This window comes from Typopeltis vanoorti, chromosome 12, assembly GCF_054136105.1.
Source record: "Typopeltis vanoorti isolate ZY-2024b chromosome 12, IOZ_Tvanoo_1.0, whole genome shotgun sequence".
Lineage (NCBI taxonomy): Eukaryota > Metazoa > Arthropoda > Arachnida > Uropygi > Thelyphonidae > Typopeltis > Typopeltis vanoorti.
In genome coordinates, this window is record NC_143560.1 from 136976950 (window position 1) to 137121128 (window position 144179).

Below are 144179 nucleotides of genomic sequence, written 5' to 3' on the forward strand. Positions count from 1 at the left end.
TTATGATTTTATTTGGGGGAGCGACTCTTCAGATACCCGAACCACATGGCGTCATGGAACGGCAAATAGAAGTGTGGCATTCGGATTTCCTCAATTAGCCGCGCGCATCTCAATACGGCATTTCGCTGGCAATGGGGCGGGGGATGGGTCTGGGGCATCTTTTGCCGTTTAATTGAAGCGAAATACGACTTAGGATACCCCCCCCCCCTCCTCCGTTTAGGAAAAGAACAATAAGAAGACTGTGTCTTGATTGGAACTCATTAAAGCTTTCGCATATTCCTGGCGGGAAGATGTGACAAATAACAGATTGACGGGGAAGACAATCGTTGAGAGAGTTGGTGACGGAACTTACTTTAGAGTAAGTTCTGTCACCAACTTCCGTATCAGGAAATGGCGATAACGGTGCGGGAAGAATAACTGTTATGCAGTTTCTGAAGGAGATAATAAATACTAATTATATAAAGGAAGAAGTGGGAATGGTAATAAAAAAGTAAACAAATAAATAAAAGGAATTGAGCAACCAACACACCAGGAAAAAACATCCCCAGAGCTTTTCGGTGACTGCAAGGATCGATGCTCGTCTTGCACATAATGCGGAGCGATGAGGAATGCTCATTACTTAGTAGCTGCAGCCTCCCATGAGCGTGTGGGAAGGTTTTTTTCTGGGGGTGGGTGAGGGGCTAGTTTGAGCACTGGATATCCATTTGAAGTTTCGTGAAAGCTGCAACACCGTCGTAGCTGCTATGACAGCCATACATAATGCCCTCGGAGGGTGAGATATGGAAACATGTCGGGACCCGACGCATTAATTCCCGGCCGACAGAGACTAACTAAATCCTCCTTTGATCGGCACGCCGAGCTCCGCGTGCCATGGCGGTAGACCTTGACAAATTTCCGAGATTTGCGGTGGATCAATCACGATGACGGAGCAATGTGGGCACCGCAGAGCGGGGCCTTGTTCCTCGAATCGCTAGCTATCGAGTGGACCGCTCTGTAATCTGTGTGTACTAGTGCGGAAGACTAACGTCTCGCGCTCGCAGAAGTAGCTACCTGATATTGGTGTCAGTAATGCAGTGATGGATGCGAGCAGACCCAGAGGTGGCCCTTTAAAGGTTCCACCGGATGATAATGCCGGCTTGCTTGTCTCTGTTTATTATTGGCGCTGTTTTATTGGTCGGATCACTGAGAAGTTTCTCTTAATGCTGCGTCAGCTTCCCACGCCGTTTAAAAAAGATTGCAAAGACGCGAATAGGCGAAGTGAGCGACCCTTCTTTTCATTACGAGAAAGCACACACGAGGGGGGGAGGAGGACGCGGTGCTATTGAAAGGTGATCAGTTTTACTGGACACGACAAAGAAATAACAAAAATAAATAAAACTTAAACACACCTTCGTGTTGGTTGTTTCTGCATCGCGTGTCACCAGAAAATACTGAGAGAGGGAAAGAAAGAACAAATTAAACGAATCAGCACAAAACGGATGCGATCAGGAAAATGAACGGAAGTCGCTTCTGCTGATGATCGGAATGCGAGTAAAACTTCTTCCGGTTTAAATTAATCCAGAAGCAGATAAGGTGTGTGTCTGTGTGTGTGTCATGATTTTTTTGATTATTTTATTTTTTATGCGTATTTTTCCGTCCGTTTGCCTGACTCGATGATGCAATGACGGAAAGACAGATGTTTCCATAAGAAGCGATTGTTTGAGGAGAAATGGAATAATTAAGGAGAAAATTTTCAAACGTTTTTTCTTGGAACTGGAAGAGCGTCTGAAGATCCTTCGAGTTGTTTTCGAAATAAATGCAGTTCATCAATCGACCTTTCGCCGCTTGCTTCTTCCATCAAGCGCAGATTTCGCTGGTTTTTAGCAGACGACTTCCAGCTGCAATGCAAACGAGCTTGTCTTGCTTTCGCTGCATTGATTGTTCGCCGACTCATTAAGCATGCTCGGCGCAGTTGGGTTACCTGCAAGAGGAATAACGCGCGGTGCTGAAACATTCCCCACGGCTGACATTCATCGCGATTATCTGCTGGGAAGAAAACTGCTTCCTCTTCTCTTCATCACAGCAGAACTAAAGAATGAATGAATGAATGTGGTAACCTTCTCGATGTTCAACTCGATGTATAAGCGGAAGATTAAGGGGAATTTTACGTGACTGCCACCTACAAAAGGTTGTAACCCACATTCGTATTTAGCAACTTCCAATGTGAATTGCCGGGTCCAGTTAATATTTTATTTAACTCATTCCTTGTGAAGTAAAAAAAAAAAAAAAAAAAAAAAACGAAGTCCAGGAAACTTCTTTCGTACCCTTTTCGCGAAACTTTTTTTTTTTTTTTTTTTTACGAGCGGCGTAATCTTGCTGCTCGCACCAAACACCCGACTAAACACTGGTTATTACAAACCTTTGCGTTGTGGGAAGACGAAGAATACTCCGATTACTTAAATTCCCAGTAAACTGAGCAACTTCGTCTTGTAACGTCTTTCACATTTCTACTTGACATTAACGCCCTCTTGCGTCGCCGCTCAAGGCAGTCCCCCCCCTGCGTTTTCGTATTGCGCATTCGCTGATTAAAAAACCGGAAGAAAATACATTTCTGCGAGGGAAAAGACGTTTGGGCATTTTTATTTCTTGGAAAAGTTCGCTGAAAACTAAAAACGAATGTTTGAATTTATTGCTGTTCTTGTTCGTGCGAAGGAATCACTGTTTCGTTCTTTCTTTCCAACACATTTTTCACCGAAAGGCAGAGAGAGAGAGAGAGAGAGATGGGCGCAATTTGTAGTTTCTAATTACAGAAGCCGTCAAAGTTTCCCTTTAATCCTCATTTGCCGCTTTATCCTCGTTCTTCGCTCTTAATCTCGCCATTCACCACCCCCTTATCTCGCTGCTGTCTTTATATCAGCGGATGTTCGTCATTTCATGTGCGAAGGTCAGCGTTCAGCGAGCAAAATCACCGCTGCCGACCACGGAGAGCTTAACAGCCGCGTTGATGCCCGATATTACGGGGTGGTAAGGACCCCTTACTTTGCGGAAATGGGCTCGTTATGCCGTAACTGGGGACTTGGACTGCCGTAGACCCGGTTGAACTGACAAGTACCCGACACCGTCATCCACCTTTATTGTCGTCTTGTTGGCCGGCTGACGTTTAACTCGTCCGCAAACGAAGAGACCGGGAGTAAGGCTTATGTGGGCTTAGGAGAAATTGGATTGGCTTCTAGCGACACTGCCGCTATTCGTTCGGCAACTGCTGCGCACGTGTCACTTGTGCAACCCCCCCCTCCCCCCACAGGTTGGGAAGGAGAAAAAGCAGTTCGAAAGGGAAACTTGTCAAGTTCGAAAGAATTAATTGAGAGTTCGAGCAGAGAAGTGAAGCGATGTCCACTTTCTTTATCGGGGGAGGGGAGGGGGGGCATCGCAGCAAAGTTGGTTTTCTCATCGCTTAATTTCGCTTGTAAGATGAAAGCCAATGGCGACGTGAGATCAAATGAGTTCTTCTGGCTACAAATCGTTGCGGCGGCTTTGTTTTAAAGTGTTATCTGCTAAGAATGAGACATGAACAAGAATAACGAGCACGCTCATTTGTCGCTTTCGGATGAATTCCCCCCCCCACCACCATTCATTACTTTTTATGGATTTGATTACGAAATGAAATACGCTGATTCCAGTTAATATCTGCATGGTGGTTGATATCTTCTTAGCCATGGTGGCTAAGAAGAATTTTCCGAAGAGATTCACATGCACCACAGAAAGGCAGAATTTTTATTTATTTTTTTTTAATTCTTCGACAATTTTAACTTACCCATCGATGAGGTCAGTTTTGACTTAGCCACCGATCGAGAGTTCTCTTAAAAATACCAAACGTGAGTCACTGCAGGACTCGGGATTTCCATCTAGCGGGTTTTGATGAGAATTAGTGAAGTCAAGAGTGGGCTTCCTTCCAGTCCACACTTTCCAACGTGCCAAGAGATTCTGCGTCGGTTCCTCGACCAAGCTATTCCTGAGTGACATCGCAAAAGGCGTCTTGCTGCTTCACGTTGTGGTTTGCTTCCTGTCTATAAACTGTTTAGCGCCCATGAATGGGACAATGTCGGTTCCTTCTGGAGGATCGCAGGAAGAGTGAAGGTATCATTCACTTCTTCTGCCGTCGAGGTTTCACTTGCTTCGTGTTGCTCCTCAAATAACTCCATTTTTCAAGCTTCTGCCACGAGCTTATCTCAATAAAAAAACCGACTTTTAGAGTGCACAAAAAGACAACTGAGCGGGTGATTGCGATCTCACGTTTGGAACATGTTCACAAGCTTTTCAGGAATCCTGGAAATAAATATGCAGCCACCGTAAAAATGCAAAGAGAAAGAAAGATGTGTCAGACTAAAAAACAAGCCTTACTACGGATCCGTTTATAATCCCCCTTGCAACTATTCCCTGCCAATGAAAACAGATACGGAAAGAAAAAAAAAAGCAGGAGAAGGAAAACCGCAGAGGATACAAATCCAAGTTGTAAAAGTGTCTTAGGCTGGGATGGATGGGAAAGAGAGAGAGCGGATTGACCGTATTAGGTCATTAAGGAATCTGTCGTGTAACTCACCTCATCTGCGAACGCCTTGTCTTAGAAAACATCTTGAGGAAAAGAAATCCCCCTCTGCATGGCAAAGAAGCTTAACTGGGCGGCTTCATTCGCAGGTTTGCATCTCCGAATGTCACGCGATAAGTTCTCAGACATCATAAAAATGCCAAAAACTATGAAATGAATAAAACACATTTAAAAAAATGGAAGAAAATCCTTCGCCCGCCCATCGCACTAAAGTACTTTAGGGTTACAACCTTTCTTGGGTAGAAGTCACAAGAAAAAAGAGTAAACATCGCAACCCCCTTATCACCACGTGGTAGATCATAAGGCTGTATTCTTCCCCATGTTTCGTATTGAGAAAGGGGTCCAGGGTGACGCTTCTTTCAGGAAAAGGCAAAAATTGCTCAAATTATAGCTCAAAGAACGGCGAAACCCTGAAATAACTTGGCAAAGGAAGAGGGAGTTAAGACAATAGTCGTAGATTTGCACATCCAAGTAGGTTAGTATGACGCATTGCGCTACAAGGGGGGAAAATATTCGCTTAGCCAACTTTTTTAATGTACAGAAGGGTGAGTTGTGACGATGTGACGCAGCTCACAAAATAAAGCAATACTTAAAAATATAAACGAATCAAGAATGAACACAAACACCAACAGACTAGCAAGAATAATGAAAAAAATCATCTACCCCTGGACGTTGGTTTTAATTGATTATGAGAGAAAAAGAGAAAACTGCGATAGGAGGAAAAGCACTGAAGGAAACTGGTGCAAATGCGGCTTATTTCTAAGAGGTTTCTCAATGTCGAGAAACTGAAAATAGTCCCAAGAATATGCTCCAAACTGGGTTTACAAAAACTCAGAAAACGTGACACTCCAATCTCTTTTTGTTCGTAGCTCTTTACTTAAGACCTACGAGGGTGGTCTGAAATGTTCTCGGCCTAACAGTGAAAAAACGAATTTATAATTTCAAAATTATTTTTATTTTTCAAAATCTCCCTTAAGACTAATACATTTATTCCAGCCCCATTATCCCGTCCCTGTAGTAGTTCTCAATAATATCTGCAAAATACTCCTCTACAGCTGCAATCACCTCTTGATTCGAAGAGAAACGCTGACCAGCGAGGAAGAGTTTTAGTTTTGGGAAGAGATAGCAGTCAGAGGCAGCCAAATCTCGGGAATACGATGGATGTTCCAACAATTCATAGTGCAGATCCCTTAATTTTCCCATTGCCAAAACACCCTTGTGGGCAAGTGCCTGATGAAAGATGACGTTTTTCCTTCTGCAAACTGAGTCTTTTCTCGTGAATTTTTTCGTTAGTCTGGTTAAAAGATTGGAATAATATTCCCCGGTTATTGTTTTACCCTTTTTCAAGATGATTATTAAACAAAATGCCTAGCATCCCAAAAACCCGATGACATGACCTTTCCTGCTGATGAAACAGACTTGTCTTCTTTGGCGCTGAACAACCGGCTTCTGTCTACTGTTTTGACTGATGTTTGGATTCTGGTGTGTAATGGTGAATCCAAGTCTCATTCATAGTAATAAATGGACGCACAAAATCAGTTTTATTCTTGTTAAAATGCTCCAAGCACTGTTCAGAGATTTTTATACGAGTGCGTTTTTGATCTACGTGGCGCCCATCTTGCGCAATGCTTTTTCATTTGCACTTCTTCATGCAAAATATATTCTACACGTTCTTTTGAAATGCCTATAGTCTCAGCAATTTCACGCACTTTGCCTCTCCCGTCATCCAATACCATATCGTACACTTGATCAATGATTTCTGGTGGTGTTAAACTTTTTAGATCTTTCACATTAATCATCTTCAACACTGGTACGGCCACATTTAAACTTGGCAGCCCATTTCTTAACTGTTGAAAATGAAGGAGAAGAGTACCCATAAACGTTTATTAACATGAATGAACATGATTTAACATGAATATTTAAACCTTCTTTCAAAAAGAATTTTATAACCGCACGATACTCAATTTTATCCATTATCCAAAGTGTTGTCTGTATCCAAGGGATACAGACAACACTTTGGCTTCCGACAGCTGAATAAAACAAACTACTTGATAGAACGACTTGCAGTTTCACATGGATGCTTATGACAGATGTACCAACTTAGAAAAAAATATTGCCGATAGTGTCGCCATCTACAGTCGAGGCCGAGAACTTTTCTGACTACCCTCGTAGCAACAATAAAGCAGCAGGATTCTCTTCAGAATGGTAAAAGCCCCCACACAGTGCTGATGGTCACCATTTTATCTCAAATTATGCAATCATTTTTCATATAAAGGAAAGCTCTTCCCTTCCCTTCCAACAATTTCATACGAATAAAACTTTCCTTTCTTAGCTATCGGCGAAAAAGCCGCGCCGTATGTATAAAAGTGCCTGAACAAAGTAACACCAATGACTCTCAGCAACAGGTTAACAAACCGTTTGTAAAATTAATAAACAACCGAATAAAAATCATACCATTTTGGAAAGAAACGGAAAGCATGCAATTTCGGACACTTCTGCTCGCATGAGTATGACTTCACTTCAGATTTAGTGGATTTAAATCGAGGGAAAAAACTTCTTTATTTTCTGAATCGGTCGGGGTGGAAAACGGTTTCCGGACAGGTTTAATCATACATTTTTTTAAAGCATCTTGAAATATAAAACAAGGATGCCAAGCTATGGTTTCCTTGGGTAAATTATAGTGACAAGAAATGATACTCTTGTTTTATCCTTTATCCAAGCATAAGCAAACAAACTTTCGTGTGAAGTATCTTTACAACTACGCAACTGGTATATGAGAGGCTATGAACTTCACATCACTTGCCTTAGCATCCCATAATGTGCAAAGTTCAGCTTGGCACTATAAGATGCTCAGCCTTTTCTTGTTCTTAGGGACATCTCATTGTGGAAGCGGCTCAGTACCTCATAATGCAAAACTGAGCTTTGCGTTATGAGGTACTCAGCAATTGATGTCAAGTCATTAGCTTCTACACGAGTATTCAAGTAGCGCGTCGTCAAGATACTTCACTCACACGTTTGGTTTCTTATACTTGAGTGAAGAATTAAATCATAATATTATTTGGTCAGCCAGCCTGGTTGGCCGAGTGGGTATAGTATCCGCTCTCCAGCCAAAGGCTGTGGGTTCGAATCCCGCCTGGGCACGGATGTTTGTGATTGTCTATGAAAATGGTAGTGGTCAGCGGGAGATGGCGCTGGTGTAGAGTATGAAGGTAGTTGCGGTTAATGGAGTGGTGGAGACGGACAGTTGTAGAGCGGGTGCCCTCCCTCGACGAGTCTTTGGACTCCCTGGAGGTGTTATGTAATAATTTACTTTGAAACGAAGTAGAAAAAACTTCAGTTTCATTCAATTAAAATTAAAAAAAAATCGAGGTTAGCCAAGATATTCTTCTCTCTCTCTCTCTCCCTCTCCCATTTTATTTTCGTTGGATACCTTTATTAACCTTTAGTGAGGTTTCCGAAGTGCAATGAAATTGAACAGTCCCGATTCGGCACAAAAATGAAATGCAAAGTACACTGCTTGGAAAGAAGGCAACGCACACCACAGCATGAGGAACAAACAGCCATAGCACCCATCTTAATAAGGTAAGCACTGTGATGACTGCAGCAATCCTATGGGGCACATTTTCCACACGCGTACGATAGCGATCAATGGGATTTGGACCATTCTTCCTGTAGGCATCTAATGAAGTCCTGAAGACTAAAATAGCACCCACATTAGACGTTTCCCTCCGACAGAGGGGGTTACTCGATCAAAAGATCACTAACACACTACAAAAATATAGCAATATCTTCAGAACATATCAGAACAGAATAGTATGGATGCGTCTCTTTCAAGGGGATGAACTTCGATCACCAACTTTCCGTTTAATACTGTGTTGAAACCATCATTACAGGAACGTAAACGAAAAGAAAGTAAACTTAGATGGTACAAATCTTTTGGATCCACAAATATCACAAGCCAGATTGGAATATAGCAAACGGGAAAAAAAGCATAGTGTGATGGTGGGAGGATATCGGCTGCGACAGTTGAAGTACTCAAGTGAAGCTGTCATTTCCACAAACTGAAAAAAAAAAATAAATAAATAAATAAATAAAAAAATATATATATATATATATATATATATATTAATTCACTTGTATGATTGCCTAAGCGGGTATCTGTGTCTTAACCGATGTGTTCATAAAAGAAACTTCGCCAAATTTTTAATAAGCAACAATATGCATGTGAAAAACAGGAAAAGCTTATAACAAACAAATATCCACGACGGACATTTTTCTTAATACAAAGTCAAATCATTAATGCAAAATGCTGAAGAAGGTTAAACAAATGTGGTCATCCAAGAATGGCTCCCAATCAGTTACTCAACATCTGCTGGTAACAGATTTTGTGAAAAGTGTTTCAACACTGAAGTCTTATGAGGTCTTATATCAAATCCTTCGTAATGAAATCTTAATACGAGAAATTCCACATAATCTTTGGAGACCACAAAAGAATAAAATAACGTTTCCTAATTGGAAATTCTGTGATGTTCGAAAAGAAATTTCACGCGTTTTTGAAAGAATGCCGTCAATTTTTTTTTTTTTTTTTTTTTCCCAAGTGGTATTCATCCCTCCACCCACTGATCTTCACAGTCCAGATATTAAAACACCTCCGTTTTGGGAGTCTCATTTCTGATCCCCTGGCTGTGAAGTGGGGTGTTCTTTTAATCCTTACTGATTCTAGGCAGTCAGATAAAGCCTTTCCCAAGTGACTTTGATTTAAGTTAAGAAATCAAATCATTCAGAAAAGGCGTTGTCTTTCCTGAAAGGACAAAAAAACTAGAAAAGGGAAAAAATCGAAACAAGAAACAGATTTGAGGTCCACGTGCATTCGTGCCATTATGGAGGAGTAAGAATTGCATAATTCTTATTCTCTCAACCACAGATGGAACTTTTTAATCCAGTTCACGCCTTCACTACATCACGTGCTCTTCTGCAGCTGGTAGACCAGCGTTTGGGTAAATGGTGGCTATCAGGGCACTGGAACTTAATTAGAAGCCATCACGAGCTGCTAAACAACAGATGAATATACTCGTATATAATTATGCATTTACGGCAATCAAAAGAGATATCAAGATGTCAAAACTTTTAATGTTTCTTTTAATAACGAGGTGCGTTTGGGGGAGGAAAGAGATTAAATCCCTTGGAAACTTTCTTACACCGATGTACGGGATGGCGCATTTTTGTTGATTCGTGTTAAGTTTACAATAATCAGAGACTTTTAATAGCGGTTACTGGATTGCTTCTCTTCGTCATCTAATTCCTGACGGGTGCCACTCCAATATTGTCAGGCTTATATTTCGGTCTTCCTTCAAAGGCAGTGATAAATGCATTAATGCAACAAAGATCTTCGTTCCTCTCTCTCTTTTCCCTTTTTGTGTCATCAAGTGTGACCCTATCACCAGAGATTATCTCTGTTCGTATATTCCTGAATGCTAAGGATGTCAAGTTCTTTCCTAATGCCCTCGTTTCCCCCACGATACTGCCATTGACCATTTGTTCTCACTCCTAATTTTTCTCAGAACTTATTTCCTTGTGGTCCACTTGCGGAAGGCGAAAAGATGCCGAAAATTATTATAATAATTTCCCCTCTCCAGCTGCATGAATTTATTGGCATTTTTTTGTTTAGAAATTGTGTGAAAATTTGTGGAATATTTCAATTTTGCTTTTCATCGGACTGTTTGTTGTACCAAAGCTAAGCTTAGCATACGATATGCGTACTTTACGTGGGCCAAAGGCATCGGAGTTTGATAAAATGCATTTGGAGCTAAATCATTCGCGATCATTTCTGTTACAAAAATGGCAAGGCTTGAAACAGTTAAAAGTCAATTTGTCATCTTTAAAGTTTTCTCAAAGGCTGTGATGACGGCAGCAATATCGATCATTGAAAACTCGGTTTTGTTGATATGACACGGATCGTTTATAAACAATTAGGAAGGCAATGCATTGCCTGAGAGAATGAGTAGAGCAGGAACAGTCAATGGGTTCAAGGAGTGATATGATAAACTTTATGTTTCCTAAAAACGACCTCCCACAATAAGTCCAGTCTTTTGACTCCATAGAGGCCTGGATTATTTCCCCACTGGAATATAGCTATGAGTTCCAAGTTCAGATCGCTGCTCATGATAGACATTAAGGATTCTAATACTTGAGTACCACAAGGCTTTTGGAATGAAAAGGAGGGATAGAGTGTCCTGTTGAGGTTGCCAGTTGCGGTTTTCTGTAAAATGCTGTTGTCCACTCATTTCTGTTATCGTCTCTAGTACTAGGATTCTGAGTGTACGTGTTGTTGGAGATCTTATATTTTATTAGCAAAACGATTTGAAATGATACTCTCCTTTCTCCCCTATAATTAATTATTATATTTATATATTATGTAGTTACTAATTATGAATAATAACAATGGCGATGAGGCAAGTCTTTGAGAAATCTTGGGAATATGCCAAGAATGTCTACACATGTTTTGTAGACTCGGAGAATTCATATGACCGGGTTCCTCGGGATAAGCTTTGGCAAGTAGTACAGGAGTATGGAGTTGATGGCTAACTATTACCTGCCATCAACCCTGTATGAATGACCGGAGTTTTGTGTAAGGGTAAACAGCACAAAGTCTGAACCTTTCACAGTCTCCGTTGGCCTCCGCCAAGGGTGTGTTCTGTCACCCTTCCTTTTCATAATATTTATGGACTGGATTGATAGGCACAGCCGAGGCAGTGAGTGTGTCAGAATTGAAAGATGTAGCATTGGACGTCTGCCTTTTGCAGATGACCTAGTTCTGCTTAGCTCTTCCACAGATGTCCTCCAGCAGACCCTGGATAGGTTTGTATCTGTTTGTGCAGGCGCCGGAATGAAGATCAGTTCCAAAACTGAAACATTTGTGGTCTCAAGACAACCATCCCGGTGCACTCTACATGTGAGTGAAGTGCCACTGAGGCAGGTGGAAAAGTTTAAATACCTTGGGTCCATATTCACGAGTGATGGAAAATGGGACGTAGAGCTAGATACTCGGATTGGCTCAGCAAGCGCAATATTGCGGGAGCTTGGCCGTTCGGTAGTATTGAAGCGGGAGTTAAGCCAGAAGGTAAAGTTGGCTGTCTTCAATACAGTCTATGTCCCCATCCTCACCTATGGTCATGAGAGTTGGGCAATGACGGAAAGAATGCGGACATGAATCGAAGCAGCTGAAATGAGGTTCCTTCGAGGGGTTGCGGGGCTGACAAGACTCGACGGAGTCAAACGCTCTGCAATTCGGGAAACCCTCAATACTCAACCGCTGCTTCTCAGTGTTGAGAGATCACAGTTACGTTGGTACGGGCACCTGGTCAGAATGCCACAAGAGAGGCTCCCCCAACAGGCCCTCTTTGCCAAGCCAGAGGGTGGGTGGCCACGTGGAAGGCCAAGGACTCGCTGGATAGATTATATCCAAAACCTTGGGTGGACACGTTTGGGAGTCCCACCAGAACACCTGAGCTTGGTGGTGGAGGATCGTGTCCATTTCGCGAAACCTTTTTTCGAATTCGCTCCAGCAGACACAACGCAAAAATGAAGTCCCGTGTACAAGGGAAGTAAAGAGAAGCGTCTTGTGGGGCCCACAACCAAGAAATCATAGATAAGGAAATCCCTGCGACCAATCACAGGAGAGAATATATAAAAAGAAATGTGAGCCCCATTTTGAACTGGACGAGTGTTTGATCGGTTCTGCTCTGCTTCCATCGACGTGTCTTTCAATCACTTTGCTTCCTTTACACGAACGGTTTTCTCCTCAAATAAGACTCGTTCTTGAGTTTCCTTATCTCCAACTTCGAAGGGAACATCAACCGAGACTGCACTTCGGTGAACAATTCGTGTTTGATGAATTTTATTTCGTTTTCAATTTTAATTTCTTCCTTGGATATTTAACCAACGGCTGTCCATAACGGATAAAATTAGTTCGGTTATAGTTTTAGCCCAACTACTTTTTCAAGGAGAAAAAAGGAGAATTGCAAACGGGCGTCCATCACACACCAGAAAAATCTGCGGATTTTATTCAAAATCCACAATAAGCAGTCCAAGTCAAATAATCAACCCAGTGGCTACTTTTGGTCTTATTCCTTTTCTGGGCAAAGGGAATGAAGTCGGGGATATTTTTCAAGGTTTTTTCTAAAGCATAAATCTGATCTCATCGTGATTATCTTCCAAGGCCAGCTAAAGAAAAGTGGATGCTCGCTGCGTTTGACTTGCATCAGATTAACAGTAACGAATGGAAACGACCGTTTTGCCAAGATATCTTATATGGCGGCACTGCGCGTGGATTTAATTTAAATTTACAACTGACGATTTTGGTAATAGCATGCGATCCTTTCTTAAGGAACCGAAATATTGTTTGTTGCGCTGTTCTTTCATTGAGAGCATTCGAACTAATAAATTCAAATAAAGAACTCCGGCTACTCTGATCGTAGTCTACTGCATAGCGCTAACATCCGAACTTTGTCTTCAAATCTCTAAATGAAAAAAAAAAAAAAAAAAAAAAATCACGTCACAACTCGTGGGTTCCGTGGTGTGAACAAAGAGAAGTCGAATCTTTCCAGAAGAAATTGTCCTGATTGTTTTTCGCTCTCATTCGAGTACCGAACGCTCCCAAACGGTAAATATCTCCCGAATATAAGATCCGCGTTCTGCCTTCCATCCGAGCGAAATCAAAATCGCTTGGTGCGTCTCAGGCCAGAGATGAAAATTTTCTGCATTAAATTCGGTTTTAAACGTTATTGGGAGTTTGTTTTCAACTCAAGTGAGGACCTTCAGAATTAAAAGAAACGCACCGTGTTTGTGAAGAGACACCTGCCGTCATCGTGAACCGCATTGTTTCGGGATATTTCATTCGTGTTCTAAAAACGACCGCCGAATGGTGACGCCACGTGACTCACTGGAAGGACGTTGTTCCGAACATATTCTGACCCACTAAAATTTGATGGCCGGTGTCCGCTTTATTCATATGTTAAGCTTGGTGTGTGGTGGACGTAATTTTCCTTAAACCCCTTTTCATTTTTGGTGAAAACTTGATTAAAAAAGGAGAGACTTCCCTGGGTTCCATTTCAGTCGGTGGAGTTCGTAGATCAGAACCTTAATTCATTCCCAACGGATTTCCACTGGGATGCAGGACAACAGAAGGTCCTACGCAATCGTCATGCTGAGAAGGTTTTTCATTTTTCTTCGTTCATGCGATACTTGAAATGTTGTGTAGATAATGATCCTTCCCTCCGTTTAAGTTCTTCCAATGATTTTGCAAATTAGAAGGCAGCGCGTCTCCGCCAATAGTAATTCTACCATTCTGGGTACACATCAATGATTTTGAACATTTCTTGAGTGCGGCTATCTACCGTACTCTCACTCCGACATCTCGTGTTCCTAAAACATAACTGACAATAATGTGTGCAAAAGTCATTTCTGCTCTCAGCTTTTCTAAATTTCTGGATTTAAATCCTGATTTTGCAGAGATAAAACCCCTCTTTGCCTTCTCCAAAGATCGATTGACCCGATAACTGCCTGAAGGCCTTAAAACGTTTACGGTCGGGAACTAGAACCGAACTTATAATAGTGTTTCTTTTGATGGGTCAGAAGAAAGACTCTTATGTACGACCAGAAACGTCACCATAAGGTTGGAAGGCCTCAAAGGTAAAAACATTTGTTTAGAAAAACAATTTTTATACTTTTGAATTTTTCAAAGCTTTCAGTAGTAACCAGAATATACTTTCGTTCCTTCAAATTTTCTTAATTTGAAGGAACGAAAGGTACAAAACGATCATTCCTTACTAATTCACCAGCACTGATCTGGAAACCCTGCTCTAAACAGTCATGAAACTTCGTTTCTAGAGCAAGTCACTTTAATCGGTGGCGATCTTGTACCGTATGACGAATCTTCCACAACCTTAACATTCAGGCAGAATGCCAGTATTCGACCCCAGTGGCCTGTTACGTGGAAAGTGGTCATGCTGTCCACTCGGTCAGTCAGGCAAACAAAGACCGGAATATACGAAAATCAGAGCCCATAAAGTTCCTCCACCACATGAATTGACAGCATCCGAAAATAATGAATGGAGAAAGAGGGGGGGGCTTATTCTTCGCAGATCTGATATTGACAAAGATATTATTCAGTGAAAAACGAAAAATATCTCTTGATCAACGGTCCTTCACATTCCCAGTAACGTCAAAGAAACCTTCGACTATGTGGAGTGAACAAAATGGCTGATATCAACGGAATGCCTTCTGGAACCGACACTCTCGCATCCTGACGAATGAAAAGAAAGCCTTAGCCCGACTTATCCTCTAAGATGTAAGCTGAGATTGTGTGCCGCGGAAACAGTCTCTCCTCAGATTGACAATCGCACTCATTAGCAACGACGTAACCGGAAATGATAGATTGCAGTAACAAAAATAAAATAAAACAAAAATTAAAATAATTAAAGTATCCTTTGGACGTTCGTGTAGAGCAGTGCTTCCCAAACTTATGAATGTAAAGGCCCTTTGGAAAAATTAAAATATTTCAAGGCCCCCACCATCGAAAAAAAATCGTAATACAGACATATATTATTATAAAATTTATTGTATTTATATTCAATATAATTTACATTCAAGATTTTGGGTTTGTAATCTTTTTTGTGCAATATCTTTTGAAATGAAACTTATATGAATAAGCAATATTTACTAATATTCATTAAGCGCCGAAATACGCAGGAAGCAAAATTTGTGAACCCACACCAATGTCACTGCGCGATTTTTTCCATTAAAATATAAAAAAATAACAAAAAAGAAATAATAGAAATTAAATACGTTTCTTTTAAGATTAAAAAAAAGAACTACTTTAGCCTTAAAACATTTTAAATTTGTTTTCATTATTTCACGGCCCCTCAACAAAACTTGCGGCCCCCAAGGGGGCCGCGGCCCACAGTTTGCGAAGCGTTGGTGTAGAGCACTAAAATATCATTTAATTCTTCTTTTTATTTTCCAGTTCCACTTTGTCATTTGCACAAAACGTAAAAAATAATCGCGCGTGCATCTTATCACGGGGCTACGATCCCTCCCACCGTTGACGAAAACACATTCAACGAATACTTTGTCGCGTAAGTAGAACCAGTTGTTCCCATGTTCTAAGAAAGGGTTATTTTTATTTTAGTGGCAAGAAAAGTTGACGTTAAAAATGCATTCAAATAAAACTTCATTTTACCCTCTTTTTTTGTGCGAAATTCTCCAGTTTCATTCTCACTCGGATTCGAAACTGTTAATTCGTAGATGAATTTGCTATTAAGGGTCTCTTACCGACTTCCAACGACGAGCAAGACTGTGTTTGGAATGACGTGCAGCAGTGAAAAGGTCATCGAATTACTCGGTTTGTCAGAATCTACGATGATTAGCTATAAAAAAGAAGTAACGAAATGGCGTGGACCGTCTTGGGAATCTGCGCGCTTATGTAGAAACAGAAAAACGACGGAGGGAAAAAATCAAGATTAGACAATAACCGGTGAGGGGTTTTTTATTATTTTTTTTATTGCCATTCATGCAAACCTGCGTCTTGGTAGATCTCGTAATCGTTTTAATTTTCACTTCTCTTACGACAAACTTGCTTGTCTTCAAATAACGTAGCGTTCTTTACCAAATTTTTAGGTCCGTTACTGACCCTTCCACATCCCCGAATTAAAAACTTCCCTTCGTGCCACCAACAGGGAGCGGAATGGAAAGATCTCGATTGGACCACATTTTCGCCTCGCAGTGCGTCATCAGCATCTTGGTTGACGCGCTTCCCACGACCTTTCATGGGTGCGTTCACGTTTAAAATAATTATTACGCTTAGACATCCGTCATAAGCCGTAATGTTTAACAAAGAAATAAAGTTTTAAGTATTCGCCCTTGTAAGAATTCTGCATCTTTAAGAGTTTTCAGCTGTTAATTGATCGAATTCTCGTCTGATGGGAAATCCCAACTACGAAAGCTACGAATGCCACCATTTTGAACCTTCGCTTTCATAATTATAAGCAATACTTGGAATTTTTTCCGCTCTTCTAGCGGCAGTGCCGCGTGCTGCGAAGCTAATCTTGGGAAATTAGTGGATTCTAAGCGGTCGCAACGTTTCCTGTCTTTACAGAATGTCACGTACGTTGCACGTGCTTCTTTGTCTTTGTTGTTTGGCGTAAATAAAAATCAAGGGTTTTTGCAAATTATAATTTTTTTTTTTATTTCACAGTTCGATAATCCAGAAACCACCCTGCTAGAGAGACCAAACGCGGAACTTTTTCAAGCCAATTCCAATAAAAGACCGAGGGTGTCGCACTGGACGATGAAATTCGTCGGCCACCTCCACACATGGCATTCCCAAATATTCATGTCGATAGCAGGATTCGAACTCGCAGCCGTATGTTGGAGGATAAAACTGTTACCACGTCGGCCGACTACAGCACACCCTTCCAGCTAAGGACATCGGACTCGCTAATGTCCGGTCTTTAAACTGGGCGACGATTTCAAAATTGAAATCAAACTCTAGCGAAGGTTGTCGAGAGGCAAATGAGCGAACCAGAAGCAACGTTCGCCTAAAAATGCACGTTTATTGGATGGAGGGGGAAATTCCCTTAAAAACCACACGAATGGGGCTCTTTAAGTGTTCGTGGATTGTAGTGAAATCTTTCTTTCTCTTAGAAAGTGGGAATTTTTCTTTCTGCTGAGTAGCAATTTAGACCTCCTCTCGCTATTTCTGTAAATGTGTCACAAAACTTTATTCCCCCCCCCCTTCTTACCGAGAGCGTTACGCAAATTATCGACCGAGCCTGAATAATTCGATATTAGCGGCGATATGAACGCTTACTTGTCTGCGACGGGATAAGAAAGGAGGGCTTTCTGTCGGCAATTTTTTAAGCTCGTCTTTACTCCTTCCGGTAATCCGTGTTGATTTTATTTCAATTTCCTTCGCGAATGCCCCTTAAAATAAATGCGTTTCTGATCTGGCAAAAGAAACGAAGCTTTCCTCTTCTGTGTGTCAATTTATCTTGCGCACTACTTACGGGAAAAAAGGAATAATTCTCCGCACTCCACTTAAATATTCGCGATTTCGGGCATGAAAGGAAATTTTTCTCTCGCCCGCTAAAAATAAAATGAAATAAAGGATTTCGCATTTGGCCTCAATTGCTGCACCTTAAACCGACCACGACACGACGGGTATGCGGGGTAACCTCGACTATTAGCATCGAAAGTACGGGTTCAATCCTTGTAAAAGCCTTTGCGACCGCAGAGCGATACATCAGCGAGAGGATGGGGTTTCTCATTCTGGTCGGCGCGTAAATCAGATTTGCATCAGAGGAATTCTTTGTTATCCGGGAATGATGGGCAGCACCCTCTAGTGAGCGAAAGTGCTGAGCTTCCGTCAGCGTGAATTATTGTCATCGGGATTTAGGATTTAGGCCGGTGCAGTAGAGGGCGATAGCAAACGCACTTGCCACGGATTAGGGGACACATCAAGTCGGTTCTTCTGTGGTTAGCGCTTAAGAATAAACAGCGGGTTGATAGAAATGCAAACGGCACGGCGAGGGTTGCTAATGAGTTCGCAAAAACGTATTCGACGAACATAATACTTGCTATTTATCTTTGCGCTTTCTTAAATCTCCCTAAGCTCACGCCGAAACGCATTATCGTTTTTCAATGCTCCGATAGCCCTCTCTTAACGAAGAAAGACTTCGAGCAGCATTGAGAAATCTCGAAAATTCATTCGACCAAAATAGAGTTTCTAGTAGAAGAGTTCGAGAGGGGGAATTTAGTCTGCGTCTTTCATATTTCTAAGGTGCAGTGTCCCCCCCCCCTCACCTTCAAATTAAAATATTAAATACTTCCTAAAATGGAAAGCAAACATTTCAACTCGCTCATCGTTACTGAGTCATCACTGCATCGTCTCATCATCACACACCCCTCTTCTCCTGTTTCAGCAAACGCATTCGGAATGATTTGATTCCGAATGCAACAGTTCGAAGTTGAAATGTGTTTGGCATCAGTCAGAGAAATAGCAGTGAAGAAATTTCCTTTTTCGTGAGCTTATCTCCAATTTCTCGGTGGTTTGTGCATTGGTTAATTTCGTTTAGGCATTCTGGTTATGACGCGGTTACATCCACGTGGTATTCTGTATTTTGTTTGGGGGGAGTGGCCATTTTTGCTGATGAAATTGACGCTCTTCTCTCTCTCTCTCTGGAAGTGTCTTCCAGTGTGCAACTATCGAATAGCATCCCGACAGACTCATCCCAGTAAAAGAGATGTTTCCCGATTGCGAAGTTCTTTAATTTTTTGTGATGAGTTGATTTACATCATCGGCGTTTCACTTTGTTTATTTATTCGAACTGTGGTTTATCAGTGGATCCTGTTATGAAGTACAGTTGACTTTTATTGCTGGGATGGACTTAAACTTCTCAATTAAAGCGGATTGGGTTCGTCCGGAGTTGAGTTTTTCAAAACAGGGACAAAAAAGAGAAAAAAAAAATTTTCTTTTTCTTGGAAGATATTAAACCCGCATGACTATGGCTTCTTTCTCGTGTGCCTGTTTTGTACCCGCCGTGACTCAACCACACGAATGGACCTCTGTTTGAATGCTGGCAGACACAGTTGGTTGTATGAGAGGAGGACCAATCCACACACACACACACACACACACACACACACACACACACACACACACACACACACACACACACACACACACACACACACAAAGGGAAAAAAAAAGAAATAGAGCAATCAGTTGGTGAGCACAGACATGCGCCTGACTTCATGATGCCCTGTTTTCTGCTACTTTGACTTCTGTTCTCCTTGCTTTTACCTTCAGAATTCGATAAATTCTCGGACACGTTAACCAAAAGCAGGACAACGTATCGATGAACGTGACCCGTTGCTAAGATCTGAACGGCAAGGACGGACTTATCGCTTGCCTTATCCATTTCGTTATGGATAAGGCACGTGACAGAAAGTACTCAACCGTTGTGATACCGCATGCGCATAGCACCGTTCGCTAGTTATCGCTGGAATTATTCAAGTACCTGAGAGGAAAGTCTAAATGTTGTCGTAATCCTCGACGACTGCAGGAACAAACGAGACGCGGAAACTAAACCAAATTTTCTTCATGGGTTTTGCAAGCCGCTCATTCATTTATAGGTATTATCACCAACAGAGAGGACTTCCCACTAAGGGACATTGTACACATCGTGAAATAGCGGGTAGGCTAATCGTGAGATAATCCCGACGACTCTTGAGACCAAACACGTCGCTTTTTTAGCATCTTCAGACTTCCAATAAGCAGGGTGATGGACTCGCCACGCCCACGAAATCGTGTACTACCTAAAAGAAAATGTTACGCTGTATTATTTGCTGACTTTTTCTTGACCTTGTGTTTCGTCGGGGTGCATATTAACATCCAAGTAAACTTGGTGAAGCACACATTACTCCCTAAGCAAGGAGAATAATCTTTTGTTTAATGGCGCGGAGATTCTGAACACGTTTACTGATAGATGTGCTCACGAGAGGAGAGACATATCTACACACACATACACGCGAAGAGAGAGAGGGAGACATTCACTGCACGGAACGATGCGCATCGCCTCGCTCCGACTACCATCCTCAGTCGCATTCTGTTCGGCCACAAAAGCCCCAACTGTTCGCCACTGAGTTACATGAGGACTCAACAGAAGTCTTTAACGGACCATGCCGCGCCCGAGCAAATGAAGAGCCGCATTTGCGAAAGCATTCGACGTGCCTTGGTTGGGTGCCAATGAACACACTTTATAAGGACGGACTGCTGAAGAGACGCACTCTACGGAACACTTGCGCTGTTCAGAGTGGCTCTTTTGAAGTAGTCGAACACTGCCTTAAGTACTCCGTGTACAGCTCCATTAGGTGGTAACAGACTGACGACCGTACAGCTTAGCGTTCGCTACAACAATGGCGACAGTCTATTAAGGATAACGTTTACACGAAAGACTTCTGTCACGTGTTTAAAAAAATCTTTTATTTCCGTCGAGCAGCAGAGCGAAGATTCCTGGCAGGTGTTAGTTGGTCGCACCGCACCGCACCGCAGAGCGTGCGTGAAGGCTTTTTCAGTTCTGCTGACACGCTTCAATTCGCTTTTTCTTCAAGTGAGCAGCAGCAGCGGCCCCTCCGTCTTCAACACGTCGCTTCACTCGTTTGTTTTCGTTCACGGATGTCACCAATACTTGGTTTGTCAGCAACGAGCACTGCTGGGATTCCCTCGCATTTCATTCCCCGTATTTGAGGGCATTCGGAAACCAATTCAGGAATTCGTTACCAAAATGTTCTCGCTGACATCGCATTCAAACTGTACTCGACTGACACGTGTGACTTCAAGCCCTTCTCGAATGGGTCGAGTTTTGTACCTCGTGGAAGAGCACCAAACAGACGCGCAGTCCCACCTCAACGAGAAATCAGATGGAAATTCATCACGATACCTCACGACATACTCAAATGCACGGAATTCAAGAATTGTAATGAGTGAAAGTTATTCGATGTCATCACAGTTCTGCTAATTTTACGAATTAAACTATTTTAATCTTTATTTGCACATTTATATTTTTGGTCGCAAAATAAACAGCTTTATGTTTTAAATAGTAAACATTCTAAATCATCAGAAAGTGGAACTGAGATCTTTCTACGAATCTCCTGCTCAGGGATAGTTCGGAACAGCGATTTTGGAAATTACATTTATCAAAAAAGAAAAAAAAATTAGATCAACCACTCATGTTGCTTCCGAAACCTAACCAGCACATTCCTTCCCCCACTTCTCATATCTCAATCACAAGCATGCTCGTGCCCTACGCTTCAGTCTGTTCTTGGATGCATGAAACCCCATTAAATTGCAGGTGAGTCAACCGATCTCACACAGTACCGGTGGGTTTTTCTCTCACAGAATAGACAAACGGGCTAAAGAACACACATGCAGAAGTCTTCTGTTGGTCTTCGATGTACGTGGCACAAATTCAATGGAGAATAATAAGAGGATGCGAGTCTGTTGTTACTCAAACCTGAGAAAATTTCCATCAAATACTAGTTCAGAATTGGCTCGTTGTCGTGAACGAAAGGTAAGACAAGAAAACGGATAGTTTTTAAAGTTTGTTGTCGACTGCGCGTTTACGCGCGACCCATTGACTAATGCCAGAGCCACTACGAAGGCTCAAGTTTGGTAATTTTATAACCAAGTAGAAAATTATTTTGCTGACTTGGCAATAGGAGATGCTTATTCTTCTTTCTGTTAACGTCGAGATTAAGCCAAAAGGCTTTTCTTCCAGCTTCGTTTAGAATCAGTTAACTTTTGAATTCTTTTTACAGCAAGTGTACTTAAAACGGTCTGCTTGATTTCGCACCACGTAAGAAACCGAGTAAGTTTTGTATTTGATCTGCACTGTGTGCTCTTTTATTTATTTAGTAGTTTGTTTTTAGTGCATCTTCGCGTTTCTTTTGGCCACTTTCCCGTAAACAGCGTGAGGGGATTTATTGTGACTCTAACAAATGAGCTAACAATAAATCGGACTTCATTTCCTGTAAAACTTTGCTAACTTGTAGCAAACGATTTGCGATTGAATGATGGTTCGACTCCAGTATTTTGGTGAAGTCCATTTTTTTTTTTTTCAGGCTAGAGGAAAGTGCCCACTCACACCGCTTACTTCTTGGCTGCTTAAAAGGGTCATTTGTTATAAATAATAAAGCCCTGCTCTCACAGGTGTGTTTTTCTGATCGGTTAATCCTATTACACAGATCGTGTATTTGATATCATCCGACACGGGAAAAAAAAAGAAAAAAAAGTTTAAAACTCCTCGACTGTATTTAGCAGAGAAAAATGTGCGATAGACTAAGATCAGTGTACTGATTATTGCATTTTATGTATTTTTAATAACATTTTGTTCTTTAAATATAACCCCCCAAATTCAGGGAAACGTTCCTCTTTCGGCTCCTCAGTAACAAAGCTCATCCACCCACCACGAAATGCCTCAGGGTTTTTCCAGAATTCCTGTTCGCTTATTGTATTTATTATGGTCCCAGTTTTTATTTTGGGACTGAGTCACATTTGTTACTTGATCCAGAGGATTTTAATGATAAGCAGTGACACCTTTTGGCAATTCGTGTAATGAAAATATGACTTCTGCATTATTTCCACCTTAGTATCACCACCTCTGGGTCTGGCTCCCACTGAATCCGGTCTGATTATGACCTTTCCCATAATGCACAGCATTATACATGTCTGTAAGGATATGTGCATTGCATTATGGGATAATCAGGCAAGTGATGTGAAGTGATTAGCTTCTCTATACGAGTCCTGAAAATAGTTCAGGCGCAAACTTATTTGCTTTCACTTGGATAAAAGATTAAACCAAGAATAGAATTTCTCGGCATTTTTAATTTATTAATTCCTTTCATATTACTTTAGTTTTTTTTCGGATGCTTTTTATTTGAACACTATCGTTTTTTCCCCTACAAAACTTATTTATTTGTAGCCATTTCCTTAAACTCGCACAGGTTACGAATCCATCCTTCATTCGTACGATGTCACCCGCTGTTGATCAGCTAACTAGTCCAAGAGGGTGAAGACTGTGCTTGTGTATGCGCAAGTTATTGTTTGTTTTGTAGCGTCGTCGAAGAACGTGACGAGCCCTTTTGGCCTGGATGGATTCGAGTCCCATCGGGGGAAAAGATGAATGCGAGGGACTTTTCTAAACGCTGTTTTAACTGAAGCAATCAGCCTATTTCGTAAGCCACTGGCTAATTTCTTCGCGCAAAATAGACATCCCTATCTAATAAAGATTTTCATGTTTCCAACTTTCATCTGTACAGCTTGTGGCCTTCATTCTATCGCATTGGCATTGTTTTTTCTTTTTTTATAAGAAGGTAAAACCTGCATTTTAACAGGACGTTTTCCCTGTAATAAACTGAATTTATGGTATCCGGAGAGTTCATCGAAAAGCATTTAATAGAAAGACAATTCATCGAAAAGGCAAAAAATCGAATGAACAATTCATCGAATGACAATTCGTCAAAAATGCAATTCACAGAAAAAACAAAATTTTAACTTTTCGAAAATGTTATGATAAAAGTGATCCATTTAGAAGAAATACTGAACCGTGCAGATTGAGAAAGCAATGCTACTTTAATAGGGAATAATTATAAAACAATATGGTTTCTTTTTGTCTTTCTTGTCCGATAACTGTTTCATGTCTGTTCATGGGACTGATTCCGGGAGTAAAAACCCAGCCTACGCAGGCTCCATTATTATTATTATTATTGTTGTTGCTAGTAGTAAAATGCGACTTCAATACAGCAATTATTATGGGATGAATTTTACTCAGATTCGCTATTTGAAACTTTTGCAAGAAAATGTCGAACCTTTCAAGTTTTCAGTTCAGCTATAGTCGGGGCAACAAAGAAATCACGTGTCCAAATGTATTACAATAACTCCCTGACCTATCGGAATTAGTAGAAGTTGTCGGTACAAGAAGCTGTCTGTACGGTTCAGTTTTTTGTTCTAAGTGGATCACTTTTATCATAACATTTTCGAAAAAACGTCTCGAAATATCAGCAATTCCGCTTTGGCTGGATTAATTTAATGAAATTTTAGTTAAAATTTTCGGTGAAGTGTTTTGTGGATAAATTGTATTCTCGACGAATTGTCGTTCGATGAATTACCTTTTCGATGAAATGTCTTTCGATTCACTGTTTTTCGATGAATTTTCATAGAACCAAACCGGATTTATAAATATGAGTGTTTGGGAGGCCGCGTGTTTCTAATCATGGCTGGTATTTCGAATATGCAGTTTCAGGATAAAAAAGGCGTGCTACATCCAACGGGAAAACCACAAAACAATCGGAATAATAAATACATAAATTGGCCCGTGGCCTCCAAATGACTTAAGACGAGCAGGGTGATAATCATGTTCAGAGATAAATTTTAGTGAGGATAATCTGAAGAGAAAATATTTTCTCGATTGTGACGCCAAGCACTGGTGGTTCTCTCTGCAGTATGACGCACTGTGTGTGTGTGTGTGTGTGTGTCACTTGTTCATAACAGTGTCGAGACAACGAAGCTGTGCTCTTTATTGGCTTCGCTCTCTTGCTCTATCGGCTGCAGCTGTTCACAGTTAACACGTGTTTCTGGGATTTTCCCCCACAGAAGACGCGTCCACCGCGACACTTTCGGCGATCGTAAGAACTTAGCGTTATGGTAATTATAGGGAGACCACGCGTTCGTTGTCAGCTCAAAATAAGGCTTAGCATCATTGTGTCTATTTATCGGGGATGCATACAGATGGCCCTTTGGTCGCAAATGATGGGTTTCCATGACGACTGGGCCATCGTCAGAACTGTGACGGAGGAAAGTTACCGAAGTAACATCTGGTCAGGTTATGAGGTGGCGGAGTGCACAACATCACTTGATGGGGTCCGCCGAGTTCAGCGCGTGGAAGAAGCAGTTTGGGAAACAGTAATTAAAGGGGATTTATTATCCCGTTTTGCTTATGCCGGTGATTAAGGCGAACCCGATTCCTGGCGATCTGCTTTATTGTAAATCTATAGCCCAATGCGTCCTGCGCTGGAACGCTGACGGATACTGATGAGGGAAGGGAGTGTTCGGGCATTAAAGCTTCTCGGCTGTGGATTATTTCGGAGGTCGTTAACTTCATGCAAAAGTCGAAGAAAGAGTGAGAAGCGACGTCGTGATAAAGAGATGGAACTTCCCACCCGGAAATCTTAAGGTGATGCATAGCATTACTCGAAGTTCAATAGTGCTATAAAGAGCACTCGCAAAAGGCGATTGACTGTCCCGCGCATGAATTTGCTGCACTGGATCGTAATAACAGTATAACCAATAACAGTTCACTGCCTCATTTACATACCTGCCGTGTTAATATTCATTTTTGCTGCATGCTTGGATGATGGAGTAATTAAGTGACCCGTGACGTCATCGCTGAATCTTAACTACTTTTTGTAAAAAAAAAAAAAAATGTTCCACTCAGCAGTGTGCAATCAACTGAAGAAGCGACGTGTGCCTCGTGTGCATTCCTAACCTTTGCATTTCATTTTGTACGATAGCTTTCTAAGGATATTTGAAGCGGTAAGGAAGCTGAAACGAAAAGATGGTTTGTTTTGTAATATTTTTCGTCCAAAAAATGTCGCCATGCGTGGTCTCGTACGATACTTCACAGAACGGGTGTCGTTTCCCCCTGGGAGATTATTTAACAAATTAAAACAAAGTATAAGCTAAGCCGTTCTTAATTTCACAAACAAATTATTTAAAACACAGGATATGAAGAAGAAAATCGAAAATAATCGATAAAGAAAGAAAGTTAGGAGACCTTAAACTTTAAAAAAAAAAATGTGCTTTCTCCAATTTTGGCAGTGGGATGAATGCGATAAAGGAGAATCAGCAAACAGTTCAGTCAGCCTGATCATTTATTTAATATTTTTCGGTTTCGATTTGGCGCACAAGAGGTTCGGGATTTTCATGTTTCTGGATATTTTCTGATCTTTTTTTTTTTTTTTTTTTTTTTTTTTTTTTATCAGCTTCTTACTCTTCCACTTTCATGATGATGTTAGTTGCAATAAAATGCAGCTCGTGTTTTAAATGAACTCAAGGATAATCTCCTATTTTAAAGTCGCTTTTTGTTGGATTTGAATTCAAATCATCACCCGAGTAAAAGGTGTAACGAATCGCGTGCGGGTTTGTTCTGGCTCTAATCACAAGCCACACAAATACCTTTTATTCGTTCGCTTGCTTGCGCGTTACATACCTAATTACCGCCCTGTGGAGAATCTCTAGAGCCTTCCGTTGATTTTCTGAGGTATTCGATCAGGTCTGGCCTGCCTGAAAACCTGTTAAGTTCGCTCCGATTACAGACTGGTTCTTCTGACTTAGCGGTTGGAAGATTTTATTCGCAAGCATTGCCGCTACCGCTGGAATCCCCAATTTCGGTTCTGTCAAATATTCTCTTACTAATGCAGTTCAACCAACTTCTGCAGTTTATGGCAAGCCCCATCCAGGGTTTTACGCTGCACTGCTCTTTCTTATTTGACAAACCTTGCTTTACACAAAGCACCCAAATTTCCAGAATATCAACTTTTACAATCCTAAAGTTTGCTCTCCTAACCATTCTTCGATGATAATGCAGCTCATTCCAATGGTAATAAAATTCAATCTTGTTTTTTTATCCCCCTATGAAACCCCTTTCTTCCTAGCTTACCGTTGAAAACACCCAAATCGCTGGACAACATGAACTTTTTCTTCTTGCGATGTCTCTAACCTCAGGTCTCTCTTGACGAAATCATATTACAAATATCACCTCCTCGATCTTACCTCGTGTACTGCAAAAACGCAGTATGACCTTAACTGTTCCTGCCCAATTAAACCACAAACCAAACGAACTCCTCACATTCACAAAATTAGGTTTTCTGTTTTACTTAATTTATTGGAACAGCTGTTAACAGCAGTTCTGTCAGATACCGAACACTGTGTTCATATTTGGCGTGGAGGCGCCCTTGTACTCCCTGAAATACTCGACTCTGAACAGACAAGAGAGCGATTGAATTCATTAATAATCCACCCATCACCGGTTCGCCACACTTTTCACTGGAGATGTAAGAAATGTGTTCGCATTTTTCAACAGTCCTGTTCAATCTTTCAAGTAACAACATCTGTTAATTGAAACATCTCTTCCCAAATCAGTCCGAAACTCACGAAACGAATATTCTACCTCTTCATTTCTTCTGCTGCTGTCTTTCAGAACACTGAGCTCTTTTAAATGCATGTTTAATATATTTAATCACCAAAGAAAGTTTACGGTCAACTCATGAATGTGCGAGTATTAATTGATTTTTCGCAATCGAAAGTCGATAGCTTGCTCCAGTTGTGAAAAGAAGTTCCTGCACGGATGAAGAGAGAGAGAGAGAGAGAGAGAGAGAGAGAGAGAGCGATGCAGAAAATAGGTAATGGTGTTCATATTACGGAAGACGATAATATACTGAAAAAAGAGTATCACTCGGATCCTTCTGGGGAAATACAAAAAAAAAAAAAAAACATATCAATTCTGAAAGAAAGAAAGACGAAGCTCATCGTTGGATAATAAACTAGGAATAATCGGGAATTGAGCAGGCCTGGAAGTAAGCGATCCAGGGAATTGGAAACCTACGGAGGGAAGCTCAAATTCACTTCACTAGCTTTGATTTCTTTATGTTGTTAGTTATTTGCATTCGCACTCAGGTCAGTCTCTAGTTTCGCACTCTGAAAAACGCTCACCTGAAAGATGTGTTGGGAAGAAAAGCACGAATCGTTTCATTAACAGTGTGTGTGTGTGTGTGTGTGTGTGTGTGTGTGTGTGTGTGTGTGTGTGTGTGTGTGTGTGTGTGTTGATATTTTATCCCGCTAAACAAATTTCTTTTCGAAGTATTTAGATTTCAGTAAAACTCTTCTCGTCCGTATAACTGAATGAGTGTCGTAAAATAAAAAGGCTTCAATAGCAATTGCTTTACAACCTACTAAATTACTGCACCGTTGCTAGCATCCGAGAATGTGGGTCAGTTACCTACTCACATGTGACCTCAAATTGACGCTGTACGGTCACTTCCGTAAGTTATAGGGTTTTGGGAGTGAAACCTCCTTCTGCTAGATGAAGTTAAGGTCGCAGATGCGCTTTCCACAAAGAGTTGATTGGATAATCCCAAACATCCATGCTCTTCGCGGGATTCGAACCCTCAGCCTTTTGACTGGAGAGCCGATAGACCACCACGTGGCCAACGAGAACCTCAAAGTGAGCAAGGCGAACCTAAGATGTTATGGTTACTTAAGCAAAATGGGAGAGGAGAAAGATGCAGAAGATGGACTTTATGCAGTCAGAAGCGTATCAAGCGAAGAAGTTAAAAGTTGAGTGTTGACAAATGACAATCTAATTTGGAGGAAAATTGATCGGAAATTAGTAAATATGTAACTTTTTTTCATGCAGTACTATCGGAGTAGCCTATACACCCACTGAGAGTACATGCCAGGAATTTGATGGTAAATTCTTATATTTATTAAAGAACGAGTTTTCGAAAGCTCATCTCTGAGCTGTTTATATGCTACGCTTTTTCTTCGTGTAATAATGTGGGCCATTGAGTTTAATCTACGGCCGTGAAATAATGGTGGGTTAAACTGGCTCCAGTCAGGATAGAATTGACTGATTTTCGAGTTGTTAATTTAGTGCAGATCTTCTAAACTAAAATGAGTGTTTTGTGGGTCATCAACCTCGTTGCTATACCAACAACGCGGAATACTATTCGACACTCTTCATATAAGCGGGGTATCTTTAACCCGGAAATGCAATGCTGGTTGAAGTACCAAGAAACAGCTTTTTTTTAACATCTTCTGTATTTCGTTATGGCTGATCATAATTGATGTAATCGGAGCGTCGCTCACTTCCGTCGTTGTGGGTGCATGCCGAAGAGTAAAATCAAAATGCAGCCGAAAAAAAAAACAATTTGCCGTTTTGTCGCTTCGATTTATTGCGAATACTTTGCAACAGAAGATGACGCCGTAATCGGTTAATACGGTTAATCTGCCTACAGCGCTAAATATATCTGTTTCTCTGTAAACAGTGCATTTTAATATAATTTCGTCTTACCCCCCCCCCCCCCCACCCCCCCCCCCCCCCACCCCCCCCCCCCCCCACCCCCCCCCCCCCCCACCCCCCCCCCCCCCCACCCCCCCCCCCCCCCACCCCCCCCCCCCCCCACCCCCCCCCCCCCCCACCCCCCCCCCCCCCCACCCCCCCCCCCCCCCACCCCCCCCCCCCCCCACCCCCCCCCCCCCCCACCCCCCCCCCCCCCCACCCCCCCCCCCCCCCACCCCCCCCCCCCCCCACCCCCCCCCCCCCCCACCCCCCCCCCCCCCCACCCCCCCCCCCCCCCACCCCCCCCCCCCCCCACCCCCCCCCCCCCCCACCCCCCCCCCCCCCCACCCCCCCCCCCCCCCACCCCCCCCCCCCCCCACCCCCCCCCCCCCCCACCCCCCCCCCCCCCCACCCCCCCCCCCCCCCACCCCCCCCCCCCCCCACCCCCCCCCCCCCCCACCCCCCCCCCCCCCCACCCCCCCCCCCCCCCACCCCCCCCCCCCCCCACCCCAAATTTTTAGGAAAGCACAAGGACCCAAACTATAAAATGATTGTGGAAAACATACTACAAAAATTCAAGGATTTGGGATGCTCCCTGAACTTAAAAGTGCACCTTCTGAACTCTCATTTAGATTACTTTCCTGAGAATCTTGGAACTGTCAGGAGAGCGATTCCACCAAGATATCAAGAAGATGGAAAGAAGGTATCATGGCAGGTGGAATGTCCACATGATGGCGGACTGTTGCTGGATGTTGTACAGAGACGACTCGGGAAAAGAATTTCACAGAAAAAGTTCAAAACGAAGCTTGGAAAAAAAAAAGAGAAAAAGATGCCACAACGAAATATAAAGTATGCACTAAATAATCTTTAATTACTTTAATTAATTTTTTTCCAATACTTTCATTCTAAAAATGTTTAAGAAAATTTTCAATACTGTAATTTTACTTAATATAATGCATTTTAAAGCTATTTTACTGTAATATTGAGATCCATTTTGTGAAAAATCCTTACGTGATAGAGAAAATGGAAGAGATATTTGAAATCAACGATCAAAAACAGACAACTTTTCATGACTCGAATTTTGCAGGTATCTGTTATTCATAAGGCGGCTCTCATTTCTCTCACCATTACAACACTGAGGGAAGCATCCTTCACTACCTACTAAAAGAATGACTCTGTAAATAGTAAAAGGAATCATAGATGATAAAGTAGACGTAAAAACTAAAATAAGAATATTCAAGATATATGGAGTAATTACTTTGAAAGACTGTTAAATGAAACAACAATAGAAGATTTTCAAGAAATGCGAAGAGGAGAACATATCAATACTCCAGATAGAAAAATCTGTCAAAAGCTTGAAATGTGGAGATGAAGAAGATCGACCAGAAATATTCAAATATGGAGGTATAAAAGTTTCAGTGGCTACACTGCATACTTCAGAGGGCCTGGTCATAAATTCGAATTCCAGATGATTGGAGTAGAGCTCTCATAGTACCATCTATAAAAAAGGGAATGAATTGAATGCGAGAATTACAGAGGAAATTCTCTACGAAGTGTTCAAGGCAAGATTACTGCAAGCATACTTGAAAACAGGATGACAAAAATTGTGGAAGTGAAATTTAGAGAAGAACAGGCTGGGTTCAGGCCAGATGGAGGCTCAAGATCAGAGTTTCACTTTAAGACAAATAGTTGAGAAATTGTGGGAATATGACAAGAATCTGTACTTAAGTTTTGTTGATCTGGAAAAGATGCCGAGATCTGGGTATGTTTTCCATAACTTTTCTCTGGGCATCACAAAAACGTGTTTAGAGAAAAGCTTTTCAAAACGTTGTCATTATATGGAGTGAATGGAACGTTGCGTAGAGCAATACACTCTGTGTTTTGAGTTGTCAGTCAGCAGTTAGAATTGAATGAAATACAGGAAGATGGTTTGGTGCATAATCAAGGGTAAGACACATTATCTCCACTGTTCTTCTTCATCTATATCGGTCACATTATGAAAGAAGGTGTCATTAAACCTTATATTAGAATGAGATTCAAACTTAGCTCGTTGTTTATGCAGTTAATGGTGTACTCCTAAATACATCCGGTGCAAGTCTCTAGGATTCTCTAAATAAATCGAATAACTGCTGTAACAAATTTGGCATAAAAATCAGCAATAAAAAGACCAAACTATGAAAATAAAGACAGAATTACTGAACGAAGCATTCTTAATGGAGAGCCTACAGAACAAGTAAAATATTTGATCCATTTAAAAACATTTTTTATGGAAGATGGCAAATTATATTTGGAAATAAACAACAGAATAAGCAAAGCTGATATGGTGGGAAGCCAGATGAATATATTTATATTTAGAGAAATTACCACGAATACTAAACTAGTATACAAGACAGTGTTGAAATGAGTGTTATGTGTTGGGTTAGAAATAAAGCACTCGATGAAAGACTAGAGACCACAGATATGAGGGTTCTGACAAAAATTAGGGGAGTGAATCGATGGCATGAATGGCAGAATAATATTAAAATCGAAGATATTAGAAAGGAACTCAACATTATTAGCATTCAAAAATGTGTGAGCAAGGCTAATCTAAGGTGGTATGGCCACTTAAATAGAATGGGTGCGGAAAGGTTAGCAAAACAGGTGCTTTTAGCAAGTGAAGCTCGCGCTCTTGAAGTTTTCCAGAAATGTTTTCTAATTGCTGGAATATTTCCCAGGTCACGTGATATGCATTCCAAAAGCCGTCCTCATCGTCTGCCACTGTAGTCGCCCATCAACACTTGCAACAACTGCGATCGCAGTATAGCGGGGTGTGTGTGTGGGGGGGGGGGGGGGATACAAGGTCGTACAGTCCTAACTGCAAATCGACATGCTGTCGTCACGTGTCAGCAACTGCCGTCTAGTTTTCTCTTTGCACTCCTTAGACGCACACGGAATAACAAGGACTTCTAAAAGTGGAGCGAAACTAAACGGGTACGAGCAGTATGCAAACGTGAAGGGCACCACCTTAGCGCGAAGTCGAAGAAACTCTTCAAATTTTCAAGTATTCGGAGGGGAAAATGTGAAGTTTCATTCTCTGAGTGATGGAACGAATGCCAACTGCTGCTGTTGACCGAGATAGGTGGCTTGGAGACGCAGCAGCAGTCCGATTGAATGAAGCAATCCGATTATAATGAAGATTAAATGCGCTAACAAGCAGAACAAAACCTGAAAATCCGCGACTAGCTGCAACCAAATCCGTTTTGTTTGCAGCTAGCAACTCTTTGCAACTCTTCCCTTTGGTGCAGGGAAGAGCTGCACGAGGGAGAAATGATGAATTAAGAAGTAATTAGTGTTTCTTTATAAATTCGATGACGAATTTACTGTGATGAGATTTCGCACGCGTTATTTAACGAGAAGGCAAACCTCACTAAATCACTCTCCCATCTTGAAGCCGCCACTTCCAGGAGACGCGTCCGGAATATTCGTATAAATTAATTAATTAATGACCTGGCGTGTTAATTAGCACGTATCACTCAGATGGCGCTGCTGTTAATTGCCGCTGGCGCAGGCTGTGCTCGGCAGAGTAGGAAACGGGGTATATGCGGTGGACGTAAATAGATAATTAATGTAGGGTGTCTTTGGAGGGCACGTATATCACGTGCTGTCACGTGGAGAGGACGGTGTGCTTGCGCCCATGAATCTTTCATGGCGGTTTCGCTTTGTTGCGCCACAGCGAACAAACGTGCTCCGGTTCGTCCATCCTCGCTTGTTGGTTAGTAAGCCATCATCGCCGCTTTTATTTAGCGCGTTTAAAAATTTCGCACTCGGTTTGGGATTTTGATGGCTATTAATTCTCGTTTTGCATCTGATTATTCGGCCTTCCCTGGAGCCCTCTGGTTTCCGGAGGGATAACCAAAGAGAGAAGAATAAAACCAGTAGAGATCGATTGAACACTCGTTTCGTCTCGGAGATTTAACACCTTCGCAGGAGTCACGTGATAATCTCTTCGCTCAGATGAGAACACCTTTCTTTATTCGTCTACTTCCTCAGTAACTCGACTTTAATTAATTCGCTTGTGGAGTGATAATCCCCCGAACTTTTAAGGCCATTTCCCGGATGTGAACACGTCTAGTTTGTCGGTTCGAGCGTTTTCATCGGCAGGGTGCAATAAAATTAACAAGTCTGCTTTTTCTTAAATTCTTGAATACAATGTGACGGCATCAGAAAAAAATAATAAACAAAATTAAACGGAATAAATCTTCCAACAGTTTTGTCATTTACCCAACAGACAATGGCAGTAATCAGGAAGTTAACTTTTTGTCCCCCTGAAATCGATAAATAGCCTCTCTTCGAGTTTCGCCCTCGTCAAGGTGAATACATTCCCACGGCACGCTAAGAGATAACAAGCGATGCTCCTAACGCTCACTAATATTGATTTATGTATCTTTTACGGCTGATTTTTCCAAGTAAGAGAGTGATTTCTGAATTGCCTTTCCGAGTTCGATAAAATGTTATTTACCAACCGACATTCTCTAATCTAATGTCGAAGAAGGAATTCTCAATTTGTCCACTTCTCAAAATGGTTCATTTGACGCCATTTTCAGTTGGCAATATGAAAACAACCGTTAAGTACGAAATGGATCCGGCTTAAGATTGAACATTTGTCCCACCGTTAGCTAATCTTCCATACCAATTGTCGTTTCTTTTGCGGATGGGAAGGAGTAGGAGATTTGCAAAGTCTCTATGCTCCCCCTAGCGAGGAAGAAAAGAAATAGTCTTTATTTTGTCGCGTTATCTGAGCGAGAAAGCTTGCAGACTTAATGTGCTAATGCTGGAAAATGTTAAGAATTAAATAATTATTAAATAAATAAATATTAAATATGTCCACTTTAAACTATAGCTACTCGTACGATGTTAAATCAAATATTAATTCATTCAGTACAATATGTATCATTTCTTCCATAGTTACACGATGATCAGCATTCATTTTTTTAAAAAAGATTATGGAGACAACAACCATGTTATAGTGAAAATAATTCAGTTTAATATAAACCAAAATAATCACCCGACGTTTTGCCCTTCACATCAAGGTCATCATCTGGAGTGTACATACAAAGAGAAAAGCCATGCTACGATCCACATAGCATGCTAAAGTCACACCGATTTGGTCAACCGTTAACACTAGTGGCCTGACCTACGACTTAAAAAGAAAAAAAAAAGTAGTCGATATCAGCACTCTACATGAAAGCTAGAGTGCTGATATCGGCTTGGTTCCAAATTACTAAGAGATAAATTAAGCTAGAGATTACTCAAAGATAAAATTAGAACGAAGGAGGTGATAGTGGCTAACACATGAAATAAGATGAATGCAGTAAGAGCTAAGCTTTTATTTAAGGGTTTCAGAAAAAGACATCAAAAATTTGCCATCGGTTTCCTGAGATGTATCCTCAAGGAGTGTTCAGGCTAATAAGAGCACTACGTAATTAACTCCACCTTATTAATAATCTCCTATCCACAATTTTCCTTGAAATTGCTCTCTTATTTGTCAACACGCCAACATATCGAACATTTCGCTCTTCTAAGGCACTTCTGATTGAATCAGTCCACCTTGGTTTCCTCCGGGTCGGTCTCTTTCCTGCCATCAAACACCTGTTTTGCTAATCTTTCTTCGCCCATTCTATTTAAGTGCCACCTTAGATTAGCCCTGCTCTCACATTCTTGAATGCCAACAATGTCGTGTTGCTTTTTAATATCTTTATTTTTAATATGATTCTGCCATTCGTGCAATCTATTCACGCCCCTAATTTTTCTCAAAACTCCCATATGTGTGGTCACTAATTTTTATCACGTGATTTATTTCTAACTCAACTCTCAGATCCACAACTTAAAACTGGTTTAAGCACTGTCTTGTATGCTGCTAGTTTGGCGTTTTGACTATTTTTTCTCTAATTCCATAGAAATTTATTCAGCTTACTGCTCACCATACCAGCGTTGATTATTCTGTTGGCTATTTCCAGATTTAACCTGCCAACTTCACTAAAAACTGTGCCTGAATAGCTGAAATATTTTTCTTGTTCTATAGGATCTCCATTCAAAATGCAACTGAAGTTTTCTATTTTTCTGCCTATTTTCATAGGTTTGATCTTTTTTATTACTCGTTTAAATGCCAAATTTATTACAACAATTATTCAGTTTATTTAGAGAATTCTGGAGGCTTGCACCGGATGTGTTTAGGAGTATAACATCATCTGCAAAAAGCAAAGAGCTACATTTGACATCTCCAATTCTAATATTCTCAGGTTTGATGATACTTTCTATCATAACGTGATGCATACAGATGATGAATAAGAGTGGGGATAATGTACATTCTTGTCTTCACCCTCATTTTACATCAACCATCCTCCTGTATTTCCTTCGATTCTAACTGCTGACTTAAATACAGACTGTATTGCTCTGTGTAATTTTCCATTCATTCCCGCATAATTGTAATGTTTCGAAAACTCTTCTCTCTGAATATTGTCTTACGTCTTTACCAGATCTACAAAACTTAAGTACAGATCGTTGTCAAATTCCCACGATTTCTCAACTATTTGTCTTAAAGTGAAAACGTGATCTTGACAACCTCTATTTGGCCTGAACCCAGCTGGTTCTTCCTCAAATTTCTCTTCCACAATCTTTCCCAAAGTATGCGCGCATACTTTGGGAAGGATTCATGGAGTAGAGAAATTCCTCTGTATTTCTCATATTTATTCCCTCTTTCATAGGTGGGAACTATAAGAGCCCTACTCAATTGAGCAGTAATTCGCTATTCTGACCAGGTCCTCTGAATTTTGCAGTGTAGCCGCTGCAAAACTCTTATACCTCCATATTCAAGTATGTTTAGTCGATCTACTCCAAATGACTTTCCACACGGCTTTTCCTATCTGAAGCAGTGGTATGTACTCCTGTTCGTATTTCTCTTGAAAACGAGTGCCAGAATCATACAGGGAAGTTTGATTCTGTCACCGCTTATTTCGTCTAACAGTCTTGTTGAAGATAAGGATATCTAGGATATCCTTATCTTCAACATTGTCATCGTTGATTCCTTTTAGAGTACACTTTTTATTTCAATAGCCTACAGAACATTTCGCCACTTTCCTGATTTTTATCCTCCATACTCTTACCAAAGTCTTCCCATGTTTTTGTTTAGCTACTCTTAGACATACCTTAGCTCTGTTGCGTTTTTCTCTGTATTCTTTTAGGACATGTGCTGACTTATTTGCTAGGAACTTTTGGTATGCTTTCTTTTTTTCCAGAAGTGCTTCTTTACGTTCCTGTGTCCACTATGGGGTTCTTATTTTTCTATACTTACAGATAACTTCACCACATATCACCCTAGCTTAATCAATGTCCTCTTCAAAGTTTGCCGCTGAGACTCTAAGGTTTGGTTCTTGTTTCTAAACCGCTTTAGATTTTCTTGAATAATGTTTGTATAGCTAAGTTTACAGTTTACCTGTAAAAGCTGCTCAACTTTAATTCTTTTTAAAACTTTCTTACATACTGTTCTTTCCATGTGAACTTGTGCACAATATCTTTATATTAAAACATTGTGTTAGTAATGACTAGACCTTGTCCTGAGCATAAGTCCAATAAATTCTTGTCATTATTATTAGCTTTGCCCTTTTCTCCAAATTTTCCTATACGCCTGGTGAGATTCATTTCTTACTGTGCTGTTCAGATCTCCAACAAGGACCACTTTTTCCATTTTCGTAATGTCAGTTGCCTGTTCTAATGACTCAAAAAATTCCTCCACTTCTTCCTTGGAAGAACCCTCTGTGGGACCACAGGCACAAATAAGTTTCATTGTCCGTTTCCCAGATAATCCTACTTGAAACTGCCTTCCAATCAAGAAATTTATCTTCGTGTTTGGTGTTGAATGCTACTCCTTTTCCTTGATCATTATTACCTAAACATAACATCCTATTAATTATGATTTAGTAATATCTCACCTGTTTTTGTCTTCTTTGTCTCAGAAACGCTAATTATGTCCATGTGGTACTCTTCCGATTCTTCTGCAAGTTCCTTTCGATTAATACTCCTCATATTGATGCTTCCTATCTTCAGTTCTTCTGATGTTAGGTTTATTCTTCTTTTTCTAGATGTTGTGTTGGAGCTTGTTCCCGTTGCTGACTTTTCGCTGTTCGCTCTGGTTCCCTGACATAAACAGTGGCGATCTTGTTTAACCAGGCGACGCCCCAGCCGGCATGAAATCTCATCCCGGTGCACCATCATATGCATTTGCAGTTTAAGCCAATACAATTTGGTTGGCTAAGTCCCAAATTGCCCGCACTTCTTCGTTCGTTCGGTGGATACCCACGAACGGGGCCACCACGTGAAGGTCAGGATTGAACATTAGATCAGAAGCTCCAGTCGGTACTCCATATTCTTGAAGGGCGATGTGGAGATCTCCTCCCCGGTTATTTGGCTTTGATCCTCAAAGTACCCTCGATATCGGTTTCGTTAGAAATTACCGAGAGATAAAGTAACACGTTCATTGCCAATCACGCGATATCGCGCGATGGGAGTTCTCACCAAAACGACCGATCACGCGTTATCGCGTGGACGTCGCTAACTAAATAAAAAAGTAAAAAAAAAAAATGCCCACCACACGAAATTCCAATTTTCAGCTTGGCAATGAAAGTGTTAAGGTTGAGAATGCTCTCAGATGAAATAGAAGAAAAGTAGTGCTGATGGTGGCTAATACATGAAATAAGATAAATTGATAAGGACTTCGGCTTTTACTGTGTTTATCTCTTATTATATAATTAAGTCCTGTCAAAAATTTATTTATTTGTTTATTTATTTTTATTGATCTTCTTTGCTTTATTTGTTAATTTCGAAATAAATGAATTTGTTTTATTAGAATCTTTAGATGTTTTTTTAGCAAAATTCGTGAAAGCGCCACTGTCATCGGACGTCATTAGCATTTGCTGCGGTTTTCCAGAGTCGTTGCAATGACGGACGTCGATTTAAGTGCGAATGGGGGAGCGAATGTTAAATCTGGGAAATATTCCATGGAAATCACGAATACGGGGGAGGGGGGATATCATTTCCTTTTATACGAAATTATTTTGAATGATTCTAACGTTTTTAAGAAGGTCGAGAAAGCCTTGATGATATCAGGATTCTGAAAGAAAGAAAAAAAAAGTTCATTTACAACTCCCCATTTTTCTCGAATACTGCGTGCCTGTGGCTAAACACGCCCTTGGGCAAAGTGTAAATACGAGGGGGGGGGGTACAAACCGAAGTTACATATGCTAGAAATGGAGCATACAGCTGCTAAAGAAACAGACTGACTGAACTGTGAGTGAAAAGGTTAAAATGGTCAACAGAATCGAAATTTGAATCCCGTTTAGAAGAATTGAAAGGTCGGTTGAAGACGAGACCGCAGTTAGATGTGGTAACTAAATGCTGTTCGAGTAGTTAAGGACTGAATACTCACGTCTGAATACCGAAGGTTAGACGGGAGAGAGAGAGATAAAGGGGGTACTTTTAAATCATGGCCGCAGTCTGTCCAACGGTTGACTCCAGTCCAACTGTGCAGGAAATGCCCAGTTTTTATTTGCTGCAAATTGAAATAGAAGGAAAACCAGTATGCAATATGAAAAAAAAAAGTATTAAATAGATAGTATATTATAAAAGATGTCATCACCAGAAGAGGCCTCAGATTATCTTTTATACTTTTTTTGGCCTCCAATAACAAGAATGGCATGTCCTAGCCATTTGGATCCTCTTATGCTGTGTGTGGGTGCACATATAAGGTATACATCTCCTTCTCTACAGTGAGAATGTACAGTACGACGCATTTTCTACTTATTGACTCGTGCAGGGTATGAATGAATTCAAATGCTATTCTACCTGAAGACAGAAAAGTGCGACAAGTGGCTCTAATATTAATAGTCAAGCAAGTGACTTGGATATAATTTATCTTCTGTCCGCACGTATTGAAATACGAAACACAGAATCAAATACGCAGCTGATTTCCTTTCGGTATGACTGGTTCTTATTTGCACCAGCAGATGGCCGTGCAATCCCGTATCGATTTCGAGCAATCGCAACTCTGAATAAAATACAAGCACAGATTGAAAGTATGTTTGCGATTACACGCTGAACCAGTGACGAATTTCCATTCAAGAAATGTGAATTTAAGAAAGTGTCGAATCGAATTCGCTGTTCAAAAGAAAAAAAAAATCGTAAAAATTATCTTCGTGGAATTCGCTGTCTGCATTGTTCTTATGTACCTCACCCAGCTAACAGATGTCACGTGCCATAACTTTACTATGCCCACCAATCGTGTTTCTCTTTATACCTGCACGGTCCTGCCCACTATCGAACTGAGAGGTGCTCGCTCTGCTCGTCTCCGTCACCCGTAATTGATTTTGGTGTTACGTCAACGTGGTGCGTTTGAACGATTTGCATGTGCTCATCGTTTGCTGCTCGCGCACCAGCCTCGAGAAACCGATACTTTTTTTTTCTTTCTTTTTTCCGAATATGCCACGAATACACCGCTTTACTTTAATAATAGCTTACTGGGATTGTTGCAGGCAAGCGGACGTGACTGTCAGGGTGCGCTGTCACTTCGCACATTTTCCCATTATTAAGTAACAGAATCGCGAGGCAGCCTCGGCTGAAATTTAATGCGGTTATCGCTACTCGGCCAACTTGTTACCGACATTCCAATATGTACAGTACTCGAGCCTGTCAGACCCAGACTGCAACACGGGGTCGTGGTTTTGCCCCAGTAACCACGGTGCGATCATGCAAAGCATCTGTTTTAAGCATCGGATTATGGAACGGCGGAAGTGGCAATCGAAGAAGATGCGGGGAACGATGGGGGGGGGGGGGGGTCCGTTCGGTGGAGTGACACAGACTGTCACAGTGGATGACAGTCACACGTGGGTTGGTCGAATTTATTCTCTAAAACAAACAACGTCTTCAGCAGTCGCTCTCTCTCTCCAGTTCCCCAATTTCTTGTTCTTCGTCATTTCTTCTTCCTACGATTCCTAATCGCGCATCCGTTTCTACAGAAAGATTCCGCGTTGTTGCATCATCCTGGTAACGTGAAATCCCTTCTGCATTTCACGAAAGCAACGCTTGCGAATCTTTGATTAGAAAACAGGGGAAAAAAAAGAATTTTTAAGCTCCTTAATTAGCATCTCCTGCGTTAGAAGCGCGTTCTGTGGATAAGACACTTTCATAAACTAAAGGAGAAAAAAAAAAAAAAAAAAACCGTGCAAGGCACTTAACAGCGTACGTTACAACACCTTTCCACTCGCTTTTCTTTCCACGGAACATCTTAGAATCTGCTTCTTTAACTTTTCTCTCATTCTCGACACGTGACGTCGGTCCAGCCTCCGTCAGAATGAATTAATTCAGGATCGAAGATCATCTTCGATCAGTAACTATATGATTGCTGCTGCGATTTTTTTCCGCGTAATTTGCGAACCTTGGCCTAATGCTGCACGTGCAGTAAGATTGCCACTGGAAAATGATCCTTCAAATCGCGTCACTTTGCGTCTAGCAGGTTTTCTTAGCATGCAGTTTTAAGAATGCGTTGGAAATGGGCCTCAGGAGAGACCTCGGCTTCGATTCGTTTGATATTTTGCCTCCAATAAAATAGCAGGATTGCAGTAAAGGATCCACGGATGGTAGCAGAAATTTCATTCGTTACTCCCACTCGTATTAAGGAACGAATGAGAAAAAAAAAAGCGCTAAGATAATTTTGGGGTAGAATCAGTTGCTGCGGCTTCCTCGATTCTCATTGCACACTTGGCATTCTGTTCATTATTTCTTTTAGAATTTTTTTTTCCTGAGAGATCAAATTAAGCAAGAGAACACGAAAACGATTCAATGTGTGTGTGTGTGTACATACACACACATCGATATGTATGTGTATATATATATATACACACACACACACACACACACACATTGAATCATTTTCGTGTTCTCTTGCTTAATTTATTTATATATATACATACATACATATTTGTGTGTATATATATAATATATATATAATAGATATACGTATCTGTGTGTGTGTGTGTGTGTGTATATATATGTGTGTATATATATATATATATATATATATATATATATATATATATATATATATATACAAATACAGGGTGTTCGGGATAAATTTGACAGTTTCGTAAGGAAAAAGAAAATCTTCTTTGTATCTATTAAATTTAATGAATTGACAAAAAAACATTACAGGCAGAGTTAATTACAATACTATCAACAAGATTTACTCAAAATAACCACCATTAGCATCGATCACAGCTTCAATTCTGCTTCGGAACCTCGAACAAGCTGATGCTACAGTCTCCCTGGGAAGGGCCGCAAAAACTGTTTTAATTTTATCCATTAACTGGGCTTTTGTATTACTGGAAGTGCGATTGGTGTCTTTTTCAACTGCGCCCCATACAAAATAATCCATGGGGTTAAGGTCTGGGGAGTTTGGAGGCCAAACATTTGGACTGGTGAAGTCGTAGAAATTTTCAGACAACCATTTTTGACTTTTCCCAGAGGTGTGGCAAGGGGCCGAATCCTGCTGCCATACATACGGCCTACCATTGGCTACCCTTGTTATCCAGGGCTTGACTACAGTTAGCAACTCCACGAACAAAGCCCGAATTCCAATGCCAGGGTTCTTCAACACCTGTTCCTGCAGATTTGCGAGGAATTCTGCTGTACGAACGCAATCAGATCGTCTGCTAGGGATCTTTCTTCTTGCTACATCCTCGTAGTCACCATTGCAAGTCTCTAGTTCATGCCTGATTGTTTTTACTGTATTCAGGGAGCATTGGGCAGCAGTCGTAATATCCTTATTTTGATGGCGGGCACGAATCATCATGATACAAGTTATTCTCTTCCATGATTCAGGTGGGTTCCAGCTATCCATCCTTTCTGACATCTTGTATATGAATGAAGAAGGGTCCAAACTTTTAAATGAAGAGAAGTGTGTGTTAATACATGTAACTTACGGAAAAATATAATTAATTATAAATATGTCAAATTTATCCCGAACACCCTGTATATATATACAAATTATATATATATATACAAATTATATATACAGTATATACAAACATTATACGTATATTTTATATTTGTGACGTCATTTGAGTGAACAGCGTAAGCCCATCCAAGTTACAAAGATTACACAAATCGATAGGTAGACTAACAGCGCTGTAAACAAAAGTAGTGAGAGTCAGGCAGGAACAAGATATGAAGGAAAAATAGTAAAATAGACTATTTTCGAATTTGTTAATTCCTCACTTTATACACGTATTCTAAAAACTATCCTTCTAGAAGTAATGCGGTGTTTTGTGTCTCGTGCTTTTGCGGTTATACATTTCTAGCCGACTTTTCTGCAGAAGCAAATATTTTGTCTAATGCTTAGATGGTGCTATCAGACTTTAGAAAAGTAATATTCTGTAGACATTTAGTTGTCTAAGGGAGAACATATTTAATAGGGTCGGTTTATTTGGGGTTCGCTATATTGTCTCAATATTTGCTATTAGGTAGTATGCGATGCGTATTAATTTATTTTGTGAAGAAATTGGAGGTATCATTGTACGCAATAGGCCCCTCTTCAGCTTAGAATATCGCGCTCCATAACATTCCGTGTGCTGGCATTTAAACATGCCTTCAAAACGTGCATCTAGTTCGGAATACATTGGGCATTAATGTGGCAATTCATAGAAGCCCCACGCAAAGTTACATAAACTCTTTCAAACAACTGTCACCACTGTGATTTGCTGTTCTGCTTCTTACTGACTAATCGTTAATGAACTTTCCGATTGCCAGTTAAAATATCCTGAAATTTAAAAGTACTGCAGTCAAACCGAAATTGTTAAATTTATAAAGGATAAATAGGTAAGGATAAATTTGTTGCAGATCCACCTAAAGATAAATGTTAACATCATCGAATGTAAAAAAAAAACTGCGGGCTTTTTGTTTCCTGTTGTATCTCTGTTCTGCATTGGTTCTCTACTTGTTTAATTCCAAATAAAATAGTTTCATTTTTCCCCCTCTCGTGCTAAACAACGCTCTCCACATGACCTTTAAGTACTAGCTGCAGTTCAGTTATATACCTAACCTCACTTTTTACTGATAATACACCCATTGAACTTAGTAACTCTTTGTTCGTTGTATTATTTACATTAATTTCGAGGGGAGAGGAAGGGTACGCCACTTGTCTCACACGTAGCACCTTATAGTCCAGTTGCGGATCAAAAGTCCAACTCATTAATATCATGAGACAGTTTCATTAGCAAAGCTTGAAGCATAAAAAAATTGTATATTATTATTATTATCACCGCATTTGAGGGCATTTCACACAGCACAATTGCCTTCACTCACTCATTCTACAGATGTGTCCAAATAATTGCAGCTTCCGTTTTATAATCTTCTGCATTTGATTCTGTTTTTGTGTATCTTCTGATAGAGCTCTTGATTGGTGATTTTCTGTACCCATCCTATTCTTAGAATCTTCTTACAGGAAGTTCTTTCAAATGGCAAAATTCTTTTTATTGATTTCTTATTTATTACCCACGTTTCAGATCCGTACAGTACACCGCTGAAGATGCATGTTTCCAATACTCTTAGTTTTGTTTGCAGGCTGATCACTTTACTTTTCCAGATGTTATCCATGGCCTTCAGATTTGTTCTTCCCTTTGCAATCCTGATCTTTATTTCTTTTTTACAGTCCAAGTCATATGTCAGTTTACTTCCCAAATATGTGAATTGTTCTATATTTTCTATATCAGTTCCATCCACTTGTATCTTTTGTTTCATGTTCTTCTCACCAAATACCATTGTCTTTGTTTTTTCAAAGTTCCTAACAAGTCCAAATCTCTTCCTTTCCTCATTTAACAGTTTCAGTGATTTTTGTAGTTCTCTTTCGTCTTCTTCAATAATAACAAGCCATCTGCAAATCTCAGATTGTTAATTCTCATTCCGTGTACAGATATTCCTTTGGCATCTTCTTTCATTTTATCCGTTGCTCTTTTTAAATGTGCGATGAAAATGCTTGGTGATATTGGGTCTCCCTGTCTAGTACCTCTGCTTGTTTTAAACCATTTCCCCAAATCCTCACCTATTCTAACTGCTGCAACTGCATTCTGGTAAACATCTTTTAATATAGCTATTAGTTTTTTTATCAATTCCATAGGATTCCAGAACTGCTAATGTCACTTTCTGGTCAATACTGTCAAATGCTTTCTGAAAGTCAACAAAGCAAGTATATATGTTTTTGTTTTTTCTCCTAGCTTTCTCTGCTATTAACCTCATTGTCAAAATCTGTTGAATTGCAGTATATCCTTCCTAAATCCTGTAGTATATCAATCCTAGTATATCCTTCCTAAATCCTGCTTGCTCGTCTGCAAGGTATGCTTCCAATTGTGTTCTCAATCTTTCTGTCAATATGATCATCATCATCACTTTACCAAGGTGACTTATCAAGGCAATTATTCTATAATTTTTACATTCTAGCTTATTTCCTTTCTTGTATAATGTTACTAATATTGATTTCACCCACTCCTCTGGCATTTTCCCTTCTTTCCATACCATATTGCATAGTTGGTGCATTTCTGTAACCATACTTTCACCACCATATCTAATCATTTCTCCAGTAATGTTATCGTTACCAGGACGCTTGTTGTGTTTTAGCCGTCCTATTGCTTTTTCTACCTCTCCTCTTAAAATGTCCATATCATGCTCATTACCTGGTGGTGATATCTGCTTCAATTCTTCAGTGAGTTTCCCAATGCTATCTGAATCTAATTTTTCTTCATATAACTCACTACATTATCTTGTCCACCGCTGTACAATTTTTTCTTTATTCATCAATACTTTGCCCTTTTCATCTTTAATTGTGGTCTGTTTTGGTTGCCACTTTCTATTAATGGTTCTGATCATTTTGTATACCTCCCTTGTTTTATGCTCTCCATAGTACTGTTCTATATTGTTGCATTGGGCTTCTAACCATTTCATTTTATCCATTCTGACTGCTTTTTTCACCTCATTACACTTTCTTCTATATTGCTCTTCTATTTGTTCTGATGTATCCCTTCTTATCTTCAACATTCTTTTCTTCTGTACTAACTTCAGTGTTTCTTGTGTAATTCATTTCTTCTTGATCTTCTCTTCTTCTGGTACTGTTTCTTCAACTGCATCTTCTATCGCCTTCATTACTCTTTTCACTCTTAAATTCGAGTTTTTTTCTCTCTCCACACTTTTAAGTTTCTCTGCTAACACTATTCTGTACCTTCTTCCTATTTCTGCTTCACTTATTCATGCTGTATCTCTCTTCTATTCTGATGTTGGGGTATATTTCTTTTTCAATTTCATCTTGATGTTTGCAATCACTAAACTATGGTCCGAGTCTATATCCACTCTTTGAAAAGTTCGACATTGCTGTACTAATGTTATCCATCTTCTTTTAATCATAATCATATCAATCATATTTTTGGTTTTCCCATCATTTGATCGCCACGTCCATTTTCTACACTCCTTTTGTTGGAATCTTGTGTTACAGATCATCATCTCGTGGTCCACAGCAAATTCTAACAATTTTTCACCTCGTTCATTTCTTTCTCCGAAACCATATTTTCCCATGAGTTTTTCCCAACCATCATTATCTATTCCAACTTTGGCATTCCAATCTCCTTCAATAATTAGCACATCTTGCTTTGGTATTGTTTCTATTGTCTCTGTCAGATCTTTGTAGAATAAGTCAATATCCTCATCTGTGCTGCCAGATGTGGGTGCATATATCTGGACTATTGATATGTTGAATGGCTTTGCCTGAAATCGTGCTACTATGATTCGTTCATTTACTGGTTTGTAGCCTAACAGTGCCTCTCGAGCTCTTTTGCTGAGAAGGAAGCCAACTCCTGCTTCGTGCATGGTGTCATGTCCTGACCATATTACTTCGCATCCATTGATCTCTCCAGATGATGTCCATCTCATCTCTGCTAATCCTAGTATATCCCACCGATATCTCTTCATTTCCTCATGAAGTAGTTCTAATTTTCCTGACATCCAGAGTGTCCGCACGTTCCACGTTCCTACTGATAACAGTTCTGTTAGTTTCAGTTTCTGTTTCCTTTCGGTATCCCACTTTTCGATCCAATCCCGACCGCTCGATTGGTATCGCGGGCCTTGTTTATCCGGGCGACGCCCGAGCCGGCATGTTGTAGCTGTTGGTTGTATAGGAATCAGATAACAATCGTGTTTTTTCTTTACGGTCAGAGCATCGACACTCATCTGACCGACCCTCCTCCTTTATCCACTGTAATCTACTGTACAGCTATGCTTTAAAAGAATGAGTGAGGACCGGAAGATAAAGACATTTATGTTTGGTATTTTGGATGGTTTAAACAGAAGAGGTAGACCATACAGAGAATGGATAGACGATATAAAAGACTGGTGTGGAATGGGTGTACAAAAACTGCGACACTGTGCACTGGACAAAGAAAGGTGGAAGAAGATAGTGAAACAGGCATCAGACATCAACAGGCAGTGAGCCCATGATTCGTGATGATGATGATGAATTGCCTACACTACTAAGTCTCCAGCTACCGTTCATCTACCGAAGTTTGAAGGATTCTGGGAACCTTGCTAACTCCACATGAAATCGGCCAACTCATCTGCACATATACAGGGTGAAATATCAGCACATTAGAATTATCTCTTCTAACTACCTTTTATTCTAACGCGCAGCGTTTTACAAAAAAAAAAAAAAAAAAAGGAAAACAGTGCGCAATGGGAATTTAAAATTTGTGCCATTAAAAGTTAATATAATTTATGCAAAAGTGTACAAATAAATAAGAATATGTAATTATTATAAAATAAATAAAAAAATTATCATATTTGCCTGAGTTTCGTATTTTTTGTCGCTCTTAGCTAAGCTGCTTAGAAAATTTCTTTGTGCCATGTTTCAACGCCTTTAGTTCATATCAAGACTTTATATTTCCAGAGTGCAGAAATTCTATCGAGTTGCGATGTGCTTCGCAGGCTAGCTTGGAATTTTGTACCTTCGTCCATGGGAGAAACAGCTTAGAATAAAGGTTGCTTCAAAGTGAAGCGTTCTTTCGTTACGTCGAGGCATCATACGGTATGTCATATGTTACAATCGCATGTTATGCTTGCGAACTTCTACACCATGGGAGTTACTGTATAGGCTTTGCTTTGCCCGATCCGATGAAATGCCTTAGGGATATCAACAGCAACCCCTTGAGATACCTCATTTTTAAATTCGCTTTAAATTCATCTCCCTTTTACGTTATTGCTAAAACGGCGAGTACTTTTTTTTTTAATTTATGTTGGATTACACAGACTGTGCAGTAGGGATGTTCGAAAAAGGTTGACACGTCATCTAGTTACTTAAATTTAAAAGGCTTATTTAAAAAAGTAATAATAAATGAAAAAGTAGTGAGAGTCGTGAGTGATAAAATGATGTGAACAGAATGATAAAATGATGTGATCATTTCGTGAACAGAAATGATCACATTTCTGGTTTCGTTTAATAAAAATGATCTGTTACAGTAATTACTGTAACAGGAAATCTCAGCCTACACAAAGCATTTCACCGCCAGCTAACTTCGGGTTCTGTCCTTTTATTTATTTATTTTTGTTTGTTTTATTTACGTCCTTTTATTAATTTCACGAAGGGATGTTAGTTATTAAAAACTTACTGCCTAGATAACTTCGAGGGGAATTTCAAAGAAGATTGGAAACCAGACTGCCCCTGCAGAGGAGGCACTCTTGCGTGCGAAGAAGGACGAGAAGAGACAGGGTTGATGACAAGAGCATTCGATTTTGACTTCGTAATTGGAGACAATCCGTTCGTAGCGTCAGCGTATTTATATCTTCTGCGAGCGAAAACTCTTTTGTTAGTGAAAAGTTTTCATTCATTCGAATCCATACAAACGCTCAACGACAATTAGCACGTGTCGCCGATTCGCCTATTAACCTTAATTGTTTTTTCTTCAACTCTTCCAGATTCAAGAGTTGGGGATTCTTACTGACGGGTCGCAGTGATGGCTACAACAGATCCAAGTGGAAGTAATTTCATGAAGTAGATAAAATGACTTCGGGGAATTTCATGCACCTCTCGACCAGGATTCGCTTGCACCCGCGATGATGAAGCTTGGCGCGGACTCGTTTCGTTTCAAAACCATCACAACCGATCAACGCCTTCAAATCTAGAAAGGTAAGCTTTTTTCCTCTTCGTCAGCTTAAGTTGGATTGTTTAGAATTATTTGTTTACGCGCCAAACATGCCATCACCTCTAAGAAGGTGATGGCATGTTTGGCGCGTATTAATTTCGCGCCTTCTTTTGGTTCAGTTTTCCTGTTTTGTAGGATGAAAAATCCCACTTTCCACTTTTTGAGATCTGTCACTTCCATATGAGACTGTCTGACCTACCTTTATTCGATAAGTTCTTATAAATGTTCTTCGCGTCAAATCCTAGACAGGATTCGAAACCCAGTTTCTCAACTATAGTGCATCGTCTTTACCGACTGAGCTAAGGAGGCTCCTCGTTTACCAGCAACTTTGTGGTTGCTGCTGCATTTTTTCCCCAGCGTAATGCTGCAGATGCAGTAGAGTTGCTGCTGCAGAGGGGATGCTGCTAAAAATCTAAAAATTGCTGGAATAAGATCCGTTAAAGAAATTGAATTTTGAGATGTCCTAACACTGGACATCAGATTTTACTGTTTTAGATATTTTATCGGAAACGGTGAGTTCCTTTAATTTTTAATGCTTTCGTTCTTTTTTCTCCTTCTTCAATCTGTTGCATTGTTGACTATTAGTCATTTAAATCAAGTACTGCGCAATTTATATTTCATGCTTCATTAATATTGCCAACGAACAGAAAGAAATGCTTCAAAATGCAACGAACCCGTTCTTTATTTTGAAGGTTTTCATCAAACTCTGGTTGGTTGCGAAATGCTGTTTTCTTACTGCGCATGGCTGAAGTTTCATTTTCGTATTTCTGCAAATAAGCAAGATTCCTCTGAAATAATCACAGAAAGAGTCTCCTATAGAAATTAACTATCATTAATGGTTAGCGTGATGGGAAGGGATCCCACAGCTGTCGATGTACACGAGCAACGATGACACACTTGGTGAGCAGTACATAACTGTCAGAGGCCGTGGCCACATACAGTTGAGTCTAAGCAACAGTCCTCTTGAAGACGTGACAGAGCGGTGGAAAACAGTGTGGCTGTCGGTGGCATATGGCGTGTCCGCGAGACGACAAATAAAACACTTCATCACGGGCAACGGGGCTTGTTTGTTCTGGGATTAGCAGCAGCAGACAGCGAGTTGATAAAGGGATTTGGCTGTCCTAATGGGAGATTGTTTCTATTTACGAACCAGTGATTTCTGTGTTGCTTTGTTTGTATCCGAGCGAATGTGGTGGTCGCCGCTAATCCCACTTCTGTTTGCTAACAGAATTCAGTTCAAGAAGAAAGCGTTCTCAAAGCTACGTCGATGTTTCTGTGACTTGCATTTCAAAATTAAGCAGATTGTTTCACAGCAAAATACCCCCCACCGTCAAGTCCAAAAAATAAACAAAATCATTTAAAATGGAATCGAAGAAAACATCTGAAATGTTACACACATAAATTATATCACCGAAGTGAGTTGAGGGAAAAAAAAAAAGATGTTTTTAGTTATTCGATTTACCAGAAGTAAGTTTTAGAAAAATAAATGCTTACAAAAAAAAATAAAATTCAAGTTATGGAAGGGAGAATCTTCATTAAACGACATTCATGAGAGAATCCAGTAATTTTTTTTTTTTTTTTTTTTTTTACACCGGTATTTCGTGGTGAGAATACCAGTTTTTTTTTTTTCTTTTGTTAGTGATATTCGATGTTAGTTTAGATTTATAGAAATCTAAACTAACCTTGAACTTATTTTTTTGAAGAAGAAGCAACAAAAAAAAAAAAGAGGGGGGGGTTAGTGTTTCTGTTTGGTTCGTTTCCTGGAAATGATTTTTTTTTTCAAATGTTTGTTTTTAAGTTCGTTTTATTTTGAAATTTTCTCGCCACCTTCTATTGAAACGACCCTCGACTGGAGGTTCCTCGTTGAACTCGCAAAGCTTAAACCTGGAAGTAAAGAAAGTGCTAATAGCCTCAGTTTCCAATTAGTTCTTCTCTTCGTTTCTTTTTTTAAATTCATTCAATGTGTGTTTTCTTAAAAATCCAGTCCTCGCTGTAATACGTTTACCAATGTTAAAACTTTCATAAGAGTCTGGAGTTTAATTTATTTTCTTCTTCTTGTTTTCATCAGTGCCAAAGGCAAGCGAACCAACTGACGGATGTTTCCTTTTTCTTTTTTTTTTTTTTTTTTAATCTCAACTGCATTTCTGCAGAAACAGTCCCTTCGAAAATTTCCCTCCTACCGCGAGTAAAGCAACTGCTACAAAAAAGGTATCCGAGTTGCTGTTCGCAGCTTTAGTCAACGCCTTTTTCACTCCACGAATCAGAAAATTTGTTGTCCCCTCAAGCGGGAACAGGAAAAGCTGTTTACGACTTCGTAATTAAGTCGCACGAGTTGTTGATTTCATTTTCTTCAGAACTTTTGCGCTGTGGATGCACAAGATTTCGAGAAGAAACATTTGAAGAGTCGAAAATATATTTTTTTGCGATAAAGTCCTTAAGGTTTCAACCAAGTTACATCAGATGAAAATCACAAAACGAAGAAAATAGAATTTCTAGGCAAGACTGACCGTTCAAGGGCTTTGTGTATTTTGTCAGTGCAGAATTTGAGTATAAAGTTTCGAAAATATTAAAAGTATTTAAACGATCTTCATAAGAAACAATCTTAGAAAGTGAAAATTTCTTGAAGCTCTACATTTGTTTTCTTAGTCCCAAGCTAGACAGAGTGATCGTGCAAGAGTGCTCTTGTAAACTCTATTTATTTCATAAAGGAGTAAAAAAGAAAAGAGATGGACAGCAGTATTTAACAGTCTCAATCAGCTCACATCTGGCAAGCGGTTATACCACAAAAGCCAAAGATTCTAATCAAACTATCGAATCATCACGATAGCGCTTTTGAAGTCATGAAAGGCAGATGTGCAATCCAATTATTCGCATTACCCTCAATGCATTGCGGGGTGAAAAAAAACGGCTTATTTCAGGGAAGTGAGAAGATGGAAACTTCTTACGTCGTCAGAGCTGATTGGACAAACAGCAATCACGACTCGGAAATAATGTCCAGTATATATTACTCATCAGGCCATTCATTTTAAGGTGCAGGACGCTTACCCTTTGCACATTTGCTGTGCAGTTATTAACTATATCACGTGATGGCTAGAAGAGTGGAATGCGTGGAGTGAGCTTCATAAATGACATTTTTCTTCGCAAATAACATTTCACGAATAACCAATGAAGTAAATGCTGCACGTGAATTTACCAAAATTCTTCCGATTAAACGTTTTTTTAATTCTCAAGTCTTAAAATAAACAAAAAGAAAGAAAAAATAATTTCAGAACCCTGAACGAGCCCTTCTAAGCATTCCTTTTCTCCTAGACGATATTCGAAAACGTCGACCCTCAGAGTGCATGTCGTGGTTTCCATTCTACTTTATGAGATTCACGTTTCATGTGCGGGATGTGATGAACAAGCTAAACGCATTCCACGTAGATACTGATCAAGTACTTTATTTCGTGAATTATAAATGTTTTTTTTTTTGCTGTTCGGCGTGTTTCATGCTGCCGCTCCCCTCTGTGCGCAGAGCATTTCCTCTTAAAAATCTTTCAATCAAAGATGGTTTTACTGCTGTTTTTTGAACAACAATCGCGATGACCGACCGGAAATGTGAATCGTCTCCACTCGTAAAACAAGTCAAAGCGGCTAAGAAACACTTTCAGTGACACATGACCTACTCTGTCACACCTTCGGAAGCGAAGTACCTCACGTAGTCCTGGGACCGCATTCACTCACGATTTCTAATGTTTTAACCACGTGATTATAAATTCTTCACTTCTAGAGTCACCTTCGTTACGCCTTAATTCTATCGTTCGAAATATACGAGGGTGGTCTGAAAAGTTCTTTGCCTAACAATGAAAAAACGAATTTATAATTTCAAAATTATTTTTTATTTTTCAACATACTCTCCCTTAAGACTAATACATTTATTCCAGCCCCATTATCCCATCCCTGCAGTGGTTCTCAGTAAAATCTGCAAAATGCCCCTCTACAGCTGAAATCACCTCTTGAATCGAAGAGAACCGCCGACCAGCGAGGAAGAGTTTTAGTTTTGGGAAGAGATGGAAGTCGAAGGGAGCCAAACCTGGGGAATAGGGTGGATGTTCCAACAATTCATAGTGCAGATCCCTTAATTTTCCCATTGACAAAACACCTTCGTGGGCAGGTGCCTGATGAAAAATGATTTTTTTCCTTCCGTAATCCTGGTCTTTTCTCACGAATTTTTTTTTTTTTCGTTAGTCTGGTTAAAAGATCGGAATAATATTCCCCGGTTATTGTTTTACCCCTTTCAAGATAATAAACAAAATAACCTCAGCATCCCCAAACACCGATGACATGACCTTTCCTGCTGATGAAACAGACTTTGTCTTCTTTGACGCTGAAAAACCGACTTCTGTCCACCGTTTTGACTGCTGTTTGGATTCTGGTGTGTACTGGTGAATCCAAGTCTCATCCATAATAATAAATGGACGCACAAAATCAAATCAGTTTTATTCTTGTTAAAATGCTCCAAGCACTGTTCAGAGGTTTTCATGCAACTGCGTTTTGATCTACAGCACCCACCTTGCGCAAAGCTTTTTCATTTGCACTTCTTCAGGCAAAATATATCCTACACGTTCTTTTGAAATGCCTATAGTCTCAGCAGTTTCACGCACTTTGACTCGCCGGCCATCCAATACCATATCTTTCACTTGAACAATGATTTCTGGCGTTGTTACACTTTTTGAACGGCCTTCACGTGGATCATCTTCAAGGCTGGTGCGGCCACGTTTACACTCGTCAGCCCATTTCTTAATTGTCGAAAACGAAGGAGAAGAGTGCCCATAAACTTTTAAGAACTTCGAATGAATTTCTTTTGGCGTTAAACCTTCTTTTACGAAGACTTTTATAACCGCACGATACTCAATTTTACCCATTTCAAGAGATACAGACAACACTTTTGCTTCAGACAGCTGTATAAAACAAACTACTTGATAGAATGACTTGCAATTTCACATGGATGCTTATGACAGATGTATCAACTAAGAAAAAAATCTTGTCGATAGTGTTGCCATCTATGGTCTAGACCGAGAACTATTCAGACCACTCTCGTATTAGGCCTTCGCATATCGAACTAATGACTTGACATTTAGTTTTCGGCTGCGAAGAGGTGAGATCGAATCCCAATTGGTACTAAAAGATCATTTTATAAGAGTTTTGCAAACGAACATGAATAATTGGCTTCCCACAGTTTGTTCTCCTCGAAACTGCAATTTTTCATTCCGTTAATTAACAGACCAGACACAATACTTCGCCGTAGTTACATTTGCTGCAATTCTAAACCAACACCAAATTCAGACTGTCTCTATAGAATAAAAAACCACCTTCTTCCCTGGAATACATTCCTCTTTCGGAACCTATTTCGAGTACTTCGGATCTCGTCATTTGAAGAACGTCTTAGCAGTCAGTCAATCAAGATCGAGAGAATTTAAGTGCTGAGCTCAACGAGTTGGATGAAAGACATCCAATGAACATTTTACAATGAATATTTTGAACAGAAAAATGAAGTTCGTTCAATTTAAATTGTGGATGCGGAAAAACTTTTTATTTATTTTTCAAAGCACATTTCGCAAAATGCACAAGCAAACATTGCATTTTTTTTTTTTTGTACGTACGCAAGTCATTGCTGGAGTTGAAGCTGAGTGAAGTTCAATATTCGGAATATATTCTAAAATTTATAGATCCGTTTCATTACCCCCACCCCTCCTGTTTTAATCTGACACACTGAGAAGTAAAAGTGCCGAAATTCTGTAATGCAATTCTGATGCCGCTCTCGATGTGATGGATTTCAAAAATCGAGGATTTAGGATGCACGCGATCTGATCTGCAACTGGAGCATTTATTAATGAATTTCTTACTTAATGAAAAATGAAGTAAGAACGCATACTTGATATAATTAATAATCATGTAAATACGGTGCGATACGTTTCGGATTTTCTTTCAACTCCATCACACTTCTGTAATTTCGTTTTTATTGGAAACATTATTCGAAATGATTAGAAATTCCTCTCCGGAGACTTGATGAAACTTATAATGGAATGATTGGGCTCTTGACAAGTGAACGTGCACTTGGGATGCTTTTAGTCCACTTTTGTCATTGCATGTTCACTTTTAATGCACGCTCAAGCTTTAAATTATTGAGTCATCGTGAAGGGGAGTGGTATCGCTAAAGAAGACGCTATTACCAACCTTCTCGTGATGGTCTGCAACCATTTCATTTAGTCATATACACGAAGGGATATGCAAAACTTCCACGACTGACTAAAAAAAAAAAAAAAAAACCTAAAGCGTCTGTTAACCTTAAGGAATCGTTCGTTCCGCTCCAAGTGCTTCCGTTTGATGAGTTGGACGTGTTGATTGTTTCTCTCCGCAGTCTTCATTCAGATCTCATTCAGCACTTCTCCTGAGGAACCTGCGTAGCTCGGTGGGTATCAGCGATGTGTTTTGGTTGGAAAGACCTCGGTTCAGATCCTCTCTAGGATGTCAGGGATTTTCAACTGAAGGCGAGTTAGCTGCTCTCATACGGAAGTGGGTCGGTTTTACTACTCTAAGACTGGGGTTTCTCTTCCCACAAAACAGGCACGCTGGCCAAAAAAACACACGCAATTTATATATAACGCGTTGGCCTTATAGCCTAGTTACGTCGGCAGTAAATCCAAACAAACATACAAACTGACCGTGACTCTGTTTGAATGTCTTCGTGCTCGGAGGAGGTTCATTTCGGGGAGGGAACAGAACAGTGCGAGACCACACACACACACACAGAGCGCAACGAGGGAGGAAGAATCTCCGTGGTTCCGCTTGTTTTTTCTTTTGTGTGTGTGTGTGTGTGTGTGTGTGTGTGTGTGTGTGTGTGTGTGTGTGTGTGTGTGTGTGTGTGTGTGTGTGTGTGTGTGTGTGCTTTCGGGAGGTCGTCGTTCCTTAAAACGCCGAAGGACGCCTAAATGATGCTTTCTGTTGACGATTTGGCTTGCAGAACGAATTTCTAATGAGCACCACTTCCCCAGGGTTCATGTTGGAACGGACCCACTTAGGTTCCTTGCACTCGTGACCGAAATTTTCTGATGCCGACAGTTTTCAAGATCTCAAAAGGCCTCTAAAAAGTTTCCTAAGCTCAAAGCAAAACGTGATACCAAATCTTTGCTCGTTTCGAGAATCTCCTTAGAACAGCAGATATCGACGGACGCTGTTTGGTTAGAAAGGGGGCATTCAGTTAAATGTTTTTCGCCCTTTGTGAGAGGCAAGTCATAGTAACACAATCAATTAATACGCGGACCTCACAGCTTTAGTTGCTTTGTAAATTCCAAACAGCAAAAATCTCACATTTCGGAAACCTACAAACCCAGTAAACGAGAGTCTCCGTAGCTCAGTCGGTATAGACGAAGCCGTTTGGTCGGAAAGACCTGGTTCGATTCCCGTCAGTGACGTGAGGAACCTTTATCTGGTCTCTTTCGACTAACGGTGAGTTAGTCGGTCTCATTCGAAGGTAGAGGGTTTTTCGGCCCCCAGAACAGACAAACCGGCCCCGTGAACACACGCTTCTATAGACATACGACATACCGGGAGGCATAGAGCCAACCACCTTTTCCTCGAGATGGTCGCGATTGTGAAGTCCACAGCTAAAGAACCTCTGTGGTTCGTGAAAAAGCTGAAGACATTCAGCAAATTCAAAAAGATATTCAAAAAGAACGCAGGAAATAATCTCGTTATTAACCTCCACTGACATTAAATCTCTGCAGCCATAACGACGCTACTCCACAGGCTGTCACATAATTGATTCCGAGCATTTCTGCAGAGAATCCTTTTCGACAGCAATAGCTGGAATTTGGACTTTGGTCTGTTTCTCCGCCATCTGACGTGTGGAGAAATTCGAGCAGTCGTATTTACTGCTGCGCCATTAACAATCCTGTCGCACATTGAACCCATTCTTATAAACACTCACAAATTCGCAGCGGAAAGCTGCGAATTTGTGAGTGTTTATATCTTCGTCTTAAGAAGGGGGGGGGGATGACTAGGAAAGTTATAATTTCTTGTAGGTTCTCTGTTTTTCATTTAAGCACGTGTAAAGAAAGAAAGGTAATCTCCAACCATGTCCAAATACTTTCCAACTGCTTCCTCATTATGTCTTGCATCGCTCTGATGTTACACAGAATTTTCAGGTTCAAATTATTTTTTCTTTTTTTTAAATTGTGTTATTTAAAATGGGAATGCTTAACACACCGCTTCACAGAATTTCAAATATTTTCTCAAAATTCACTGAAAACCAAAATAATAATGAAAAGCATTAAATTATGCGTGAATAGTGAACAAGATTCAGTTGATGCTTCGGTCGTTGGCATGATGTTTTACAGGACACTCTTGGCATACCCCAAATGATGATAACACAGCCAAAATAAATTGCAAGAAATTCTAAAAAATAACAAAAAAGCGTTCGAATATGAACGTTTGTCTGCTATAAAGGAAATTCAGCTTTTTTTATTATTAGGTAGAAATACTTTGATTAGAAATTCCCCTGAACATCGCGAGCTTCCAAAGCAAGCCCCTAATTGCGTAAGCTTAATCGGGTGTCACATCCGATTGCAGTCACACGATCAAAGCGTGGACGGACCTGAGTTCGAGAAAGTTGGGAATTAATATAGGGATGCAGCAGGGAGGTTGGTCCAGAAGAGCATGACGGATTGTTGCGTGTAAGAAGACCATTGTGCTCGCCTGTGCCAACCGTGGCGTTTTTAATATTGATAGATGGGCCACTGACAGGCCCTTCTGAATGTGGTTACAGCTCTTCGACAATCCGCTTTTCATTGTCGGCTCATGGACGGAGCAGGGAAAAGACCACTCTGTCTGTCGCTTCGTCGTCACCCCGTCGCCATTTGCCCGATTGAGGTCACTCGACGATGACTCTTTTCTTTATGTGTTTCCTTATTCAGTCGGCATGCCTCGGCCCTGCTGGTTCTGCTCAGTTTAAACTTACGGTAGCAGATTTATCCATACTTTGAAGAGAGGGGAGAAATGTTGTTATAAATCACACGCGCGCACACACACACCACCTTTTTTTTTTTCAGCCACTCAGAATATAACATAAGTCAGATGTTTATTGTTATGGTAACATAGATTATGTCAACAGCGACAGGAAATCGGCACATAATATTATAAACGGGGTGGTGACCTCTCTTGTCTAAAAGGGATAAGTTAATCGCCGACTGTTAAGTGTGATGCTAGAGAATACTTCAATATGCCACTCGCATCACCTGGCCCTCCTCCCCCGAAAATAAATAATTACAAAACCCTTATTCGGTGTTACTAAAACATCGCATTTAAGATAAAAGTAGAGAGGTTTGATTGCTAATTTAAGAGCAATCTTCTTCTGCATTCTTTTGCTGTTCATTATTTCTGCGTTTTCTGTTGCGCATCTTGAAGAATTGAACGATGACATTAATGTTTAAGAAAGAAAAGTTAAAATAACTAAAAGTTTTTCCAATGTTCCGAATTTACTGAAACTTTTTACACAACTTTCCCTAATTTGACAAAACGCCTTCATTTTTCATATTCCAAAATATGGATAGAATTAGTTGTGAGTGACTGAAGGCAGGTCGTTCCCGTATAGGAGAAAGAGGACAGGCGATAAAACAGAGAGAGAGAGAGAGAGAGAGAGAGTCCTGAAGCACTGCTGTGGTAGCATGGCTTGAAGCTATCCACCATGATATGCAGTGAACGATCAGAGAGAGAGAGAGAGAGAGAGAGAGAGCTGCTACTCATATTCTACTCATATGATAATTCACAAGTTCCTTCAGACCTTTCCATACGTATCTGTGGGTGGGTGGGTGGGTGATTTAGGCCAGGAGGTCAGCGGTGGATGTAGAGTGGTGAGATCCACAATGGTGGTCACTGATTACCTTACCTGGTGGAACCTCTAGCTAGTGAAGTTCACTCCTGATGAATTTCTGGATTATTTTAGAGAGGAATGATGTGATGGCGATCAGTCGGTAGTTTGATAGGAAACTTTTATCTGACCTTTTTGGAATGCGTTGGGTATATACTTGCTTTCGACGTATCGTGATAAGTGTCGGCTAATTATAAACGATTATACGAACGTTGACTTTTTGATCTTCAAATTGCTTCTGATTCGATTAATTTATAATAATGCTAAGAGTACTGAATTCTACAGCTGCTATTTATATCTTATCGTCGCTAATTTCCTGCTGAAATCGAAATTTATTAACACTGAATGAGTATTACAATGAAGATGTAATACAAACAGATGCATTAAATATTTAGAAGAATACGAGCGATAATAATAGATTAGTAAAAAGGATACAACATGCGCTATGAAGATATCCCACAATTATTTTCGAAGTGGTAATATAGAGACAGGTGGTAAAAATACTTTGGAATAAAGAACAGAAAATGGAAGTTGATTAGAAAGAACTGTACGATATGTGTAACCAAGGCCGTAGTCATATTGGTCACAATAAAAATACAAATGTAGGCGACACAGTCAATAAAAAAAAAAGGACCATCTATGAAGGTACAACACAATACAGAAAATAATTGAGATATAACAACATTCAGAGTAATTTTCTATAATGTGCGTTTAAATTAAAAGTCAACATTATTTAGTCCCGTGAGGTAGTCTCTCAATCTTTTTCTGAAAGTATATCCTGATGTGACAAACTTTATTTCGTAAGGCAGTTTATTGTAGCCGCTTGTTGCTAAGTTCTCAAAAGATTTGTGAAAAACCTATCAGCAAATTCCGTCAATAACGTAAACCGTAACCTATATTATATACGAAAATACATGTAATATACAATTTTTACATATTACAATTATATAGATTAAGTTTTTGTAATGATCATATTTTAAGAATGGCAAACAGGTGACTAACTGAATATGAGAAGACAGTAATGCCTACAGCTCTGGTTATTATATTTTTATTCGTATGAAAAGAAGCAGATCGTTATAGTAATCTTCACCCCAACAGGTGATGCCATATTGCAGTGAGGAATTCACACAAGAATAGCATAAGCATCTTAAGAATGCTGCATTTATATTTTTTTTTACGATAAAATATTCTGTTCATTACGAACCTCAACTTGTTTGTTAAACATGGGATGAATATGGGAGGTCCATTTCAGGTTGCTGTCGATATGGAGACTCAAAAGCTTTACTGATTATTTTTTGACTGATCTACAGTTACAAGTTTGATTACCACAAAAGTACTCATTAGTTTCGTGCCATTTTATGGTTATATTCGTGATCTAGCTAACCTGTTAAAGCGAAATATATGTATTTAGTTTTATCGTATTAATATTAAGCCCATTATTGCTAAACTATTTCGCTTCAACATATCGTGGTTAACCTGTTTTCTAAATCCTCAATTAATGCCGTGCCATCAGCGAATGATGTCATTTTTCCAAAACGTTTGAACTCACACAGATCGTTTACACACTTTTAAAAAAGAACAGGCACCGACCCCTGTGGTACTCCGTATTTTGTTGTTTTTGTTGCACTACAGCAGGTCCCACGGTTGATCTGTGGTTTGCTGTTATTTAAATAAGATTTGAACCAATCATTTGTAACGAATCCAGTGCCGTATCTGCTCCTTTTGAAAATGGAGTAAGTCATGATGCACACAATCGAATTATTTTGGAATAATTTAATTAACTTTAATTAATTAACTTTATCTCTCACTCGGAGATCTGTGATGACGGTTTAAGTGAGTTGGCGTGTTACAAACCTAAATTATTAATGACGGGCAAATTAATCCCATTTCGGTAGTTTGGTGATATCTGTCAATTCGTGTGTTCTTCGGTTGGTTTGTCTGTTTTTCAGAAAGAAAGAAAATCCATAATTAAGTTAACTATAAATTAACATTTGAATTACCATTATTTTGGAAAATAGAAGAATGAGGTTGAGAATATTCAGTTTGAGAAATATAGATTGGAATTCATTGTCTCTCTAACTAAATGAGTTTTGTTTTTCTTTTGACGAACTGATGGGTGTGCAAGAGAAGCCAGCCAATAAACTTGTTCGACGTTGTCAAAGTCCAGATGATCGTTTGACTCTAGAAAAACCTGAAGCATTCAACCCACTTTAAATCAACGCTTTAAAAGTGGCTGCAGTTTAGCCAGCAGGTTGTGTGTACGAATCCCACTTTTAATGATGCTGGTGGATGTATTTGGTGGCAGATGAATTTCGTGGTCACGTGCGACATCCTACTTACCGAAGGCCCAAAGTGACTTGAATTATTTCTTTCACCAGTAGATCAGTGCCTCCGGATTGTCTAATCCTTAGTCAAATACTGCACTAACGTAACCTTTCTTTACTGGGATTCACATAAAATAATAATAATAATTACTAAGTGGCTCTTCCGTGTAGCTGTGACTTATTAGTGGGATTTGCACGTGCGTAAACATACAAATTTAGAAGTAAAATAAACGAGCAAAAAATTCTTTCCGCAGACAGAAAGTAGAAAGCACAGAAATCGTTGAATTGCCACCCGCGTTTCCGCTTGACCTTTGACCCTGCTACTTGCGGAGCACAGCCCTGCATTATTCAGCAGGTGATAACGATGGATCTGCTGAAGGGAGGGAGGAAGGGACACAACACACGATTGTGCTTGATAGCTGTCAAGTGGAAGTTCGCGTTTTGATGACTTCTTTCCTCAACCCCCCCCCCCCGGTGGGCAATCAATCGATGAGATTAGAAGGAACACATTTTTATCTCTCTGATAAAATATGAATGCACACAGTAACAAAGAGTAATTATTAATAATACAGCAGTGCGAGCTCGTAATAAAGCAGGAAGTTGAGCATTTAATCGAAATCCCCGCTTTTTAACCGTATCTGCACCGCAACTCTACAAAGTTGCGGTGCAGAAGAAATCACGATCCCTTTCGCAATGACCTTCCCCAAACAATGAATGCTACTGACATTCTGATTATTATTATTATTATTATTATTTTACATCTGAACAGCCAAAAGTAATTGGTGTTAATGCATTTTCGTTTCTATTTCTGCTTATTTTCTGCAACGACGCTAGTCAGTCAACTAATTGAAATTCTCACACACGCGAGCGACACTGCGCACATTCCGGACAGAAAATCAGATATCTGAAGTCCGTCTTTTCAAAATCAGCCAATAGTTTTGCTGACAATAGTAATTCGAAAAGTGATAATCGTTCACCCTGGGCTGAATTGAAAGAGGAAGAAAAATCCATTTTTCGAAAGTTTATCATCTGCTAAATGAAACAATTTTCTAATACTGTTATTAGAAAATTGTTTTCTAACTTCTGTTTTCGCTCACTGCTTGGTTCGTTTATCAGTCTTTCAAAGTAATTACTCCAGACTCGAAGAATATCTTTATCTTCAGTTTTCATATCACCTTTATCATCTCTAATTCCTGTTTACAGCACTTTTTTCTCCATTTCTAAGCTTTTTCAATACCTTCCAGAATATTTCACCATCTTCTTGATATTTATTTTCTATGTGCTTACCAAAGTCCTCCCACGACTTTTGTTTAGCTAGTTTTGCGCACTGCTTCGCTTTCTTTCTTTTTTCTCTATATTCTCTAAGAGCACAAGCTGATTTACTTACCACGAACTTTTGCTATGCTTTCCTTGACTGCCTCTTGAGTTTCCAGGGCCTACCATGGAGTTCTGATTTTTCTGTCCTTGCAGACAATCTCACCGAATGCCTCTCTGGCTGAATCAATCGGGGGTTTTCTTCAAGGCTTGCCACTGAATCTCCAAGGTTTCAAACTCTTTCGTTTTTTTACTCGAATTAAAGTTTTTGTATTTGAAGCTAGAGTTCATCTGTTAAAGATGCCAACTTTGATTCGTTTTAAAACTTTCTTACATGCCCTGCTTTTCAATAAGAAATTCTATTTTATCCTGCTCAAGACTAAATGGTGATCAGTTCCAATTTCAAAGCATCTGTATCCTCTAGTGTCTTGAATCAGTTGGGGGAAGAACATTGCTAGCAGCAATAACATAGTTAACCAAGCTTTTCTTATTTCTTGCATCTTCTCTCCATGTGGATTTATGCAATTTTTTATGTTGGAATATGTGGTCAGTAAAACCTGCCCATATCCTGAACGTCCAGTGGGTATTTGCCATTATTATTCGCTTTGGTCTTTTATTATTATTATTATTATTATTATTATTGTTCCGGGCAACTCCAAGGAGTCGACAGACTCATCGAGGGAGGCCCTAACATCATGTCAAGAACAACTATTAGACATTCACACAGTATCTATCATACCTTTCCTTGAACTCATTCACGGTCGTAGCACCCACAACAGACTCTGGAAGCTTATTCCACTCATTCACTACTCTCCAAGTGAAAAACCTAGCTCTAACACCCTTGTCAACCACGCTCTTGCCCAGCTTCCATTCATGGCCCCTAGTCCTCCCACCACCAGTCATATTTTCAAAAATATCTTCTGGATCAATCTTATAGAAACCCTTCAGTAATTTGAATGTCTCAATCATATCACCCTCCTTCGCCTATCGACCAATTTCTGCAACCCACAAATCTTCAACCTATTCTCATAAGGTTCATTCCACAGACCTGCTATCATCTTGGTCTTTTCTCCAAATTTTTCCAAAATATTTCTATATACTCGCATCTTGAAATTATTTCCTACTTTTCTGTTCAGATCTCCATCAAGAATCAACTTTTCCTTTTTAGTTTTGTCAGCTGCCTTCTCCAATGACTTGGGACATTTCTCCACTTCTTCCTTAGCAGAAACTTTTGTGGGGTCATAGGCATAAATAAATTTCATTGTCCAGTTCTCTATTCTGATATTTGCTCACATCATTCTACATGACACTGCTGGCCATTAAGGAAGATTAGCCTCGTAGGTAGTGCTGAATACTTTAGCTACTCCGTCTCTTTCCTGATTGTCATTACCTGAATATAACATTTTGTATTTGTTACTTCAAAAGCTCTTTGTCCTCTTTGTTTCGATAACACCTGTTATGTCGATCTAATTCTTCTGCTAGATCTGTTTCTTTACCGTTGACGCTTCTTATGTTGATGGTGCCAATTGTGAGCTCTGCTGATGATGAGTTGGGAATTTTTCCAGTATCTGAATTTTCATTGTTCGTCAGTTGGTTTCCCTGAAGAAAACAACGTGGGCTCTGTTTAAACGACGATACTCAAGCCGGCATGAAATTCTTCATGTTGTTATTACAGTTTCCTTTCGGAAACTGTTTTATGCGCAACACACACACACACACACACACACACACACACACACACAACACCAGAGGCAATTATAATACGTTTTAATTGCCTCTGACGTAATCATAATCAATCCTGCCTATTAGCTAATTATCCAGGAACGCTCATCCACTTTTTGAAATAGAAGGATTCGTTCCATCAAGTGAAATTTCAAATACGAAATTTGCTTATTCGCCACATGTGAAATTATTCCAAGTTGATGTTTTTCTTCACTATTTTGCAGTCTTTAGCGATCTGCCAAAAAACAAGGTCAGGTCTTCAGAAAGATTTTTATAGTAATCTCATCCACGAAACATCGGAAACCTTTCACGTTTAATACGCGGGTGGGCAAAGGACTCTGAAAGGATTGAGTGATCCATGAAATTGGCATTTTTCTCTTCGTTATCTTTTTTTTTTCCAAAAAAAAAATCTTAATTTCTACAGTTGTCTGAAATCATTTCGATTCTATTAAATATTCCATAAATAATTTGTAAAATCGAAATAAAAACGAGTTCTTTACTAATGAAGAAAACAAAACTATAAAAGCGTTATTTATGCCTGCCTCACTGGCCAGTGATGAAGCGCGCCGCCCTCCACCGAGTAGACTGTGGTTTCGATTCGTAGAGTGGAGTCAAACGGATTGAGACGATTATTGATTTTCATTTCAGAATCGAGACCACCACAACCACGCTGCTTATTAGCGGCCTGAAGCGGCTTGCGAATTCCACCGTTAATCTTTAGATCAGGATTTCCGAATCATCTTAATGTAAACGCACTATCAGGAACAACCTTTCGTACGTGCGATGCATATATACACATGCCGGCCACTGAATTAGAAACTCTTATTTAATACCGTGTTGGGCCAGTTTAGCCGGAATTACAACACATTTGCGGTTTGGCTCAGATTACACAAGGTGCGGATTGCATCCCCGTCCCCAACGCAGCAGGTCAGCCAGACAATCCTTTAACTGGCTCAGCAGATTTGACGGAAGAGGACCTTGCTCCCTGATCTGTTTTTCTAACGTCTCCCGTACATTCTCAATTGGGTTTAGATCCGGGCTTTGTGGGATCCGGGGAAGATGGTTGTTGTGTGATGGACAATTGTTGCGTGATGGACAGTAGCATTGTGGTCCAATTGAAACAACCGTCACCTTCTGAATAAAAAGTCAACATCGCAGGATGGACTTGATCGGCAACAATATTCAGATATTCCTTGGATGACACTCGAATTTCCAGCAATATGTTGGTAGAGAACGGGTCCCCCGTTATCTACCAACATATTGCTTTACAAAGTTTACAAACCAAGCTAGGTTTATTGCTTCATGGGGCTCCCACCAAACTCTGCCTGCAATCGGTACAGAACACGGTGTGCCGTGACCTGTCGATCTTCCAGTGTCCAATCACGGTGTTTCTGATACCACTGTAGACGAACTTGTCGGTTCTTCGCAGAAATAATGGCTTTCGTACAGACTACCAATTCCGAATCTCTTCAATTCCCTGCGCATAGCTCGGTGAGATATTCTTTAACAGTATTGATTAAATGCTTCGTTCAATTGCTGCACACACATGGAAACTTCAGTTTGTCCGTACAAGCCTTCTCATGCGTACACAACTTATAAGACAATCTGTCAGGAACGAGGGCGTCGTCTCGTTCCTGACAGACTGTCTTAGGACCACAGTTACGTCTCTTAGACAATCAACGTCGATTATTTTTCCAATGATTAAACACCCGGAAAATCTCACCTTTCAAAAAACCAGTCAGCTCTGACGTTTTGAAAATCATGGCTTCAGCCAGACGCACACCCACAATATGCCTTTTATCAAACTCCGAAATTTCCTTTGTTTTTCCCATTGCGATCAGCTGTTGACAATTACGGACCAAAAGTAGCATTCTTAAAAACTTGCCTGGAACACGTGATGACGCATGTGACCAAGTATTTCCCGCTCACAAAAGGTTATAGACCTATCGTACATCAGTGCCGTGAGTGGGTTAGGGATTTTTTAATATTTTATTTATTTATTTTTTTTGTATTTTATTTATTTTTACATAGTTCCTGTTCTAGAGACCAAACCTGGAACTTTTTCAAGCCTCTTCCGTCCTACAATAAGCTAGACGGTGGTCTCACACCAGATGATAAAAATCATCGCCAAGCTAAAGACAATTACAGACATCCATGCCAACGACAGGATTCGAACCCTCAGCCTATTGGTTGGAGATCGGACAAGTCGGCTTGCGCGTGCGTGTGTGTGCTCACTTATGCATAACCCAAGAGCATGAGCTCATCCAGGTTACAAGAAGCGGAACAATTGCACAGAGCGAAACAGTACACAAAATATTGACAATAGTCGGAGAATAATATATTACGCCCATGCACACGTGGAATAGGAACAATGCAGTTCAGTAATCACTTGAATATTTGGTATTGGTTAATTCCTCTTGGTATAAATTGGTTAATTACGTTTTATACAATTATTCTAAACAAACTTTCAATATTCTTATAAAAATTTGTCTCATCAGATTTCTGGGTGTGTTTTTTTTTCGTAAAATTTTTGGAGTCAAACAGATTTAGTGTTTGTGGATTATTTAGTGATAAAATATTTCAAACCCGCTTTTCTACAGAAGTATCTTTTCTAATACTTACCTACTGGTTATATAATCAGTAGGTAAGTATTAGATATTTAACAACATTAAATATAGAGACACTACAGTGAACGCATTTAGCGTTCACTGTAGTGTCTTCTCTCTATTTAATGTGGGTTAAATGCGTCTTAATTTATTTTGTAAAGAGATTAATGGTGTCAGTGTGGTGCGATATGTTCCTCCCCTAGTTTAGTATTCCGTACTGTGTAACAATTTGCATCCAAGCGAAATAGAATATTCTTAACGTTGTCAGAGTGAAGAATATCTTTAAGAAGAAGACTCGAAGTAGCATAAATCTTATTCTTTTGCATACTTTTGCAATATGTGGTTTCCAGCTTAAGTTGCTGTCTACTTTTAATCCTAATTAGGTCATAGTATTCACGTTTTCTGTCTTCATTCAGTTGCAATTTTGCTTACTTTTACGAATTTTGTTATTATTATTTATTATTATTATTATTACGTGACACCTCCAGGGAGTCCAAAAACTCATCGAGGGAGGGCACCTACTCTACAACTTTCTGTTTCCACCAACTACAATGAACTGCAACTACCATCATCATCTACACCAACGCCATCTACCGCCCACTACCATCACTAGTAGTTTCACAGACAATCACAAACATCCATGACCACAGCAGGATTCGAGCCCGCAGCCTTTTGGCTGGAGAGCGGATACGCTAACCACTTGGCCAGCCAGGCCGGCGAATATATATATTGGTTTTACTATTAGGTGTACTGTTGAGTTTAAAAATTATAAAATTCGTTTTTCCAGCATTGAGAGCGAGTTTGTTCACGTGAATCCAGTTTGTCACTATTCGCAAATCTGCGTTCGCCACATTTTGCATTTCATTTACAGAATTTGCAGCGAATATCAATGCGGTATCATCTGCAAAGGTGTTGACTGTACTTGATAACTGTAGGTCACGGAAGTCGTTGATGTAGATTATAAATAGTACTGGCACAAGCACAGAACCTTGGGGAACCACATTTTACCTGAACGAAATTGCTCTACCTTTTGTTGGTTTTTACTGCTTGTTATCTAGACGTTAAATAACTCTTAAAGTAGTCATGTGCGCAGCCTCTAATTCCTATATTCTCCAGTTTTCTTTTTAATAAAATGTTTAGCAGAGATGAGCGATATTGATCAGGCTCGCCAATGTCTCCTTCACCCATAACCTATGTAGACCTTTGGGCACTGTAAAGATGGTAGTCCTAACATGCTCTCTTCAGATGTTTCTGTCTTGGGATCTCTTTAACAAGGCGGAGAACGAAGAATTAGTCCGCTTTCTAATATTATCTACCCAGGTGATTCTAGGTCGTCATTTTTTTTTTATCAGACATCTAGCCCTCTATTGCTATTTTAGTGAAACTATCTAAAGTGGCACAGTCCCTAGCGCTGTTTCCAAGGTATTTAGTGATATTTTCTTGTGTTCCGGCAATGGAGCGGATTTTTCTTCCAATCTCGTCGTTTGTTACGTGTGTCGTATCTTAAAAAGTTTTCTGTAGCACTTCATCTCGAAGGTCTTTTCTCATCTTCCTTTAGTAATGTCCAGCTCTTACATCCGTATGCATTAGCTGAGTAATCATCCAATGCTGCAAGATTTCATTCTTTCCAGTGGAAAGTCTGCCATCTTCAACGGACCAATTGGCGAAGGGTTTTTTAATTAATGTGATTATCGCTTGGAAAGCACTTCTAATGTTGTTTAATTTAATCCCCTAAAAAGATGTTGCTCTCTTTCTGTCCTCTTCCTCCGTGTACAGTGTTGTTGTTGTTTTTCTCCCGAACAGCAGGAACGTGTTAACACGTTCCTTTTATCGCGTAGACAGCGTTGAGATTTTAAGAACAATTGTGGGATATGCTTTTTAAGTGTATACCTATTTTGGCATCGAATTTCGAACTAGCCTGCTAGCCGCTCTTCTTCCTCTTCCTCCTCCTCATATTCATCAACAACGGTCTCTCTCTCTCTCTCTCTCTCTCTCTCTCTCTCTCTCTCTCTCTCTCTCTCTCTCTCTCTCTCTCTCTCTCTCTCTTTCCATGTAGCAAGTTTCCTTCAACTATTGTATATCACGTAACGTTTCCATTTGTTGAAGACGGAGTCTTTCATTTCTCCAGCATATTCATTCCTTGTCCCATCAGGGTTAACTGGATCGCCTAATTTTCCAAACATTCCTCATGGAATTGCTAATTCTATAAAAAATTGCCTGTTTGATTACTGCCGCTAGCAAAACAAGAGACGTTTTATTGCATAAATGTTATCCACAGGATGTTTCACGATGAGCTGAAAAGTTGAATTTGTGTTTAGTTTAAAAGAATAAATGAAAGTAAAGCTGAAATATTCGTTGATGCTGCAAGGTTGAATCTTAAGAAAATAATCTTCTGATTAATGAACGAATTTTGCCAACGTTGCTGTTCGACCTCTACAGCACGTGGAAGCCCTGCAGATTTCCCCTGACAGTTTTGATAGCGTTATTGTTATTTCCAAAGTTGTTTCGAATGCCACTACAAGGGGAGTAGTGTGAAACAAACGAAGAGAAAGAAAGAGAAATACATAAACTTGAGCTATATTCTGTAGCCCACATCGCCAAAGTACATTGTATCCTGTCCTGGGTTTCACCGCACTCCATCTTCGCCATATTTCTCGGCTTCTGCCCCATTGCTCCTCTGTTTTATTGCTGCCCACTTTATAGCTTCTGCTTGATGCATGCCGGGAACACATGGTGCGATCGCTGTCGCTTCTCGGCGTGCATTTTTCCTCTCGCCTCTCCAGATACAAAGGCAATAAGTTCTCGCCTGGGACAATTAATGTTTGTCAGCAGCGGGGTGTTAAAGAAATCCCCGGGAACCAGTAGCAGACAATAACCCGCCACAACACGCCAATAACGGGCCATAGATCATAAATTGGATCGTTTTAGACACTTGTGGCATGTTACTGCCTCATGGCCGATTTGCCAGCAGTGCTCTCAGGGGACGACAGTCCTCACATCCCGCAAACGTTGCACGGCATGCTGGCGAAGGTGGTTTACAGAAAGCGGAAGAAAGGGTAAATTTGGTAGTTCCTTAAAGAAGTGGGAGAGATCATTCGACAGGTCGATATTTCCTGTGAGAAAGAAAGAAAGAATGTCTTTTTTTTTTAATCCTCCAAGCATAATCATATGTCACCCTCAGTTATTAAACACGAAACATTGCTTCTGTATTGAAATGAAAATTTTGATTTTAACTTTGTGTGTGTGTGTGTGTGTGTGTGAGAGAGAGAGAGAGATTTTTGGACCTCTCTCAGTATGAATTAGGAAAAATAAGAAGTTAAATTTTACCGTGAAGGTCACATTTGATCGCACGGACATAAAGTCCGTTTTTCAAAGCTGAAACATTTTTCGTCCGCTGTAAAAATAAATCCACTTGTATTTCCACGCTCAGTGGGTTACATTCGTATAGTAGACCGAGAGAAAAGCTAGCACTTGTTACGCATGGTTGCTTTCATTACACTACGAACAGCTACTAATGATCACGAATGCGGATCTATTCAGACAGCCTATACTTACAACCATTTATATTATAATTAATCGGACTGGCTTTAATCTAAATAGTTCTCAGCAGAACCTCAAATTGCGGAAGATTCATTTCTACTCTTAATTCTAAATGAAGGCTGTTATATATTTTGGAGTTAATCGGCATTTAAAATCCCTTTTACGTGGCACATTTAAGTGCATGTTTTCTCTTCTCTTCTCATAACATAGCATTAATGTTCCGCTTGATATTTATTTATAAGACAGAATAGCGGTATTTTGTATAAGCAGACAGCATTCTGTTAGGTGCTGTACTTTTAAAGGCTAAGCGAGAGCTTCGGTCGTCAAAGTGTAATGAATTTGGAGTACGACGATTGAATGACACCGAATCAATGGACGTTCCTTCACTTAATTCGTTTTGAATAATGGGATGATCTACCCGCACTTTTTTTTAAAAAGTACTTCGATGGGCACTTCTATTTCAAGTTACTCTCCAAAACACATGCCGAGATACATGTAAGAAATAACAAGAATTAAAGTACTACGGTGTTGGTTTTTCTCGTGAGTAAATATAAATAGTTTGTAATTGTGCCATGTCAGGAGGTCGCGTACCGTTTTATCCTGGAGGTGATTTGATGTACAGCGCTGCCAACTGATGCTGCATCATGCGCAAAACAAGTCGGAGAGAGCTGTTACGCGAATGTAGAAACCATTTATGAGTAGTAAATATGAGGGCATTCATCCTTCAGGATGCTTGTTTTCACAGTTCAATGGCCACTGAATGAATCCTAGTAATGCGTTTATTAAGTTTTGAAGCCTTCGTATAAATGCGTTTTCATTCTATTTGAATGTAACATTTACAGTAAAAGTGAGTGACTTGCAGAGTCAAATGCCTTCCTGATATCCACGAATGCTGTACCGAACTTGTCTTTTTTATTCACGCCTGTACTTTCACATTAGAAACTACTTCCTCGGTGTTTCCTCTAAACCCAAACTGGCAATTGTGGGGATAAAAAAAAAAAATTGCTTCTTGAACAGCTATCGTTCTGCTTTTCTTTCCCCCCCCCCTCCCTTTCATTTTTGAAATCACTGCGAAACAGATATTCACTCGCAGTCAGGTTTTGTCTTCTGATTTAAAAATGTACCGAGAACCAATTGCAAGCAATCGGAAAATGTGTTATTTTCTAAGCACGCTCAAAAATGCGCAAGCATTTTTACTGTCAAGCTCTCAGTGCTGGTGCTTTTATCCTACTACCCAATCAATGTCTTTCCTTCGTGTTCATTAAAGTGCTATTTGTGTTAAAACTGCGGTGGAGATTAATTCTTTCAGTTCTCGTTCTTCCAATGTTTTAATGGCGCCGATAAAAGCTAAATTCACGTCATCTAGTTTTTACAATGACAGAAACCCACTATTCTTTTTCTTACTGGAAATATTATTATTTCCAGTAAGTTCTTTATAAATTCTTTTTTTTTTTCCTTTCGATTATTCCCCGATAACTAATTCATGTGTGTGAAAGTTATCTTCGTTACACACACACAATAATTTTTATACCCTACTTGTTTAAACTGCGTAATGCCATCAAACATGTTTTGCATATTTTTTTATTTTCATTAATATACTTTAAAATAAATTCATTTCGAAAATTATTTCTCTCTTGCTTTTCTTCTCTCTTTTTTTAATACTGCCCTGATCTCATTCCAAATATTTTCCTCGTATAATTAACATTTTAAAGCATTCGTTGTCGATTTGGTTGCAACCATTTAATTATTTTCCAATCAGATTTATTTATTAGTGTTGCCGAACATTAACTCTGTTGTTCTGCAGTATTTGTTAAATATCAGAGCCAAGGTCAGTTTAAACGATGCTATTTGTTCGGAAACACCCGAGTTTGAATCCTGTGTCGTGAGAACCTTTATTCGGTCTCTTCAAGTAAAGGTGAGCTAGCCAGTTCTCGTCCCGTTGTGGCAGGTTATTTTCCCTTCCCGAAACCCTGGGTTTTCGTCCCGCAGCACAGACAAGCGTCCAGAGTCTGTCTGTTAACTGTGTTCCTAACACACTTAACAGACAGACTTAAAACACAATGCAGACAGGGTGAACTGCCCTATCAGAGCACCAATTAGGTTAGTTGGAGGCATGGGTGAAAAATATACATACACTGGTTTCTGCTGTGTGTGTGTGTGTGTGTGTGTACACACGAAAGGGGTCTGGAAAAAATTAATTAATTTTATGTCTTCTTCATCATCATGCGTATCAAGGATTTAGGCCTAGCGTGGCCTGTTCGGGCCTTAGAAGTCATCGTTGAATCTCTTAAGAGGACGCTCTGGTTTTCTTTTTCCTAATGGCTTGTACTTTAAGGCTTGTTTTGGTAATCTTTCTATTTTCATTCTTTGAACGTGTTCCATCCATTTATATTTATATTTTTTAATTTTTTCTATTACTGGTTCTTGGTTTAATTCTTCCATAATTTCTTCATTTCTTTTGTGATCAAATAGGGTATACTTTGCACTTTTTCTCATAAACTTCATTTCTGCTGTTATTAATTTTTGTTTGTCTTTTTGTTTTATTGTCCAGATTTCGCTTCCATACATTAAGACTAGTAGGGCTAATGTATTGTATACTTTTAGCCTGATTTGTTTTTGAACTAGGTTTGGTTTAAATATAGAGTTAAATACACCTGTTATTTTTAAATATTTTGCAATTTTTACGTTTATATCTTTTTCGTTTTCATATGTGATCATACATCCTAGGTAGTTAAATTAATTCACCTGTTCTAAGATCTTGTTATCTATTACTATTTTAGTTCTTGCTGGATCTTGTCCTTTAAAGGCCATAGTTTTTGATTTTTAGGTTCATATTATCATACCATAATCTTTGGATATCTCATTTAGATCTAAAATAGCTTTCTGTAAGTTATCTTCAGAATTTGTAATTATTATTTGGTCGTCTGCAAAGAGGAGAGTGTTTAAGTTCACTGTAGGAGAAAGTTTAATTCCTTGATGTAAATTTTAATTCCATTTTATTATTATTTCATTTAAGTAAATATTAAAAAGTTGCTGAGATGGGACATCCCTGTCGGACTCTTTGGTTTATCTCTCTCTCTCTCTCGTATATGATGGCTCATGGTTTAATCTTATTTGTATTTGATTATTTTCATATATACTTGTGATAGCTTTTAGGATATTATTTGGTATTTGTCTTTCTTTTAATATGTTAAATAATGTTTCTTTCAACTTTGTCAAATGCTTTTCAAAGTCAATAAATGCAATGTGTGTTTTTAAATTGTATTCTCTTCTTTTCACTATTATTAATTTTAGGCAAAAGGCCGGGTCTATACATGATCGTCCTTTTCTAAATCCATTCTGTACTTCTAAAATATGCCTTCTTACATATCGTTAAAAAAAAAGAAAAAAAAAAAATTTTTACAATTTGATGAAACATGGGGATCAAAGGTTTTTAAGATATTCTTTTTTGTGGTTATATCAGTTGTTTTAATATTATTTTTTCCTCGGTGTTTATCATAATTTTCCGGACCCCCTCGTATATACACGGGGTGGCCATAATTAAAGAGGAGGTGTTCAGAGCCCTGTAACAATAATTGCGAAATTGAGCCAAACTTGGTGTAAGAACATCTGGAACATGGGGTTTCGATTTACAGAAAAAATACTACCCATTTCTGCCATCACCGGACAATTGGCGCTAGAATCGCTTGATATTTCCATAATCTAACTTTTTCTACTGACAAGTTGGTGGATATAAGGAAGATCGAAACAGACTCTCATCATTCTGATAAGGCTGAAGTGCTACGGTCTCACCTAGCTGCGAGTAAAAGGTCTGCTTCCCAGATTTGCTTTTTACTATAAGATCCATAAGGAGCGTATTATACCTGTTGTCTACCTATTTGAGGTTCTCGTTCGCATCGTCATTACCCTTCCACGGAGGGTAATTTGAATGCGAACTCGGTCAGGGAAGGCCAACTCTAGGCGGTCGACCTCGATTGGGTTGATCACCTGGGCGCCAGTTACCTCCGAGGACGTACAGCTGACCTGTGAGGCTGTGGGTGAAAGAGTTAAACATCTGAGAGTTCTGAGCTTATTAGATGAGAATTATTAGCTGAGGTCTATTTCCTTCTTCTTCCCTCCTCCCCACCCACCCTCCTATTCCTCTACCCTCCTCCACCTCACCTTATCCTCAATGTCATTGCTTCCCCCTTATTTTTCTTCCTGAGGGGCATTCTGACCCCTTTTATTTTTCCATAGGCCAATGATGAGTTTTTTTACTCTTTCATCTCCCAGGTTTGCTTTTCTTTATTGCGAACGTTAATTTTTTCTGTTTATTGTTATTTATTTAGTGTTCCTTTGTTACTAACTGTTGTTAGTCATTACTAACTTGCTGGCTCTAGAGGAGATTCCTTTTTTTTTTTTTTTTTTTTCACTAGAGCGGGATTATTAGCCTTTCAGGCTCATTGACTAACCCTACTAACTAACACTCTACGTTAGTAAGACTCTAAGATCGGTCGACTTAGAGACTGTTCTTTTCTCCCATTTTTTTTAAACGTAGAGATCAAAATGAGCAAATTTGTTCAAGTCCCCCAGGACGAGAACACTTGGAATCGAAGTGCCAGGATTGGAGGAACCTAGAGTTTTAACCAAGATCCTGAAGTAAATCATCGGGACGCAAAACATCTGCTCCTTCATCTCTTAGTAGTGAAAGACATTCATTCGAGAGACAAACGTTTAGAGGGTTTCTCTGTACAAGGGAACCACATAATACCAGTCATGGTAGGGAGCCAAGTAAGGACACTTAAAATCCACAGGTTCCCTATGGAGTACATCCAGGCAGGTGACGACATTCTGGTACAAGCCTGGTATTTGCTAAATGAGGAAAGGTGAGCAACATTAAGCGAAGCATTTCCAAGGAAGATCTCACTTGGTTCTCGGGAGAGGTAACCTTCACCATGGGCATGAAGTTACCCGTGTCCAACTTAGTGAACATCGGAACGGCACGGGTTATGGTTAACTACCCCGGAATTCAGAAACAATGCTTGCGTTGTGGCTCGGTCGAACATCTGGGCAAAGAGCGCCCCCGAGCCAAATGCTTCAGTTGTGTAAGTGTTGGGCACATATCTACCCAGTGCCCTAACCCCTACCATGAATTAAATGCAGCAATCCAGAACACCGGATCACCAGCTGCCCACTACGTACCTTTGCGGAAAGAGCAGGGGCACCTACCGTGACTCAAGATCAAGGTGACTTTCCGCAACTCCCCAAGACCACCGGGGAGAAAACTTTCACGCAGACAGTCCTCAGAAAAATCAAGCAAGTAACTACAATTGCCACCCCTGTAGCTACTTCTACCGCGACAACATCAGCGACAACGACGTCAACGATAATAGAAAACCAGAAAGAAAAAACAACCGAGACGGAACCGGAAACAACCAAGCCGGAAACTTCGAACAAGACTGCTCCACTTGAAGCAAGCGACCCCCCCCCCCCCTGTAGAAGACATGCATCTTGAAGAGGGGGAAAATAACTGACATGCTGCCCCTACCACCAGAAATATCAAAGGCGGCGAAACGTAAAGAGGAATCGGCTAAGAAGGAAAAGTAATGGAAATCTAGGACAAGAAAACCGGCAATCATATCGGAATCCGATATAGAGCTCGATTCCCATCCCCTCCCCCCTTCAAGAGAAGACAACACCACGGAGAGAATCAAAAAATATACCGGGTCGCAGTTCAATACTTACACGCATAAGACCTCGGAAGATAAGTTAGTAAGATTCAAGAAAAAGAACAGCAGAAACCAGTTCGAAGTCCTAGCGAACCCGTGTTCTTAATTTGAAGCAAGCCTGCAGGGGGCCGGATATTCCACTTCCCGCCTACGTATCGAATCATTGCTTCGACTTGGACCGGGTTCAAACAACCAATGACGCCACCAGCCTTTTGCATCGCTTCGCTCAACATCAGCGCCCTCCGATCACCACTCAAACAGGAGGCGGTGTGGAAATTAATGCTACCCTCAACATCAGACTATTGTTCCTGCAAGAAACCCACTTCTATCACTACAGAGACATGCAGGAACTTAGTCAAAAGTACCGCGTGACATCTTACTGGAACTTCGGCCCATCACCATTCAGTGCCGGAGTCGGGGTACTTATGCTATCCCCCCCCTCCTAGGAGACTTTCATTACATCCAAAGGGATGCAGAAGGAAGAATTATCGCTATAGACTGGAATTAGACCGGTTCCTTAACATCTATGCCCCGGCTAACGCACCTTTAAGAAAAGAGTTCTTCCAGACTCTTAACAACTACCTCTATGGCGCCCATCATGTCATCATGATGGGTGATTTCAACTGTGTTGCAAACCCGGTCTTAGACAAGCCTTCCAGAGTCACTGCAGTGAACTCTATTCAGACAACAGTGCCTCTCCGGACTACTCCTCTTGGAACATCCCTATCCTCCCTGCGCACATCCAAGCAGGGTTTGATTCTCCCTTCATGGCGACCGAAATAACAACAGCCTTTAAGCAATGGCAAGCCAAGAAAGCGCCTGGTCCAGACGGACTGGGGGAAGAGTTCTATCATGAGGCATGGACTTCATCCTCCAGGCTCTACTGGCACTTTATAACACCTTCCTTACCACAGGAAACGTGCAGGTGAGTTCGTGGAGTGCCATCGATGTTCATCCCCAAGGCCAACAGAACCTTTCCGTGATGAAGAACTGGCGGCCAATTAGTCTTACCAATATAGACTACAAGATCCTGGCCAGAGTCATAACAGTAGACTCAAAGTGGGGATGAAACACATCATCAACAGCATTCAACTGTATGGCTTCCCAGGCCGATCGATAGAATTTAATCTGTACCTCATTAGAGAACTTCTCCGTCTGGCGTCTATCAAGAAACATCCGATGCCATTGCTTACAATAGACCTCAAGTGAGCGTTTGAGAGCGTCCGGCACTCGTATCTGTTTTACATCCTTAAAGAAGTCCGCATCAGCAGTGGTCTCCTTTCCATTCTCCAGGGAGGGTACAACAACAGCACTACCCGCCTCCAAATTAATGGATACTCATCTGACCCCATTACAATCAACAAAGGGGTCAAACAAGGATGCCCGCTCAGCCCCCCCCCCCCTTCTTTTTGCTCTGGTCTTTGAGCCTCTTCTTCAGGCAGTTAACAACTCTCGTGCCGTTAGAGGAATACCACTCCCGCTCATCACGGAGGAATCCAAGGTAACAGCTTATGCGGATAACGTGTGGACACCCTTAGAGACTCCACCAGGAACCTCTTTAACATCCTAGATAGGTTCGGGGTTAAAACCCAATCTCGATATAACTCAGCTAAAGACATATGGAGTCTGGTCCCAGTTAACATCCCCCTGTGTCTAGTTCCTAAGGAAGACCCCATTACCATCTTGGGGGCAGCCTGAAGTCGACGAAGATAATCTTATCGCCAAGATCGTCGACAGTCTCAAGGACTGGAAAACCGGACCGCTGTCACTTTCCTCGCGGGCCACAGTAATAAAAACCATTGTGTGCCCAGCGTACCAGTATGTCGTCAACATTACAGACATCTCAGAACAACAAGAGAGGAGCCGGCTCTACAGGAAACCCTTAATGTTCTTCTGGGGAAACTTACGCCCGGAGGTTGAAACCAAGATCCTTCAACTTCCAGGGAAGCGAGGGGGCTTTGCCCTTCCAATTCTCAAAGTACGATACCTGAGTAATACCGCGTTCCACCTGAACAGGATGCTGCAATCAAACCATCTTAGCAGTTATCTTGTTTGGTATCAATTGGTTTCAAGCTTCCTCTCTTTGGAATTCCAGCTCACCAAGGATCCAAGGCGGACATTGTCCCAGAATACTACAACCAGCTTTGCCAGACTTTACAGCAACCCCGCTCTTCGGGTATAGACATCGCCAACATCCGGAGAAGTAAACAATGGTACAATGTCATCTTTGACCTTCTTCGTACTTAGGCTCCGGATCCAGGGATCGACAACAACATCCTCTTTGGTCACCTAGCAAGATACCGTGGCTACCCAACAAGAAAGGACCTGGCATGGAGGATAGCATACCGCAACCTTCCAGTGAATTTCAACATCTTGCGGTTCCACAACAACAGGAACCCCTTTTGTGAATTCTGCCCGAGTGTGGAAAATGTGGAGCATGCCTTCTATCAGTGCCCAGTCTCCCATATCATTTGGAGGAGGCTGACCGGCATGCTCCACATTCCACTTTTAACACAGAACCAAATCATCTTCCTGCAGTTCACACCACCAACAAATAACTGGCAGAGGTTACTAATATTTGTGATTAATGAGATCAAGTATCACATCTGGAAGGTGAGGAAAAAACATTCCAACAACATCAATCCTCCGAACAGGACAGACATCTCCTAGATCGTGTTGTATTGCTTCTACGGAGCAACACGACGTTTCCTGATAATTGAAAAAGAGACTCTAGGTGAGCAGAAATTCAAGAACATCTGGTGCTCTCCTTCCATCCTGTGCACCCTCAGGGGAGGAGTCTTTAAGTTTACACTCCTTTTGCTATGAGATCCATAATGGAGGTATCATATCTGTTGTCTACATATTTGAGGTTCTCGTTCTAGCAGTGGCGTAGCTAGAGCTGTTGTCGCCCGGGACGGTCCCTGAGTTTGCTGCCCCTCTCAATGCACACCAAAAATACTACAAAAAGTCAAAATGATGTATAGGGGAAATAAATTAAAACATTATGTTTATTTTTGAAGTAAAACTGCAAAAGTTCATAAAGGTTCAAAGTGTCGCCCGGGGCAGACCGCCCCCTCCGCACCTCCCTAACTACGCCACTACGTTCTAGGTCATCCACGGAGGGTAACTTGGATGCGAACCCGGTCAGGGAAGGCCAATTCTAGGCGGTCGACCCGGATTCGGTTGATCACCCTGGCGCCGGTTACCTCCGTTGTCTTGGTCGTACAGCTGACCTGTGGGTGAAAGAGTTAATCATCTGAGAGTTCTGAGCTTGTTAGATGAGAATTATTAGCTGAGGCCTATTTTCTTCTTCTTCCCTCCTCCACCTTTCCCATCCCACTCCTTACCTCTCCTATTCCTCTACCCTCCCCACCCCACCCCACACTATCCTCACTGTCATTGCCTCTCCCTTCTTTTTCTTCGCCTGAAGGGCATTCTGACCCCTTTGATTTTTTCCGTAGGCTAATGATGAGTTTTCTTTACTCTTTCACTTACCGGAACGTGCGTTGCTAGTCAAGATTTACTATATACTGAACAATGCGGTAACGCTAATGCCGCGCTTCGAGAATTCCGGCGTTTGAAGGATAGGTTCCAATGACAATAGCAAATCTCAGGAATATTATTTTACGATTTGAAAATAGCGGATCTTTAGCAGAGAGGTCACGACGAGGGTGCAAACGGTTATTCCTCAACAAGTTGACAAAGTTGCAGTTGTACAACGCGGAACACGGAACGAATAATGCACGAGGGTCCAGCAGTGCTCCGAGTGAAGAGGCACATCTTGTGGAGTGAAGATGCACATTTTTATGGGAACGTTTGTGTTAACTCACCCAATTGCCGCATTTGGGTTGCGAATAAACCCTCATGTGGTCCATCAGATCCGAAAGTGAAGTGTAGTGTGGTTTCACTGCATCGTTTATTATCGGTTCGTACTTTTTAGAAGAGAAGAACTTCGCCCTACAGAACCAGCGGCCTGTACCGTCTGTTAGGTATCGATAGATGCTGCACAACTTTGTTGTTCCGCAACTGCAGCAGCGAAGAGCCTTGACTCCACCATTGGATTGCCGGTACAGCGAATGTTACGAAAACATTTCACACAACACATAGTGATTAGTCGTGCATTTCCCACAGAAAGGCCACCTCATTCGCCTGATCTCAACCCCTGTGACTTTCGGTTGTGGGACCATCTGAAATGAGTAGTGTCTGAAGGGCATGTTTCTTATTTAGCAACTTTCAAAGACAGAATAACACAGCATGTGAGGAAAATCAATGCAGATCTGTTTCTTTGTGTTCCACTGTATAAAGCGTCATTCACAGAATGCAGTTCTTAGGAAATCTGAAAGGATAACATATTGAACAGCATCTGTAAGTTATACGAAGACGAGAATTGATTTTTTGTGTCTCGTCTAGCTATTACTGTTTAATTGATCCCACGGGCTTATAGCGTCAAATGAACCATAGGGGCAGAATTTTGTGCTATTTTCTATCTTCTGTAAATGAAAACCCCATGTTCCAGAGTGGACTCACACCAAGTTTGGTTGAATTTCGTCCAATACATTTTCCGCTCCAGGCTCTGAACACCTCTTTAAGTATGGCCACCCTGTATGTATATACACGCACGCACACGCACACGCACACACGAACGCAGCTTTTTCTTGAATACTCTGCTGGTATGAGTTTATATTCCTGAAGGATTTCACGCACTCGAGACTTGGCTTGCTCAGAAGAACACAGCGACGTAAAGGGAGGGTGGGGGAGGCGTGTTGGTGGAAGTACAAATAAGAATTTAGCAGCACAAATCAGAAAATAATTTGAAAGATGAAATGGGTGAGAAAGGAAGAAATGGGTCGTTCAGGCAATCAGGCTGTTATTTTCCCCACTGATTGTCACGTTGATGGAAAACAGAAGTAATTGGGGGGGGGGGGGGGCGATGTAAAAGAGGCTTGTAGAGAGTTACCAAATCGCTTCCCCAAAAAGTCCTTGTAATTGCTGAAGTCCCAACATCTGAAACACTTCTAGAACAAAATACGAAAGCGTTTTAAATATACCCCTCCCCTCTCTCCTCCAATAGTGCTTCGGTTCCTCACTGACTACTTATAACCTATGATGCCATTATGACATGTCACTTTTAACCTCTGAAAGAATCTTCTATTATCGATCTTCGTCAGAACACCAATTGGCTACTTTTATTGAACTTTGGCCAGTTTGTCCCTCTAGTCTGACTAGATTTTTTCAATCCTTTCAGTCTCAGATTGCTACAAATATACACGAACAGAAGATGTATCAATCCAGTAGCCATGTTGACGTTCACGTGCGTTTAGCGAGGAACAAAGGAATGGTGTTCGTTGCGTCTATAAGATCCAATAATTGTTGATGATTTAAAGTCTCATTTTCTGATGAACAAATGAGTAAAGAAGGGAAAACGAGTTGACAGCAATTGCGTAGGTATCGCATATATGCATTCATACATTATACATATACAGCACGTGGGAAGGAGAGGCAGGCAGGGAGACCGAACCGAGTGCGGTATAGATTTTTCAGCGCTGCATTCTAACGGAAGGACGGAGTGATCAGTAGGGGGGTCACGGGGTTACGTTAACCATCATCTTGTTACAATGTGATGACAGCGGGGGCGCTCTGTGGCAGGGAGGAGTCGTAATGTCGTTAACACCCTCCATCTGCTGTGAGTAATGGGTTAGGGAAGTCAACGGCAATGGCACACGGACGGAGAGATTGACGTTAGAGATTAATGGATCGACGAAGAAAGAGTCAGTTGATAGCACTCCAGAAGAGCTGTTGGTTCTGCCCTTGATGAAATGTTTATCTGCAATAATAAGCAGTTTCAAAAGATTTTCTCGATTCGTGCCGAATATGTGAAATAAACCACAAAGTGCGGTTGGTTCTCATTTGAATGAAACGAATCGGCTCTTCCGCAGTTTCATTCGTTTTTTGTCGTTTTCCTGGTAAATTTCTGTTACGAACTACTTTCAGTCTACGTGAGGTTATTTTGATTTAACGCAGTACAGAAATGAAACAACGCATACTTCGCAGTCTGCATCCTCTCGGCCAGTGAGGGCCAAGAAGATGCAGGAACAGGTCGTTTCTGCAAATAGGATGCATCCTGCAATGAGCAGGAAGCATTAGACCGGCGGCATGATGTGCTTTCATTTGTCAGTTTCCCCTTCATCTAAATTTCAGGACATTTCATCAGACTAGTTTGAAGCAGCTTGTACATTCATCCTTCTACCATCCATGAAAACCCAAAACTTAGCCAACATCGTGCGTGCCAGTTACACGTGCTACGGGGATACAGAAATGAGATGAACCTGATCAGGGTTGTCGAAATAATTTATACCGGCAGCTGTGCGTTTCATCTACGACTGTTGTTTGGGCGACTGCTGAAACAGTACTTGGGTTGAGCACTCCGTACATTCTCACTTCTGTCCTGAATGCGGGAGGACTGTTGTCATTTTGATCAACGGATTAGGCTTAAAAAGTACTTTGTTGACACCGTTTCTTGTATAGTTGTTTCTGGACAGCCGAATTAGCAGTACTGGGATTAGTGTCTGGTAGTTCTTATCGTGGTCGGTAAAATAGCTGTGAGCAAGCAGGTCTTCTGCGGTTTGTTTATTGGGCTTCCCGCTGTTACATCGCTAATCCACGAGGACCCACTTCGTTCTCTGATGTGCGCGTAAAGAAAGTTTGCTGTGAAATATTCTGAATAGCGAAATCACTGAGTTGTGCGCATCGCGTTTGCCCATGAATTTTTAAAAATTTGCAGTCAGTTTTTCTTTTTTTTTTTTTTTTTATTTGAAATCTTCACTAAATTTTAATTTATTTTGTGGAAATGAGCGTATGTTGTTGAGTCCAAAATATGCGAAAACACTTTTTTGTTTTCAATCGAGATGAAAGACATCGTCAACATTATTTTATTTCGTGAAAAAATAATTAATTTTTTTTCGCAAAATATCTTTTATTTTCCCTCATTTAAGAATTATCCGCAGGCATAGTAATAAACACTGAACTTTTTTTAGGAGGCGCAGCATTACTCGCGAAGATTTTCTTCAATCATTATGGTGTTCGATTTGCATTGTCGAAAACTTCTTTTTGACATGCACGGCAATACACGTCAGCATAATTCCTGAAGTGATAACAACACACACGAAACTGAGTGAAGGATTTAAATTGTAAAATTACGACGAAAGTCTGGAAATGTAGGAAAAATTTAACAGAAGAGAAAATTGAAAAGGGTTTAAAGCAAAGATAAGGGGGAAAGTGGAAAAACAGAAAGTGCCCACGATGGCTGAAGGAAGTGAGTGGAAAGACGCAAGTGAACGATAATATCGTGTAGAAAAGCGAAAGACTACAAGGGAGAAAGAGAAGACAGAGAGACTTGGTGATAAAATGAAAATGCAGTTGGGAGGAAGAAAAAAACGGCCAAGCAAACATTTGGAAACACTTGGGTGGCAAAAGACACTGTTCTTAAAGAAAGTGAAAGATTTACTGAGCGTGGAAAATAAAAGAGGAAACTCAAAATGCGATGACAAGTAATGTAAAGGGAAATGCAAAAGAAGAAGAGAAAAGATGGACCGACAACGCGAGCAAACTGGTCCGAACTCACTGGACTCGTACTTGGAAGGATGATCGGTTGATCTCCCACACAGACTTGCTTGAAGCACACTCGAAAGTTGAAACGTCATTAACCCTAAAGGTTGGAAAGACAGACCTGAGCTGGATCTGTCTCTCAGATCTTCGATGCGTTTTTGAGCTGAAGATAAGTTCGAGATGAAGGTACAGAAATGAAAATGCTTTCATCGGTTCAAAGTTCGCATAACAAAATGACCAATCAATACACTCGTCTGCCATGTGCGAACATACAGTTTGTGGATTTCTGCTATCGTACATTCCACGACAGAGAAAGAAAAATTCCACACAAATTGAGTTTTTCTACGTATTTGTAGGCTTCTTATTTGTGCGAAAATTGAGAAAGAAACGAACGACAGAAAAAGTAATTCGTATAACTAAAGCGCATCTGAGAGGATTTAAGGATCTTCGAATAGATTTCCGCCTATGATAACTCGGATACTTTGACGTTGCAGATTATATCAAGGGTAGACAGAGAATCTGAACAAAGGACTGACTCGAAGTGACAGCCATAAGAGAAAATAAAGCACAGCCGTTACGTGAATTTGTGTTTCCACGTTTCAAATCGCATTGACTTGAGAAATGTTACTCATTTGCGTTATTAAAAAAAAAAAAAAAAAAAAAAAAAAACATTCGCAGTTTTAGCGGGTGAGATGCAGCGAGAATGGCCGGGGAGAGAGAGAGAGAGAGAGAGAGAATGCGCTGTTAATCCCAGCGAGGACAGCAAAGGATGCTAATTTGTGTCACAACGCATAAAGTCGTTTATTTCGATGAATTATCAGGTAAGTCCTGACTCCGCATTGCACCGAGGATTCTACTCGGCTCGACATTTTATCAGCATATCGACCTCATCAGCTGGAGAGAGAGAGAGACGTGTGATGAATTCATTATAAGAGCTTTAAGTACACCCGACAGCCCACTCATTACCACGGACAATTACCGCCACGCGTGGTAATTAATAAATTAACACGCTTCCTAATTAACGCGAACTGGCTCAGATGACCTGCCGTCTAATTGCTTTTTGATGCGAACGTAGCTGGCTGATGACGTCATAGCATTTCGGGGCGTTTCGCTGAAGTCATAGCAGGAGGATTATGCTGACACGAAGTGAGCTCCAGGTGGAGGTCACCGCCGAGTGCGGTACAAGACAAACATTAAGTTGAGGGACAAACGAAGGACGAATTCTGGTCTGCGGAAAGCACAACAGAAAAACAAAATATGTTTCAAACTTGATGTGGATATCTCTGTTAATTCTCGAAATTATCGCTTAAATTACGTGCCGAAGGAGGAAAAATATAAACACACACACACACACTCGTACATGGAAGAGAGCGGTGTACCAAGTCTGTCAAATACAGGTAAGTGAGCTTACACGCCTACTCATACTAGCTAACAATAAACAGAATGAGCAAACCACTCCATCAAAAGCCTCCGACTCCACTCCACCCAAACAGGATGGGGATTCGAATTTCTCCACGGCATGATGCTCATGAATGGCTTTATGTGCGAGATGAATACGACAGCTCGCTCCGCGACTATTTTCCCACTAACAGGAGGCCTGAAGTAATTTCGGCCTGTAGAGTAAGGATTTGAGATGATCTAACCTTTAGTCCATCCACGCATCCGCACACTTGTATTATAAGTTTGCTGCATTTCGTGGGATTCACGGAGGAAAAAATTGCACCGCTCATCTCATTCGTAACAATTCAAGTCGGTAGTTTGCTTCGGCAACTGAAAAGAGGAAATAACGAGGATGGTGAAAACAAATTAAGATGACTTCATTTTGTCTTTGTCGGCTCTGTAGCTATCAGCAGACGGAGAATGACCACAAGAAATGACCCCTTCTGAGTTCGAGATGGCCAAGTCTGTTCGGTCACTTTTCGATCTCTCGCATTGGCGATCATTTTGCTCAGATGATTATTACGCCAAAGCAGATTTCAGCGTGGAAAATGATGATGAATCGAATCCGCTCAGGAAACCCAACCGAACGTATAATTCGGGTGGGTTTCCTGTCATTTTCTATTGTTGGTGTAGGTTAGGTTAGGTCAAACAAGTATTCGTCGCCGTTAATTATCCCCCCCCCCCTCTCGGTTTCTCTGATCAGGTAGCGGGCTTTTCTCCTCTCGGTGCAGCACCAGCATTCTCTCCCAGCTGTTTCCTCGCACGTTTCTTCCTGACGGCAACTGCCCTTCCTTCTTTTCCTGTTATTCCGCAAATATGTCATATCTTGATGGCCCTTGATTTATCTGTCCTTCCGCCTCCGTGTCACGTGCCGATGACAGAGGTGACGGAGGAAGCGCAACACTCGTTTACCACCACACAGTACTGATCATCGACAGCCGCTTTACGCCGCGGTAGCAGGCTACTGAGGTCACCTCCCGATATTATTCTTACAGGGATGCACGAGGAAGTGTCACATGGCCAGCAATTAGTGACGAAAGCGGCGGCCGTAATAATGTAATTGGACTTGTTTGTTTGGAGCACGTGACTAAAGCTTCTCGAACAACCTCGTTTTCCAGTAACGCAGTTTGAACCGGAAAAGTTACTGGGGGAGGGGAGGAAGTTCGTTACGAGTTCGAAGTTCGTTGCGTGCTCATTTTTGACCTTCATGAGCAGCAGCTTCGAAGATGAGCACCAAATCATTAAAGGTGAGCGCAAAACAAGCGTGTTGTTCTTTGAGGATGAACCTCGCTGCTCGTTGGGTTGCGTTTTAATTCCCCACCCGCTTATTAGGTACAAGCCAAGATCAGTCACGTCGCTATATCAGTACTGACGGACACTGATGCCGAAACAGGATCTCCGATGAATATATAATTTATATAAGCTGTAGATATGCGCCTGCAGTCTTTCTTGCTCGCCTCTGTTGAGTATTGCGTGGGTGCCCTCACCAAGAAATGCAACAGATTTTTTGAGGGGAAAGGAGAAAGACCTCTTGAAGGGTAAAGATAACAGAATTGTACCCCAGATTGGTGCCGCTGTCTGCGGTCTCACCGTACCATAAACATCACACGCCATGCAATACTGGAGGAGAAGATCAGAACTAATATGAGAATATCGGCAAGATGTTCTGATATTAACAGAAATCTGGGTTAAAGACGAAGAAATTGATTTGTACCAATTAAGCGGATTTAAAAATTATTATCAATGTGGAAATTATAACAAATCTGGAGGTGTGATTATCTTTATCTGAAATCCCATATCTGTTAATAGCATTACTAACATAAAAATGAAAACAGCTGAAAATGTCAATTTATATTTAGAACATCATAATATATATATATATATATATATATATATATATATATATATATATATATATATATATATATATATATATATATATATATATATATATCTGTATATATATATATATATATATATATATATATAATGGCTGCATAGAGGTCGCATTGTTACACAGAGCCCAACTTCATACAAGAACCCGAGTGTAGTCTAGATGAGATCAGAAGTGAGTGACAATGTTCTCATAATTGGGGATATGCATATTGACTTGCTGAGGAATAGCGGATCCTCTCAAGATTACTTAGATATACTCGCCGTGCATGGACTCGAACAATATACTGTATTAATGTCCCCACGAGAGAATTCAATGGTGCTAGAACGTGTCTAGATTCGGGAGAACCTTAAGTGGAAACAAAATCCAAGCAGCAGTTCTGCGCCAACAGAACTCTCGCGGATCACTTTCCAATCGGTATTAAAGTTCATTTGCAAGTACAGCACAGAGACAGTGCAACCGAAAACATCCCTACACAACAATTGACTCCATAGTATTGAAGCGTAACTTAAGCACTGTGTCCTGGGAAGATATAACGACGGAAACAAATCTTGATACCTCTTATCAGAAATTTATTGCGATATTGAACAATAAAATACAAGACTCGATTAAAATTAAAATAATAGACAAAATGAAAGAAACAAAGCCCTGGATTAGATTAAACAGGAAATCAGACACTATACAAAAATTAGAAATAAAGTGTATAAAATGTTTAAAAAATACCCGCACAATCAATATCATGAACACAGTTTCAAGTACTGTATAAATCTAATACATCATAAATTAAAAGAAAATAAAAACGAATACTACAGAAATGAATTCCTAAAATGCCAAGGAAATCCCAGAAAACAATGGAAGTTTGTGAATAAATTAATCGGCAAAGATACACAAAAACAAAACCTCCCCATACTTAAAGATATCGATAGGAATAGAGAAAATGGAGACAGAGGATTAGCTGAAGAATTCAATAACCATTTGCCACGGTCAGTGAAAGCATTCTGAAGAATGCTAAAACCACCCCTCAGAATTGCACTCTCTAGAGACTTGATAACTCCATCTATCTTTTCCCCACTTGTGAAAACGAAATCAAAAGTGTATATATCAAAAGTACTATAGCTAGCCTAAAAACGATGAAAACTTCAGGATACGATGGTATTAACACAAGCATTGTGAAAGAATACCAAATGTACATTATGGAACCCCTAATATACATTTTAAACTTATCACTGATGACAGGTATGTTTCCATCAGATTTTAAGAAAGCCGTAGTTGTACCTATTTACAAAAAGGGAATACACAAAGCTTTTGACCCTGTATCACACGAACTTTTAATTAAAAAAAAAAATAGAAGTCATAGGAATACGAGGCACTGCCCTAAACTGGTTCAAAAATTACAGCTCCAAAACAGAAGACTGCGGTGTACCACAAGGATCTGTCTTGGGACCAATTTTATTTAATATTTATATCAATGACTTCTGCGATCTTAAACTAAACAGTAAAACAAATACTTTTGCAGATGATACAGTACTAAGTTTCTCTACTGATACAGCCGAACAAATGAAAACTATCATGAATGCTGATCTTTTGAAAGTAACAAATTGGTTCCAGGCAAACAAAATCAGTCTGAATGTCTCAAAAACTAAATATGTAAATTTTAACTTGCGAAATACAACTGGCAAAATGAACTTCACTGCACAGTTAATTTTGCATGATTGGAATTGCAGGGCAAATTCAAATTGCAACTGCGAGAAAATAGAAAAAGTCAGTGTAATAACTTACTTGGGATTAAAAATTGATAGTAATTTAAGCTGAAAACCGTAAAGATGGTAAGGATTATGTTAAACAGACTTTACTACCTAAACACATTCTTAAATTTAAATATGCTAAAAATATTATATTCTGCCTGGATTCAAAGCGCACTACAATATGGTATATTAAGTTGGGGAGGAATCTATCGCACTACGCTAAAACCTTTAGTCTCGACTCAGAATGAAGTAATTAAAATCTTAACTAGAAACAAATACAATGATACTTCAATGTATAATAAATACATCATACTAAACATACATCTCTTAGATATTTATACGTCTATGGGGTACCATTATTCATAAAAAACGACAACGAATACGTAAATATCCAACAAGATGCTTTCCTTAGTAGACATAAGGGCCTAAAGCAAATAAAGAAGCAATAAACAAATATTATACTCATTTAGCGCCAAAAGTATTCAACACACTACCTTTAACAATAAGAAATGAAACTAGTCCAAACAAGTACAAAACTGTAATCAAAGAGTATTTATTTTCCCACAGAAATGAGTAAGCTCTGTTCAAAATAATTGTATAAATTATTGCTTTTTAGCATATTTGTATTCAAAGATGCAGTCTCATGAGTAAAATGTAAAAATTTAAATGCTGTTTAACTGCTTTGTCTTATTTTGTTCCTAATTAATTGTTATGCAACTTTCTCTGTACATATTAGCATGTCTCCTGCGATTTTATTATGTAATTATATTATAGTAATATATAATATGTATATTATATGAATGTACATAGGTGTATATAATGAAAATGCATTACATACATCTTTGTAACTTTTTGCATATCGTAACCTGGATGAGCTGTTGCTCTTAGGTTACGCATAGGATTGTTCAACATTTTGCACTACAGGGTGGCCATAAAGTAACTTTCCCTCTTTGGAGGTATGTGTAACTAAAACTAATACACGGAATGAGACCACATTTTATATTGAGACTTTCGAAGGCATGGGGAGATGAATTCCGCGAAAAAAAAGATCTAGTACCAAAAGTCACCGGTAGGGGAAATTTTGGCGCTGGGGATCCGAAAACAGTCAAATATTTGCAGTAAACGCAGGTAAAAAGGATTATGCAAATTTTACTGTGCGTGAATAACAGTAGCGCCACCAATTCCACCTAAAAAGGGATTAGGAACGTTCAGGCAGTTATTCGAATGACTGACGAATTGTACTCAATATGCGTCCTACCTTGCCTCAGCGTGCTTTCTTGTTAAGTTGTTTTACCTTAAACAGAGCAATGCCGTAGCGGCCCTTCGAGAATTTAGAAGGCTTCATAACATGCGTACAGGTCCTATGTCAGCTGTAGCACTAAGAGCTGTGATTAAGAAGTTTGAAGAAACTGGATCACTAGGAGTTAGACCTGGTAGAGGATGAAAAGCAGTGCAAGAAGGGACAGTAACAGACGATACTTTTGGCCGTGGGGGTATTTGAAATCCGTTGTGTATGTTGGTGGCGTTCCCAACTTGCATGTCTTGAAAGAGAACATTAAACGGGCTGTTATGAACATCCAATCCGACTCCTTACGCTCAGCTGTAGAGCATGTCGCACACCGGATGCAATTTGTTGTACACAAGAAAAGTCAGCACATTGAAAATCGTGTAAATGATCCAGGGGACCCTGATTCTGATGAATAAAACATTATTTCCTGTTAGTTCAATCACTACATTAATTTCTGTGTCTCTCGCAAGTTGTTGTTTTAGTTTAATTATTATTATTATTAATATCATTGTAACGCGCCACATATCCAGCTGGAATGAGTGACGCGGCTGTCGCTTACACCGTCGAAATGTTATTATTCCTTTTATCTACCTTCAATGTAATTATCTGATTGTTTTCCGCTCCACCAGCGCCAAAGTTTCCCCTATCAGTGACTTTTGGTACTAAATCTTTTTTTCGCGGAAATAATCTCCCCATGCCTTCAAAAGTCTCAATATAAAATTTGGTCTCATTCCGTTTATTGGTTTTAGCTACAGATGCCTCAAAAGAGGGAAAGTTATTTTATGGTCACTCTGTATTATAGGAAGCTTACAAATAAATTTTACTAGTGTCAAAAAAAAAAGTCCACTATCACTTAGCCCAAACGCCCTTCCACCCGCCAGAGTTCGCAGTTCAGGCGCTTCCTTCATGCGCCAAGGCCTCGGGCTGTCCTGCTGTTGCCGGATTCAAAACTGTCCGTTGTGAAGATTTTGTGTAGCGCTTCATCGTATGCTACACCAATGGCCGGAAACGGCACCATTTTACCGAAACTAGTACGTATTGTTATCGATTGTAATGTTTTTCTGCAGTGACTTGCGCACATTCTAGTGACCGGTTTTGCTGGTTGGGGGACGCAAAATTCTTCCAATTCCGTATGAAACCCGCTTACTCACCTTCAGCTGAAAAACCCTGATTAAGGTTTCTTGCTTCTCTGACAGGGTTCGAACCCTGGTCTATAAAGGAATTCGTCTATAACAACTAAGCTACGTAGGCTCGCAAGGTGGATTAGTTGACAGACTTATTCGATTGTCTTCACAAGTTCGATGCAAAGAAAAACTGTGCTGATAGACGGATAGATAACAGCTGCGCTGTATATTAAACTCGGTATAAAATCGGGCTTTATTATGTGGCCATCGCTTCGTGAACCGATCTCAGGGCGATAGAAAGTGCACGTGCAAAATGTGAATCGGTAAGAAATTTGCTTGGAAAATAAAACGTATTAAACCCTTTTTGTTTGTCTCATTGCTTTTATTGTTTTATTCACCTTTCCGGAAGCGATAAGCCAGTTTTCGTTGCCATCATGACGCTACCGCCCTGCTCACTCGAGGACTGAAGCAGCTTGCTAATCGTATCACTGCAGCAGGGTTTCCGATTGTCTACCTGTAATACCCTGTATGAGTATGTAGGTGGATTCACATAAAAAATTCATCTTTTCCATTAGTTTTTTTACTCATATTATTAATTTAAAAATTATCTTGTTGTACCATCTTTTTGTTTTGGTGTGGTACTGTCACACAGTACTATTCAGTATCGGCGTGCAGAATACAACGATAGTACTTCTTGTGCTATCACAATATTCCGTGTACCCTTTAAGAGTCCCGTTAGGAAGTTGGCTATGATGAAGTTTTCAAGAATTAAACTTTGCCCTGAAGAGAACCTTCGCAGTGAGTATGCCGCAACATGAAAAAATGTTGCAAACCGCTTTAGCTGAAGAGACAGTTCCTGAAAAATCCTTAGGATATTTTCCTTCAGAACATTTTCCCATCAGTCTCAGTTCTAGTCCTAAGCTGGGAGACGTCATTGTATCGTATTAGGATACCAATGACTGAATCTTCATTGAGACATGATGGAGTCTTCAGCTTTTGTCTGACAGGAGCGACTTATAACGTCAAAGAAAGGGTTAAAAAACGTAGAAGATGGTGGAAGTTTCTGCAGTTGCATTGCATCTAGAATGTTGGCATTTTTGCATGGGAGGCGAAATGAATTTCTACTAACTTGGATGGGTTTTTACTAACTGCCTTCTTTAAGCAGTACACTTGCAGCCCTTATGAAACCGCTGCTGTTCTTCACGAATAGCAGCAGTTTCATAAGCTAATTTCCCTGTGTTATCAAGGGTCATCTCCGTCCAGGAGGTTGGCTCTTATGGATCTCCATACATGCATATTCCGATCTTGGGCTGTTATATAGTTCAGGCCTAGGCAAATCCAGTACGTTCTTGAACCACGTATGTCGTTGCCTTACAGTTTGTTTCCCTCAATTCTTCCCTCTATCAAATCTTTTTTGATCATTGGTTCGAGGACACATTGTGGTTGGTCGGTGAATTTAGCACTAGTGTAGAGTTCGTGATGTTTTTTCTCTTTTTATGCTTTTCCCTTAGAAAATTAGTTTTATAGTATATTAGTGTAGCTTTTGGTGTTTTATAACATATTTTTATTAAGACGTTTCAACAATAAGTTTAAAATGGCGCCAAAAACGCACAAGAAACGTAATGCTAGAAGGCCAGCCCTGCAAACGAGGTTATTGGAGATATGGACGAGGTTAATGAAAATGAATTAACCTCCAAAATAGCAAAATAAAAGCAAGTCATCAGAGAGACGATGCAGGAATTGCAAAAAGTCGAGAGGCGTTTAAATGAACAGAGGGGTGAATAGCAAATTAAACAGGAAAATAAGAAACAGCAAAGCACTGAAACAGGTAAGTGACGTTGTTAGTAAAAAGAAAGAAAGAAGTTATTTCGTACGGGGACTCTGTAATAAAACATGCTATTGATGAGCGAGTTATAACTTCGAGTTTTCCCGGAGCGAAAAGTAAACGAGACCGTAATTGCAGGAGGTACTAACGACTTAACTAGCGATAAGTTCAGTATGAGAGAGGACATGAAAGAGAGGTTGTAGGAAGAGAAGAGAGAGAGCGAAGAGTAACAAAATCAAAATCGTCAGTATTTTACCGCGATATGATAAAAATGAATTAAGAAGAAGGGCTAGGATGGCAAACCATTCGATGCGTAGGCTGTGTGGAAGGAATGGATGCGAGTTTTGGGATGTGTGGAGTGAGTTTGAGGGAAGATTGGATTTGTATATGAGGGACGGCCTACACCTGAATGCGTTAGTTATCAGGAGTCTTGAAAAACTAATAACTGATATGAGACCTAACACAGAAAGTCAGGGAAACTAAATTATGAAGGGAGTAATGGCGAGAATGTGAGTGTACGAGCGACAATGGTATATAACTGTGGTAATGACGGGAATGTTGACGAAGAGAGAACGTTATCGACTTTGTGTTCATCCTGTTCGAACGTGTGCAAAGATGTCTACATATGTAAGGCATTAGAGAAGAATAGAGATCTACAAGTTGTACAACTGTGTCATGCAGACTGCAGACAAGAGTATACAAAAGAGCAAACAGGTAGATCATTATGTCTGTCCACGAAGGCTAGGAGTATCAGAAACAAAGGGGTAGAGTTTGTTGTCTTGGTAGATATGTTGCGACCAGATTGTAGGTATTAGTGAGACCTGGCTATCAGAATCAGACATGCTGATTGGTATCGAGTGTAAAGGGTGCAGTATTTTTAGGAAGGATAGACAGGATAGGAGAGTAGGTGGCATGCTGCTAATGATATAGAATGACTTCAATCCAGTTACTGTTGAGACCTGTGATTGTAGTACTACTATTACTAAGAATATTTCATGTGGTAGTGAGTTTGAAGATATCTGGTGTTAGGTGGAACCTAACAAGATCAATTACATAGTAGGGCGTTCTTACAGACCTGGTGAATCGGTTGCTAGTGATGACGAAATGCATCATCAAATTGAGACAATGGGTGAGAAAACAGTAATATCATAATGGGAAACTTTAATTATACAAATATTGATTGGGTAGCAGTAAAATCTCATGAGAAGAACGAAACTGAATCTATTGAGCTGTTACGAGAGAACTTCCTCAAGGTGCATCTGACAGAAGGAACTCGAGGCCAAAGAGTGCTAGATTTGATTATAGTGTCAGTGGGTGTTTCAATTAAAGACGTAACTATTCTGACTCCGGTTGGTGACAGTGATCATGCGGTACTCACTTGGGAAGTGGCTAAGGTTATGAATGTTCCATTCAGAAGAGGTTATTACATGCTGAACTGCCAATAAGGAAATTATGACCAATTGAGGAGTATTCTGAGTTCAGTGGAAGGGGATCGGTTGCTGGATGGAAAGAATATCGACAGTGCATGGGAAGCAATTAAACAATACTTAAATGATGCGATATCAGAATGTATCCTGAGAGTTCGAAGAACAAAAGAAGGAGTCAAATGGCTGTGTAATCTTATTAAGCTAGAGATTCGTAAGAAAAGGACGATGTGGAAGGAATACCGTGTGCAAGAATGATGTCCGTTATGAACGTTATAAGCAGCAGGGTAGAACAGTCACAACTGTTGTACGAAAGCAAAGTCTGAGTACGAAAAGAAAATGGCTCTGCGTGCTAAAGACAACCCACGAGAATTCTATCGATATGCTGCAAGTAAAAGAAAGAATGAATAGGAAAGAACAACTTATCTAAATCCAGATGGTGTGAGGGTTACAGATGCAGAAGAGGTTTTTCAACTAATGAGTGACCATTTTGTTCAAGTTATCGACTTGGTGTACGCAACACTGAGCTCACTGCTACCTGTTCACTGGATGAAGAAACGCAGGTGTATGAGGAGTTTCTTAGAGCTGTTGCACAAACTGAATAAGAATTCAGCAATAGGGACTGATGGGATATCATCACGTGTGCTAAAAGAGTGTTCAGCTGAACTGGTTATTCCTTAGACCAGGCTGTATAATAAAGCCTCAGAACAAGAAAGATTCCGCAAGAATTGAAAGGATGTATGGTAATTCCATTTTACAAGGGTGGTGCAAAGGCCGATGTATCCAGCTGTTGACGAAACAGTATCTCAGGAGTGGTGAGAAGATTTTTTAAAAAATTGGTTAGGGCTCGCATTCAGAATGGGTTGAAAGTGAATCTCTACTTTGCAATGAGCAACACGGGTTTACTAAGGAAAGGTCATGTTTTAGCAGCTTACTCACATTCTATAACAATGTTACCATTGAACTAGACAAGGAAAATGGATACACCATGATACTTCGGATTTTGCTAAGAATACAGCATAGTCGGCTGTTGCAAAAATTTGAGAATATGGGTTTGTATTATAGAATATTAGTGTGGATAAGAGAAGAATGGTTGGCTGACATACATCAAAAAGTGGTATACGGGGATGTGAGTCTGCAATATTTATGGTAACCAGTGGTATACCACAAAGATCAGTGCTTGGTGCGCTGTTATTCAATCTGTACATCAATGATACTGGGAAGGATTTGACAAGCGACATACAGCTATTTACTGATGATGCAAAGATAGGAAGGGTAATCAGGAATGCTGCTGATATGCAGTACTTGCAGAATAATTTGAATTGGCTGGAATTGTGGGCATGGGAAAATGGATGTCAGTTCGATGTTACTATTGTAAAGTCATTCACTTCGGCGTGATTAGATATCCAATGTCGTATTATGTTGGTGGGATTATGCTAAAATGTACCGACCAGGCTAGGGATCTTGTAGTGTTAGTAGATAGGAAGCTGAAGTTCAGGGGCCATGTGGCAAAGATTGCAAATACAACTCGAAAGATAATTGCAATGCTGAAATGATCGTTCACATGATAATTTAAGGATGTCATTTTGCCTCTTTACAATGCCTTGATAAGACCTCACTTGGACTATTGTGCGCAGGTCTAGTCTCCTGGTTTCCGTCGTGATTCTGATATATTGGAGAGAGTGCAAAGGAGAGTGTTGAAATGATAACAGGATATGGAATACCGAGTATGAAGACAGAATAAGAATTTGTGGACTGCAGACACTAGAAAACAGGAGAAAGAGGGGTGGTATGATTGAGACTTACAAACTTCTGAAAGGGTCATACAGGATTTCAGTTGATGGAATTTTTCAATTTATGGAGGGTTGGGAAAGAACAAGAGAGCATCACTGGATGCTAAGAATGAATGCTTCTAAAATGGAGGTGACGGCTAAATTTTCTCGCATAGGGTAGGGCGTGAATGGAACGGATTGCCCTTGGATGTTTTGAGTGCAAGCGGTGTGAATGAATTCAAGAATAAGTATGATAGATGGTACATGTAGCATATGTGGTCTCCCTCGATGAGTCCCTGTAGGTCTCTCTTAATAATAATAATAAAGTCTTCGTCCTCTTGAACACGACCCATATACAGTATACGACATTTCTTTCTTTCCGTTACGTTCTTCATAACTTTTTTCCCCCATCATCTCCAAAACTTCTCTTCTTTTGAACTCACGAGATCTTCAATGTTTTTCTGCTCCTCCCATCCGAAAAGCATAAATTCTCCTACTGTTTTCCTTGTTTATTGTCTATATGTGTTCTGTCGAGAAAAGTGGACCAAATAAAGTAGTTAATCATTCCCGATCTTTTCCCCCGCTTATTTCTCTTGATATTTGTGTGTTTCGCCTTCTTTTAAAGGTTGATTTTGCAGTTAATATTCTTCTGATCCTAACCGTACCTTTTCTTGTTCCTTATTTTTCAGAAATCCTCTTTGGACGTTCTTTATTTCGTTTGCCGAGTTTGATGTTATTCTTTCCAATATAATCGTAATATTAATTTTGTTGCTTGGCTCATTAATCAGACACATAAGCACGTATGTAAAGTTCAAATGTCAAGCCAATTAAGAAGCTTATTAATCCGCAATCTTTACATTCAACTGCCGCAGCCTTTTTGCAGGACATTTGTAAAGATGGGATTCCAGTTCATTGAGAACAATCCTCTTTCGTGCATTTGTTTCGTACAGTTTTACTTAAATATAAAGAGCTAATAAGCTTCATTTCGGCAATGAAAACATTATTTAAATTAAGGGGATATTAAATCCCACATAGTTTTAAAACCGAATAAGAAACTCAAAGATTGGAATCAGAGAGTTTCTTGCCGAATATAGTAAAACTATAAAGTATCGGCGACACTAGCGTTAGCCAATGCAAGTGACCCTAGTACGTAGTACAATACCGGACGACTCGTTGCAAAGGTGGGGGAAGTTCAGATCACTATTCTTAGGTATTTTCCATAATATAAAAACACATTTCCTAGGAAATGTATGCTGTTATTACATTATGGAGGGAGGTCACTACCCAGACCGTTTTCAGCCTTTTTTTGAGGCTTCATCAGTGAGTAGCTGGTTGCACCTATTTGGAAAACTCGTTCGCAGAGTATATAAGTTCTTTTCGCTATACACTTCGGTATTAGGTCTAGCTACTCACTGATGAAGCCTCAAAAAAGGCTGAAACCGGTCTGGGTAGTGACCTCTCTCCATAATGTAATAACAGCATACATTTCCTAGGAAATGTGTTTTTACATTATGGAAAATACCTAAGAATAGCGATCTAAACTTCCCCCACCTTTGCAACGAGTCGTCCGGTATTGTACTACGTACTAGGGTCACTTGCATTGGCTAACGCTAGTGTCGCCGATACTTTATAGTTTTACTATATTCGGCAAGAAACTCTCTGATTTCGATCTTTGAGTTTCTTATTCGGTTTTAAAACTATGTGGGATTTAATATCCCCTTAATTTAAGTACAGTTTTATTTCGATTCCACTTTCTCGGATGACTTTTAGCATTTTTGAATGGATGCCATCCTGACCCGTGGCTTTTGTGTGTTCATTTGTTTTCTGTAGCTCTTCGTATTTTTTCCGTTAGTATCGGATGCCCATCTTCAAGATGTTCAACTTCATATTGCATCCCTCTTCTCGTCCCTGAAAAAATCATAAAGGTATTGAATCCACTTTTTCTTACTTTTATCGGTTTCAAATAACATTTGCCATCATTTCTCCTTGAATGAAAAGTTCTGAAACCATTCGTTTTATTGTTCGTCATTTATTTGAATTTTGTGTACTTCTTGAGTTTGTTGTTTTATTTCCAGATCTTCTATTTTATTGAGCCATGTTTCATTGATTTCTCTGCATGCTGCCCTTATCATATTGTTTAAATTTTTTTTTTTTTTTGTCGTTTTCTTTTGCTGATCACACTTAATATACTTTCAGCTAACTTGTGGTAAAGTCAGCTGCTCTCATTACACAAGTAGTTGTATAATCAGGAAAATACTTCAAGCGCAGCCCTTTGCTTGCCTGCACGACCATAAAATTTGAAAAAGCTCTAATTTTTGTCCAGTGCAATATACTCCTCTCAAATTCCGTGAGTTAAACTTTCTACAATGAACTGCATATCGAATAATTTCATTAAAATTAAATGTATTTTTAATCGCGATTTTATTTTTATTCTTTATCTTTTACCTCTCTCTCTCTCTCTCTCTCTCTCTCTCTCTCTCATTCTCTACCTAGCTTACAATGCCACATTTTTAATTACAAAATCTAAAAATATTACGAATAAAGTACTAAACATAATCAGGTTTATATGTCCATTTGGGACTGTTAATCATTTTTAATGCTTCCAGGAAAACAGCGTTGAGCTATTTACGGCACGTTTCCAGTCCATATTTGCTGTGATTAATGTTGTGCCTTCACAAAGAAGCGAAACATTTTTTGTTGGTGGTTATGAGCTTTTATACAGATATAATAAATATGGACTTTTCTCACTCTAAATAAGGCTGTCCTGTTGGTTGTAGTGATGCGGGGGGGGGGGAAACTAATGCGCCATCCTCCCAATAGGCTCGCGCACATTCTGAAGGAGACACACACGTTCTTTGAAGTTAGTTTCCAAGTTATGCGAAACTCCTTGAAATTTTCTTCTAAGAACACGTAATAAATCACCACACGAGGAGGTCTGCACTTGTGTAATCGTGACAACGTCTTTGTGGCTTTGGACGTCGATGGAGTGGCGATCGTACTGGTTGACATGCACAATGACCGAATGGTACTTTTGTCCGTTCGGCCTCTGCTAAACACAGTGGGGGTGTAAAGGCGGTCACCGATCCATGGCGCCGACTCACCATTATGTGTCAGTGCGTGATGGTCGCGTTTGTTGCCGAGGAGGGATAATAAAGACCGATGGAAGGGGTGTCCTCACTTTGTGTTCGTAATGGCTATCTCGCCGCTGGAATATCCGATGGATCGGCTTTGAGGAACATGTTTGGATCACGTGGAAATCGTCCAGTTTATAAATTTCATTACTGTTCGTGAAAAGGAAAAGAAGTCAATCAAAAAAAAGAAATAGAAGTAGTTTATATGAAAAAGAAATACGGCAATACAGTGGTAAATTTCTTCAATGAAGAATATTCCCGCAAATGCGACAATTTGACGCATTATGCACTTCCGTTTTAATCCTCCATAGCTTGTAATCTAAGTAATAGTAATACTCATCGTACCGCTGGCCATTTGCGTAAGAACTTGGCTACGAATGCAGCATGGAAGCACTAAAATGCCTTCATTGTTATTATTATTATTATATTTGGATCCCAATCTTTATTTTAATGAGTTGCGCTTATTGAAATAAAGTCCCTTTGATAAAAATAGAGCTCTCTCTCTCTCTCTCTCTCTCTCTCTCTCTCTCTCTCTCTCTCTCTCTCTCTCTCTCTCTCTCTCTCTCTCTCTCTCTCTCTCTCTGTCGCTTGCTCTGTGTGGATGAGGGATGTTTCAGTATGCATCTCAATATATACTTGTGCTTATCTAAAAATATCCCATAATCAGGATTTTCTTCCCTATTCTCTTGGTTAGGCATTTTAAGTCGGCCCGCTTATTCCTCTGTTGCAACTCCCTAAGGGCGATTTTTTTTTTAAATATTATAAATATAGATGCATACATATGTATATTTGCCTGCTTTGGGAGAAAAATCCCAAGTTATTGCGTAAGAACCTGTGTTCTTAGGACCCCCTCCCCCTTATGCAACTCCATTCAGTTAAAAATTCACCCTGTTGTCCTTCATAGGATTAGAACTCAACTGTTTTCAGCAGAAATCTGAACTAGGAGCATCCTAGTCCAGAGTTTGAAGAATATTAAATTTCAATATTAATAAATTTCAACATATATGGGAATACCATAAAAAGGATTACTATTTTCCAAGTGGTAATATAGAGACTGATAGTTAAAGAAAAGAGTTCCACGAAACAGTTAATCGAAAATAGATTAGCGAATGGCAATTCATCCAACGACAATTCATCGACAAAGCAATTCGTCGAATAAACAATTCATCGAACAACAGTCATCGCACGACGAATCGTCGCAAATGCGATTGATCGAAAAAACAATTCACTGATAATTTTTCGATGAATTCTTTCATAAATCATCGAAAAGCTTTTTTTTTTTTTTTGCGAACTATTGTTTAAAAGTGTTCGGTAACAAAACCTTACTCAAGATAAAGACAACATGTGTAAATATGTAATCATTTTGTTGTATTTAAAAACAATTTTTCTGTAATTATACACACTGCATTCCAAAGCAAGCACTGGAAGGAATCGTTCCGGGAGCAAGGGTTAGGGGCCGACCTCGATTAAAATGGACCGATAACATCAAAAAGTGGACAAATTCCTCCCTTTCTGAACTGACATCACGAACAAGAGACCGAGATGACTGGAGGAGGCTAACGAAGACTATCAGCTACCGGCCATAAATGACCCAACGGTCCATTTAGGACTACGAGAGAAGAAGAAGACACGCACTGCCGCATTGTGTTCATAGTGATTTATCTCTAGACAACAAATTTCGTTCTACCTAATTTTTTCACGACAACGGTCAGATTGAAATCAAAACGGACAAATTTAACTTAACATATCTTAACTATTAAATTTCATCTAGACAGAGCGGAATTGCTAATATCATTTATTACTTCTTAGACAACTTTTCCATCGCAGGCCTCTGTAGTAGCATTGCTATCCCACCAACCATTAGGTTGATGAGGGGGGGGGATAAATAATCATCATCATCATTATTACTACTACTAACATTAATAACCCACTTAATAATAATTAGTAGTAAAAGGTGCCTTTAATTAGGAACGTAAGGATTCCATGCGATAAAGTATTCATGTCGATGTAAAGATATTTCACTTAATCTTTTCCAGGTTGTGCAAAATACACGAAACGCAGATACTGACTGAAGGGAATATCTCTCTCAAAAAATAAAAATAAATAAATAATAATAAAATAAAATAAATAAATAATAGAAGAAGAATTATCACACACATCTAATGTATAAAGGGGATATCATGCTACACTTCAACTGCATCACAAGTTAATCCAATCAAGCTGCAGTTCTGTTTCATTAACACTTCACTTCAAGTCTTACAATTCTTTTTTCGATGAACTGTTCATTAAGTGATTTGTAGTCTCGGTGAATTGTGATTTTTTCTATGAATTGTTGGTTTTCGACGAATTGCCTTTTCGAGAAACTGCCTTTCGAATAATTACTTTTTTCTATTAACTGTCTTTCGATTTATGGTTTATTCGATTAATCGTTTTTTCGATAAATCACCTTTCAGTAAATTGCCTTTCGACAAATTGCTTTCGGTGAATTTCCTGGATACCAAAGAAAAGACTTAATAATAAAGACCAGAAAATGGAAATAGATGAGAAAGAGCTATAAAATGTGTTTGAAACGCATCAAAAATTATCGGCCAGAGCCTTGATTCTCTTTCTTCCGAGGCGGGTGGGTAGGTGCAGTTCAAGGACCTAACCTTTCTTATTACTTCTGTCACTCTCTGTCTCGAACCAAGTTAGTTCGAGATGGCTTTTTTCACGGTGTGGTATTATTATTATTTTCCCCGACTTGTGTGAAATGACAACTCGCTTTAAATGCATTTAACATGGATCCATTACCCCCTCCGATCTCCCCCTCTTTTCCTCCCACTCGACATGCCAAAAGTTTTACTCCATTCGCAAACATCCTTATGCAACCCTTCCAGAGTTGATTCTTCTTACTTCCGCCTTTCGTACAAAAAATTCCTGAATCTGGGGATGGCCCGCTTTCTAATTTTCTAGTTGCTCATCTTTCTTTCTTATATACTTCAAGCTGAGCAGATTAGTTCGCCTTGAAGGAGTCTGATGATATTTCAGATTAATACACGTTCATCGAATCGCAGATTGATTATAAATTTTGAGCGAATATAAAATCTTCTTTAGGCTACCTTCTCATGCCTGCAAAATAAAAATAAAAAATGCTTCTATTTGAATAATATAAAAGTAATTAAAGAATAAATTATATATTGCAACAACTGAGTACTTTCGAAGAAGTCCGTTTCATAATCCTCAGTTAAACGATTCGTACCGTAGACAGCAGGTTAATCAACTTTTCTGGTAATCTTATGCGGATTGGTAAGCGCTTCCCTCCATCGACTACCAATGTCGCCGATCCTTAAATACTTGAACATTTATATGATATTCTCTCCTTCAACTGCCATTTACAATTGCGCATGCGTATAGTGAATTGCGTTAAAATAATTGTCGCTATTATTTGAACGCATTTATTTATAATGAATCGGACTCATTAGTGCCCGCTTTCTGAGCTGGTTTCTAAATTTCTTCAAGAAGCACCAAACTGTTTTGATATGGTTACACGTGACTTCGGAAGCGATGTCTATTTTTATGTTAGCAACTGTCTCATTTCGGATAAACAGCTTTCAGCTGTAAATTGGTCCGCACCCCGCAAATTTCGAAAAGAAATCAGCTGAGGAACGAGGTCCGGATGTTGTTTGCTGACACAGCCCCGAAATCGTTCGTCAAGGAATAAACGAAGTGCAGGAAGGGCACCGAGGATGAGCAGCAACTTTCTTGAGTCAGATTCGGAAGGTTTTCCATCACGTGCTGAGACGGAGGTAGCTCGGAGAACAAACAGGTGTTTCGCCCATTTTTCTGCGTCCTCTTTCTCCCATCGTCCAAACAAACACGCGCAGTTTTAACTACATCACCATGAAAACCATCTGCTGACTCGAGGCGGGCTCTTGACATCCCAATCTGTTTCTTTTCTTCTCGCTATATTCACTGCCTGATTACGGGGACGACGAACGGAAGGCAAGCAGACAACGCTTAGAACGAGATGGTTAAACGATAAAAGCGAACATGCGTAAAATGAAATTCACTGAATTGAGCTCATTTGCGGACAAGGACGTGTCCTCTGTTAGCTGAAAGAAGCTTAAATAGTTATCGTTGTCGGAGTGACGCGCAGTTCTCAAAATTAATTTGGCCATCTCATTAGTTTTTTCCGCTAATCCCCACCCCCTATTCCGAAGTTGAAATGTTCACTTCTCTCGTTGTAATCAGCGCATCCGCGAACACCGGACTGTGTCGGACAGGGTTTCCACTTCAGACCTGCCCAAATGTTTTTGCATTCTTCCTTGCCGCATTGTGGTTTGATCTCGCAGAATGTCGGCAGCAAAGCGAGGACGCATCCATTCGAGTCCAAAAACTATCCACGGCACTTAGATAAGTGACTGCTTTCCTGAAATTGCAGTTTTTCCTTTTCGCAAGTTTTCTCTGACTCGCCGCGAAATAACTTAAAAACTGTTAAAAGGTAACACATGTAACACTGCGTTACTTTACTTCCAAAGCTACACAGTTATGCTTTGCCCGCAAACCATAATGACTCGGCTTGAATTAACATTTCACACTGCGCTTCTGTTTGTAAAGAGGTCGATTTTCTTCTTGAAGGGAAACGTGACTGCGATTTTAGAAATTGGTGCAAATACTGCCAAATATTAAATATAATTATTTCAGCCGCAAGAATTTAGCAGCTGTTAGTTAAAGGGTGAATTTTAGCTTACAACGGCACAGTACGGACTTGCATTAACCTGTATGCGTATGACAGTGCGTCGTATACTATTACATAAACCAATAGAGAAACTGCTCCAAAGAAATATCAGAAGTAGTTTTTTTTTTTTTTAAGCTGTTTGCTTCATTGGGAAAAAGTTCATATTAAAGAAAGTGCGGCGGAACACTGAATTTACGGTTCTAATAATCGAACACGGAAAACGCCATTTGAAACGGGTGTCAGATACATCCCTCTATCTCCACCTTCTTCGTGTTGGCCTAAAACGACTTTGAACATTAAGGTCGTTTGTCGTACATGAACCCCGTAAAGACGTGCTTTGTATCCGAAAGTCGAAAGGGTGGACCGCTACAGACATTTGTCGGCCTAATTTGTTGGTTATGAGAAGATGCATGGTGCTCTTTCGATAATAAGGGGAAAAGATAAGGAGGACAAGAAGATAACGGGGAAAAAACGATGAATCAAAGGCAAAAGTTATCTGGAGAAAATAATTTCTTTGAAAAAAATTCTAGAAGTGCAACGGACAGCTTCAAAGCATAAGTCAAGTAGACAGATTCTCTTGAAATGTGAAAAAGCGAGGAAAAAAAAATCAGGCGAATGGAAGTTTACTTTCCCCTATAGCGAGCAAGTAAATTTCCACTCGTCTACTTGCACGAATAGCATACGGCGTGCCTATGTTGGAAATATCAAGCGACAGTTCGATTAAGACGAATCATCATCCTCATAGTATTAAAGCTAAGAGGTGATGTGCAGTAATTTGAGGCAATTTTATAAATCGAAATAGAAACTGATGATTGATGGCTGCGGTGCAGTGGGTGGGAAATCATCCCCCCCCATGCCACGATACCCAAGCGAGAGTGCTGACATTAGTGGACAAAATCAACTGAAACCAAAAGCAATTTGTATTATTGAACAGGACACGCTGGCTTGTCCACTCCGCTGGCAAACGATCCCCAGATGCGTTTATCGGTTTAATAAGAGGCGCTGAGGATGAAAACTTGAGCAAAGGTCGGTCTTATCTAAGCTCCGTCGCACACTCTTATTCCTATGATCCATAACTAAACTAAAAAGGGTGAAAATATTCTTACAATAATAAAGTACAATTTCTTACTTCCGGATATTCAGATGTGAGGACAGGGCGAAGGTCCCTTTAGATCCATATGGGGAGGCGACTTTAATGTCGCTTATGGGAGTTTATGCGAATATACACGGGTGTAAACATAGATTTTTTGCTTGAACCCCACCCAGCAGAATACTGTTATTTATGAATGCAACAAATATTACTCTTCGTGGAGATTAGTCTCGCCGTCCATATTTTAATACGTTTATTGGATGAGGTTATATGAGGTCAACCCGCACATCTAAATATCATTATGCGATGCTATTCGCTGAAACATTTTTGCGTTAATACGCCGTCATCTCATGCCGGAAACATTTGAAGCAATCGCATATTTGAATACATTCCACTCTCATTGTAATAATTCAAGCGCTGTTTTCAGCTTAACCAATAAATGAAAGGAATGCATGAAGTAATCCTAACCTGCGTCTTAAAGATTCTAAAACTTTTCAAAAAGTAAGAAAGTTTGTTGTTGTTGTTGTTGCGTAGCAAAAATAGTGAGCTTTTTGATACATCGAAGGGTCCTAAAAAGGTTGGTAGAGTGGTTCAGTGTATCCGCTGTCCAATCAGCAAGCTGCTGGTTCGAATCCCCCCCCCCCCCACGATCATCGCTATTTGTGGATGGTTTTAGGTTGGAGATAAATTTCATTACGAGGTGCGAGACAACCTCCTCGGTTAGAGTCTGGAGTGCCTCGGAAATCCTTAGACCAGGCATGTCAAACTCGTTTACCTGCAAGGGCCAAATTAAGAATTATACATCAAGCCGTAGGCCCCAACAGAAAAAAAAATCTCGAAACAGATTATTTAATATTAACATTAGAGTATGTAAGTACAAAATATAACCATGTTACCAAACTACATAAAATATAAAGTTTACATATTTAAATAAAATTATACCTATCACTTTTTTTTTAAGAAACTTAACATTTTTCATTAACGAAATCTTCAAAATTTGGTTGAATTTGTTGAGCTGTAGTTATTTTCAATATTGCTCGCGCATGCTGCTCTGTTAATCTTGATCTTTCCGCAGTTTTATTATTCTTTCAAGTTGAAAATAGTTGTTCGCATAAATATGTGCTACCGAAAAAAAAAGAGAGATAAAATACGCCTAATTTCCCATAACACATTGGGGTATCGATCGACTGATCGATTCCCCAATGTGTTAATTTGATTGGCATGTTCTGAAATTTTCGCTTTCGGTGATTTTTGTAATAATGATTGACAACATCCAAAATGGGATGAATTTTCTTTTTGAATTTGTTTATGCCAAAGTAATAATTTCTTTTTAAAAATGTTAATACTGTCAAATAACATGGTATCTACTTGCTGTTTAAATTGTAGCTTAATATTAAGTTGACTAAGGTGACTTGTAATATCAACTGAAATGGAAAATGGTCCATTATCCACTGATCGTATTTTAATATTTCACATTCATAATTTTTTGATTCTAAAAAAAATAGTAATTTCGTCCAGCAATTCAAAGAATTGCTTTAAAACTTTATGACTGGAAAGCCATCTAATTTCTGTATAATAAGGTAGATCGCTATATTCGCTTTCTATATCTTCTAGAAAGTTACTAAATTGGCAATAATTAAGCCCACATGCACAAATATAATTTACAATTTTTCTGACATTTTTTTAGGACATGTTCAATATTTAAAACTTTGGATCATAGTCTTTGCTGATGAATAATGCAATGAAAATGTTGAAAATTATCATTATCTTGTTCTTTGCATTTTTCTTTTAAACTTGTAACAACTCCTTTAACAACACACCAGTCATGGCAGGAGCACCATCAGTTGCAAGACAAACTAGCTTTTTTTAACGGAAATTGTATTCATTCAAAACTTCCATAAGGGCATCAAAAATATCAACTCCAGTGGTTGTATCGTGCATAGGAATAATTTCTAGAAGTTCATATCACATCCACGAATGAAAACAGCCAGCTGAGCGATATCCCGTACATCTGTACTTTGGTCAATTGCAAGGGAATAGGTCTGAAATGTTGGAACAGTTGATCAGGACACAACACTTCAACTGATTTAATAATACATTTGCGAATAAATTCCCCTTCAGTGAATGGTTTCGACTTGCTTGCAATTAAATGTGATAACAAATAACCAGTTTTTACCATAGCTCTATTATTTTCAATAGGTTTGGCAAATGCATCTTCATGAAGTTTCGCAACATATTTGTCATAGTTTTCTTTATGATTTGTATCGTAATGCCTTTTAATATAATATTATATTCAAACTGCAATAGAGTTTCTACATATCAAGCATAATTTTTTTTTCTCCTTGAATACAAAAATATTGTAACTCCCATTTTTCTTGAAAACTACGATGTTCTTCTTCAATTAATCGTTTTTTACTCGTACTGGTTGAAGGTTTCGACATTATTTTTATAAATTCTTTATTAATTATAAAGAAAAGACTACACTTTCTTAAGGCATGAAAATTGCTAACGGCTAGCCTCCGATTGCTGTGGTCAGCGGATGAAGCCGCGTACGTAGACTTGCTCGTTAAAAATCGATATTTATGCAGTGGTGTAACAAGATTTCTTGAAATGACAAATAGAACGTTATTTTCTTTAGAAATTGCAGAGTAGTTTGGTGTATAAAATAATCTTAAGCGGAAATGTTATTTTTTTTGAATATGTTTATTTAAATCGGTGTTGTCAAAAGTTAAATAACCATATTGGTTAAAACGTTTGGCGGTCCGCATGTTACTTGTCGGGGGGCCTCATGCGGCCAGGGTCGCGTGTTTGACATGCCTGCCATCAACATTACTAATACGCCACTGGTTTACAGCAATCTTTCGTGGGTGGAAGTCACATGAATCTCACGAGCAATACAACAAAAGAGGAACATCATTCAGTTGAAGTAGAGTAACGTTACAGACAATGGATAAACATGGCGGATGAAAAGAAGGAGTCATTAAAATCTGCCTTTGCTTATCGAATACGCATTCGCACGAACTGCAAATACCTATGTCTGGTTTTCCATTTTCCATTTATAAACCTTCATTTGAAATGCAACCGCACCTTACGATGATTTCCACTCCATTTTCTGCTAATCGGCACTCGTGCATACACAAACGCAAATCAGCTCGACTTGGACTGAAGATGTTCGTTGCGTCTGCGGGGTAAAAACTATTCTTTTCCGTGCCCGATGCAGAAGAAACAGGTGGTGGTTTATTCTGTCCGTGCAGTTCCGGGAAAACAGTCCAGAAAGTCCACCTCGTGCTACAAAGTGCATCCACCGAATGTGGCTGAATTGGAGCTTTACGAAACATGACTGAATGTCAAAGTAATCTCGTGAACCTTGTAAGGATTTGATGCCACAACGCAATTGGGGAAAATCGAAGCTTTTTCAATCTCACTCACTCAAGAATCGGGTACTTTCATTCCTTCATTTATTCGTTGACGAATCTGTTTCGGTGATGAGGAGCGACATCGCCCATCTCACTTCACAGACAATCTCGGTCACTTCCAGAAAAAAAGTAAATAAAATTCATTTTAAACATCCATTTCAATGAAAAATAAAACTCGACTAATGAGTTTTTTGACGATCTCCTTCTAATGGCGTCGCTTTCATTTCTTTATTTTGCTTTTTTTTTCCTTGTAAATTCACTGGATCATTCGGGTTTTTCATCGTGTGCGTTGAAAAGAGAAAAAACCTTTTCATGCAATGTCACAGGGGTAAATTGTCACTTATGTGTGCTTTTATTGGACAACACCCCCTCTCTGTGTTTAAGAGAGAGAGAGAGAGAGAGAGAGAGAGAGAGAGAGAACAGGTGACATACATTAGCACAGAACTATCTTATTGCTTGGATTTTCCTTCTACGATAAAGAATTATTCCGCTGACATTTAGGAATTACTAAGTAGGATCACAAATCAATAACTAATGTGTTTGTCTCTGCTTAAGCAGATCACTCTCTTTTTGTACGCATTAATTGCTCCATTTTTGTAGTATTTCTCTCTGGAATTTAAGAAGAGAGAGATATGAGTACATTACGTCATTAGCAAATGCACGTCAAGAAATGAGTGCGTCTCTTTTAAAATGCACTCTCGTCAGCAGAGACACACAACTGCTCAATGGAGTGGAGCACCCGCTCACTTTGCGAGTGACAAACAATACTGGCGGTAAGTTGCTGATTTCTGATCAGAGTTTGAAATTCACTTGGCACCAGAAGAGGGCGGAGCAGAGTCGGCGGAGAGAGAAATGCTGTATCATATGGACTGAATTAACTGGGGTAGCTGGCCACTCGTCACTGAATCTATAACCGCTTCTTGACCATCAAGTCGGCTGTGGACTGACGTGCAGTGTGCCTCGGAGACAACGCATTCATCATCCGCGATTGGTGTTATTGGTGGTGACATCAGACCACGAACGGGGCAGAGTACCGCGGATGGGGGGGGGGGGGGGGGAGAGTCGCTTCGAAATCTTTGGAATCTGCACTGCCACCGCGGACAGTCGCGACCATCCGAGTAACAGTGCACGAGCACTACGTCACATTGATGGATGCTTGCGGACACTCCTAATTTGTCAAAACGAGTCGGCAGCTCGCTACCACTGTCGTCATATTACTGCAGTGACTGTTGTCAAACATTCATGCGAGCCTGTTTTCATTACCTCGCCAAGTCTTTTATAGATGGTGATTGAACGTCACGCAAAGTGTACTCCTGCAGTTGTCCGCTTCCACCACTCAGTTACAACTAAAATTACTTTGTACGGTCATAGACTGACCTTTTCTGCCGGTATTAAATTACCAACAAAGCTGATAGATTAGATAATAGATTTCAGCTGTCCTCTAACAAAGTAAGAAATGAAATAACCCTCACAGCTGATACTCCTCGCAGAGCTGGGATCAAAGCAGAATTGCCACGCAAACATATTCTTTGGCAAGAGGTCATTCATATTCGAAATAAACTTTAATATTTTTTTTAAAAGTAGTTACATCACGGTTTTCTAGATTCCTACCAATAACATCACCCATGAAGGAATTGAGGTACAACCGTGTTCTAGGCATTTATTAGAATTTTTCACCCCCCCCGTAGTATTTCCCCCGCCTGCCGTTTGCAAGCGTATTCTTTCTGATTTGCAACTATTTACTGTGATGTGCTTTCTCTTGGTTTACTAGAACTTCACTGGTTGATTATATTTTCCCGATGCCTATTACTACTGGTCTGTTTGTTCCAATTTGAGCATAGGGAAGCTCAGAATTTAAATTTAAAGTTTTGGTGTGTCACACAGACTATTCTGACCCATGTGATCATTTTAAACGTGAATACAACTATTTCATTAGATACTGCATAACGATCTTATTGAACATCGACCATCGTTTTATTATGAAGACAAATCAATGTCTCGCCAGTCTGGTTGGCCGACTAGTTAGCAATCCGTTCTCTACCAATAGGATGTGAATTATAAATCCGCCTGGAACATGGATGTATGAGATTGAGGTACATCTTTAGGTAGGTGATGAATTTTATCGCCCGGTGTTAGGATGTCATAGTTATGTCTGTGTGATATCTAGAGTGGACTTTCTGGATTATGTGAAAAATAAATAAAAATGCAAAAAAAAAATAAATAAATAAATAACATACTTCTTGGAAAAAAGCCAAAGGACATCCCCCAGTGGACAAGGTGCATCGTTTCAGGATACGAGTCAGGTGTTTGTAGCCAGTATAAATTGGAGGAATATGATGCTTTCCAGCAAGTGCAACTGTCTCCGGTGAAATGGATGCGAGAAAGGAATTGGCGCAGTTTGAAAGAGGCCTTCAACAATTTACCATGTTGTTGCAGGCCTATCTGTTCGGTAAATTGTTGAAAAACTTCGTCATTTCAGGTCATCAATCAGTGATACCATACTGAGATGGAAGCGCAAGAAAGCAGCTGCAAATGCAACCCGCAGTTGCAACCCGTCAAACTCACCGAACTTGACCGCGGAGTACTACGAAGGATAATATGTAAAAACCGTCATTCCTCGGTTGACACGTTTAATGCAGAGCTCCTGGCATCGACTGGAACACGAATCTGCACAGAAACATTAGGAACGGAGGCTCACGACATGAGTTTCTATGGTACGTTACATTACACGAACCAACATTCAGCGTCGTCTTCAGTGGTGCAAAGAGCGTGTACAGTGGGACGTGGAGGGTTGGAAAGCTGTGCTACGGAGCAACAAATTATGCTACATCCTCTACCAAGCAGATGGACAGGTGTGGGTGTGGTGGATGTCCGGTGAACGTCTCTTACCACAGTGCGTAACCCCTAAGTATGGAATTCGGAGGTGGCGGTGTGATGGTATGGTCCTGATTTTTCTGGTTTGGCTTTGGAATTCTGTGGTGCCACGAACATTGAACTCCGATAGGTATCTGAGCCTATCTCAAATCTGGTTACATGAAAATTCATCGAAAAGGCAATTCATCGAATGAACAATTCATCGAACGACAATTCATCGAAAAAAACAATTCACCGAAAATTTGAACTTTTCGAAAATGTTATGATAAAAGTGATCCCCTTAGAACAAAAAACTGAACCGTGCAGACAGCTTCTTGTACCGAAAACGTCTACTAATTCCGCTAAGTCAGGGAGTTATTGTAATACATAATTTGGACACATTATTTCTTTGTCGCCCCGAATATAGCTGAACTGAAAACTGGAACCGTTCGACATCTTCTTGTAAAAGTTTCAAATAGCGAATCTGAGTAAAATTCATCCCATAATAATTGCTGTATTGAAGTCGCATATTACTACTAACAACAATAATAATGGAGGAGCCTGCGTAGTTCAGTCGGTATAAACGAAGCCGTTTAGTTAGAAAGACCTGGGTAGGTGGATCCCATTTACGCATAATTTTTATCAGTCCTGTTCAGCTAAAGGTAAGTTAGAAGGCATAATACGGAGATGGCTGGGCTTTTCCTCCCAGAAACAGGCAAATCAGTCCCATGAAACAGTTATCGGACAAAAAAGACAAAAAGAAACCAAATTGTTCAATAATTATTCCCCATTAAAGTAGCATTGTTTCTCACTCAGCGCGGTTCAGATTTTGTTTTAAATGGATCACTTTTATCATAACATTTTCGAAAAGTTAAAATTTTCGGTGAATTGCATTTTCGACGAATTGTCGTTCGATGAATTGTTCATTCGATTTTTTGCCTTTTCGATGAACTCTCCGGATACCTCAAATCTCAAAGTAAATATTTATTTCCGTTTGTTAAAGGGCAGCTTACCTGCTGGAAGTTCGACATCTGAACGTAATTTCTTTTTTACTTCCATTTGTCCACTTTCATCATGTTTATCTGACGAGACGGCCAATTACTCGAGAGTTTTGAAATAAGGCAGGGTTTCTCAAACTTCTTGCTAAAGTGGAGCACTCAACAAAGAAATTTTTTGAGGAGCCCTCACAACTCAATCTTTAAAATAAACATGAAAAAAAGGAAGAAATCTATAAACACTCACCATTTTACAATTCAGTCCTCCGTAAATTAAAAAAAATTAAGTTTTTTCACTCGGCTCTGCTGCTAATTATATATTGGGCTTTATCCTTTATCCAGGTGTAAGCAAACAAAGTTTGCGCCTGAAGTACTTTCAGGACTGGGGAAACTCGTGGTATAAGTTCCCATAAAAGGGTGTCACACCCTATTATTCAAGCCAGAGAATTTGAATAATAGGGTATGACACCCTTTGGTAACTCGTATAGGTAAATATGACTTCTCCATTACTTTCACCTTAATATCACCACTTCTGGGTCTAGCTCCCACTGATGAGACCTCAATAAAGGTCGAAACCGGTCTGGGTAGTGAACCTTCCCTTCATCCATAGCATTATACATATCCGCAAGGAGATGTGCTTTGCATTATGGGATACTAAGGCAAGTAATGGGAACTTATACCATCTTTACCACGAGTTTCCCCAGTCCTGAAAGCACTTCAGGTGCAAACTTTGTTTGCCTACACTTGGATAAAGGATCAAGCCCAATATATAATTAGTAAAAATTAAGTTCGTTTTAATGACTACAGCGCAGTTGTTGGTTTGAACTGCAGAAGTTTCAGTCTGGTATGATGGACGTAACTTGTAGCATTATATCATATCATCGATTTATTAATTAAAAAAAAAATAAGTGAATGTTTGTAAAGAAGAAGGTTCACGGAGCCCTAGAATGTCAGTTGTGAAGCCTTAGGGATCCACGGAGCCCGCTTTAGGAAACCCTGAAATAAGGAATTTAATTTTTATTTATTTTTTTATTTTTAAAAAGCATACGCATGGAAACAATTGGATTGGAAACTCATGTAGAATCTAAATAATATTTACGAGGGCTTTTGAAAGGACGGTGTATTAACCGGTCATACGGATGTGAGAGAATTATTCCTCTTGGAAATTTGGGTTTGCTTGCACCTTGAGAGAATTTGAAACGAACAGTAGATAGCAGGCATGATAGACAATCTGTAATAAAAAGATATTTCACTCTCCTACCATTATCAAAATTCGGTTTATGATAATCCAATTACTTTGGCTGGCAGACTTCTTCGCTATTACGGGAAATATCGCGGAACGATTATGAAATAGAGAAAGGATTTAGCAAAAAAGAAACTGCACATTACTCAGCACTGCGAAAATCTTAAAGCGATTACCGAATTCATCGTCAGAAATGCATTTATTAGCTTTATTCAGGAGACCGCTAATTAGGGTTATGAAGAAAAGGAAATCATTCGATCGAATTTTATTCGCAGATGTTGAAGAACTGCTTTCGTTTCTGCTGATACTTATGTGGGGGTTATTTCAGATCAAGCCATCCCTTTATCGCAGTTGTCGTTCGGGATGCTTTGGACAATGCACACGCCTCCAAGCGGTATCTACATGAGTTAATTTGAGAACCGAGGCAGGTGAGCGTGATCAGTACTTTCCATTAAACGAATACGCCTCGAGAAGACAAGAGAATGCTCAGCTCCCTCTACTTTGCTCTCTAACGAAGAATCTTCTTATGGAAATTGCCTTCGCAGTTGATATTAATCAATCCCAAGGATCTTCGGGGAAAATATTAAGGCGCTTTCTCAGCCTAATATTATCGCTCTTCAATATTACCCAGAAGGTGTTTTTATCCAAAAGCAAACTCAGACTGCAAAACCACTGAATCGGACATTTTCTTCACCGCAGTATTAATGAACCACGTCAGGAACGATTTTACAATTCGACAGGAAAATTCTGTGAAAACGTACTTCTTTGTCTCCTGCAGCGATGAAGGGATTTCTGTTGAATGCCTTTCCGAATAAAGTCTTTTCTCTGGATGTGGTATCGGAATACCTCCCATTTTTTGGCGAAGTAAGAAATGCCCAAAAATGACGCAGCTCTTCTTTGTCGTCATGGTATTCTTTAAAAGCACGTTACCCCTAGCTGCGCCTCGCCATCTCCGCAGGCCACAGCGTATTAAAATCTTTAATGTTTCCTTAAGAATAATGCGTTATGTGCGTGATATTGTGACACTCCACCCATCTATCTGTCTGTCAATAAATGGCCTTAAACTAGTCGTGCTTTGAAGAAGAAATCCTTCTGTACTAGTGTCAGGTAAACAGTTACCTGGAGTTAAATGGCTCTCGCCACTGTAACTAATGGGAGGCAAAATATGGGGAAAATAATCCGCTTAGCTGTTTTTTTTTCTATGCCTAAATCATAGGCGGCGTTGATGGCCGATGACGTCACATTCCAGCCACGCGGAAGAAGGTGCTTTTTACTTGTAAACCAAAGATTTACGAGTTAGCAAAATCCTTTTCTTTGTGTGAGGCAGAAAAGGCCGTGTTCCTAATCCCAGATTAACTCCCGACATAAAAGCGGTATTAAGCGCGGCGGAGGTCCATGATGAAGGTGGGAAAGCAAATACTACCTTCCGGACTGTAACAGGGCGGTAGGATGCTTCGGTAAACAGATGGGGAGAGGTACGGGGCTCTTCATTTTCACATTAACTCATTTTATAGACCCTTTTTCCGGCGCTTTCTCTCTCTCTCTCTCTCTCTCTCTCTCTCTCTGTGTGTGTGTGTGTGTGTGTGTGTGTGTGTGTGTGTGTGTGTGTGTGTGTGTGTGTGTGTGTGTGTGTGTGTGTGTGTGTGTGTGTGTGTGTGTGTGTGTGTGTGTGAGAGAGAGAGAGAGAGAGAGAGAGAGAGATTTCTCTATATTTAACCATTCCTTTCATATGTTTTTTCTCAGAGGAAATAATACCTCCATTACATTCGCAGTATTCGTGGCAGTGCAGCCATCTTTCATTGATTTTTCATATTCGGCTTATAATTTACTGCGCATTTTACTGAGGAGAAATCCCATTATTTCCTCGATGTTTTGAATATAATTTCTTGTCAAATTAGATAATCATTCATTATTATTGGTACTAGCAGGTTTACAAGCTTTTACAATTGAATGCGTGTTCGACTGGCCGTTTTGCTGCTTCCATGAAAACCCGCCTTTCTGAGAAGAAAAGCCCTGCTGCTTACGTATGACGCTCGTCTTAATTTGTAAGGACTTTTCATTAGCAAATCCCTTGTAAAGGTTCTTCTTAGCTTCCTAGACGCGAGCCGAATCCAGTTATTTCCAACTAAAAGCCATCGCCGACACCGAATAAGCTGCAGAGGCTCCTGTATATCGTAAAGCATATGCGGCCAATCTTGACTTAGGTCGACATTAATTTATATGATCAAAGAACTCGACAATCTCGAAAGTCATTTCCACATCATCATCATCATCATCATTATTCCTCACGATTACTACAGAAGAACGTGTGCATAAGGACCCATGTTCTACCTGGAAGGCAGAATGAACAGCACCTTCATTCTGCTGGGTTAAAATCTTCCCGTGGGCGTTGATGTTTGCGAATGTGTTCAGGTGGGAGATGATTTTCGTCTCCTGATGTGAGACAGCCAGTTGTCCCGAAGTGTCTGAAAAAGTTCCATGTTTCGCTTTCTTTGAGAAGCCCTTAAAAGGTTTTTAACTTCCAAGATGGGATTGGGACCCACGTCTTTCTAAGGGGAAGTCTTCCCTTAGCAATTTATTTTGTTTCAAAGTAATGTACAATTGGATAAAGGTAACGCCTATGCTGTTGGATTTGGCAAAAGCATTTGACAGAATACCGCATGCGAATTTGTTAAGTAAGCCAAAACAAATGGGAATGGACACAGGGGTGAGATGGATAAGAGGATGGTTGTCCGACAGGCATCAGAATGTAGTGTACGGTGGAGCGGAGTCGAAGGTCAGAAAAGTGACCAGTGGCGTTCCACAAACCTCTGTTCTTGGGCCATTGTTGTTTAATCTACATATTAATGATATTGCAGACGATTCACAGAGTGGTATTCAGTTATTTGCTGATGGTACTAAGTTTAGAGGAGCTATAGTACATGAAAACAATGTGGTGATCCTGCAGAATGATTTGAATCGGCTGTCATTGTGGTTTTTCTTTTAATGTAAACGAAATGTAAAATTATTCACTTTGGATTTAAAACGTTTGTCTGTGTATTCTGTTGATTTTTGTGGCTGGAAATTGATGAGGCCAGGGATCTGGGATTTATAGTTGATAATAGGGAACTGAAGTTCACAAGTCATATTGCAAAACAGTTCAGAAGATCACGTGGATGCTCAAGAATACGCTGACCAGCAGGGACAGAAATTTCATCATTCCTCTTTATAAGACTCTGATACGTCCGCATCTGGACTATTGGGCTCAGAGTTGGTCCGCTGGGTTGCTTGAAGATGTGAAAGTGGTTGAGAGGATTCCGAGGCGAGTAACCAAGATGGTTGCGTTCTGTGGAATGTTCCGTACGAGGATAATTGAAGAATTGTGGGTTACAAAAATTGGCTGATTGAAGGAAGAGAGGTGACCTGACAGAAATATTCAAGCTGTTAAAAGGGTTTTAAAGAATGGAAGTAGCGGAACCTTTTCAATAAATGTCATGTGGTGACAGAACAAGAGGTTATCATTGTATGAAATAGCCTAGTATTTCCAATAAATAAATCCATGGTAATAGCTTTTATAAAGCGACATTCTCTCTCTCTCTCTCTGATTTGTTCTACAGATGACGCAGTTTTGATTCAATGCTATTGTATTAAATAATGCGTTTTTGCAAACGTTTCTGCCCATTCTCCTCATACCGTACATTAGGGAATGATGGGAAATGCTGCAATATCTAAAAGGACGAGAACAGACCGGAAGCAAATGCTTTTCTTTTGTTGTCCTTAAGCGCCCTTCAGATGAAGTCATAATCTATATTGTATGAGGCCTCCTGTACAACGAGGAAGAAACCGTTCGAAAGACGATGTTCAACATCAGAAGGAGTTGTGGTTCCTCAATTTTGGCACGTGGATTAAAAGTGAGTAGCACGCAACAGAAAACGAGTTTAAAAAATTTCGCTTTCTGGAAGGTACGAAGACACTTTTGCAATTCTGCGCGAATATTTTGAGGCAAATATTTAATCGAAAATGTTTAAGTACGCACGTTTCCTTGTCAGAAGAAGAACGTTCAAATGAACTTCTGCAGTGATTTGTTCACGTTAGCAAATTCTCGCACAGAAATATTTGAGGGAAGTGTCTCTGCGCCCTCCTATCCTTGAAACTCACGCCTTTGTGCCTCACGTGGCGCCGTTGATATATGAGGAGATGGTGTTCCGGTATCATCGAAAGACTTGCATCCCATGTCCTGCTTGTGAAACTTGCAAATATGGCTGCGCACCCCCACACTCCCTAATGTCAGAGTGCGATCAAAATACGCCTCGAAAAATGCGAAAATGTTTGACTTTCGACCATTAATTTATGCATGTGGATCACGAAGGTGATTTTGGGATTAAGGATCGTAGAAGGCGGGCAAAATTACGGTGGCCGGGATTAACAATCGCCATTGAGTTCGTACAATCGCAAATGAATCAATTTCGTCGTAACACACTCTTTTCGAGATGAGAAATCGTTTAAAATCAGTCATTTGACCGCAGAAATGTCTTCATAAGATGGGTGAGTTGCGCACGAATGTCTTCCAAGATTTTTGCGCTCTTTAAGAGATCATTTCTCAATTTTAACAACAGTCTGAATTTTAGGAGCTGTGAGGTATTTTTCGCAGGCAGATTTGCGTGGAATTTGAATAATTGCCGCAGACTGCTATTCCTGCCGACTCGAATTCAACGGGGCGTTATTTTCTGACGTGTGAGAATCGCTGTGAACGTGCGTGTTTACGCTTACAAAGATGACCAAAACAGAATTCCTGAAGGTCTTCTTGACTATTGGAAGACGCAGAGGACAGAAAGCGGATAACGTGTACAAGTGCTGAGGGTGTGTGTTCAGAGGTGGGGGGACGAAAGCTAGGGAGTGGGCTGTTGCCTCGGTCTCTTTTATACCTAGAATGGTGATCGCGGAGCAGATGGTTATTTGTGAAAGGGAGAACACATTATGAAGATGGTTCCCTGAAAATTGGTCTAATCCTCGCCATGTTAAAGGGTGGTTACTTTTAGCGACTGCGCGTGTGAGCGGATTAGTGACTACTGCCTTCGTGGAGTCCTCGTGGTGCTGACATAATACGTCGTCTATCCCAAAGCAAGCTTTCCCCGAACGTGTTATTGTGTTGGCGACTCTCCTAAAAGATCGGCAGTTGTGGAACGCTCCTTTGATAATATTTAAATCCTTCTTCAAAAAAAGCCCCATTTTCATCTATTGCATGCGACGAGAGAGAGAGAGAGTCTCGCTGACTGACTGACTGACTTACTCCTGATGTTACACGAGAAATGGCAAACAGTTAAGTCAACTGTTTTTTCTTCTCCTTCAGAGCATCCATATGAAAGGGAATATCGTGATTTTTTTTTTCTTTTGCTCCAGTTTGCTTTTAAACAACTGCAGCTTATAGAGCTAGCGTGTGGTGTCAGTTACAATTTTTGTTAGTCTTTTTTATCGCTGTATTCACTCAATTTTAATCCTCTTTCACTGTATATAAGCTTTTTCGTTAATCCTGTCTAAGCACAAGGCTGAAAAACGAGCGGCCTTCTATAGAAACATAAAAAAGAAAAGAGGAGAAAAAAACTCAAGCATGCGCAGCTGTGGCAGCTGCTATCGTCATATTTTAACAGACTGCCGATACCGGGTTGCTGTGCTGGCTGCTTTACAATCGGGTCGACGTCCATGTCTTCGCTAAGACACAGCTCGTTAAAAAAAATAAACGAAATAGGGTATAGAAGTGCGTGGGTGTAAAACTTGCAACTGCTCTACCACGTCAAATTTATTATCCAAGACTTTTGACTATGATTTATATAATATAATTTATAGTCAATTTTATATAATTTATATAATTATATTTAACAAAAATATAATTTTTGACGCATTGAAATAGTTTTTAGTTCCCACAATGAACATCGGAAAGAGTTCTTAACTTGTTTTAGCAAATCGTCAATCTTTGTTTTAAACAAGCTAAGAACTACTTTCGATATTGAATTTTTAAAATTAAGTTAAAGGAATTTGTGGCTCAGCTCAGATGTAAGATTTTTATTCACAGAAAATAACTTTTGAAAAGAGAGTTCGTTTTTTATTTTTTTAATCCTGCACGCATGTGCAGGATTAAAAAAAACCCTTTATTTCTACACAATTTTTATTCCACCCTTTCAGTTCAGCATTGCATTTTTAACATAAAATTACAAACTGTAATCGTCTTATTCTTTTTCGATCTATCAAAGAATTTTTTTATTTTCTGTTTTCTCTTTCTTCGATCTCTGAATGTGGGTCTGGGTCGTACTCCGCGTCTTGCGCGGTCTGCGTACCGATCCTTTCTGTCCCTGCACAGATTGAACAAAATTCGGAACGAATTACATCAAGAAAAGTGGCCGAAGATTCGCAGAAGTAGAATTTGTAAATTGAAATGAGCTGTCGTGCAGGTGTCGGTTTCGTTCGCTTAGAGAGCCTTCAGATGCAGCATTCAGAAAATTCTTTATTCAGCAGAACGAAGTGTAAATTTCCAAGGAATCGAATACAAAGAATTCTTGATGATAAAGCAGTAATTCCTTTCGATTTGTATTTGATGTTCATCAATGCGCGATGAATATGCGCTCATGGAATGGATACAAAACTCAGACTTAAAAATGTCGGTGATGGAAACGTTCATTGCAGAGCTGAATTTTTCCTTCGTCCTCAGTCAAATTCGAGCAACGTTGCGCCATCCTGATACATTCACAATTTGACAGTTCGTCCGCTCCGAGTGATAATAATTCAGTTTGTTTTGCAGATTTTTGAAGTTTTTTTTATTTTTTACCAAGATGTCTGTCATTCATTCAGATTGAGCTGAAAATTTCGCACGTTATTTTGAAGCCTTCCCTATTGAGGAAGGCATAGAATAAAGACTTACACAGACGGGTAAGTCTTTATTATAACCAGCTATCGAGTGGGTCCACGAAGACTCACGGGATGGTGTCGTGTAGCTTGAGAATCAGAGCTAAAAAAAATAAAGAAAAAGGAATGCACTCGCAATTGAAAGACGCCGCAATGACTTCTTCGGGAAAGGGAAAGTTGTGTGCTGCTTGGAAGAAAGTGGAAAAATGCAAACAGTAGTGAGAATGAAAGCAATGCGGCACAAATGTGTAAGTAGTTGAAACATTTTGAGTCTTCTCATCTTTGTTTCAGTTTTCTGCTTTTGCAAGACAAATGAGAGAAAGCAAGAAACGTGTGTGTGTGTGTGTGTGTGTGTGTGTGTGTGTGTGTGTGTGTGTGTGTGTGTGTGTGTGTGTGTGTGTGTGTGTGTGTGTGTGTGTGTGTGTGTGTGTGTGTGTGCAGTTCCTTACAATTATGTTTTTAAAAACCCTTAAAACACAGCTTAAAACCAAAGAAAGTTGTTTAATGAAGAAACTGTTCGCCGAAGGCAACATCACTTTATTCATCTTTCTCGCTGTGCTGTGTGCCCCTGTAAAGAAGGGATAATTTCAGGTAGACACTGGGTGAGTTGCCATCATAACGAAGACATTTTTCTGTTCACAAAAACAAACACGCAAGCGAACAAAGCAATTCAGATCTACTTTTGCGGATTACTGTAGAACATTTGAAGCTGGAAATGAAAGAGGGGGACGCATCCCTGTATCCTCTGATTTGCTCCCATCTTGGAAAAGGACCTGAAGGACCACTTTGCTTCAATCGTCGGGAAACCCAGTAAAAAAAAGGGTTTTTTTTCTTTTTTTGCAATTGAACAACAAAAAACAAATGCACTTCTTCTCCAAACAAAGATTATTTCCTCGTCTCGCGCCAAGTTTGCCTTCCAACTCTGTACTTTCCAATTTTGTCATTTGAAGGCACCTACAATGCGCACATTGGGATTTCTTTTATGGCTCAAGAAAAGTTTATTTGTAAACTTACAGTACATTTGCACTTTTCGTGGGCCAAGGAGTTTTTCCCCTTTTTTATTGATTATATTTTTTGTATTTTTTAAAATCTACTTTTACATAGTACAGAAGCCTTGCAGCAGAGACCGAACGTGAAACATTTTCAAGCCACTTAGGCCGGGACGGTGGCCTCACACCGAGCGACGAAATTCATCTCCCACCCAAAAACGAATCTGTGCAATTTCATTCTCAATTAGCTTCAGATAATCGAGTAAAAAAAGCAGCTCGATCTTCCTCATCGAGTATTTTTTTCTCTGGGTCATAACATTTTTTGAAGGATAATTTCTCATTCTTACCTTATTCCACAAAAGACATAACGAGCATTACTTGTCACGCTAAAGAAACATTCCGAAATAAGAGATGAATAACACCCGTTAATAATTCTCATGATCGTTAAACTCCACATATGTACACCGAGGGGTACATGCCAAGAGTTTGATTGTTAGGCCGAAAATTTCCTAAGAGAGCGTCATTTAGGCAACCATGATAATACCGATAACATGGTGCGTATGCATTATCACTAACTTGCTGTTGAATTTCCCTCTAAATTAGTCTTATCTGTTAGGAATCCAATAGGGTCAAATCATATACTTCGGTTTTCTAAGGCGCTTCGAACTGCATGAGTCCATTTAGATGCAAGTTGTCTTAAAATGCTGTCATCACAGACATGTTTTGCAAACCTATACTTTCTGATTAATGACACCGTAGATGAGCCCTGTTCATATATTCTGATCTTGTTATCACTGAATGACAACAATATCGCCTTCCTTTCTAATATCTTAATTTTTCATATGAATGTGTCGTTGATGTCATCTGTTCGCCTTCGAAATTTTTCTCAGAATTCTCCTATTTCTGGTCTCCACTTTTTGATGAAGTGTTTTATTTCTAACCCAATTCTGACCCATAACTTAAAATTGGTTTCAATACCGTGTTGTACACGCCTACTTTATTGTTTTTTGATTGTTTCTCTTATACATCACGTAAATTATGTTTCAATAGAATATCCACCATACATATTCTGTTTTCTATTTCCATATTTAATTTGTCACTTTACTCCGATCCTAAATACCGACTTACAGCTTAAATACACACGACGTGATGCAGGAAGAACTGCATTGTCCAGAATGTTCAGATACCATCTTGGAGTTCAATCTTCGTGATACCGCAAACAAACGTCCGATGCCAAAGCAGGAATAACAGGACCACACCATCACACCGCCACCTCCGAATTTCATAGTTGGGGTTACGCACTCCGGTAAGAGACGTTCACCGGACATCCGCCACACCAGCACTCGTCCATCTCTCGGTAGAGGGTGAAGCGAGATTCGTCGTCCATAATACAGGTTTCCAATCTTCCCCGTCACATGCTCTTTGCACCACTGAAGACACTGCTGCATGTTGGTTCGGGTAATGTGAGACTTGCATATTGGAGCTCTACAGGGGATGCGCTTGTTATGAGCGAGGTTCTGAATGTGTTTGTGCAGATTAGGGTTCGAGCCAATGTCTGGAACTCTACGTTCAACGTGACAGCCAGGAATACGGTTTTTACATATTATCATTTGTATGACCCTGCGGTCACGTTCGGTGAGTATGGTGATTCGTTCACTGCGGGTAGCACTTGAAGTTTACTCCCTGAGCTTCCATCTCAGTATGTATCGCTGACTGCTGATCTGAAATGGCCTATTTTGCGAACAGTTTGCCGAACAGATAGGCCTGCAATATTATGACGTCGTAATCGCAATGCCTCGTCCAAACTCCGTCAGTTCCCTTCTCGCAGCCATTTCACCCGAACACGGTAGCACTTGAATGGATTTGGCATCAGGATACTGAAGAAATTATTTATTGGAGTGAGACCTAATGCAGAGAAGCATCGTATTCCTACAATTTATACCTTCTATAAACACGTGATTCGTTGTACGGCACGATGCACCTTGCCCGTGGGAGTGGCCGTTGACCTCTTTCCACGCAGTGTAGTTTTAGATGGATTTGTTGTACTTAGTGCATTTAGTAATTTAATTGTAGAAATATTGTTAGTTTAAGGTTGTTAAAGTAGCGCCAGAAACTCGTCACAACAAAGCGGTGTCAAAAGCACAAGTCAGCTTAGGTGCTGGTGATGAGAACTTTTGTCCCGCTGAGCGGAAACGTTGAAGTAGTGATGTCGATAATATACCAGAGGTAATCTGACGTTTGAAAGATCACGATTAAGAGAAATCATTAGAAACTCGACGGCAGAATTCGAAAAAGTGGAGAATCGTTTAAAGAAACATAAGATAAGAAAAAATGAAGGAACAAGGAGAGGTGGGAAAGTATTTAAATTGGTAAGAACAATAACAAGGTGTGTCGATTAGAATATAATAAAAGAAAGACATAATATGGTACGGCATTTCCATCATGAAATTTGCAATTATCGACGGAATCATTACTTTGAGCTTCCCTGAGGCGAAAGTTAAAATAGGACGAAGATTAGAGACAAGCACAAAAGAAAAGTAAAAGATATGGTAGTGCTTGTTGGGATTAATGGTTTCAGTAGCGACTAATATAGAATGAAAGAAGTTATAAAAGGATTGCTGGAAGAAGCCAAGAGAGGATGAGAGAGTAAGTTGTTTGTTTACTACCGAGTATCTCGACAGTACTGAGTTAAGAAAGAGAGCAATGATAGCAAACGATTCAAATGCGCATGCTGTGGAGAAGAAATGGATGCGAGTTTTTAGATCTGTGGAGTGTGTTTGATGGCAGAAATGACTTGTATAAGATGGTGTGTATGTAAAGAGGGACTGCCTGCACTTCAATGGATTTGGCATCAGGACCCTGAAGAAATTATTTATTCGGGTGAGACCTAATGCAGAGAAGAGCCTCCATAGCTCAGTCGTTATAGTCGAAGCCCTTGGTCGGATTCCTGTCCATGACGTGAGTCTGGTCTCTTTCGACTGAAGGTGAATTAGCCGGTCTCCTACGGAGGGTTGTTTCTCCTGGAAACTGGTTTTTCGTCCCTCAAAACAGATAAAACGGGCCTGTGAACACACACTTCTACAGACAAAAATACCTTTCCTCCCAACGTCAAGCTCCGCGACAAGTGGGTTGGGATCGCGCGCTCGTAAAGTCGCATCATGTAAGAGGAAGAAGACCTAATGCAAAGAGTGAGGGAAATGAGCTCATCATGGGGACAAATGGGAACAAATCTGTGCGAATTCAGCTGTGGTATGCAAACATTGTGAAGATATGAATGCTATTGGGCGTGGTTATGTATCAGGCGAAGGGGTGGAAATGCGAGCCTTGGTTTGAAACTTCTGAGTGAATCTGGGGAGAGAAAAGAGAAAGTTGCCCAACTTTGCCAAGCAGGCTGTACATTTAAATATACCAGGTGGTAATTTCTTATGTCTTTACACAAGTGCCAGAAAGAAAGGGGTTGAGTTCGTTGCGTTGGTGAATGCGTTGTGGTCTAAAATTGTTGGCATTAGCGAAATTTGATTATCACGGGTAGATGTTAATAACTGGGAATAGTGTTTTTAGGAAAGAAAGAACGGATCGGAGAGGAGAGAGTATAGTATGATTAACGATATCGGATGATTTGAGTTTAGTTAGGATACAAAATCATTGAATATATGGTGGAGAGTTGCGGTTCAGCTGCCGGAGATGATGCAATGCTTCACGAAATTATCCTATTGGGTGCTAAGCGAGCAATCCTCGCTTATTCATCGTTATAAGTGGTCCAAACATTGAATAAGAGGTTCAATTTAATTTCTTATTCAATTTAGTTCTTATTAAGGAGAATTTATTGAACCGTTGCTATGGTGATTTCGTTATTATTATTACATAACACCTCCAGGAAGTCCAAAGACTCATCGAGGGAGGGCACCTATTCCACAGCTCTCCGTCTCCACAACTCAATCCATCAACTACAACTACCGTTCATCATCTACCGCCGACCACCACCACCACCACTAGTATTTCCACAGAAAATCACAAACATCCATGTCCACGGCGGGATTCGAAACCGCAGCCTTTACGCTGGTGAGCGGATGCGCTAACCACTCGGCCAGTCAGGCCGGCGGAGTGGTTAGCATTACCATCGCAATGATGCACCAATCACTGTCAGTACTTCAGGTCACATTCGTGCCACAAAAAAGAAGAAGAAAAACGAAGCAATTAAAAACCGAGCTTTAAAACAGACAGGTGTGTTCTCGTTGTAGATTTGCAAGGGACTTCAACCACGGTGACGTCACTGAAGGAGTGGCAATGCTTTCTTATAAAGACAGAATTTCATGGCGAAAAAGAATAACCGACAGGAAAACTGATCTTTACTTGGTGTCAGCATTTTTATTCGTCTCCACGTGAAATATGAAGACGGAGAAAGTATAATCTCATTTATTTTTTAATAATTGTAACTCTCGCTCAAGAAAGCTTAGAATAAGCTTCCTATTTCTATATTTTTATTTAATTTTTAGATAATTCGAAAATCCTGCTGTCTGACCAAAAATCATGTCGAAAATCATGATCAAACATGGAACTCTTGCAAGCCTCCGATAAGCGGCCCGTTAGTCTCGCGCTGGACGGCGAAATTCATCTCCCACCTAAAGACAATCGAAAGCATCCATGCTTAAGTTGAGATTCGACTCTTCGTGGGAGAGAGGATATGCTAACCACGCTGGCAACTTACTGTTACAAGACTTGTAGCTCTCTCACACACACAAAGCTTTTTTTTTTTTTTTTTTCAAAACACGAGTACTTTGTTTTGCGGTTTGAGAAACTATTTCTACCTGAGACAAATTTCCCGTAAAGCTGCTCTCGGAGCTTTTTTTTTTAAGTTCTCAGAATTATTGAGATCCGTTTAGTATAATTTTCTTCGGGAGTTCGGTCCCGAACAGTATCAGTTATCAATTAATACAAAAGGAAGTAACTACCACATAATAAGAGGACAAATTGCAGGGGTAATTATACTCTAGAAGAGGACAAACTAGAAACAAATACATATAAATTAAGTGGATATTAAATCCAACATCATTTCAAATCTGAATACAAAAACTATAAAAGTTTCGTGCGAAAATTGACCAGAGAGCTTGCGGGAATACATTAGCCGCCATACTACGAGTTGTCCTAGCCGAACCTAAGAGGAAGCGGACGCTAAAGCGCACGTATATTTGCTTCCTATTGGTCCATTTTGAAGCCTTTTGACTCTTTCTTTTAGAAACAAATACGTTCTACTAAGAATTAGAAGAAAGTCTCGGCAAAATAAAAATAGCATAAATTATCTTTATAATTGGAGATTTAAATGCACGAATTGGAAACCAGAATCCACTAGGAATATGCCAAAGATTCAATGAACCAGTTCAAAATAAAAATGGAATTAAATTACTGCAGTTCCTATACAGACAACCAATAGAGAATAAATAACGCATTCTACCAATGTAAAGAAAATCATAAAATGGCAGTAAATATTTTAGGAAACTTATCCGCAATGAACTACGTAATGACGAATAGAAACATTGGACCTGAAGAAATAATGGATGTCCAAGTTCTAATACCACTTGATAGAGAAACTGATCATGCATTACTTAATGGAAAGTTAAGATTCCGTAAAAAAAAAAAAAAAAAAAAAAAAAAAAAAAATAGATAATATTAAAGAAGAAAGTTTAAGATAGAAACTATTAAAACGAAGAGCAGTTTAACAGAAAGAGTTAAAATTCAGAAACAGAAGGAGGAGAGAGAGAGAGAGAGAATAGTTGAAAATGAAAGGAAAGAAATATGGACGGCTTGGTACTCACAGAGGGGTTTAGACTATTGGGAAAAAAGCAAGAAGTCTTTTAGAATATCTACAAGATAATTCTTATGAAGAAAGCATAAGAGGTGCAAAAACTTAAGAAATAAAATTACTAACAAAATCTAGAAAATAATCTGGGATTTGGGGATTGAAAACGGCTTGAACTCGATTTGAACGGACGGATCAATCTGCTACCAACCAACCTGAATAAAAGTTATCCAGGAAATTATAAATGAATCTTTAATGTTAAGTTTATGACGAACAGAAAGGTTCGAGATCGGGAAGACCCTTCTCACAAGAAACATTTGCAGTGAAACGACGAAAAGAAAAAAGAAAAGAATATGACATTCCGGTTTATATGAGTTAAAGATCTACACGAAGCATTTTCGATAGTTTAAAATGACAAAGTAATTTAAATATAATAGAAAAAAAAACATTAAAATAAAAACACAAATCGTGAAGCTTATAAGATGAAACAAATTACTATGAAGAAAGGAATTAGACGAAGTGATTCCTTTGCTGCTCAATATTTTATTGGACGAAATAACAACAGGACTAAAAGATAAGAAGTTATTTGCAATAAAACTGGTATTATTAGATATATTAAATTTAAACTGCTCGGTAGATGGCATAGCAATAGTAGCAGTCACAGACACTGTTTACGAGAGGCATTGCATTCGCAACAGATTTGCCAAAAAAAAAAAAAGAAAGAAAGAAAGAAAAATAAATATGAATAGAAAATATCAAAACTAGAGATTATTAGGCAACCAGTCAGGTGTGAGTTAGAAATAAAAACAAATATTAATCGAACAGATGATGAATTTTAAATACTTGGGAACTCGGAAGAAATAACAAGAAATGAAGTAAAGGAGGAAGCGTTTAAGACAAACAGGATTTCCCAAGGTTTAAATAGATCGATATAGAAAAATAAAAATGTAAATATTGCAATTAAGACAATTAAAGAGTAAAAAAACAAAAAAAAATCATAATAAGGCTGATTGTGACTTACGCATCTGAAACAAGGGCAAAAAGTCCGCTTTACAACCCGTAAATGAAGGCTAACAAACAGGAAAAGGAATAGCAAATGCGTGTTAATAGGATGCAATAAGAAACAATAATCAGAAGGTAAAATAAAAAAAAAAAACACCACGAAAACGATGGACTGCAGTAAACATGCTCGCAACAGGTCTGAGGCGGAAGATGAAGTGCAGTTTTCCTAATTTTCTTTAAAGTAACTTTTTTTTCTAATTTTTTTAAAGAAACAGTTACAAGCCGTCGTATCGGTGCACTTTTGTTTCCACAGATAAACCCTTTTACTTGATATTCAGAGAGAGAGAGAGAGAGAGAGAGAGAGAGAGATGCCTTCCCACGTATGAATGATGTATTGGTAAATCGTGGATGAATCCCCACATACACCGCTGCTACGAACTCAACAACAAACCGAAAATATTTTTGCTGTTGTCTTGAAGATGAATCTGGTTAATTTCGGGATTACGAAGTAAACTGCCCTGTCAGCCTCTAGTTTTTCAGAAGTAAAATGATGAGTGAAAATAAGTTAAGGAGCAACGCATATTCTCACAGGATTCCTTCCTGCGAACGACGTGCGTTACTGAACAGAGGAAGGTCATTTAAAGTATGGAAGAACACACACAAGCTTGGAAGAATCTATAAATAAAGGTCCGCGTACGTTTTTTAAAATTCCTCCACTTAGTTTTCATTAGTCCGTCAACACTACTCCGATCATTGCAGGGGCGAATTCTCCATGCTTGATATGCTTGCTGCGCAGCTCATTACTTGAGAAAGAAGTAATATTTATTTGTTAATAGATGCATGCATTTATAAGCCTTCCATTTAGGCTTTTATTTTTGTAGACAGAAGACGTCTTAAGCTTGAGCTGCAATAATTGAGCTTTGCGTGTATCGAAGGCCGATGCTTGATCAAAGCTACCTTGGCTTGATCGGTTGTAGGAGTTTCCAGGTCCTCGCTGCAGCACTGTGATTTCACGCGCGCGCATAGCTATTTCACGTCGTCTCACTCTGTTGCTTAAACACAGGCCATACGCACAGGATCGACGCTACCATTTAGGCAACCTTGGCAACCCTTTAAGGCGCAAGTCATGAAGGGGCGCAAAACTTCAAGCTATTCATACTTTACTAAAATATCAAAATTAAAAAGTGGCATATGATTTAGGTATTGATTCTTTTTCCTTATCCCTCACACATCATACTATTTTACTATTTAACTCTCGGTTCTTTTTTTGTTCCTTACCTAAATGATGTGAACTTACCGCTATTTAAAATTCAGTTAAGATAAATATTTTAAAACGTTAACATTTTAAAATATTAATTTTCGGTATTTTATAACTTTTTCTGAAAATGAATTATAACAGAGAATTTTCAAATTAATTAAAAAAGAAAATAAAAAAAGTCCTATTAATTTAACCCGAAAGACAATTTTATTTTGTTTAATGTCAATTGAAAACATTTTAGTTTATGTAAATTTAGTTTATGTCAATTGGAAGCATATTAGTTTACGCACTTGTAAACTTTGCCTAGGGAGCAAAATAACTTGGCACCGACAGTAGAATAAAGAAGAACCGTAGGGTAGAATCTGTATTCAAGTAGCTAAATTGGAAAAGATAGAATATTATTTGTAAAATAAAATAAATGTTGTATTTGTATGATTAAATGTACATAAATTTATAAATATATAGTTTTAAATGGTCAGGAATTCATTATTCCGCTAATCAGACTTCCATCACACCTCTCACTCCCTGAATGATAACAAGAGCAAGCGTGAATTTCAAGACCAGCATTCGCCCCTGAATCATTGTAAAATAAATAAATAAATAAAAATCAACATTCACCTTTCATAAAAAAAAATAATAAAAATAATAATAAAAAATGAGGTGATATGCGTGCCTTTTGGGGAAAATTTCCAACTTGTAGCCTGGTGTATAAGATTTCAGCTTGTGGTTTGTAAGATTCAGATCTCTCTCTCTCTCTCTCGCACAAGATCATTCAAATCTCTTTGGGTTATCAAATGATGCGCTCACATAACTGGAGGCTGAAACCGAATCCTTCATGAGAGTATGATGATCCATCCGTAGAGTCTCTTTATAAATTCGCAGTCCACGTCTCATGTGGTGGAGCTGGCTGAGTGCCGTCATGAAGTCCAGTGGCGAGTTTGAATATTTTAATTACGTGTTTGATTGCAGGAAAGCTAGAGATGTTTATTTAATAGTCTGTCAACACCTTGTTGCTCTCCAATTTTTCATAAATAAAATAATGCGTGGAAATAGGTTAAATGAGGAAATGGCAATCATTTAGGTGGTATTGAGGATCCCCCCCCCCCACGTTATTATCGAACAGTAAACGATATTGATGAATGTGTGCCTCTTGATCATCCTTAAAATACCGTGAGAAATGCAAGTCCGTTTCTCATCGGTAACTTTTCAAAGTATAAGCTTGCTTCCACACACACACACACACACACACACACACACACACACACACACACACACACACACACACACACACACACACACACACACACACACAGCAAAATAATACCTACGAGACGTCGTGCAGCTACAGCTTCACATAAAAATCAGCCGTCCTTTGTGCACTTCCTCATTTATGAGGAAGTGCATGAAAAAGCATCGCGCGAAGTCACTTTAAACGCACCACCCGATTAAAAGAAAGGTTCGCAAAACTTGTTAACACTTTCATTGCCAAGCTGAAAATTGAAATTTCGTGTGGTGGCCAAATTTTTTATTTTATTTTTATTTAGTTAGCGATGTCCACGCGATAACGCGTGATCGGCCGTTTGGTGAGGGCTCGCATCGCGTGATCGCGCGATATCGTTCATTGCCAAGCTGAAAATTGGAATTTCGTGTGGTGGCCAACTTTTTTCTATTGTTTTATCTAGTTAACGACGTCCACGCGATAACGCGTGATCGGCCGTGCGGTGAGAGCTCGCATCGTGCGATATCGCGTGATTGGCAATGAACATGTTAAAAGAAAGGGTGTTCGAGTTGTTAGCCGTCAGCTGCCTGCTCTAGCTATCTGCGGTAGTGCGATCAGCATATGAACAAAGCTGTATCACCGGACAGTGTCAATCGCACATACATGTGTCGCAGTTGATGACGTGTCCGTGCGCATACCGTGGGGAGAGCGATCTCACACTGTCTTCTCGATGTTACTCAACACTGCTAACTTCTGCGGAACAAAAGAATTTTTCTTAAACAAACTGCGGAATAATACGGGTATTATTTTTTTTCAATTTATTTTGTGTATTTAAAATTTGTCCGAAGAGAAACTTCAGTGTTGTGCGGCTGAAAGAGAAACTAGCAGGATGTTCCTTGTGAGCCATGAAAAGAGCACTCCGTGAATTCTTATGGATTTATTTTAATTGATGTTCCTGCTTGCTTATGTGCATAAGATTCGTCTCTCTCTTTCTCTCTCTCACACACACACACGTGGTTCAGTGTCGTTTTAATAAAGAATGCATTCCACTCATACCCGCCATTCCAAGAGCGCACGCAGTCTTTATTTTGGCTTAACCATTCCGTTAAATATTGGCGCCCGTGTTTTTCTCTTTAAAATAAACTTTCATCCCTCCCAGTACAAGAATAAGTTTCAATCAATATGCAGTTAGGAGTTCCACAGCAAAACAGGATTCTCCTTCCGCACCTAATCGTGCACCGCATTCCAGATACGAAGATTATATTCGACCACTTATTTCTTGTATTTTGCGAGAGTGGTGGAGGGGGTGGGGAGGGGCAATCGAGGTCTATTTCTTCTTCGAGCCGGTTCATCTATCTCGGCAACCACTTAGGCAGCTCCTTTTAATTCTTTTAAAAGATGTTTTTCCAAACCAGGACGACAAACCTGAGGACACTTTTGTGAATAATCAGATTAGAAGCAAAGCGATTTGCATGGGGCTCGGATATAAAAGCTTTTTCGCAGCGAAATCCATTTACAGCCGACGAGTCTAACATTAGCTATGCACAACTTATGCTACCCCCCAGCGACCGAAATGGGCGCGGATACACAAAGAGGTCGCTCTACGCTTTGATGGGTTGCTAATGGCTGTAACTTCAAAGCCCTTTCTACCCCCTCACTATCTGACACCCCCACAATTTCCCTCCCCGTGTTTTTACGCAGAAAGGGTCTCATGGAAAAATGTTGACTTGCCACCATACGGAACTGTCGATGCATGAAACAAGTTGTCACCGACTCGCTAGGGTGTTTGGGTAAAACCAGTAATGGCACGACGTCCCATCAAACCGGAAGTGACGTTTGCTTTGTCGTTTGATGGTTGCTCGGTATGAAAATAAGCTGCATCCAGTTGTTTCTCCATTCACACAATCATCAAAAAAGCAACGACGCAGTGCAAACAGCGCCGCGAGATGTTTTATTCCACTTAGAAAGAGGCTTTTATGAGGCGGGGGGGGGGTTCGAAGGGAATACAAATCCACTCACGTCACGCTGAAAATGCGCTTTTTTAATCATTGCATTCAGTTAGAGCTCTTACTTATTAGTTAATCCCCGAGATTTAATTTTCTATTTTAGTTTTGTTGGTTGAATTTTTTGCGCACATTTTTCCCATCTAGTTTATAAGCAGTTTTGTAAGTGCTAAATTCTGATCCGGCTCACATAAATACGTTCTGTCAAACCTGTTTGAAATCTCTAAATAAAAAAAAATCCAGTGGAACCGATTCTTGATGAGAATATTTGGTTGGATCAGCTCCTCTGCGCATGGCTTGAGCAGTCACTGATGCTTTCCTTCTTCTTAGAGTTACTAAATTTATGCTTCCGATTTCTTTTGTAGTTGAGAAATCTTTTAATTGAAGTGTTTCTTTCGCTTAATGACTTTCCAACAACTGTGTTTTAGAGGTAGATTTAGAGAAAGACGATGTTCTCGTGCATCAAAATCTTAAGATTTTAAAGATTTTTAGCATTTAAGTTTAAGCAATAGCATCGAAATCTTAAAAAGTTTTAATATTTTGATGCTTCTCTTATTTCCAGTAGTTTAGTTACATTATCTGTTTACTTTTCCTAAAAATAATTTAACTTCAATCACTGACAAATTCATCACCACTCTGGTCATGTTGAATGTGCCTTTAAACTCTTCGTTATCTTTCATGTAACATCCCCCAAACCATCATCTACAAAACGATTGGAAGCCTGTAGTGTACTTAAGTATCTAAGGGTTGGCTAATTGTTAGAAATCCGAAACACCCTACTCTGGAGAGAGAACTTGCATTTTTTCAGTCCGCTTCAGGCCTTTAGTAAGCGAGGGGTGTGGTCTCGCACTGGATGATGAAATTTTACACAATTTTACCTCACAGCACTGTTCGCTACACTTCCAAATACCACTTTGCTGAGAAGAGTTTCTGCGCGAGCACATTTCGATCTTTTCCTCTACAAAAGGCGGTCATTCTTGGGTTAAGTTGGTCTTGTTTATCTCGTCCACTATCAACGTTCCAGTTCTTCCAAGGTACTGTGTAGGATTCCAAAAGAAACTCTGCTTGCTACTCTAAACTTTGCACTCCCGTTTCGTCCAATTAGAAGGCTGTCGCTGCAGCCCTTCCAGTATGTAAGCTTATACTCGGAAAGGTCGTTTCCACCGTAAAATTGTCGCAAAATCTTAGAATGTGAGTGTACTGTTCAGCGTTAATTTTTTCGGGCTCTATAACAACGAGGTTACTTCCAAACTAGAAGTAGAATTCCCTTATATAACAGCACCGTTGCCATGAGCAACAGATATTGAACAATGCACCAAAAAAAAAAAAAAAAATTCTAGTAGCTGCCATAGCAGAACATATTTTCTGAAAAGTGTGCATTCTGATTCTTCGTCACTCGACCCCAATTTATCAAACAGCGTACTCTCCAATTACGACAAGCTCAGTACCTCAGTGAAACATGGCTCTCAACTCGAATCCAATCGTTGCCGTATGGGGAAATGTTTAGTTTATACAAAGCAGGCTTCTACGGATGCAGAGATTTTACAATTGAGTAGGTAATGTTCAGGTTTCGTCAGACCTGCGCAAGTGTGGCAGTGAATTTTGAGTGGAGATAATCAACTGAGGACTGACTGGAGGAATGCAGAATCCTTTACAGAATTCTCCATTCCTCTCCGCCAGTTGCGATTACCTTTCTTTACTGCATGCATACGGGATGTGGTATTCGATATATACTGTAGCATGCATGTCTTGGTCAATTTTGGAATGTTTACACGTGGACTTGCTTTTCCTCTTCTCTTTGTTTTCGTCAGTCATTTCTATACTCCCACTTATGCAAACAAAAGTTAAAGTGTACGAATACAAAATGATGTGCATGCACCTTCATTTCGCACCCAATACAGGGAAGTGGAACTTCATTTGCCACAGTACTAATCACCAAATCGGGATTGGGGTCGAAGTTTTGTCGCGAGAGGTTCGTTTATTTAGCGCTTCTGTGAAAACAGATGAATTTATCTGTTTTTATTAGAATAATTAGTTTAATAGTTTATTTCTGCTGAGTTTTGTGTTTTTATTATGTTTGGAATCTCTCTGATATATTTTTTTTTTTTTTTGAAATGTTACGACGTTAAAGTAGTTAAAGTATAAAATGGCTCCAAAACGCACAGAAACAATAGAGGAATGTTAATCTGAATAGAAAAGCAGAGAAAGAAGCTTTTCTGAGTGGAAGGAATGGTTGCGAGTTTTTAATATGCGTGGAGCGAGTCCGAGTGAGGAATGGATTGATATAAGCGATGACCTGCACACTTGCCTGCGTTTGTATCAGAAATCTGGTGAAATTATTAGTCGGCATAACCCAACTAATAATTTCCTAAGAGTCACGGAAACCAGATTATGATGGGAAGAATGGAGAGAATTTATGCAGCTGTGTTAATGCTAATCATGGAGGCGATTAGGACGAATGTTCATCCGGTTCTCACCTATTCGGTATGAGCAAGAATGTCTGCTTAAATTATGCTTTATATAGGAAAAGGATTGCGAAAATTGCCCATCTAGGCCTACAGAGGTAAGCATACAAAAAAAGAAAAGCATAGAGTATTGCCTTGGTGATTGCGTTCTGGCCTCAGATTGTTGGCATTAGCAAGACTTGGCTCTCAGATGCTAATGACATCGGACATTTAGGATGACAAACTACCACTGTAATATTTTTAACAAGTTTTAATGTCGCAGTGAGTTCGCTGCCATCTGGTGTGAGGTGGAATCTAACAGGACCAAATAAACGGTGGGGTGTTGTTACGGACCTGGTGGAGCAGTTTCTGGCGACGCTGGAATGAACCTAATGGGTGTTAATTATGTTATCATCAACTTTAATTATCCGAACGTGGATTGGGTAGAGATGAAATCGCATGCGAATGATTAAGCCAAATTTACTGAATTTATTGAGCTGGTGAGAGACAACCTCCTTGAGCATCACGTGACAGACGGAACTTGAAGTCAAAAAGTGCATAATTATAATAATAATAATAATAATAATAATAATAAAAAGACATAATTATAGCATTAGAAGAAGTTTCAGTTAAATACGTGGCTATTTGCCTCCGCCTCGTGACAGCGATCATGCTTTACTGACTTGGTAAGGGCCAAGTACACGGATTTTCCATTCAGAAAAGGTTACATGCTGAACTACAAAGCAGGCAATTTTGAGGAGGATACCAGGTTCGATTCTCTGGTATCGATTACTAAATGGGAAGGATGTTGGAAGAGGGCCCCCTAGTTCAGTTTTTATTGATGATGGCTTTTGGTTAGAAAGACATGGTTTCGAACCCCTTGTAGGACGCAAGAACCTTTATCAGGGCTAACTGAGTTAGCCGGTCTCATACGGAGGTGAAAGAGTTTTTCTTCGTCAGTTACGAAAATTATTATAAGGTGCCGGGCAGAAGCCTTACAAGTATTGTACCTCAAGTAAGTGCGAACATAAAAAGAAACTGGCTCAGCAAGATAAGAACAGTACGGAAGAATTCTATCGTAATGTTGCAAATATAAGAAAGAATGAATGCTGAAGAATAACGCTACTGAATGCGTATCGTATGCGAGATCGTTCAACCAATGAGTTCCCATTTTGCTAAAAGCTATCCAACTTGAATATACAAAAGAAGCTGAATGCTCTGCTTTCTCTTCATTAGATGAAGCAAATCAGCTGTGTGAGAAGGAGGATCTACAGCTGATGACAAAATGAATAACAGGTCGGCAATAGGAGCTGATGGATATCAGCACCGATGCTAAAAGAGTGTTCAGTTGAAGTGTAATTTGAATCATCAGAGGGAAGATTCCATGTGAGCGGAATCTATGATAATCCCTTTGCACAAGAATAGTGTGTCAAACTATCGAATTGTCAGTATCTCTGGGGGGGGGGGAAATATTTCGGAAAAGATGGTCAGGGCTCGCGTACAGAAATAGGTTGACAGAGAATTTATGCTTTGCAATAAACAACATGAGTTTACTAAGAGAAGGTCATGTTTGAGCAACGTGCACACATTCTGTAACAAAGTTAAGTAAATAAATAAAAAAGTAAATAAACTATGATAAGTTAGACAAGAGAAATGGATAGAAAGTGAGTCTTTGAATTTTGCGAAGTCCTTTAACAGAATATAGCGTGGAATGTATAAATTGGAAAATATGGAATTAGATTAAATACTATCAGTTTGAATACGAGGTCGGCTGACTGACAGATTTCAAAAAGTGGACATGGTGGGGGATGCGAGTCTGTAAGATTTAAGGTGAACAGTGGTGTGCACAAGGATCAGTCCTTGATCCATCGTTATTCAATCTTTACATTAATGATACTGGAAATGATTTGACAGGAGACATACAAATAGCTATTTTCTACTGATGCAAAGAGAGGATGGGTAATCATGAATACGAGTGGCATGCAATACTCAATGAAGGATTTGAATAGGCTGGAATTGTAAGCACGCAAAAATGGTGATTACTTCACTTTTAGAAGTTATGCACTTTTATGTGATGATAAGATGACCCAATAGAGTGCTATATTGGTGGGATTATGCCAGAAAAAACTGATCGGGATAAATATCTTGGAGTTGTAATAGACATGTAGTTGAAGTTCAGGAGACATTTAGCAAAAATTGCAAAACTTACAGCATAAATGCAAGCTTGAAACGAACCTCGACATGTAAAAATAATAAAGTCATTTTGCCTCTTTACAAAGCCAAGCCTTCATACGAAATCACTTCGAGTACAATGCACAGATCTGGTCTCCTGGAGGCGATGCAGATACACTGGAGAGAATGCAAAGGAGAGGGTTAAAGATAATATCGAGACTGTGGAATGTAGATTATGAGAATTGTGGATTGTAGAAACAATGGGGGGGGGGGGACATGTGATAGAGACCTACAAACTTGTGAAAGGGTCGTACAGAAAACCAGTAGATGGAAAAGTTTCATTTTATGGATAATAGGGAGGGAAGAGGAAGAGAGGGATATCCATGGAAACTGAGAATGGATGCGTGAAGAAGCTAGATTTTTATCTCATAGAGTGGTGCGTGATTTTAATAGCTCGCCTTGGAGTTGGTGCGTGCACTCATTACGTGCAGGAATTCTAGAAAAGTTATGACAACTGGTGTTGGTGGTATTCGCCCCCGCTCCCCCATTATATGAAATGAAACGGTAACATCGATCATTGAAAAAATTAAAAAAAAAAGATGAAAAGATTTTTTTTCTAAGAAAATGTTTATTTAGTCCTTTCCTATTATCCCTTTCCGTTAGCTTCCAATTCCTTGGTTTGGGAAAGGAAGACTGAGAATAGCAGTATACATGGTCGAAAGAACTACGAAGAAACCAATTTGGGATGCCCGTGAATTGCCTATTTTTTACTCTCAGTTTGCCTGTTTTTGTGGTCATCCTGGTTTATGATTGGAAAAACCAAACCTGATCGTATGAGACCGGCTAACCCAGCATCAGTTGAAAAACCCTTCGAAAGGTTCTTCGTATCTTAGATTTTTCGGTTGAAACCCAAATCATTTCACTTGAAGGGATTGCGTTATCCCATCTGCGCTAGAGGGAGGTGGAGGAGAGGGGGCCAGAGATGAAGAATAAGAAGATATGATATACTTGTTGGTGGTGCCTGAACATTTACACGCAGACTGTGGCACAAGCCTTATCGCATTTATACACTTCTAATGTCACTCCAAGATCAGAAGCCAGTTACACCTATATTTAAAGGAAAAACAGACAAACCTTACGGATTCTTGATGCATTCGTTTGAAGCATTGTGTGTGGCGATAAGTGTTGAAACATTTTGATAAGAAGAATCAATGCGTTACGCACAAATTATCAAGCTGAATGTTTTCAAAACAACACGCACGCACGAACGCACACACACGCAGACTCAGTTTTGATTTTGTTTATTTGTAACAGAGTTTTCAGTTCGAAAGAAAAATTCAACTGCCAGCAAGAATTATTAACCAGCACTTAGTTTATTGTACAGAGAGATTCCGATTCACTACACAACATAAATAAATAAATAAAAAGTGTGTGTGTGTGTGTGTGTGTGTGTGTGTGTGTGTGTGTGTGTGTGTGTGTGTGTGTGTGTGTGTGTGTGTGTGTGTGTGTGTGTGTGTGTGTGTGTGTGTGTGTGTGTGTGTGAGAGAGAGAGAGAGAGAGAGAGAGAGAGAGAAAGAGAGAGAGAGAGAGAGAGAAAGAGAGAGAGAGAGAAAGAGAGACTGACTACCTTTCCTAGTAAAGTAGCATAATTTGACTTAACACTTTGATGGGATTTTAGCAATGATTAGGCATGTGCAAATGGCAATATTAAGTCTTTAAAATAAAAATAAAAAAGCATGAACTGTCATACTGAAATCGTATTAGACTTGTTCCTGTACTGCTGATTGCAGTTCCGTGCTAGCATTTTCATTAAAGAGATGAAAACATACAGGAAATCGAATCCTCAACATAAAAAATGCAATTACTTGATTTTATAAAAGACTTAAGAAAGACTTGCACGGATCAGTGGTTCTAAGAGGCTTACTCGCTCTCTGCTAATGTCTCGTATTTCGACATGTCGAATGGTTTATTCCGAGTTGTGACAGCCTGTCTCAGAACAGCTTTATCTCGTGTTCGCAGGGAATAAGAAGAAAGCAGAGCGAAAGGATTTCAAAGAATTCTGCGATGATGAAACATAATTGATGTTTGATGATTCTTGCATTCGAAAGTGGAGTCGTTTGAGCATCGCAACAGTTTTTACCTTTTCGAATACAAAACTCTATTAGGACTGGGCACAGATAAAGACTCGTGTCTCTGATCTACACTTAACTTCGTATATTTCTTTTGAAAATATACAAGTTTGCGTGTTTCTTGGAGACAGTTTTATTCTAACGAGGAAATGATAGACAACGAGAAAAACAGATTCCAACGCTCGAGCGAGAAATATAAGATTGTTTGCCAAAAGCAAGAAACATCTCGCATTCATCCCGCAGTTTGCATCTCAAGCAAGGATGTCACTAGCATGCAAAGCGTCTCCTAATAAGAAACAAATTGGAAAGATGATGTGAATTACGTGGACGAAATTCACCTCAGGTGTCAATTTGGGGATGCACTGATTAAAAGTGAAACAGATGGTGGGCTGTTTTGCAATCCAACATAAACAGACACATTCAAGAAGAAATATTCTCTCTCTCCTAGTGTCGGCCATACGAAAAGGATCAGAACCCATAATTTTCTTTTAGGGGAGGAGGCTTCTAAGTCATTGACCAACCAAGAAGTTGATAGCATCAGTAAAACATTTTCTCGTAGTAACGATCGTGATATACAACCAGGTGATCATTTTATTAAATAAATGACGGCTTCTATGCGGACTTAAACAAAAAATCCAACCAGATTACAAGACTAATGTCAATCCTGGGACAGAATTGGATAATTGTATTAAAAATCTAATCTACTGACTACCTTCCCCTTAGTTTACAATTAGCTTTACATCCATTATCCCGTGCATGTGAATACCCCGTTTTCCAGTTATGTTTGCAGCTAAACATTCATCAATAGTAGATGAATGTTCATCAACAAGAGAAGTTGGAGATCATGTCACTTGATCTAGACTTGCAGATCGTGTAATTCAAAGCGATCTGATTGTTCGTTAAAAAGAAGATGAGCGTTTTACATGAATCCAGTTCCACTTAGGAAGACTTCAAAGAAATCTGTACAATCTTCATCCACAGACCTAACCTTAACACAAATGCATTTCGCTTGATTCGTGTGGTAATTTTGGTGTTAATTGATGCTTATCATTCAATGTGAGACCAACATCCGGTTTTATTCTAAGGCCGGAACAAACTTGATCCTCATTTATGTGACGGCTTGCAAAGTAACTTCGATCTTTATTTATGCTCTCGTCCAGTAGTTCACTAACACTGAATATTCGCTTACGGTGAGATTCAGATTTTTACAGGATATTCTTTTGTTTTTCGTGGCCACCATAAAAAAGCTATTAAGAAAGACTTAACAACCATTGATATGGCGTAAACAGTACGCCAAACTAAGCCAAACCGCTTCGCTGTTTAAAGATAGATCTCGTGCAACTTAAGATACCTAGAATTTCTTTAATACTAATAAATACTTCATATTTTGGTAAACTCGTGTGGTCGCTCTCGACATTTCTCAGACATTCTATTGCGTCTGACATACAGAGACCTGCTCCCAAAACTACCACCTTGCGACCAACCTCCCACCTTCCTCTCTGTTCTTTCACTACGTGCTATGTTTGATGACACCTCCCCAGATTTTCCATGAATGCTGGAACACCTCAGTTCCCTGCTCTTACTCATTCTCCTCCTCCTATTCATAGAATGATCTTCTTATTGACGTCAAATCCCATCGACCACTTCGCTGTTAACAGCACACTCCTGCGCTCGCCAAACCATGTTGTGCCCAATCATTAGAAATTAAAGGTCTTTTATAACCAACGCCTTAAACTGTGATATCTTTCGTTAGGGGTGAGGATGACCTTGCGAACTACAGTGTTACTAAAACACAGGCTGGCCTCATTTCTTGCAAGAAAGACCTCACTTTCCTTTCCCTTACTCTTGATAATACAAATTTTAAAACGATCAGATTTTCTTTCTTGGGTGACTTACACTTCTAGCCTTTCCTGACGCGAACACATCTGAGCCATAGCTTCTTCAGCTTCCGCGAAGGAATTTGGTGCACGTTTTCGGTCTACTGACACCATATAGATTCAAAATCCACCCAACCATGGAACAGTGCTCACAAATTTTTAATGAAGGAACCTTTCGTAAATTTGCTTGATGCTATTAAGAACAAGGCAGCCAAGTTAACTAATAATCCCTTTCTCACAGATCCATGCGAGTCAGAATTATTGTTATCGACAGTTCCACTCTGCTGTTCCTTCTGGACTGCTAAAAGCTTAGTATTGGAAAGTCTTGTTAAATAACTTTTAAGATAAACCTCCTTTTATTAAACTAATACGTGGCATTCGCGAAAAAGTTTTCCAGTTTCAAAAAAATAAACAATTTTATGAGAAAAGCGAGGATGTAAACTGTCCGAAACCCTTCTAAATAATAAATAAATAAATATAAAAAAATATTTAAAAACACTTAGTCCTCCCACAGTACTACCTTAGTCATAAAATTCGACGTAGTCTTAGTTCCAACTTTAAATCCACCTTCGGTACTCACCGCCCTTCTAACGTTACCCAACTGCACACGCGTCGATCTATGGTGTCCCGAAGGCGGCATTTGGCATATGTTCGCTCTGATATTATTGTTTGCCCGATATTCTTCTAATGTTTTCTTCTATCAATCTGAACATTTGCATTTATTTCATTTCATATTTCAACTTAAATTTTTCCAAAATATTCATTCAGCAAAGATGAAGAAAAGATTATTTTCCTGCACGAAAGAACGCCGAATAGGATGTTAACATTTCTTTTCGCCAGCTACATAGTTGGATTATTAATCCACTCATCTCATTTTTTATTACTTGAGAAGTGTCCAGACAGACACTCCTGAAGTAATAAAAGATCGTTGAAAAAAATGGGGTCACTGTGGATATAAGCAAGAGGGCCCGTTGAAGACTCTCTTTCTTCTTTCCCTGTTTGAACAATTGTAACAAACGATTCTGGAAACTCGAGTGGATATTATAAATGTTTAAGACATCTGCTTTAGCTTGATATTAATTCCTTTTAATTACCGTAGGTTTACATCTTATAGTCTATCTTTTGCAAAACTTTTCTTCGGGATCGCAAGCAGCTTGACAGTAAGTGGTAATATTTATTCGCCAAGTACCAGTGGACTCTTTATTTCACCTGCACTCTTCTTTTTGTACGTTAAACTCTTCCGGTGGGTTGAAATTTTACTCCTTGGTTTAATGCTAACGGCAGCAAATTTCATTCCTTTCTTATTCCATAAATCTAACGAAAACAAAAGTCATAAAATCAAATGTTTTTTTTTCAAATCTTCGAGCTTGGTGGCTCCTCTGAGAATCGTGAAACGTATTTCTCACCTATTACTCAACCCTTTCTCTTCTTCTGATATAAACAAGTGCTAGAAGTTTTCGAATGACTTTGCAGTGAACAACATGGGTTTATTAAGGGAAGGTCATGTTCTAGCAGCTTGCCCACACTCTATAACAATGTTACTATTGAACTAGACAAGGGAAATGGATACACCATTGATACTTTTGGATTTTGCTAAGACTTTTGACAAAATACAGCATCGAAGACTGCTGCATAAATTGGAGAAAATGGGTTTGGGTTATAGAATATTAGCGTGGATAAGAGGATGGCTGACTGACAGATATCAAAGGGTGGTAAATGTGGGATGCGAGTCTGCAAGATTTAAGGTAGTGATTTAAGATCTTGTGGTGTACCACAAGAATCAGTGCTTGGTGCACTGTTATTCAATATGTGCATTAATGATATTGGGAAGGATTTGACAAGCGACACATAGTTATTTGCTGATGATGCAAAGATAGGTTGGGTAATCAGGTATGCTGCTGATATGCGGTATTCGCAGAATGATTCAAATAGGCTGGAAGTATGGGCATGGGAAAATGGATGTCAGTAAATATAAATTCATTCACTTTGGAGTGATTAGATATCCAATGTAGTATTCCCAACATCGATTAAAAGCAATCCTAGAGAAAAGGAAATGGAAAACGGACAACTAACCAACTCTGATAAAGATAAAAATAACGAAGAGGAGCAAGAACAAAAACGGAAAAACAGCCAAAGACGAACCAGAGCAGCTGCAACAATGAATCTTTACCTCCAAGATTCCGCAACCCTCCCAACAGCCTGTAGAGGGGGAGGGGGTGAAGAGATCGAGCTTCTTGAGTCCTCACATGACGAAGAGGAAACTGGAAATGTAGGTCTTCCTCACACTGAAGGTCAACTAACAAATGAGCAGCTTCAGAGCTTTCTTAAAAAAGTTCGAGGCTCTTCACAAAAACTGCTGAGCATATGACTACACCGCCGACATCCGTAGCCTTATCACCCAACTGGAAGAATTAAGAACCGTTCTGACAGGAAAAAGAGGAAGAAAAACCACCAATCTCAGGAAAAGAATATATTACCTGATCAATGGGCTTGGATCCCAGCGGCAGCGTAACTATCCATAAAGGAAGTGAGGATCACTGAAAAAAAAAAAAATCTAAACCATAAAATAATGAGCACCCCAATAAACCTTCTCTCACTAAACGCTAGAGGGTGTGCTGCACCACTGCAGAACAGGCTGGTCCTGCAGCATATCCTTGCCCACCGGCCAGAAATAGTTATGCTGCAGGAAACTAACTTCCATTGCAACAGCAAAGCTTCAGATCAACCCTAGAGGAACTGGCCATACACTGTCCTGCCATACAACTTAATTCCAATGCTGACTCTTGATATTCACCAAAACAGCGCCCTAAAATTAGGAATAATCGATACCTTTCCTGAGCGTGCAATATATGCACTCATTACAACTCAGACAGGAAAGAAAATTCATATTATTAATATATACATGCCACAAAGCGAACAGCTTGCAGTGCAGGTACTAGAGTTCGTCCGAAACTACCTCAACAAAGTCAGTGACCACCTCATACTGGCGGGGGATTTCAACTTCACTCTGGATCCTACAATGGCAGAAAGCAATGCCAAGAACATCGGCACTCACTAGCTCAGCTTCTCCAGGATGTAATAAATGACTACGAGCTGACTGACACCTTCAGACACTTGCACCCACATGAGAAAGTATTCTCTTGGAGGGCTAAAGGTGGTCCTACCAGTGTCATATACTAGGCACGCCTCGATAGATACTATACATCTATGCA